The sequence below is a fragment of the Sturnira hondurensis genome, unplaced genomic scaffold, assembly GCF_014824575.4.
Source record: "Sturnira hondurensis isolate 20B ecotype Veracruz unplaced genomic scaffold, ASM1482457v3 Scaffold0011378, whole genome shotgun sequence".
Taxonomy (NCBI): Eukaryota; Metazoa; Chordata; class Mammalia; order Chiroptera; family Phyllostomidae; genus Sturnira; species Sturnira hondurensis.
The window spans coordinates 3,687,207-3,831,385 of record NW_028084009.1 but is presented as its reverse complement, the minus strand read 5'-3'; the positions used below and the strand labels follow the sequence as shown (position 1 = coordinate 3,831,385).

Genomic DNA, 144,179 nt, shown 5'->3' with positions numbered 1-144,179 from the left:
TTCCCTGCCACCCCCAACACCAGCAGATCTCCCGGGCTTCCGCAGCTTCCCCACGTGTCTCTGGAGATAACTCCCCACCTGCCCACTGCAGGCACACCCCGCCCCCCAGCTGCCCGACATTCATCAAACGCACTCAGTGAGCAAGACAAGGGGGCCAGGGGGCCTGGGCTGCTCTGCTCACTTACTGCCCCAGAGACATTCTTTAAATTTTTTTTAAAAAAATGGGGACAGAATAGTAGAGTGGTGTAGGAACTGTAGCTCAGTTCCTCAGCTGGAAAGATAGATAACAAATAAATAACCTTGCTCCCTGCTCTCAACCTTCCAACGGCTTGTGCATCTAGCAGGAACAAGGTGAAAACCAGCAGGAAGGTCGTGAGAGTTCAGAACAATTAGGCAGGCCATTAGCCGAGGCCTCTGCGTATGGCTGGTCATCACGATAAGGGTGGCAATGACAATAACCGGTGTTTCCTAAGCCCCTAACGACCTGCCAGGCTCTGTTAACTGTTGTACATACAGGAGCATACTTAACCTTCACAACAACCCTACGCCCCGGGTGTCGATGGTACCACGTTCCCTCTACGAGAACCAGAAACGGACTCAGAGATGTCGCGTTTCCCAAGGCCTCACAGTAATCCAGTGCTGGAGCCGGGATTTGAATCCGTTTGCCACCTTAACCGCGCCGATATTTCATGATTTAACGTTCACGGAAACGGTGATGAAGTGGATGCTGTGAACAGCCCCATTTTGCAGGTGAGGAAACTGAGGCATCTGTCCCCGGTTTCCTGGGTCAAGGAGTTTCTTACCAGCTGCACATGCACATTTAACCTTTGCAACCACTTTGAGGAAGAAATTACCACCTTGCGTTATAAGTCAGGACACCGAGTCTCAGAGACACACCATTAATTCCTCCTGGGGACACGGTGTCACAGACTGAAGTTTGACTCCGGCTGACCGGGGAGTTGGAGCCCTTCACGGCCACAAACCCAGTGGCCTCCGCCCTTTGTCCCAATGGCCCAGATCTCAAGCGGCCACTTCCCTCCCCCTCCCTTTCCTCTTGTCCCATGAATCCAAAAAAGATTAAGAAGGTTTAGATCTGGCCCGAGCTGGGACTAAACTTTAATCCCAGGCACTCAGTGAAGGGTCAGAGTGTGGGGACAGAGAGGCCGGGGGTCTGCCAATGATTGCCAGCTGAACTCCGTCACCCCCACGACTCACCTCGAAGCCAGCCAGGGCACGCGCTGCAAAACGGAACCGGAGACTTGACTTCCAGTCCTCCTGGGCAGGCAAACGATTGTAATCTGCTCTCTCACCGCACGCCTAGAAAACTAAAGGAGAACCATGTTCCTGCAGTTGAAAGCAGGTTCGTGTGTTGGGATGAGCCTTATCGGCACCAGAACCACTCAAAGATTGATTAGTCATAGTTGTAAGTTAACTTAGAAATTTATTTATTTTTTCTTTAAAACTCAGAAGAGTTTAGGAAGTTCCCGGGCAGATCAATGCTCAGATTCAGCGTGTATCACTGAGGGTGTGTTCCGAGAAGCAGAACCATGACAAACGGTGACGAAAAGGGATTGATTACAGGGTTAGACTGCGGACAGTCGAGGGAGGAATCTCGTGCTCCGTTGCTCCTGGTTCTGGGGCTGGGACTGAAGTCAGCAAAACCGGCTGCCCGGGAGGACGGGCGTGGAGTGGGGAGACGAGACACGACCTGAAACCTCCGGGATGCACCAGCCCTTCGTGTTTCCCACTGTCTCTGCTCTTAACGATGTGTGGGGCCGGCCAGAGCCCTTGACCCCCCTCGCCAGGGATGGGCACACCTGCCTGAACTGGGATGCAAAGACCAGCGGGGGCTGATTGGCAGGAGGGGCGGCCCAGGCCCAGGAGCTGAGCCAGCAGACCAGCGACGGCCTGCATGACTGCCAAACAGCCAGCTCTACGCTGACCTCAGAGCACTTAAAAATGACTGCCCGTCCCTCCCCTCCCCTAAATCACATGCCAGTGTCTCCTGCAGGTAACCCCAACCTGAAAAAAAAAGAGGAAAGCAAATCCAAGGAAATATCCTACCTGAGCTAAATTGACACAGTGCAAATTCACCATCCAACAGCTGAATGTCTTGAAAATCATTTAAAAATGGTAGAAGCCAATGTATTATCTCACCCACCCATTTGCTGGCTCATTTAGCAACTACTGAGCATCCCCGATTAGGCACAGGGCGACAGGTGAGCAAAATGAGGTCTGGTTCAGCTGGAGCCAAGTTCTTTCAGCTGGGTACCACTGGTCTCCCTGCATCCCTCGGCCACAACGCCTCCCTCCTCCTCCTCAATCTCTCTGCAAAACTGGCAAAGTGATGCTTTGAAAACATGGACGCTCTCAACCTCCTGGCGGCTTCACAGTCTAGTCGGGATAAAATCCAAAGTCCTTCCCATGGCCTAGAACCCCTCCTCGATCTGGCCCTGGCCACCTTGTTCTCAGCTCCCCCTACCCCCACCGGCACCCCTACTCCCAGGCTGGCCCCTCCCTCCGTGCTGCTCCTTGATGGCTCCCTCCTGGACCTTGATGGTCCCTGCCGCTGGGCCTGTGTGCTCACTGTCCCCTCTGTCTGCTTGCATGCCCCCCAGCACCGCTCAGACTCACTTCATCGCAAGCTCCACCCCAATGGCACCTCCTGAACCGGGTCCTCTCTGCTCGGTCCCCAGCACTGGACCCTTGAGGACAATGTCCACTCATCGGCTCCATATCTCCTCACGACGTTCACCACTCCCTGACTCACTGTAGATTTGTTTATGCGCTTTTCCTGGGTCTCCCCCATTGCAAAGGACACCCCAGGAAGGCAGGGACTCTGCTTTATCTAGAGTGACTTCGTCCCCGCCCAACTCTCTGTCCCATTTTCTCAGTTTATATCCTTCCCAGCACTTATCACAATCGGAATCAGCATATTATTCTCAACACGTACTTGTTCGCGGCCCACTTCTCCCCACGAGGGCAAACCGAGGGGAGGGGTGGCAGGAGGTGGCCAAGCCCTACGGCAGAGCTGGCCCGCACACGGCTCTCTCCTGTAGCAGTAGAGACATGCCCTTCCAAAGAGACAGGGACTCTACAGCAACCTGTAAGCCCGAGGAAGAGATCGCGGCTGTAAGCACTCTCCAGGGGACTGCATCCCCAAAACTTCGAAGTCCCACCTAAGCAAAAGATCGAAATTCTCATTGCCAAGAAAGGGTCGCACCGACGTTGTACACTTCCTGATGCGATCCGTTCAAATGAGCACTGAACCACTCATAGAGTTTTCCCGTAAGAATGTTGAACCCCGATTTAATCAGGAGAGAGTGGTCAGAAAACAAACCCAAACTGAGTCATTCTAAAGGGCAGCTGGCCTGGGCCCTTCAAATTCGTCAGTGGCAGAGAAAACCAAGGGCCAAGGAGTGACTCTAGGATAAAGGGAAGTAAAGAAGCATGACGATATATAACACTGGATCAGAAAACAAATTGCACCCTGGCTGTGTAGCTCAGTGGACTGAACACGGGCCTGTGAAGCAAAGGATCACTGGTTCGATTCCCAGGCAGGGAACATGCCTGGGTTGCAGGCCAGGTCCCCAGTGGGGGACACATGAGAGACAACCACACATCAGTGTTTCTCTCCCTCTCTTTCTCCTTCCCTTCCCCTCTCTCTAAAAATAAATAAAATATTTTTTAAGATTTTATTTATTTATCTTTTTTAGAGAGGAAGGGAAGGAGAGAAGGAGAGAAGTATCAATGTATGGTTGCCTGTTGTGAGTCCCCTGCTGGGAACCGGCCTGCAACCCAGGCATGTGCCCTGACTGGGAATCAAACTGCGATTGTGTGGTTCACAGACCCGAGCTCAATGCACTGAGCTATACCAGCCAGGGCTAAAATATTTTTTAAAAGAAGAAAATTAATTGCTTTCAATGACACAGGTGGTAGGGGTGGGGGTGGGGGAGCAGTTGGGGAGATCTGAACGTGAACTGTACTAAAACCCATATGATGGTAAACTTTTAGAATTGGGTAGCTGCATGTGCCTATATGACAGAATGCCCTTGCTCCTAGGGGGCCTTTCTGAGGCCCTCTGGAGTAAAAGGGCATCATGTTTGCAATCTACTCACCAGTGGTTTAGCAGAAAAATAATCTGTGTATGTATTATATTATTATATACTATAAATATCACATAATATATAGTCTAGATTACAAAGAAAGAGAGAGAAAGCAACTGTGGCAAGATATGAATAATTTGAAGATTCTGAGTGAAAGGTAAAAAGGCATTCAATGTATTATGCTTTCAATGTTTGTATAGTTTGAGATTTGCAAGATAAAAATCTGAAAGCAATTTTCAAAGCGCCCCAGCGGATGCTGGATACAGGAAACACAGTGTATATGCACAATGGACTATTATCCCATGTTGAAAAGGACAGAAATCCTGCCTTATACAACCATACGGTGAACCTCGAGGACATGAGGCTGAGTGAAATCAGCCAGTCCCCGAAGGACAAATACTGCGTGATCTACCTCTGTGGGGGTCCTAAAATAGTCAAACTCAGAAGCAAAGCATAGGATGGTGGTGACCAGGTATTGGGGGTGGTGGGGGGTGGTTTCGGCTGGTGGTCATTGAACAGGCGTAAAGTTTCAGTTATGCAAGACAATTAAGTTTGAAAGAACTGGAGACAATACTGTACTATGCATTCAATGATCATAACATTTTTTTAAGTTTTGTAAACCCAATCCCCCACAGATGCCCCACAGAGAAGGAATATTTTGTGTTTGCCCCTGGCTTCCTTGGAATATAAATTTGTTACAGGAGACCAAAGCCCCCCAGGCCTTGGTGAGTCATTGCCTTGCATGTGTCAACGCGTGATTTGACATTTCACTTTTCCCGGTGGCGGAGTTGGGAACTCACGAGGTACTATGCACAAAGCTGGTTACTTTAGATCTGATGTGTGCATTTTCACATACTGCCTCACTTACACACACACACACACACACACACACACACACACACACGGAGTTGCCCGAGAGATTTGCCCGGGGTTGGCACTGATCTTGTCTGTGAACTCTATGCCTCTCTTGCTCCTGTTGTTCACCTCCCCTACCCCTGGAGAAGTCACACTTTAACGGGAGAGTCACACACCTCGTTGGCCTCTCCGAACCTTTGCTCCGTAGGTCAGCCGTAACTCTGCAGGCAGGCACTGGCTCCCCCAGAAAGTCTAATCTGCCCCGTTGATACCCTGCCCGGGACTGGGAGGGATGCTGTGGACCGAGCCTTTTGCTCTGGCCACCCTCTTCCTCGGTGGCCACACCGTGAGGGAGCCCACCGCCGTGACAGTGCATGGGACTCACGCAGGCCAAGGGGAAGCCGTGTTAAATCATTAACCCCGATTCCAGCTTGCACTTTCTGACCTCTTGTCCCAACCCCAGCAGAACACCTGTTGCGACACTCAGACCTGGAATCTGTAAACCCTGGACCTCGCACGGGAGGGTTGTCGCAGGAAGAAAACAATGTCCCGGAAAGTGCCTGACTCAGCACAAGGTGCTACAAGCGTCCAAACTGTGAAGCTGACAAGCAAACAAAAAAAACTAATGAAAACGAGACTAAACAAGTAATAAAATACGAATTTTCAAATTGTGAAACCCTTCAAGTATACGAAAAAGCATTGATTGCCCAGCTTTGCCAAATCTTAAATTGGTCATCGATATGCTCCAATACATTTATAAGATCTAAAATAACACAGATAGAATTGAAGGCCCTGATTTCTTTTTTTTTTTAATCTAGTCCCATTCTTCCTTTCCCTGAATTCCTGCTTTTGCCATTTGCTCTTTCCAAACACGTTTCATTCGATTGTTCTCTAGGAACATGTTCATACACTTGGCCTGTATCTTTCCAATTTGCTAGTCACTCAACATCGTGCTTCTGACAGCTTACCTGGCTGATCCCTGGAGTTTTGATTCATCGACTTTAACCTCAGCATAATATTCCCTCGAATGACTTTATCCCGATTTCACGCCCTTTCACAGACCCTGCTGTCCACATCATGCCCACGTCTCCTCACGCATGAGCGGGGCTCCCCCAGGGCCCCGTGGGACCTCCAGGTCCCAGAGACGCACACCCTCACCTGCCGCACACCTGGCCAGGCTGCTCTCCAAAGCGGTGCTGTGCCAGTTCCTGCTGCTGTCCATTTCCAGGGGACTTTATTCCACGGCCCTGGAGAAAACGAACGGCACATTTCTCACAGAGCTCAGCACCCTTGATTAGACACAATCGCCCTCCCCTGCCCTCTGCACTGAGGATACCAGTCGCCGTCCGCCGAGTGCCTACGGAGCTCAGTGACTTCCATCCCTGCTCCAGTTCTTACAGCCTGGAGGTTATTATCCCCATTTTGCAGATGAGCTCACTGAGGTTTAGTGAGAAACACAGCAGAGCGAGCTGGCCACTGCCTCGTCGGGAGCTCTGGTCGTTCTGTGCGCTGACTTCACCTGCTCAGTTGGTGACGGTGGGGAAGGCTTACTCTAGAAGAGACAGAGAACTTTACAGTTGTTTACTCTGCCGAGGGAAAAATAATATCTTCTCAATTCACAGGAGAGAGAAAGGCTCAGGGCGAGTAAGTCTGTTTCAAGTTTCACGAAAGTTAAAGGCACAGTCTGTCTCTTGCTCCAAAATCCCACTCTTTGCCTTCCAGGGAATACCTAGGCCGTATTACCACCCTCTCCTCAGGCCGTCCTCGGCATCCTCACGGCGTGGAAGCAACCCGAGTCTGGGGGCGGTCTACACTGGTGTCCCGGTACCGCTGCGCTCCAGCTCTGTGCCCTTGGGCACCTCATGGAGCCTCGCGGACACTCGGCTTCCTCGTCTGCAAAGGAAAACCTGGCGGAATTCGGGGCACGAAACTGACCCGCAGTGAGGGGTAGCCGTCTCGCCCTGTGGGCCCCGGGTGACCCTTGCCTCGTCGTATCATCCACTTGGTTGTGCCCCCACCAGCTGGCGTTTCTAGCCCCCAGCACGGGGACGCTGATAGGAGAGGCTTCCCCATCACTAACACTCTAGACCAGTTACAAGTCGGGGCACGCCACCTGTGCCCTCTGTGACCCCAGTGACCTGGAAGTAATGACTGATTACTCAGTGACCCTGCCTGGAGATGCACCACAGTCCCGCTGGAGGGCATCCCTTATCTGAAATCAGAGCTAGCCCTGCAGCCGTCCCCCCCCCCCCCCCCGCCCCCATCCCTGCAGGAGGAAAACCAACCAGCCAGGTGTCCCGAGAAAGCTCAGCGGATGCCAGGTGCCTGTCCTGTTTCCTTCAGAGTCCCCCGCCTGCCAGGAACCTTCAACAAGCCTGCTCACTCTCATCTTCGTATGCCTATCCAAGCAACAGGCACTGCAAGGCACAACTGGTCTCATTTACTCTCAATCCACTCAGCTCAGCACAAATATGACCACTTCCATCACTTCTGCCGCTGAGCCGGTGGGCTCCCCTCACCTTTGGGGTTCTTACTTACTTATTTTTAGAGAGAGAGGAAGAGAGGGAAAGAAACACCAAAGTGTGCTTGCCTCTCACATGCCCCCAGCTAGGGACCTGGCCTGCAACTCAGGCATGAGTCCTGGGAATCGAACCAGCGACCCTTTGGTTCGAAGGCTGGCACTCAATCCATTGAGTCACACCAGCCAGGGCTACCTTTGGGGTTTTTAATTTTATGCATTGTGCAACCCCAAGGTTGGTCTCGGGGCATCATTGTACCTTTAATGAGAAGGGAACTGGAGGTAGAGAAAGAGAGAAATATCTTTTGTGGGGCATCAGTGGGTTTTTTGTGCAAGGACGTATGACACACAGTTAACCCTCCTATAATAACACCCCAATTTTCTCAGAGAAGCCAAGTACCCAAGGACACAGCTAGTCAGCGATGTCCCCAGGATTTGGCCCCAGTCCACAGGACACAAAGCCCATGCGCTCTTTCACCACAAGGCACAGTTTGCATCATGGGAAATCGATTCGGAACCGGGTTCTTACAGTCCATCATGATGCTGGTTCACACAATACAAGGTAACCCTATTCAATCATGACCCATGGGGTTCAGTTCAGAAGTCACAATCTGGCAAGAATGTAAGAAACACCATCTGCCACCCCAAATAATGTCATTACAACTCAAGATGTTCTACACAGATTTCTCCACAACAGTGAGGGAATTCACAGCCAAGAGCAGAAGACAGATGTGAGGTTTGCTTCGGCACCACCCCCGGTGCTACAGTGGGAAGCAAACAGGGACCAGCGGGCAGGGAGGATGCGGAGATGGATCCCACGTGGACGAAAAGAGGAGGTGTTCCAGCAAGACCCCGCCTCATCCACCTCACCCCTGCTCCACCTTGCAGACCTCGCCCGCACATGCACTGCAGTTCTCTTCCCATTCCCCTCATAGTCACAAAGTGGCTGCGGAAACCCAAGAAGAACATCAATAGCATCCTAAGCAGGAATGAAGGGGAAGTGCCTTTTCTCTGTAATAGTCAGGAAGGAAAATCTTCCCCCAAAGCCCCCAGAAGACGTTCCCATGCGTCTCATTGTCCAGACTAGGTCACCCGGGCACCCCTAGACCAATGAGCCCGAATGTCTTCCATTTGCTTCCCAGATCCACATTCTGCTCTCCAGCACCCTTTGGGGAGCAATAAGAACAACCTGTAAGGATGACCTGTTTGTGAGGATTTCAGGGTTCCCTTTGGCCCTGACTGGTTTCAGCCAGGGGGGATTCCCAGAAGAAGATCAGAGGAACAGAAGACTGTGCCAGGGAAAGGGGAGGAGAAAATGTCCCTCACTTCCTTCCTGGTCCTGACCTCAGGCTGGCTGTGAACTTGAACCAAAGCTCCCTGCTCCCTTCCAGGGGCGCCCCCTACTGGACTCTCTCCTAAATCGTGTTATGACTCTCCGGTTCCCTTTGGCCTGGGGAAGGTAATAGCTTTCTTGTTATTAGTCTGTGGTTACTTCACTTTCTCTCATACACAGGGTCCAGCAGAAGAAGCAAGGCCTGCTCAAGTGTGGTTGGCAGAGTAATAATATGGGTGTAATAATGTATAGTTTTAATTTGAACATCTCACCTACAATAGCATATGCTATGCGCTTGAGTGCGATAGTGTTGTTACAGAATTACATGCTTATGACTTTGTAATAAAAGATGTTTGTAATAAAAAGGGGCGTTATTTGAGCAACACCCTGTATGCATACCTTTACAGAAACTTCTAAATCACTGCGTTTTGACTTCGCTATCAGTGGCTCTGCCAGCCCGGGGCCCTGAGTCGCTACGACCAATCATTGCCAAAGAAGAACAGGATGCTGACCAATCAGATTTCACCCCGAGGGGCCAGAGGAAGTGTCTGCTTCTGAGTAGACACAGAAGGGAAAAATCCTTAGAGCAGAAGCATCCAAGTCCAAAGGCCTCACAGCAAGGGGAGCGGTTAAGAAACATCCAGAAATCCAAATGGAGGTCTCCCTTCACTTTCCTCTCCATCTCCCTCTCTCTGTGCGTGTCTGCTCTTCTCTCTCTACTTCCCCAGGTCTCTTTCACCTGTGGGCAGTTTGTGCTCCCATTTCAGCGTCACCAGGGTGGTTAGAATCCGAAGTATGTATCTGGTTCTCAGGGGTGGCCCTGGGCCAGCAGCCGCCAGCATCTGGGAACTTGTTAGAAATAGAAATTCTCAGGCCCACGCCAAACGTCCTGAATGGGGAACTCCGTTTAACACCCCTGCCCCTGCCTCCCAAGGACATTCCCATCTGGGCTTCACAGGGCGTCGGGGACTGATTGCCGCTCAGACCTATGGACCGACCGCCACCTGCTGGCAGGATGAGGTCAGTGACCCGTGAGGGCCGCCGCTCTCAGGCAATTCTTCCAGGGCAGGACGGGGAAAGTCCTTTCTGTCCATCCTTTCAGTTTTTCTTTTTCCTCCTTGGCAGGTGCACTGCAGGGTTCTCAGTCAGAACTGGTGCTGGAAAAGTAAAACAGAAAGCGGTCCTAGCACCGGGCAGGCGAGGAGAGGAGGACGAGAAAGGAAAAAGAAGAGGGAAGAGAAAGAAAGAAGTGGTGCAGACTCCCTCCCCCGGGATCTGGTGAAAATGCAAGCCCTCGCCCAGCACGTCTGGGTGTGAGACCGCATTTTGAAGCCCCCCCCTCCCACCTGGGGCTCGAGACTGCGGGTCCCCGGACTCACCGAACGCCCCCTCTCTACCGACTCACACTGGACATTAAAAGGGAGAACCTTCTGGCGCACAGGTTCTCCCACCCCAGGGGGCGGGAATCCGAGGGGGCCTCCTGAAAACGCCCAGGGCTGGCCCCTCCCCCAACGTAGACTTCCCCACCCCCACCCGGAGTTTCCCCTTCGGCCCCGCTGGGGCGGGGCTGAGCAATAGTGCATTTCTAACAAGTCCCTGGGGTGAGGCTAATGATGCTGTCGTTTCACTCTATCAGGATGTTTCCTGATATTTCCATACCATCAAGTGACAAAGATCGCCTTTATTTATTCCAGAGGCTAATGATTCCTGGTGTCGATTTTTAAAAAAGGAGGGGGAGGAGGGGGAATAGAAGGGGGGAACTACTTATTGTTTCACAAAACCCCTCCCCTGGAAGAGCACCAGGCCCTGACCATCTCAAGTAAAATGCAACGCCACCACCTGCTGGTTGTCTCGGGAAGTGCACAGAGTGTCCACAGGGCCGCGCGAAAATGGCTCTTTGCAAATTAATCTCGGCACACACAATACGTCCTGCACTGTACCCACCATCCTCCTCGCCTTTCTTTCAGGCATTGGCAGGTCAGCAAAAAAATATAGGTATGAACCCTACGGCTCCGGGCTTCCTCTGGGACACGGAGGAGCAGGAATCTAAGAAACACGGCAAAAGGTGTGACCACACACATCGTCTGCCTCCAGAGCTCCCTGCTGGGTCACCTAAAAAAATAGCTGGAGCGACCCTTACCCGGCAGGGGAGATACAGCGATCACGAAGGTGGTTTTCCCAGGGTGGGGCTTATCCATTGCACTCCGCCTGTGCTGCCCCCTGCAATTTCCCCATATGTGGGAAACTCGACTGCATAATTTGGGAAAGTGGGGGACAGTGTTTGCTATCTCCCCTGAAAAGAAAAAAAGCCCAAGGAAAGTGTCCCATAAAGATGTGCCCTCCCAGAAAGTTAGCACCGAAAAATGCTTTAGATCCAAACATTTCCATACCTTTTATTTTATAAAAAGAAAACAGAAAGCACAGAAAGGCAAAGTGACTTGCCAGTTGGGTTGGTCACACAGCAGCTTGGTGACAGGTCAGCCAGGTCACTCCAGCCCTTTAGGCCACATGGCACTTTCAGCAACCTTTGCTGAGGGTAGAATGCCGGAGCTTGAGTCCATGTTCTATTGGGGGGCTATGGCTCTAGGACTCAGAACTTGAGTCACTGGCCCTGGCTGGTGTGGCTCAGTGGGTTGAGCACCAGACTGCAAAGCAAAGGGTCATCAGTTCGATTCCCAGTCGGGACACATGCCTGGGTGTGCGGGCCAGCTCCCTGGTTGGGGTGCACAAGAAGCAACCACACATTGGTGTCTCCCTCTCTTTCTCCCTCCCTCCCCCTTCCTCTAAAATAAGTAAATATTTTTAAATGAACTTAACTCATTAAAATATATATGTAATCAAGGGGGCTACCACATGGTCTGTCCTACCAATTAGAAATTATTATCCCAGTTACTCAAATAAGCTATTGACATTTTAAACACAAACTGACTGGATTATTATTTACTCAATTCTTTTCCTGTAATCTATACATTCAGTTATTTGTCTTTGTCCTAAATAATCATACCTATCAGACTGCATATAATATCACTTGCTGTATGTATTGCTTGATTCATTAATGTGAAATACCCAGAATCCACTTGTGTGATGCCTCAAGGCCTCTTGCTCCCCACCAGTGACGTCCCACGTGTTTTGGGGAGAAGTGACTGGGTCTTCAGTACCCTGGGACCCGTGTTCTGCTCTTGGCAATGACGTCTGTGGGTTGTGTGCCGTAGGGCAGGTTCTAACCTTGCTGACCCCTGTTTTCATCATCTGAGAAGTGGGGTTGGTAGCATTTCCCATCGGGTATGCTCATTATTGGGATTAAATGAGATACTCCACATCAGAATTTGACAAGACGCCCGGGACCCAATCAATGCCAGTGTTATAAGTGCTCTCACGAGGCACAACACTGCGTCTTTTTTGAATGAAGAACGGTGAACCTCAAAGCTAGTCAGCAATCTTGCACTTCACCATCTCCCTTGAGGATGCAGACGTCTCATTGGAAGACGGGACTCTGTCACCCATTTAACTGGGCACACGGAGGCTGGTGTCCTTATAAACAGAGTTACCGTCTGATCGGAAATCCTTCTGGGTATCTGCCTGAACTTATTCGGAACATTTACTCACAAAGACATATGCACCCCTGTGTTCACTGCAGCGTTATTCACCGTGGCCAGGACTTGGAGACAACCAAAGTGTCCTTGGAGAGAAGACCGGATAAAGAAGGCGTGGCCCCCACGCACGATGGAGGACTCCTCAGCCATAAGGAAAGTTGAAATAGTGCCGTCTGCAACCACATGGATGGACCTGGAAGATACCATGCCTACCAAAATAAGTCAGGCAGAAAAAAGTGAAGAACCATATGGTTTCACTCATAAAACCAAAAGCAACAAATAAACCAACACGACAGACAACCGCTCATAGACACAGACAAACACCATGCACGAGCAGAAACACAAAGCACATCATTAAAGCAAGCGTGTGTGGGAAACAGTGTTCTTTCACTGGTCTTGTGGGTACCCGGGGTGGGGGGCGGTAGAAACGGGGAAGGAGGGCCAAATACATGGGGACGGAAAGAGACTTGACTTGAGGTGGTGAACACACCATACGCAGATACACAGATGATGTATCACGGAATTATACACTGGACACCTGTGTAATGTTATTAACCAGAGTCACCCCGATGAACACAACAACTTTTTCAAAAACTCGTTACAATGGTTTCCCTGAAGTCCTTGCACGCCTCGACGGGAATAGGGGTATTTTTCAAGTCTTGAAATCAGTGTGGGGGGTGGTTTCTCATCAGATATTCTCTAAATGGGGGGGTTGGGAGTTTATGCTGTGGAAAGGCTGCGCGCTTTTCCCACATCGGGAAACAAACAATTCTTCCCAAGAACTGGGAAACAAACGCTGCTTCCCGAGAAAGACATGGGCTCCCCGGGGTGTGGATGGGCTCCGCCCCCGACTCAGGAAGGACGGTCTCTGGCTCCGAGACGAAATCATTCCGATGGAGAACCCACTTAGAACGGGTGCCTTCTTCAGTCTCCTCAGCAGAGGAAAATCCAGTCTGACTGTACTCCGTGTGCCTTGCAGGCTGCAGAGAGGAACACAAGGCAGTCTCGCAATTTGGAGAAGGCCCTTGTGACCCAGTATGTTTAAAGAATGGCACGCGCACAGGGAAGCCGGGATTGTTCACGCAGGTTCCCAGGCAAGCGACAGAGCTCATTCAATGGGGGTATTGTTCTTCTCCAGGGCAGACTGAGAGAAAGTGGAGGTCCCAGGCGAGCTGGGGTAAGCACGCTCCATCGGTCTCCCGCCATGGCTTGCACAGTGGCGTGGGTACTTGGGAGCCAGCTGGGGAAGAGGGGAACGATACCACTGTGATGGACTGATCCAATACTGGGTTTTGCCCACACACTTGCTTTCATGATCTTGCCTGGTTACCAATGTCCCAGCAAATCAGCCAGACGGCAAGCTCAGCCCCGAATAAAGTAGGGAATAGGGAGCCTGGCGTGCTCCCCACAACTGCAGGGATTCCCCCCTCGCTGCACCTGGAAAAAACCAGAGTGGCCTTAAAATAATATAATACACCTGGACCCAGGCCTGCCAGAGACCTATGGAAACTTATCCTGGGCACTGCTATGCGGCCCGGGCTGAGAACCACATAGCTGGTGGGGAGGCGGGAGGGACTGGACAGCCGTCCATCACCAAGCAAGCCGGGCTCTCCTGTCCTCAGGAGGTGCACTGGGGGGACAGCTCAGCTTCGAGGTGGGGACTCAGGCACCGGAAGGGTCAAGGGTCTGGACTCCGATCAGCCGGATTGCTCCAGACCTCTTTCCGGAACCCGCCTGAACCTCCCTGAGCTGCGCTGCTATGCGCGCAGGGAGACAAGAGCCCTCTGCTGATTCAGAAAATCGACACTGTGGCTCACAAGTAGTTTTTACACGGACCAGACTACAGCAGAGTATGACTGAAGTAGAATGGCTCACATAAAGCAAGTCTAAGCGTTTTTCCAGGTATACATGTGTGTACATGTGCACGGGTGTGTCAATGATCAGGTCCTCTCGGAAAACGTCTGTCTTAATCACAAGTGACCACCGGGAACGTCTGAAAGACTCTGATGTTGCCCACAGGGTTTTTGTGACGATGAGGTGAGATAACACCGTGGTGCGTGTCACACGTGAAGTACTAGAGAGACTAGGTGGGTCGTAGAGGGACACAGGGACTGATAGGTTGAGCAGCAGGGAGGCAGCCTAAAGCACAGTGGCCGAATTCGGTGGACAGGGGACAGCTCACGAAAGTGCAGCTGTGGCACCATTACAATCAGGTCTTTGCTCCTAAGAGAGTGTGATTTCCAAAGGGACTTGGACTCTCGATTAATTCCCTGATGTAATCAATGAAAATTTCTTCCACCACATGCAGATTCAAGAAATGTCACACCAAGTTTAAAGGGTCTGGGTAATAGGTTATTACCTATAAAGGCAAGGTCTTCGGGTTCCCCTGTGTCCCAAACAACACTCTTCAAAAACTTTCCAGGGAGTTCCACAAGCTTTTATCGCCACTTACAATGTTCCAGGGGAGGCTGGGCAATGAGGGACCAAGAGGCCTCAGGTGTGGCCCCAAACCTCATGGCACTCACTGTCTAGTAGAAAAACGGTCGTGAAAATAAATCCCAAATATTCACAGGACAAATGAAGAAGATTCCAAGTGGACAGAGAGGAGGACACTCTTACCCCCGAGACCTTCGAGTTTCCCTCTTGTTGTAAAGCAGAAAGGCTCAGAAACGAGGGGCGTGTCTCATCTTCAGTCAGGTTGAAAGACTAATGAAGAAAATTTCCCAGGAGCCCTGAGACAGAAGAGGGGAAGAGAATAAGCAAAGTCTTGGGATGAAAGAAAAGGGACGTGAAAGATTCTAGGAAGTTACCCAGGCTTCAGCAAGGACCTCAGAGCAGCCGCTTCTGCCCGTCTTGGAAAAATTCCCCTAAGGTAAGCACGTTAAAAGCCTAGCCATTTGCTTGAACTGCGGACACGGGGAAAACACGAGACTAATGACCATAAATTATAAATAAACCCTTCTAGATGCTTAGGTTTTCCCCATCACTCACTGTTACCTTGCTCGCAACTAATCTGGCAGCAACTGCTTTTTAAAAGTTACTGTTTATGAGCCCCAGCTGGTGTAGCTCCGTGGATTGAGTGCGGACCTGTGAACCAGAGGACTGAGGTGCGATTCCCAGTCAGGGCACATGCCTGGGTTACAGGCTGGTTCCCTGCAGGCCAACTCCCAGCAGGGAACCCAGAAAAGGCAACCATACATTGATGTTTCTCTCCCTCTCTCCTTCCCCTCTTAAGATAAATAAATACATAGAATCTTTTTTAAAAATTAAAAAATAAATAAAAGTTACTGTTTACGTTCGCCCAAACGACAACCCTCTTTATTTCGATCTTTCTAGCTTACAAAATTATTCCTTATTTGCTTTAATGATTATTAACAGGTGCTACCCACCGAAGCAGGGATGGGTATAAACAAGAAGGGGCGTGCTGTTAGGCATACAGTTGGTGGGGACACGGGGCCCTCCACCTGGAAACCAGCGTCCTCCGCGTGTTTTCCAGGCTGTGTGTGTGCCCGTGGAAGAGTGACCCGTCGACTGAGAGAATGGAGGCAAGGTTAGTTCAAGGTGAATAATAAGATCTGGTTTACTCCAGTCAACCCATTCTGTTACGGGGGCTTCGCACTATTCTTTCCCCGAGAAAGCTGCGCTGGTTCTGGCTCGGGAAGGCAGCCTGCTGTCCTCGTTTTAGAAGATTTGCCTGAATTTAACTGGCAACTTCCCGCCCCTCCGCACCTGCGCTCTGCCCCCCCCCCCCGCCCCGCCCCAGGCCAGCCTGCGCGCACTGTGTCCACACACCGTGGGCCGAGCGCTCTGCCAGTGGGGACGCCAGGCAGGAAATGAGAGGAAAGGAGGGAGAAGGAGGTGACCGCAGGCTGTCCGTGTCCTTCTACAGAAAGTCGCTGTTCCTCTTACAGCAACGAGCTTTATCCTGCTCGCCCTTTCTCTGGGTCTGCCACGGCTGCCCTTGGGCGATGCTCTCCCCTGCCACCTTGGCAACCAGTGTTGCCAGCGCTGAGCGTTCCTTGAATTGTCCTCCCTGGCCTGAGTCCTCTGTCTTGTTTTGGCCCTGACTGGATGGCTCCCTGGGGTTCTGGCCACTGTCTTCCACAGCCCCAGGGGAAGAAAAACCATCGGGGCGATCCGGTTCCTAAAACACGGCGTTTCTCTTCGCAGACGTTGTCAGGGATCCAAAGCTGCTCTTGGGGAAACGAACTCGGTGGCGAGGGCGTGGGTTGGTTGCAGGAGCTCCTGGGCCACCTGCTCTCTCTCTGCCCAGCTGTCCTGGCTCTCAGACAAGGCAGTGTCCCCTTATGAAAGTTGACACACTGTAACTGAGAGGCGAAAGACACCTGACTCCCAGGAAACAGCGACAATCCATGAGTCATCACAGATGCCTGGACAGGGCGAGAAGCCCCGTGGCCCCACTTTGCAAAGAGCCTCTTCTCTCTTTTCTTTTGGGAGCTTCAGGGAGCCTTGGGAATGTGCTGAATCATAACTAGTAAAAACCACTAGTCACAAATTTCATCACCGCAGATACTGACTAAGCGCTGTGTGCCAGGCACCACGTGGCCAGCCTTCCCTGCCCTGACCGCTGGAACTCCGCCAAAGCCCGGACAGTAGCTACGATAGTTCTTCGTGTCCACAGCGGAGGGATCTGAGGCTGAGCGGAGTGAAGAGACTCACCACGGGTCTCACCGCAAAAGGCAGAGACGGTGTTCAAAGCCCGGTCTGGCTAGTTCCTGTACCGCCAGGACATGGCAACAGTCGAACAAAATGCAGATGGCGCTTAAATGCTGTCTTTGTCACTTAAGTGCTTGGGTGGGTCACCTTGGGCAGGTCACCAAGACTCAGGATACACGTTTACAAAAGAAGATTAGTATGTGGCGCAGATGAGTCAGGGTCCCCTCTGTCCCCACAGAGATCCCTGTCACCTGGTAGGTGCCCAAGGATGGGCAGTTGGTNAGACTCACCACGGGTCTCACCGCAAAAGGCAGAGACGGTGTTCAAAGCCCGGTCTGGCTAGTTCCTGTACCGCCAGGACATGGCAACAGTCGAACAAAATGCAGATGGCGCTTAAATGCTGTCTTTGTCACTTAAGTGCTTGGGTGGGTCACCTTGGGCAGGTCACCAAGACTCAGGATACACGTTTACAAAAGAAGATTAGTATGTGGTGCAGATGAGTCAGGGTCCCCTCTGTCCCCACAGAGATCCCTGTCACCTGGTAGGTGCCCAAGGATGGGCAGCTGGTTGAAATCGCAAGGACGTGGAAGTTCTCTTTGCTTTTACGCATCTGATTTTTTTTTATTCTTTATTTTGGCCAACTCAGGGCTTAAGGTGAGGAATAATAATAGCACTAAACCACACGACCATCATTTATTTTACGCCAGCGTGGCCCCGAGAATGCCGTGTGTGCTATCTCATTCCAAACCCACACAATCCCCAAAGCGGGGGACTGTTCTTATCTTCGTTTTCGAAGTGACTACACAGAGTACCAGAGAAGTTAGGTCACTTGCCCAAGACTGCGCAGCTGCGAGGGGGCAGAACTCCCACAAGAACCCACGTCTGCCTAGCTCCCTCCCCTCTGCTCCTAACCACGCCCCCAATCCCACCAGTATTTTTGTTGCATTAAACAAGCCGTTTGTATGTTTACTCTATACCAGGAACTGTTCTGAACACTTCCAATATTAACTTATTTAATCTGCATAAAAAATGCCATGAGGTAGATGCTACTACCATCCTCATTATTACAGGGGGAGAAAACGAAAGCCCAGAGAAGTTGAGTAACCTGCCTAAGATCGCAGCGCCTTTGCAATTCCAAGTCCACTTTTTCGTGAGCGTGCAGATGAAAGCAAGGCTGGGCACCAGAGTCTTTTGGGGACTGACAGGTCCGACTTGCCTGCCGACTACCTGATATGCACGGTCATGCTGTAAAATTGTGTCCTTTGCAAACGGGTGAAGGAAACAGACACTGGTTTTGGCCTCAGACGTGCGAGAGAACCTCCACCGCGTTGTCTGTGGGCAGAATAATTCTGGAGTCAATGCCTACCAACAGGCAGCCCTGAGCCAGGAGACACGAGCTGGACAAGAGCCCAGCCTCTCGTCGGACGGGGCGACAGCAGATACACTGGGCTGAATACTAAAGGTTAATTGCTCTGAGTAACACCGTGGCACTTCATCCCGGTGCCAAACGAACTGAGACAATATTGACCAAGAGTCAGCCAACATCAGACTGCAAACACGCAGGGAAATCCAAGTCCTTAGGCAGAGAGAGTCCAGGCAAGAATCTGAACATCCAGGACGGCCAAGGGCGAGGCCATCCGTGCAGAACCGAAAACCTGGGCCTTGTGGGCCAGCATTGTTCTGCGAGAAGCGTGGCGTGTGTGCCAGGCCTTTGCGCAGGAGGCTCTCACTGCTGGAAGTACCGTTCTCCACCCCGCTGCACCCTGGCTTTCCCTAACTGATGCCTCTTTTTTACTCAACTCTCATGGACAAGGGGTTTGTCTTGGGAAGCCTTTGTCCCCACCCTGGGCTGAGAGGGGGCAGGTCCTCCTCAAGCCTCGTTGCCCTCTTTCTTGACTGCTATTTGAACACTTTCTAGTTTTCAGTTTGTACATATGTCTTTCTCCCTGTTAGTCTGTGGCCCCGACAGAAACTAGACTCTCTTCATGTTCACATCCTTTGGGAGTCCTAGCACTTAATACAGTACCGGGCAGGTCCGTGCTTGATAAGGGATGGAAGGAAAAAAGGACGAGTGGATGAATGAATGCATGAATAGATGGCTGCATGGATTAATGGATGAATGGATGGATGATGGGTGGATGGATGACTGGATGGATAGATAGATGGATGGATCCATGCATGAATGGTACTTGGATGAGTTAGTAGGTAGGTGGGTGAATGGATGGTTGAATGGGTGGATAGATGCCTTTAGCAGGCAGCTAATGCAGAGTTTCCATCTTCTGGGATTCAAAGAAATCATGTCCTCTCTCACTGTAATTGGTCGACAAAATTCTGTAAATCCATCCCTGGGGGAGAAGGTCCAAGCCACACTGCCCCTTTCTCAGAATATAAGTAAGTTATCTTATTTTAAACTTGTGTTCTCCAAAAGGTGATCTAGTTGCTAACTTTAATCAGAATTCCCCTGCCTAGAAATACAGGTTAGGGTGGCTCACACCTACCCTAAGTGACAGAAACCACGCCTCCCTTTGTTGTCAAGGGGAAGTAGCACTTGAAGGGGTTTCCTAGCCCTCCCAGCATACCACTGCTTTCTTAGTGGGGGGTGGGGGGGTGGGATGGGGTTGAGGGGTCAGCCACAGTGAGTTGGGAGTTGGATTGAAGGAAAAACAACCTCGAACCATTACAAGTAATGTCAGGTCTGGGTTTTAATTTCGGTTCTATCACACACTACTTGTGAGAACCTTGCTAAATTTCTTCTCAGAGCATCTCTTTTCTAATCAGTAAAATGGGGAGTAGGGACCATTGACAACTAGTACAAAAGGTGAGTTCCAAGGGTGGTGTCAGGATGGAAGAACAATAGTAAAACCAGGTAATTGTTCAGTCGATAACAGGCCGACACAGTAGCTGGTAAATGGGAGTAACCCACATGATAATACAGGTATTTTTGATTCAATTAATAAGTGATTAATAGTGTATTGAGGTAACATTTCACAAGTTATGGAATACTTGCCAGTGGTGAGAGAGAAGAAAATCTTACCTGATATGTAAAGTCAGTTTNCTCGTTGCCCTCTTTCTTGACTGCTATTTGAACACTTTCTAGTTTTCAGTTTGTACATATGTCTTTCTCCCTGTTAGTCTGTGGCCCCGACAGAAACTAGACTCTCTTCATGTTCACATCCTTTGGGAGTCCTAGCACTTAATACAGTACCGGGCAGGTCCGTGCTTGATAAGGGATGGAAGGAAAAAAGGACGAGTGGATGAATGAATGCATGAATAGATGGCTGCATGGATTAATGGATGAATGGATGGATGATGGGTGGATGGATGACTGGATGGATAGATAGATGGATGGATCCATGCATGAATGGTACTTGGATGAGTTAGTAGGTAGGTGGGTGAATGGATGGTTGAATGGGTGGATAGATGCCTTTAGCAGGCAGCTAATGCAGAGTTTCCATCTTCTGGGATTCAAAGAAATCATGTCCTCTCTCACTGTAATTGGTCGACAAAATTCTGTAAATCCATCCCTGGGGGAGAAGGTCCAAGCCACACTGCCCCTTTCTCAGAATATAAGTAAGTTATCTTATTTTAAACTTGTGTTCTCCAAAAGGTGACCTAGTTGCTAACTTTAATCAGAATTCCCCTGCCTAGAAATACAGGTTAGGGTGGCTCACACCTACCCTAAGTGACGGAAACCACGCCTCCCTTTGTTGTCAAGGGGAAGTAGCACTTGAAGGGGTTTCCTAGCCCTCCCAGGTGCACCACTGGTTTCTTAGTGGGGGGGGGGGGGTTGAGGGGTCAGCCACAGTGAGTTGGGAGTTGGATTGAAGGAAAAACAACTTCAAACCATTACAAGTAATGTCAGGTCTGGGTTTTAATTTCGGTTCTATCACATACTACTTGTGAGAACCTTGCTAAATTTCTTCTCAGAGCATCTCTTTTCTAATCAGTAAAATGGGGAGTAGGGACCATTGACAACTAGTACAAAAGGTTCGTTCCAAGGGTGGTGTCAGGATGGAAGAACAATAGTAAGACCAGGTAATTGTTCAGTTGATAACAGGCCGACACAGTAGCTGGTAGATGGGAGTAACCCACATGGTAATACAGATATTTTTGATTCAATTAATAAGTGATTAATAGTGTATTGGGGTAACATTTCATAAGTTATGGAATACTTGCCAGTGGTGAGAGAGAAGAAAATCTTACCTGGTATGTAAAGTAAGTTTTTAAATAATGTTAAATTCTCAACTGAGAAAGTTATTCCCTGGGCGACTCTCTTTCAATTATGAACTAACGTTTCTAATTATGTCAAGGAGAAAGTCTTCATTGGATGCTGGGATTTCTTTAGCATTGTCAGCAGTCAGCAGGGCTCAGACCGGGGTCTTGGGTGGGCAACAAAACTGAGCTGGGATGCAAACTCTGTCTTTACCCTTGTTGCATTATTTTTTAATGGTCTCTTTTACTTGTGAGAAACAATACCAGTTTATATTTTATGGTAGTCATATTCAATTTTTTTAAATATGCTCAATAACATTGTGAGTCAGGTTAGAGGAAACATGTGAGTCGTAATTCAGGTGGCATGGAGGGTGGACACCTCGGCAAACCAAGACGGATGAAGCCCCCGGCAGCCCTGTGGGGACTCACACACCCACGTGCCTGCTGGGGTCAGGAGGCCGTGGGCACCCACTCCCCACCTCGGTGTAAAACCTCCATCGGTAAAAAAAGCTTGATGCCTAGGCATTTTTCCAGGGTTTAGACGACTTTTAAAAAAATGACAGTTTCATATTGGATTTAAAAATTCTATGTGCTATTTTAAATATAGACACACTGTACATATTACTTATCTGTAACTCTGTTAATGGATAATGTTATACATTATATTAAATATGGAACCCATTAAATTACATTCTATTAGTAACGTGTGAAATATCTGTAGCCCTCCATTCCCAAGGATACTTTCACATTGTCATGGACACTTGGGGACCCCTACTCTCCTCTTGTCCTTTCGATAGAAACCTGGGCATAAGAAAGTTTGTGACTCTTTCAAATTAACCCCAAGAAAAACGGTAGCATAAGGGGAAGGATAAATAACAAATCATGACTTGGAACTCGGGGCCAGAGCCAGGGGAGGGGACTAGCAGGGACCTTGGTGAACAGGGGGACCCATGTCCCTTGAAGAGGCACAGCCAATATTAAGTCCCAGTCCATTGTGATGAGAAGATGTTGCCAAATGCTTGTATTTTTTATGAGAAGTTAGCACTGTGATTTTTTCATATGCTGTTCCCTGATTGTTCAATGTGAGCAATTAATCCCTGATTTTAAAAACGCTCTTCCCTCCCATAGCGTCATGGAAGGTCGATCGCTCAGACCACGCCCCTCACGCTGGATATTTCACAGCATCATAGAAGGTTGATCGCTCAGACCACGCCCCTCACGCTGGATATTCCCCCCCACCCCGCCCTGGCTGAGTGGTGGGAGCTGGTTAGTGAGGAGCCCCAGTGCTGGGGGGTGAAAAGAACTGAGTGTTGAGGGTCCATTATGTTGTCAGGTGACAAAGAACAAAGACAAACGTTCAAGAAACACGTGCCAACAATGTCAGCCTCACGTCACCAATGGAAAAGAAATTACGAGACAGAATACTGATGAGGGACCATATTTCCTAAACTAATACAATTTTTTTTTTACCTGCTAATGCCTTGCACACAAAGAAACTGGTCCGATTGCACACCAATTCATTCATTCATTCTGTGGCCACACAGAAGAGAATGACAGGGACCCAGCCCTTGGCCTCAAGGAGAGCCATTGAGCTGGAGGAGAATTTGGCCACCAATGTACCAAATGCCCTTCAAACATGGCTACCCTTTGATCCAACATGTGAACATCTGGGGAATGCCTGGAGGAGAAAAATCGAGGAAATGGCTTCAGTAATCTTGCTGCAAAGTTGTTTGTCTGTCATGTTGATAACAGCAGACTCTGTCACACACAGAAAGGCACAATGTGACCGGTAATTGATTCGTCTGGGGCCAGCCTCTTATAGCGGCTCCTGACCCTACTTTAAATGACATATTTGGCATTGTAAATAATGCCTTAAAAAAAAAAAGACGCCTTGGCCTCAAAACAGTATTTCAGAACCACTAATATACAGGGGATATTGATGTGGGAAGGGAGAACCACCGAAAGAGTATTTCTTGATGATAGGATTATAGCTCGTTCCTCCGTTTATGTGTTGGCTCTCTGTATGTTTTATAAGAAACATCTATCTCTTCTGTAATGAGACAAGGGGGGAGCAATTTTCAAAAATTCATTCTCTAGAACCCCTTACACTCTGAAAAATTACTGAGGCCCCCAAAATGGTTTTATTCCGTGGGTTAGAGCTAGCAATGTTTACCGTATTAGAAACTCCAACTAAGAACTTTAAAATACTTAGTTGTCGATTCGTTTTAAAATAATAACAAACCCATTCCAGACTGCCAAAAGTAACATTTTGATGAAAATAACTGGTTTTTTTCCCAATAGTTTCCAACCAAACTATGTGATTCATTCTAAAACAGGAAAGAGGGCGAAAATACGGTATGCTGTTACATTTTTTTGGCAAACGTCTTTAATTTCTACCTTCGGGGAAGACAGCTGGGATCTCCTACCTGCTTCTGCATTCAGTATGTCTCCATGTGTTGTTTCGGTTGAAGGAGACGAGGGCCATCCAGCCCCACGCGGTCACGTGGCTGGAGAGGAAGAAGTCTCTAATCACTTCACACCACACCTTCACACTGCACCCAGACGTGACCGGTGATACAGTTTCTTGACGTTAGTTGTGGTGCGGATTCTGACACTACATCATTGTGCTTTTTATGCTCACTCTACCTGCGAGACGATGGGAGAAAAAGGCAGGGAGCGTGTCAGTATTATGGTGAACGGAGCCAGGGCCAGAGCCCTGACCTCACCTGGGTCCTGGGCCACACCGAGAATCCCCGCCTTAAACTGCGCACGGGGAAGTGTGCAGCGCCGAGGCCTGGAGGGAGGAGAGGCCCACAAGTTTGGTTTGCGTGCGTTTGGAGAATGTTTTGCATCGCTTACCGCACTTTGGGCCGTGTGCCTTTTGACTTTAAAAAATCACCTTTCTTGAGGCCACTGTCATAGTTTGGCTCTAGGAGCAGCGTCTCTAGGGTGGAGATTTGCCTGCAGGGACGTCAGCTGGTTTGATCTTGTAAACCATCCTTGTGAGGGAGGGACAGGGGCAGGACTAGGGGGAGGGAGAAGGTGGACGCTGCCATGGAGTTGCCAACGAGGCCCCCGCTCATCCAACAGGAGCTGGAGATCTGGGTGGCACCCCTGAGCTGTTCCCCTGAAGCCAGGCGACCAGATCTTTCTGCCTCTCTGCCCACTGGCCATTGCGCACTGACTGCCCTGGACAGGGGCCTGGCCTGGGAAGTTGGCAAATACCAGAGAGAAAAAGAGCAACCACAGCCACCCCCGCCCCTGAAGGGCCGAGGGGGTGCAGAGCGCTCAGTGCTGGAGGACTGATCTCAGCCAGGCACTGTGGCCCCCACTCCCCCTAGCAGTAATCAGTACCAACCTGTGATCGAAACCCCACCCCTCTGTTGGACTCTGGGGCCCCTGCAAAGGGCCCCCCTGAACACTGCTTCATCTCAGGCAGGCTCTACTCAGCCAGACAGCACAGGCAAGCAGCCCTCGGGGTCGGTCCTCAGTGAATGGCAGCAGGAAGAAAGGGCAGGTCTGCACAGGCCCCGACCTCTGCTCCCTGGGCTGTGGGGATCAGGGCCACTGTCGTTTGTAAATATATTCATCAGGTTCAGGGGCAATTCACTCTGGGCCCTCGCCAGTGCCCTCTGGGAAGGTGGAGGACTTTCCCTGGAGATTCACACACTCTCCCCAGGGTTGTTGGCAATGAGCACACTGAGCCACACTCCCGCTAAGCCTCGCACAATGCTGGGGACCTGCTGATGCTAAAACAGTCGCTCATCAGTTCGTCTGACGTTCAAATGGAACAGGCGTCCCGTGCTTCCTCATTGCGATAATACAGACACGAAGTGAAATTTTTCATTCTAACCATTGTTAAGTGCACAGTTCAGTGGAATGAAGGACATTGACATTGCCACGCAGCCGTCAGCACCGTCCATCCCTAAAACGGTTTTCTCTCCCAAATTCACCTCTGTCCCATTAGACAGGACTCTCCTGCTCCTCTCCTCCCAGGTCCTGGCCACCAACATTCTACCTTCTGCCTCTATAAGTTCGTCTGTTCTGGGTATCTCAGGTAGGTGGAAGCGTACACTCTTTGTCCTTTCGTGTCTGACTTATTTCACTCAGCATAACGTTTTCAGGGTCCATGCATGCTCTAGCTGGGGGTCAGAACCTCCTTATTTCACGTGGCAACACCTCCACCAAGTCCCTGCAGCGTAAACACCCTGGGTGGCCCTGCCAAGCAAAGCCTAGACTGCTGGCCTGACCTGCAGACTCTTTCCCCGTCTGGGCCTGGCCACATTCTCCGCCTTATCCTCTGCTATGAATACTGATAACTACAGCCACCACGTCCTGCGTTCCCACCAGGCGACCTGCGAATCCCAGAGCCCGCCATGCCCTTCCCTGCCCTCCCCCCGCTCTGGGATTTCAGTCCTCCATTGCCCAAGCCTCTTGTCCCCAATGCTCAGCTTGTAGGGGCAGCTCATGACTCTCACCCATCTTTCTACCTCAGCGGTTTCTTGCCTCCAGTGGGGCCAAGTTTGCCCCCACGGGGTCATGTGGCCATGTCCAGGGACAATCAGGGTTGTCTCAACGGGGGGAGGGACAGGCTCCTGGCATCTAGTGAGGCCAGAGATGCTTCTGAACATTCTGCAGAACAGAGGACGGTCACACCTCAGAATGACCCAGCCCCAAACGTCAACAGTACCAACATTGTCAAACCCTCCTCTACCTCGCCCAACACAGGTGGCTTCTCCCTCTAACAATAAACAGGGCCAACCCTGGGCTGGCGTGCACCCCACGGTACATGCCAGGCAGCTTACTATGTTATACACGCGGTAGGCACCGATCCCAGCGTGAGCGCAGAGATGGTCCGTCCCGGGGAGGTGAGGGAACTTTCCCATGTTCCCGCAGATCCAGGATCCAAAGCGAAGTAATGTTCACGCTCCACACTGCAAAGAAACACTCAGGATCCCGGTTTGGAGCCCGAGTCCAAACTGGGACCCGATGCCGCGGTCCCAACTCCAGCCCCCTTGTAGAGGCCGGTCACTGGCATTAAAGGATGGAGGCCATGGCTGTGGATTAGGGGGACTATCACTTCTGCAGGTGACAGCCACCCATCACCGGGCTCTGCCTCCAGGGACGCTCACTGAGGCGAATAAGAAACTGTGCTCTGGACCCAAGTTGCATTTCCCCGGCTGGCACTTCGGAGGGAAGTCTGGCCCCCCCACGAGAGTCACAGGGCTCGACTCTCGCCAGCACAGTTCTCAAGGTCTCGCTTCAGACAGAACCGTGGCTCAGAGAGTCCAAGACTGAGCAGATGAGCCCAGGTGGGCGATCAACATTCAGTGAAATCTGCGTGTGGCTTGTAGGTTACCTGCAGGGTTTGTAACTTTGTTCTCGCCCTTGGATGATGTGATTTGTGTGGTTTTATTTCCAGTGTATATTTGCATGTGCGTACACATTACATTTTCATAGATGCACACTGAAAATGTTGTTGAGAGCGCATCCAGGAGTCAGATGGTGCGCGTTGAAGCCCCACCCCTCCCTGCAGTGGCTGCCATTTTATTAATCACACTCTGAGCCAGGCACTGTGCTAAGTAGTTTCTGTGAACTATCTCATTTAATTCCCACAAAAACTCCATGACTTGGGTGCTGCTGGTATCTCCGTTTTTTACAGATGATAAAACTGAAGAACAGAAAGGGCAAGCCACCTGCCCAAGGTCACACAGCAAAGATTCTTTCTCAGACTGCATGACTCCAGAGCCCAGGCTCCTAACCATGGCCCGGTGTGTGTGTGTGGGGGGGGGGGGGGGCGGGGTAGCCTTGAGAGACTGACTCAGCACCAGGCCATGGACTGATTTGGGGCAAGATATTGGTCTTCTCTGAGCCTGGACTTCCTCTCAACTAACCAGATCCTCCTTATGCCATAGGAGTATAATAAGGAGCACATTGTAATCTACGCGCAGGTGATCTGAAAAACGCTAAGTCATGGGCGAGTACAGCAGGACAAAGGTGCACCCAGATGTACCATCTCGGCCAAGGCAGGGAGGGCACACATGACCACCCTGCAATGCATGTCTGGATCGTGCCCGCCTCTGGCTGGTTGATCAAAAGCAGAGGGAGTGAGGGGCCTGTGTGGGGGAGGCAGGACTGTCTGCGAGGCTGGCCAGGGTGGGGGTTCAGGGGGAGGCCTGGAAAAGGGTCTGGAGAGACTGCGGATCTGCGATGAGTCTTTCCCGCACAGCAAGCAGCTCCAGCCCCAATTCCGGGAAAACAGGTTGATAAAGCAGCTGCGAGCCTCAGCAGTTCGTCAATATTTGAAGAGGGAGGGGTGGAGGCCGTGACGCCGGGAGATTGAGAGGCAAACTGAGTCAGGAGATGTGACCGCGGACCCCACCTAATGAAGGTGCGCGAGAGGACCCCTCCTCCCTGGAGGCTGCACGGGCGCCGGGGAGCGTAGCTTCCACTGTGAAGTTCGGTCTTCCCGCCACCAACTAATGACTCAAAGTTTTAGTTTTTCCTCCCTTAGAGTGACTTTGAATAGCAAATAAAAGGCATGACAAGGCAGGCGCGAGAGGGAGAAAGCCAGAGAGACCGTGGAAGAAAGGAAAAATCTTTATACAGATCTTGGTGCCTTTAGTAGGACTTTTTCTGGTTCTAACAACAAGGGGCTTGCCTTTTTTTGTTGTTGCTTTTTTGCACAGGGTCTTGCACATTACATCACTGGTCATGTATTTAAATAATACATCACTGGTCATGTGTTACATCAGTGCCTCTGTCACTGCTATGCAGTTAACACTTGACAAGGGTCTACAGTTGCCAGGCACACTGCGAGGCGCCCTGCCTGAATTATGTGAACCATACTCTGATGGCCCAAGTCCGATCCCCAAACCTCCTATTCCCCCTCTGTAAAATGGGTGCAAAAGTCCTCATTACAGCGTGGGTGGGACTGAGGGGGACAGACGCAGAGGGCTTTGCAAAGAGTAAAATGCAGTCCACATGGCGCTGTGGTCACAGGTCACTCAGCGGCAGGGACTCGGCCAGCTCAGTTTGCAGGCTGTTGGGAGTCAGGGACACAGATACACTCACAGTCGAGGTGTCCACGGAGACCTAGGGAGGTAAAGCAGATGGTGGCCGGCACACAGCCGGTGGTTAGAGTCCCGGCCTGGACCCAGGGTCGGAACCCACGCTCTCCGGCCTGCTGGCCCGACTGCTCGTGGTAGCAGTGTGTGCCCGCGCGCGTGACAGCTGCCTCATAATTGGCTTGATTACATTCCAGACTTAAAGCTCCAGCACTGAGCTGGAACCAAGTTTACAGCCCTCATTATGGTGCGTCCCAGGGCGGATTCAGTGTTTATTTAAATGCTATGTTTGTCCCCTCGGGGCTGCCTCCTGAAAGGGGCCTCCTCTGCCTCCCTGTTTCTCTCTCTCAGCCGCCCTGGCTCTGTTTCCTACCAAGAATCACCCTCTGTGGCTCTGTGTTTATTTGCAGGATGCTGTGTTCAAGCGCAGTGAGCCCAGGGAGGCCGAGGAGAGGGTCTCTGCACCCACCGCTCTGAACTGGGGCCTATTGATAGCCTGGCACTCACCTGGTGTTCAGAGAGCCTGGTGTGGATGCTTGGATGAGCCTGTTAACAAATAAAGCCACAGTAATTACTGGTTGGCGTGTCTCCTACGTGGTTTCTCAAGAATACTGAGCAGTATAATTTACCATTTCCCTTTTCGCACCGGCTGTTAGGAAGCTCCAAGCCATAGCTTTGTAACAAGCCTGTAAATCAACATGCACATTTTTAATGATGCTGACCCCGTGGACGTACCCACTCCTGTTTTTCTACCTCCTTTAGCCATATGTTTAATTGGTGCTCTCAGACTGTTTTGCATATATCCTTGTGAAACTCTGGAATGAATACCCTTGCTGGAATTGAAGAAATTAAACAGCCTGTCCCAACCTTCCAGCCTGCAGAGGGAAAGAATGCCCTTTCCAATGCCACACCCTGTCTCCAGGGCAGTGAGCCCCCCTTAGGTTGTTACCTGCTCTCCAGTATCCCAAGCCCTTGGGGAGTAGTGTTGATGTGAGTAGGGGCAGGGGCAGCGGGTGGAATGAGACTTCCTTCCAAGTCGGTGGTTTGGGTAGGTGGTGTTGGAGCTGGTAATCTGAAATAAATGGAGGTGAAAGGCAGACAGGACTGCAAAACCTTACAGAACGTGTTTTCCCTGCTGTGACTGGGACTTGAGGTGACTGGGGAAGGGGATTAGCCACCCAGATCCACCCCAGCGGCAGTGGGGGAGGGGCGACAGACAGGCTGCTTGGAGCGCCAGGGAGGCGGGAGCGTGAGAGAAATCAGCTGGGTGGCTTTTAGAGAGAGACAGGGACAGCCAGCAAGAGAAGCTGCTTCCCCAGGGTGGCCAGGGGACAGGACGGCCCCACCCAGGCGGGTGTTTGCCCTGCCCTGTGTGTTCAGCCAGCAGGCTCCGGATGAGGAAGCAAAGGGCTGGGCACCTGGGCTCAGTTGGCCGCTGGGACTGGGCTGCACCAGCTGGAGACCAGGTGCCCTGCACAGGAGCAGCTCCAAGTGGCACAAGGGGACCAAAGACACTCCCACCAGAGGCTCAACAGGTAACCCGGTTCAGCTCCTACAAGCAGGGCGGGAGGGTCTGTGATCTCGGGCCAGTGGTGACACACAGGAGCACAGGGGTTGTGTGGCCCCAGCTCTGCCACTGATTCCCTGAGTGGCCTCGGGTCCCTGGGCCTCAGTCTCACCGTCTCTGAGCCCTACTGGGAAGGCAGCGAGAGGATGAAGTGACAGGGTGGGCGGCGTCAGGGGCCAAGCAACAGAAACGGCTCCTGGTCCTATGGAACCGGTGAAGGCCATTTTAAGCGTAAACCTTGGGGGGAATCATCAGAGGGCGAGTAAGGAATGCCATTTGGGGACCACCGTCACGATAAGAATGCCCCATGGTAAAGCTGACTGTGGGGGCACCTGGGGGCATCGTCTGAGATGGGCGGGGCAGGGGGGGCTAGTGAGGCAGGGAGAATAAACCTTTGAGTGCGTTCTGAACTACGCTCCGAAGCAGCTCTCGGCTCAAACCCGAGCTGCATGACCGCAGAAACTGTGTATTCCACCTGGAAGAGTCCCATGATGGGAGGGTGGCTGCCCCGGGCCTCCAGCTTCCTGGTCCGTGAAATGGGTGTGATAACAGTGCAGGCATCAAAGTGAAGTTCCTGAGCGCCCAGGCGACCAATGCACCTGAACGCCTGTGCGTGTGACCGATGTCTGCTGTTATCTGTGTTGACATTATCGTCATCTCCACTTTACAGTTAGGAAGATGGGGCCAGGGGCCAGGGCAGGGGAGGGGCACCTTCCGGGTCTCACAGAAAGGACGCATCCAGTCCAGGCCAGGGCTTGAGTAACATGAGCGCCCCCCTCTGGCACAGAATTTAAGAGACGTCCGAACAAAACTCAAGTCTGCAAAATAAATGATATCTCCAGGCAATATTTAAAATTGTTTAAACCAACACCGAGAGATCTATGATGAAGAAAATAACGTGTTACCCAAAGGCAGGATCAGTAACAGCATTTGTTTGGGGTTCGGAAAGGTTGTGTTAAAATGTAGTGTTCATCCTGATGGCTGAGTGTTCTGGCTCCTCCTTCCACTTTGCACCAGGGAGTAGTGCCTGGCGCCCCCCGCCCCCCTCCACACCCAACTAAGAGGGCGCTGGCTCCAGGCCTGGGGGGTAGACGCCCTGCTCCTCCATAAATAAAAACCAAGAGGGGGCGCACCCGAGGGATTTTTCAGTTTAAAAAGAGCGGGTCAACCAGCCAATGTCACGCATCGAGGAAGATCTTTTTTCCCGAGTTCTGAAACTCGGGGAGGCGATCTTTGAAGGAAGAAGGCACGCCCTTTGGGAGAGCGACGGGCCGCAGAGAGCTCCTGCTGATGGAGGCTGGTTTCCGGTGGCAGGAGAGGCAGGGGGAGGTGACAGGAAAGCCTTGGGCGGCCCGGGGACCCCAGTCCCTGCATGCTCGGCTGTCCTGCTCGAGTGTCAGACTGCTGCCAGTCACCGTGTCAGCAGCTTTTCCGTCTCTCTCCAGCGCGGGGCTGGTATCAGTTAAGGATTTGGGCGCCTGAGTCGCAGGGAAACAGGTCCATCTCTCACTCCGCTTCTGCACAGCTTTCCTGTCTGGGGACGGTGGCTGCGTCAGTGACCAGCTGTGAGCGGAGGGCCCGCTGTGCGCCCTCCAGCAGGTTGCATTCAGGCCTGAGGGGATTGCACGGAGGCCTCGGTTTCTTTGCCTGTGCAATGGGGGAGGGACGGGCTGTGGTGGGAAAATGTAGACGATGGGAATAGTGTCTGGCCCCAGGGCCAGGACGAGGGTGAAGCGAGCCGGGCACCTCAGGGACTTCAGTCAGGAGACACTCCCTGGCCAGAGCCAGTTCTGTGCCTGCCCAACCCCGAGAGGCCGCCTGCTTGCCTTGTGCACCCAGGAGCCTCTCTTGCCTACCCTAATCCCAGCCCCACCTGGCTCCGATTAAGCCTTCGTTAGTGTCACCTGCTATCATTCCCCCGAAGGGGTTTGGGGCCACAGGAAGAATGAGGCAGTGTGAGCTCTAAGCCTTCTGGGAACATCAGCCACATATACAAACATGATTGAGTGTTCCAACAGCAAGACAGCAAGTACCAAGCATTCAAAAAAATCAACTTGGTTTTGATGAAGGCACCCCTTCCCCTGGGCCCAGGCAGTCTCATAGCAGGACTGGGGAGCTGGGGCCTGGGGGGAGGCCCAGGGAGGCCTGGAGGTCAGTCTCGTGCGCCCCCTTGAGGAGGAGGCAGCCAGTACCACCACACCGGGCACTCCTCACAGTACCTACCGTGTCCTGACACTGCAGAGAGACACAGGACTAGGGGACCTGGTGGAGCAGGCCTGCTCTCATTACTCACACTGACCGAGCCTTTGGGGTAGGGGGCAGAGGGCGTGTTCTGGTGGGAGTGCCAGCCCGGCCATGTTGGCACTGCCCACCGCTGGGTGGTGAGCAGGGCTCCCAGTTTGCCTACATGCCACCACACGGATCCAAGGTGTTTCTGTTTGCTCGGTGACTAATTCTGCCACCATTCCACCCTTCGAGGACCTTCCCCTTCCGCTGGACAGTTGTTTCGCTGCCGCAGCTGCAGACTGACTGCCCTTCCTCCCGGGCCACTGGGCCCGGGTTTGGTGTTGGATGGGTTCCCAGGGGGTGGGCTGGTTGTTCACCTGTTGCCAAAACGAGGCACCATGAACACCAGTGGTTGGTGTAACAAAGCCACTGGGCCGCACGCCCCATGGACTGTACCCCTGTCACCTTCACAAACGACGGATGGGGGTAGATCTGTGATGGGCCCCTTGCCACCGCTCACCGTACAGGCCAGGAGTGGAGGCTTCCGCCCCCAGCTGGTGCGAGCCAGGGTCTGCACGCCTTCCAGAGGGTTTGCTGTCTCACCACTGTGGACGGGCAGACTGGCTCTCGAACCAGCTCATCAGAAACATGGGTCCCCTAGGGAACCCTGGGCCGTCGGGGAAGGAGAAAAGCACTAAGTCCAACCCCTGGAGCAGGGTCTCTCCACCTCGGCACTAGGGACACTCAGGACCAGATCGTTCTCTGCTGTGGGGCTGCCCTGTGCATTATGGGATGTTCCCCAGCATCTCTGGGCTCTAACCACTAGGTGGCGGTAGTCGTGACCATCGAAAGTGTCTCCAGATATTTCTAAATGTCCCCGGGGTGGGGGGCCCAGTTAGAAAAACAGCGCTGGCGAGTTGCTGTGAGTCAGAAACAGAGCAGCGTATTTCCGAAGAGAGCACTTTGAGATCATGATATGCAGAGAGCTCTGTCTGTGATATGCCCATGCACATACCCCACGACCACGCGGGGGTTCCCTGCTGCCCACACGCGCCCGCCTCATCTAACCTTCCCCGCCACACTGTGGTGAACCCCTCTGTGCCTCAGTTTCTCACCAGGAAATTAAGCAAACAACAGCCTCTAACCCAGAAAGCTCTTGCAAGGGCCAGAGTAGTGAATGCACGCAAATCGGAAGTGCACGGCCCACAAAAAAACCCTCAGCGGTGCTTAATCCTGCCAGCGACGTGAACATGGCATTTCCCACAAGGAAACTGCTTTCCAAGGGCTCATGGAGGCCGGTCCCACTCCTTAGCTTTTTCTCGGGGGAGGCGAAGGTGAGCGCTCTGGACTCAGCCCTTCGGCTGTCCCCCCGGAGTCCCCACCCCCGCCACCACTCCGCATCCTCACTTGTCACAGCCACCCGCAAAGGTGGGGCTGCCCAGGAGCATGGGCGCCCGCACGCTTGCAACTTGTTCTCAGGGACGACGGAAAGCTGCAGGCCCAGGATGTATGTCTCGATTTCCGCAGACTCACAAAGCAGAGGGCCCTCTGAGGAGTGCCCTGAAGGGGTAGGGAACGTGCGCAGACGCCCAGGCTGGCTGTGATGGGTGTCTGCACCCCGGAAGCCCCAGCCTGGNGAGGCCGGTCCCACTCCTTAGCTTTTTCTCGGGGGAGGCGAAGGTGAGCGCTCTGGACTCAGCCCTTCGGCTGTCCCCCCGGAGTCCCCACCCCCGCCACCACTCCGCATCCTCACTTGTCACAGCCACCCGCAAAGGTGGGGCTGCCCAGGAGCACGGGCGCCCGCACGCTTGCAACTTGTTCTCAGGGACGGAAAGCTGCAGGCCCAGGAGGTATGTCTCGATTTCTGCAGACTCACAAAGCAGAGGGCCCTCTGAGGAGTGCCCTGAAGGGGTAGGGAACGGGCGCAGATGCCCAGGCTGGCTGTGATGGGTGTCTGCACCCCGGAAGCCCCAGCCTGGCTCTGCGCGTCAGAGAAGGCAGCACTCAAGAGATCCCCAGCGCGGGTGGGGCATTTGCTCACCCCAAAATCGTTGGCTATCATGGGAATCACCTAACGAGGTTGAAAATACACCGATGCCTGGGCCCCAGCCCCGGAGAGTCTGATGGAATCAGGCCTGGTTGGAGCCTGCTCGTGGGGATTTGAATCTCCACCGGCGATTCTGAACTGTGGCCCAGTTGGAGGACTGGCCTCAGGACACAGCTGGGACGTGGAGAAATAAAGGGACTTTCTCATCTGAATGACCCCCCACCCAGCAGAAGATTTTCCCCGCGTTCTCAGAAAGCTAGGCCCTTAAACCCGAGTCCAATTTCAAAACCAAATCCCTCCGCCATATGGCGCTTGTGTCTAAGGTCAGGTGTGTCTAATGTCATCCAATCAAAACAAGGAGCACCATCCACTCACGAACTAAAAGGGCGTTTTGACATCACCTTCAAACCTGGTCCTTTTCAAAACCAAAGCCAGCTCTTTCCCATGAGTCTGTTCTTCTGGATGAAAACCTCTACCCGATTTATGTTTCCCCCATTGGAGGCTGGAGAAAAGGCCACGGGAATGATGGCCTAAACCTCCCTGAGCCTCAGTTTGCCCATCCGTCCAACGGAGATGAAAAGGGTACTCACCTCCCAGAGTGTTTGAGGGGCCGATGGGGCGGCCAGCCCAGCCAGGTCAGCCCAGGACACTCCCACTTTTCACAAAAAGATCCTGCCTCCCAGAGCGCCCCCAATCCTGGGACAGAGGACAGCCCTCACGGTATTCCCCACACATGCCTGGTCGTGCAAACCACCTGTGTGTCGGCTGCAGCGACAGATGCTGGGCCCCAACCTGGCTTTTCAGTGAGAATCAGAGGTGCCGTTGGCTTCCGCGGTTGATTCTTACTCCCAGGCAACTTTGGGGGACCCTGACTGAAAACAACCAATAATAACGAGGGTAACCCTAACCATGGCTCACATTGCACGGTATTCAGCGTGTGCCAAGTGCTGTCTGGGGCACCTTGTATACATCAACTTGTACAGTTCTCACAATAACCTCTTGGGGGGGGGACACNGACAGAGGACGGCCCTCACGGTATTCCCCACACATGCCTGGTCGTGCAAACCACCTGTGTGTCAGCTGCAGCGACAGATGCTGGGCCCCAGCCTGGCTTTTCGGTGAGAATCAGAGGTGCCGGCAGCTTCCTCGGTTGATTCTTACTCCCAGGCAACTTTGGGGGACCCTGACTGAAAACAACCAATAATAACGAGGGTAACCCTAACCATGGCTCACATTGCACGGTATTCAGCGTGTGCCAAGTGCTGTCTGGGGCACCTTATATACATCAACTTGTACAGTTCTCACAATAACCTCTTAAGCGGGGGGTGGGGGTGGGGGGGTGGACTGTGACAATCCCCAGGCCCCGCAAGGGTCACAGAGTCAGTACGCAACTGAGCAGGGATTCCAAACTTGGGGTTCATCTCTGGAGCTCACAATCTCACCCAGCCTGCTGCCTGGCTCTGGGCCTAGAGCAGTCAGCACGGGGCGGGCACCAGGCAAGCTCCTCCCACACGTTATGGCTCTTGTTTTATTCATTGCACTGTCTTTGGGGCGTTAAAAGACCGGCATTCCATCGCCAACTTTTAGTGGCTAAACTTTTAACTGACATTTTCATTGTGAAGGTTTCATGGCAAGGTCTTTCTTTCCTTTGCCCTCCTCCCCAGACATTCTGACCTCACCTTGCAGGCCGAATATATTCATTTCTGCTGATCCTGACATCAGCCAGTAGGTGGCAGTAAACTTTTGTTTTTGTCCCATATAAATGCTGCTGGTCACAAAGTTTGAAGGAAGGGCAGAAGAGGCTTTTGCAACATCCCAAAGACGTTCAAATGCCTTCTCTTTCTTTCGGACCACTTGACCTTGAAGTACAGAGAGGCTACTTAAAAACGTGCAAAAACAGGGCCGTGTAACCCCAGCTCTGTGGGCGACAGAGTTTCTCTCCTGCCCACACATGTCACACTTCTCCAGCCTGGAGATTTTTCACAATCTCAAACATTCCTACTGAAAGTGGCCTCCAACTTGGACTGAGTTTAAATTGACTAATAGGAGCTTAAAAAGCATGCAACCCCCCCGGCAAATAATTTTGCATTGGGTAAAAAGCTGGATTTAGGTGGAGACATAGTCCGGTGAGTGTGTGGCCTGGGTCAACACATTTAACCTACGAGCCTCAGTTTTCCCACCTGTAAAATTGGAATGATGACACCACTGTCTTGTTGATTTGCAGGGAGGAGTGAATTAGTTTACTGTAAGTAAAGCTCTTAGGACAGTGCCTCAACCCTTGGTAAGTAAGCACTTACCAAATTGGCTGTGGCTATTTTATCATTAATGTGGTTGTTAGAACTGTGATTGTCATTATTTTTATGCACAGTAGGTTCAAATCTTGGTCAGTCTCACTACACGAAACGTATAATTTCTCAGCTGCCTCAGCCCCTTCATTTGCAAAACAGATACGTATTACCCAAAGTGAGAGATTGATTGATAGGGATTGATAGGTTTTCTGGAAAAGCGCAGACTGTGAACATCTTAGACTCCGCAGGCCACACAGTCTCTCCTGTAACTGCCCAGCTCTGCCCTTGTAGCTCGAAACATAAATAAATGGGCCTGGCCATCTCCCAGTAAAACCAGCATTTGACTGCATATCATTATGATGAGTTGCAACCCATGATTCCTCTGATTTTTGTTCCAACTGCGTATAAAGGTAAAACCCACGCTCCGCTCACTGGCTGTACCAAAGCGGGCTGTGGGCTGGGTTTGTCCCCGCCCCGACCCCACTGTCATCCTCTGACCCTGGTGTGAGGAGTCAACCCGACGTTCATAACGTCCCACTGATAGATGAAGTGATGATGTGTCAGGAGTGTGGTCCTCATGGGGTTTGCACAGAGAAAAAATAGTGTCCTGTATGTTTTGCCGTTGTGCAGTTTTATTACGTACCATGATTAGAACACGTGTAAAATCCCCAGATTCTGTTACCCACCAAACTCCCTCAGGTGGTGGAATTTGGTGAGATACAGGTGGTGAGATTTATGACTGTTTTCAGCCTCGGGAATTTCTGATTACCCAACGTATCCATTACCAGGGCATAAAAACTCAAACCAGGTGAGGCAAGGGGCCCATGGGAACCCTTGGGGGTGCACTAGCTGCTTTCAAACAGAAACCAAAAGACCCGGCTTTTATTCTGAAACCACCAGAGCAGGTGAGCCAGCGGCCAGGTGTTTGGAGATGGGAACCGTATTGGAATCATCTGCATGTGTGTGAAACAGAAATGTTTAGGTGGCAAGGCCGCAGGCCTCAGGGAAGCTGGAAGAGCTCCAGTTTGGGAACCTGAGGGACTCGGGGTCACACCCTTGCTCAGCCACATGTTGGATATGTGTCCTGGGGGCGGCTTCAGAGAGACTCGACTCCCTCCTCCGGAGGGCGGTGACGATACGCGGTGACAATCCCAGCAGTCGGGCGCACAGCAGCCTGAGTTCGGCTGCTGCCTCCGCCATCATTTCCTGGGCGACCTTTGGGAAGCAATGGAACCTCCTGTGACTCAGCTTCCTCATTCCTAGAACCAGGTGAGGGTGATGCCTAGCTCACAGGTGCCGTCGGGACAAACGAGAAGACCCGGGCAATGCACTTGGAAACAGGTCCTGGAGGGAGAGCGTGCTAAGTAATTGCTGGCTGTTAGGATTATAACATTTATGATCACAACAGGCTTAGTGTGCTTGTACATGGGCTGGTCTAGCTCAGGGCAAGCGGGGGAGGGGTGGTTATCCATGATGCGTCCCTCCAGCCGACCAGCGAGGAATAGTTAGCACCTGATCAACTCGAATGCAGGGCTGAGAACAAGAGATAAACAGGGTCCTGCTGGCATGGTGCTTACAATTTACTGAGGATGGGAGACAGGGGTTGACTATTCTGTCTTGCCCTCCAGGTTGGGGTCAATTGTTACCTGACTCCAGAGTCACCCTCCACCACGACCCCCTCTTGGTATGTTACCAACTTACTGTCACTCGTAGTATTTTACCCCATGTCTTTTATTTAACAAACACATGTTCTTTATTATGAGTTGCACTTCATCTAACTTTATACTCATTCACTTATTGAGTGCATGGGACTCCTGTGAGGCACAGAGAGGCTAATTAATTCACCCAAGGACACACAGTAATGAGGGGCAGAGAGAGGGTTCCAGCCCAAGTTGTCACGCTCCAGGCTTAGTGTTCATGGCCACTGCACCAGGCTGCCTTGTCATCGGGAATGGCCTGGTTTGTGGGTTCCTGGTCTATTTGTTTATTGTTTGTTCAGCCACACCCCGCCCCCAGTTGCAGGTCTGTGAGGTCAGGGGGCCTCGTCTCTTTAATTCCCAGCTGTAACCCTAGTGCCTGGCGCAGCGTAAGGTGCGGAGTTGATGCTCAGTGTGGATTTATTGAATCCATGAGTGAGTAAAAATATAGCCAAATAAATACATAATTACAAGTAGTGCTGGGTGCTATAAAAAAATGACCAGTGCTATGATGAGATTGAACAGGGGCCCTAATTTAGTTTGAAGAGCCGCGTGTACTGAAAATTGTATTATTTTCATTATCTTCATTGTAAAATCCCCTTGGTATAAAAGCTGTGACTGAAAGGGGAGAAAATGTTTTCTACCCAGAATACACTGCTCCTGATGGTCTTTACCCCGGCAGTGAAATGCACTTGAACATCCGGGCTGCGTTTGACTTTAACTTTGTTGAATGACGGTCTAACACTTCTCACGCCCCAAAGTAAGTGTGAGCCGCTGTGGTAATGCACCATGGGGACCTGTCAGGTCTCTGTCCCTTAGCCTCATGGGTGGCAGTTAGGCTTCTGTTTGTCGTGAACTTTAATTTCTCTCTCTCTCTCTCTCTCTCTCTCCCTCTCCCTCTCTCTCCCTCTCCCTCTCCATTGCAGGAACAATGGGTAACCAGCTGAGCATTCCACAAAGAGCTGAAGACCTAGAGAATGATTCGGAAACAGACACTTACAAGGTAGCGGAGCGGCGGTCCCTGGATCGTTAGCTGCGACTAACGATCCAGGGATGCCAGCCAAATAGACGGCCTGCTCGGGGCTTATCACAGAGACCCCGTCATCCCAGGGGTTGTTCTGTTGTGTTCGGACCCCCAGAATCCACCATGGAGCGCAGGGGAAGCTCAGGCCCTCAGCCCCACCAGAGACGCGCGGAGTCAGAAAAGGCTGGGCGGGAAGCCGAGGGACCCTGTGTCTTTAGGGCCCTCCGAGATGGTTCCTAGGGAGCCGACCTGATACCCGCTGCCAGGGGGGTATGGCCCCGTGGTTCTCAGCTGCAGGGGATTTTGTCCGTCCCCACTAGGGGACACTCAGCGATGTCTGGAGACATTTCTGGCTGTCCCAACTCAGGTTGTGCTGCTGGTCTGGGTGGCTAGAGGCTCAGGATGTCAGTAAACACCCTACAACGCACAGAACGGCCCCACCACAAAGAGCCATCCGGCCCCACGGGTCGGCGGCCGACGATGGGAAACCCAGGGTCCATCAGCAGTTCACAGCCGGGGCTGCACATTAGAAGCATCTGGGGACCCGAGTGGCCCCCAGACGGGTTGTATCAGCATGTGGGAGCTAGGGCAGGCTTCCACACGGCACAGCTCCTCGCCGTGGTGCGTGCAGCCCCAGGGCGGACTCCTAGTCTAGGAACTCCCCTTTGAGGAGAGTGCTCTGGAAGCCTGAGGTTAGGGACACCCAGGTGCTTCTCCTGGGCTCTTCTCTGACCAGGTGGCGGGAAGCCTAAATTTCCTCCAGCTGCGTTTCTGAGATCGACTCCGTTTGACTTAGGACACAGTGCATGCAATGTGGGATCCCTATAAAAGGAAGCTAACGCCCTGAACGGGCATTGCCCCTGTGATAGAGGGGTGTCCTGCTCACAATGGAAGGCTGGATTTGAAGGAATGGGCCAAAAACCCCTGGCAGGTGTCGAACCTGACTGAGCGCTGGAATTACCCAGGACGCTTTTCAAACTCCTGACAACTAGCCACCAAAACCAACCTAAATGCCACCTCTGGGTGTGGGCCCAGGCCTCAGGAGTTTCTCAGGCACCCCAAGTGATTCCAAGTCATGGAGCCCCTGTCCTCCAGGGCCGGGCCGTCACAAAAGGGAGCAAAGCAATAGGGAATGAGGGGCAGGGGGCTGCCTGGAGCCTGCTGTCGCTGGCCAAGCGCGCTGTCAAGAGGTCCCCAGACCCTTATTATTATCATCAGGAGTTGGACACCAGCATTGATAAAATCTTCTACTTTTTAAGTAGTGGCAACTGATTCTAAAACTCTTTTTAAAAATTCTGTGAGCCAAATAAATCAACTTTGCAGACCACGTATTGGCCTAGGAAAGCCTGTTGTAACCTCCGGGCGTGGTGGTTGTATGGGTCTGATGTTTAGCTTTCATGATTTCTTGGTAGAGTTCACGATAAACCCAAGAACACCAGCTTATTTTAAACAATGAAAACCATTAGAAAAGTATAAAGAAAGGAAAAGTCTTTCATATCCCCCCCGGAGGTCCCCACCTTTAGAAGGTTGCTTTTTGGTCTTTTAGTTTTTATTTTTCTGTGCACCTATTAACATGTATCATACTACTCACAGAATGAGCAAAGTCAGACACAATATGCAAAGCACTTCGCATAAAATCAATATTCAACTAATGCCAACTATTAGAGGAATCGTTCAGAATCAGGGGTGGCCAACCTGTGGCCCGCGGGTCACATGCAGCACAGGACGGCTGTGAACGAGGTCCAACACAAAAGCGTAAATTGACTTCAAACATTATGAGATGTTTTTGTGGTTACATGTCACAATGTATTTGATGTGTGTGGCCCAGGGATGCCAAAAGGTTGGACACCCCTGAAGATGACTGTGTGACTTAGATGACATCATGTAACATATGTTCTCCTTGACTTTTTTCCTCCCATGTGAATGTATATCTATGCATGTCGGTTTGCACGCACACACAAACATACATAAAATCTTTTTTAACATCTGTGCTAAATGTCAGAGGAGGGAGAAAAGCAGGGCGGTGGCCTCCAGTTGGAAAGAGGCCGCCCCGTGAGAGGCAGGGGCGGGTGTGGGGCAGGAAGAGTGTCCTGTGCTGGACGGGCTTGTTGACTGAGGGTCTGGACGCCGCGGGCTGTGCCCACGCGTGTGGACAGCGGGGCAGGGTGTCCCTCACAGGTTTCGGTGTCCACATGCTAAATTATTGTTCCTTGCTGATTCGACAGGTGCCCCAGTTAATCTGGGTGCTCCGCCCGCACGCCGCGGTCCATCCTGCCAGGGCTTGTGGGGCTCCTGAGACGAGGGACAGATGAGGGACAGATGAGGGACAGACGAGGGGGTACAGTCACGATCCCAGAAATCCAGTCCTTCAAGTGGGACGGAGTCTCTCCGACAGAACACTGGAGCGTTTCCAGAAACAGAGCCTTTAAATTAAGTTTAATTTGAGGCAGGCACCCCTGTGGCCTTGAGTTCTTCTGGTTTTCCCCACAAAGACTCGCATGACACTGGCCTGTGTTCCGTTCCAGGAGGCATCTAGGAGAGACTGCACTCCAAACGGGAGGCCAGTGATGGTGTCAACCCACACCGTTCAACTCTACGACGAAGGTCAGTGTCACCCGGCGCTCCCTTGGGGACGGGATTGCGGATCTTGTTTATGGTGGAATTAAAACAGAAGGATCAAAGCCACGGGCTCACCTTGGAAACACCCATCTCAGGGTCCTGGGACGCCCGGACAAAGCGTCACCATCAGGGCGGCTTAAGCAACAGACATGTATTGTCTCACAGTGCTGAGGGCCGGAAGTCCAAGACCAAGGGGTGGCAGGGTTGCTCGCTTCTGAGGATGATGGTGGGGTGGGGGGCAGAATCTGTTTCCTGCCTCTGTTCAAGCTTCCGGGGGCCTCAGGCGTTCCTTGACTTCTAGACGTCCTGTTGCAACCCCACGCCCACGCATCTTCCTTCTGTGTGTCTGACTCTGAGCCCAAACTGCCCCTTTAATAAGGACACAGACACACTGCAATGAAGCTCCCCCTAACAGACTCGATCTTCCCTTGACCATCGGCTAACGAGACCCCAGGTACTGGGGGTTGGGGCTTCATCACCTGCGGGGGTTCGATTCAACTCTCAGCTGCTCTCACCTCCTCTGACCCACGGGCCAGCGGACGAGGCTGCAGGCTCGCAGAAGCTAAGATGAAAGCAATCGAGGACGTGCACTCAGAGTCAGGCTAGGTTAAAATCCCCACGCGTGCAGCTTACGTGGAGGCGGAGTCCGGCTCCATCTGTAGCCGCCAGGGCTGGGACGTGTGTCCCTGACCCTCAGAGTGACCCTGGACCTGTCAGACCTGTAGATGTGGGGACCCAGCCAGCACCCCCGGATTAGAAGTGCTGGGGGCAGTTCTCACCTCAGTACCCTGCACCCGAGACCCGGCAGGAGGCTCTGGGGGTGCAGGGATAACTGGGGTCCTCCCCGTCTAGAAGCATCCGCTCAGTTCTGGGGGAGATCCCCCAGCAGATGAGAAGATATTTCCATGAAAGCCTGATGTTAGGAGTTTCCAATGACAGTTTCCAATTCAAAAACAATCTCACAGAGGCCAACCTCTGATATTGTGAAGTATTTTTATTGCCTCACGTATCTTAACAAGGTAGATTTTAATCGTCATCGTCATCACACCAGGTTGTCACAGCTTGGAGCATGAACTTTTGAGTCCTGTAGCCCACAGGTGGCACACACAAGGCCCATGGGCCCAATCCGGCCTCCACCTGGTTTTATCTGGCCTGGCACCTCGTTTCTACCCAGCAACAGTGCCGAGCTCCTTGTCCCTGGTTAAGGAGCAGTTCCATTTACACAGTCCTAAAATGGCATTTGGCCCTCTGAAGGTAACCTCGAAGGTGATGTGGCCCCTGGTGAAAATGAGTCTGGCACCCCTGCGTGCAGTCAACTCCAGGCGTGCCAGCCAGGTTCTGGGCTCTCTGGGCATCCTGCCCTCCATAAGGTGCCCCCGCATGTCCCCACAGGGAGGACCCCCTTGGGTGGCAGGGCACCAGTGTCCCATGTCCCCTCTCCAGCTCTGTTTTCTCCTCTTGAACCAATAACCTGCCCGTGGGGTTGATTTGTGAGTTCTTTGTAAAATGAGCTGTGAGAGGTACATCGACTCCCAGTGACTTACAAATTCAAGTCCCTGAGTTTTCGGGGCAGAGGACTGGGCTCTGGAGGTGCCCCCAAGGCAGGGCACCCACGCCAGGATGCTGAGTCTGCTGGGCCCCAAGCTCCCCTGTGAGCAGCTTCGGGCTCATCAGTGACAGAGCCTGTCACCACTGCAGGGCCAGCCCCAGGCAAGGGGGCAAGTAGGTCAAACGTCCCTTAAATCCCACGTCTGGTTTCTACACCTCTCCTTTGTTTTTTCTTTTTATTATTTGTACATTTTTAAGTGACGTGGGTGAGGATGAGACTTCATACACTCAGATACATATGAACGGCAGGGGAAAACATCACCGCGGGGACTCTGACTCCCGCTGCACCCTGGCCCCAAATTTCCTTCCTTAGGGACAAGCACTCCGTGCAGTGCCTTGTGACCACAGGTGTTCCAAGCGTGGGTGTTTTCAGATCCTCTCCTTCACCCCTCAACATCATTTTTAAAAAACACAGGGGCAGCTGTGCAGACACTTGGCTGTAGCTCTTTTCATCACTCACTGGCTATCTTGGGGTGTCCATGCCGGTGGCGCACTTGGTCATCGTGTGGACGAATGATCGCTGGCTCGCCCAGGTCCCCAGGCACCAGAGGTTAGGCCATTTCCAGTCTCCGGCCACAGTCACACTAGTCCCGTAAACAGCACGCCTCTGTATGACACGGGGTGACAGGCTAGAGGGGGAGTTCAGTGCGCAGAGTTTGCGGATTTTTAAATACTGACATGTGTCACTCAAGTTTCTAGCAAAGATACACGTACTGCTCTTCATACCCCCTCCCCACAAAGTCGCCAAATCTCGCCGGGTTGGCCACTTTGACGGGTGGGGACCTGAGTCTCGCCATGATTTTATTTTGCTGGCACTTTACTATTTACGAGGTTGGCCGTCGTTTTAAATGCTGAAACCCCAGCTGCGGCTCTTTTTCCGAGGACGGCTTGTTCACGTGTAGTGCTCCTCGTCCCCGCCCCCCGCCCCCCGCCACACTCTTATGTGTTTCTACGGCTTCCTTTTCAAAATCGAGATACAATTCACCTTCTGGAAAATTCACCCTTGTGAAGTACACCGTTTCGTGCTTGTTAGTATATTCACAAGGTAGACAGCCATCCCCACAGTCTCATTCCGGAACATTTTCCTCACCCGAAAAAGAAGTCCCTTAAGCGGTCANGGCTCTTTTTCCGAGGACGGCTTGTTCACGTGTAGTGCTCCTCGTCCCCGCCCCCCGCCCCCCGCCACGCTCTTATGTGTTTCTACAGCTTCCTTTTCAAAATCGAGATACAATTCACATTCTGGAAAATTCACCCTTGTGAAGTACACCGCTTCGTGCTTGTTAGTATATTCACAAGGTAGACAGCCATCCCCACGGTCTCATTCCGGAACATTTTCCTCACCCGAAAAAGAAGTCCCTTAAGCGGTCACTCCCGATCCCCCCTCCTCCACCTCCTGGCAACCTTGAATCCACTTTCTGTCTCTACAGCTTTGCCTGTTCTGGACATTTTTTGTATAAAGACAGAACACATAATCTGTGGCCTTTTGTATCTGGATTTGTTCGCTTGGCGGCATGTTTTCGAGGTTCACCCCCATCGCAGTGGGGGGCAGGACTTTTTCATGGCCGAGTAATAGTCCATTGCACGCACGTGCCACATTCTGTTTCTCCATTCCTCAGCTGACGGGCATTTAGGTTCTTCCCATTTGGGGGCTGTGATGGGTGACGCAGCCTGAACACTTATGTACCAGTTTTGACGTGGATATAGGTTTTTAATCTCTTGGCTATGTACCTAGGCATGGAGATACTGGATCATAAACTAAGTCTGTGTTTAATTCTCGGGGGAATCGCTAGACTGCTTTCCAAAGTAACAGCACCATCCCGCCTTCCCACCAGCAACGTACAATAGTTCATTGTACGAACTATTGCTGACACCCATTGCTGTCTGCCTCTTAGATTGCAGCTTTCCTGGTGGGTGGGGAGTGGTTTCATGTGGTGGCCTGATCGCCGTCCCCAATGATCGATGATGCTGGGCATCCTTTTAGGTGCCCATTGGCCATTTGTCTGTCCACCCTGGAGAATGTAATGCTTCTGGATTTGGTCGCTTTCCCCGACCTTCTGCCCCGAGCCTCCTACCACTTTCTGGCCAGCTGTTCTCAGAGCCCCAGAGTTCCAAACGAACCATCACCCTCCTTAACAGGGGTCCCCGCGGCCTGCATTCGGCCTGCCCTCTCTCCCAGGCCCCACGCTTACCCTTGGTGTTCTCACAGCTGACAGGACTCATAGAAGGATACGTGGGGCCCTCCTCGTAAATAGGTGTTGAATATTGTGCATCTGATCAGTGCTCTCGCTGCTTCGTGTCCTGGCCATCTTTGGGGGTGAGAGAGGCAGGGGGAGAGAGAGAGAGACACTCCACCAAATTTTTGCTGAAAATGTGAATTTCTAGAGCCTTTTTTGGGGAGGAAGTCATCTGACAATGTCTATTTTTTTAAACTGTGTAGCACAGAGGAGTCCTCCCCACAGCTCCCAGCCCACAGCCGGCTCAGGATGGCTGAAATGCGGCCCAGCACAAAATCATCAACTTACTTAAAACATGACTTACGTGTATTACTTGGACATGTACATCTTCTATCTTAGTGATCAGGAACCCGGGACCTGCTCAACGATTTTCAGAGATGATTGAAAGGGCTGCTGCAGAATTAGGGTTATTATGAGAGGACTTTTGGGCTTATCTGTGGTGGCGGGTATCGTGAAAATTATTCGCAGAACTTTTTTTTGTTGTTCATCAGTTTCCGTTAGTGTCTGTGGATTTAATGTGTGGCCCAAGACAGCTCTTCTCCCAGTGTTGACCCCAGAAGTTTGGACAGCCCTGTGCAGCAATTGCATGTCTGTGCCTCTATGTTACAGACACGAAGCACTTAGTTAGGACTTTGGAACACCAAAGTTTCTCCAGCATTGCTTGTCATGGGAATTTTTTTTAAAAAATAGAAATGAGCAGAATATTTATTGGTTAGGCAATGACTTAAATATCTTTTGGTATATCCATCCTAAGAAGTATTATGCAGCCATTGAAATGCGAGGCAGATTTGGAGGCACCGACCAGGTGGGAATACTGTGGCGGGCTTATCTGATGCAGGCTGACATGGCAAAGATTCCACATGGCAGGGGCCTCAACAACACCCACGGGTGTCCCTCAGTTCTGGAGGTTGGATGCCCAAGGCGCCAGCATACCTGCCATCTGGGAAACGCCCTCTTCCTGATTCATAGATGTCTTTTCACTGTGTCCACCCTCGTATCCTAAGCACTGGCTAGAAGCCTCCATCCCCTAACACCACAGTGAGAGTTAACATGCGACGTGTGGGCACAAACATTCAACCCATAACAACAGCACGTAACAGCAATCAAAAACTATGTCTAACATGATCTAATTTTTATTAAAAAAACAACAAGGGCCCTGGCCGGTATAGCTCAGTGGATTGAGCACAGGCCTGTGAACCAAAGGATCTCGGTTTTATTCCCAGTCAGGGCACATGCCTGGGTTGCAGGCCAGTTCCCAGCAGAGGACCCACGAGAGGCAACCATGCATTGCCTCTCTCCCTCTCTCCTTCCCTTCGCCTCTAAAGATAAATAAATAAAATTTTTAATAAGACAGTAACAACAAGGATACAGACAACCTCTGTTATGTGTATCCGGAATGCCCGCCAGTGTTTTTATGACCATGAACTCTTTGATAAGCGATGCTGGGTTAATGATAGTAGTTATATGTCAGTGAGGGTGAAGGGCAGAGACCGGGAAAGAAAAGGGTTAAGAGATGAACCGTCTTGGGTAGTAAACACACGTTAAATCCAAAATCAAACATCTAACGTGAGTGACAGTATTTGCCTGTGTTGGAGCAAAGCCCGGTGTTGTGTTTGGATTACCTTTGTAAGTTCTAGATTTTTGTAGCATGCGAATGATTAGAAATGCGTGGGTGAGGAAGGGAGTGGGAACAGAGCGTGTCCCTAGCATACTTTTGCCCCATGGTGACCGACAGTCCCCGGGGACCTCAGGAAGCTTTTGCAAGAACGCAGGCTGAGCAGCTAGAGTTGGCCCACGTTACACAGAGCCCAACATTTTCGTCACTAAATATTTAGATATGTTGTGTCAGGCGCATAGATGAGAAGTCTTTCCCCATACCCCCAAAACCCGTTCTTTCTTTTATCCATGTGAGAATGTTTTGGCGAAGAGTTCCCATCTTTTTAATATTTAAATGAACGCATGAAATCTGATCATCCAGTGAAATGATCAGAACTACCCTTTCCCCCCAAGCTGTAAGTATCTGCCCCAGGGATGCTTATTTCCAGTCCTTTAAACCAACAAATACATTAGCGCCACCCAGAAAGCCGCTGTGGTTTCAAGTGTCAATTGACTCCCACAGTCTGACGGCGAAAGGGTCATTTCTGTAAAACTGTCTGAGGTCTTCATCGGTTCCCCCCAAGGGCCTGCTGTACCCTTGGATATTCAAATACGTGTCTCTTTTGAAGATCTGAGTGTGCTCTCCTCCACTTTCCCTTCTCCCTGGTGAACGGTTTGATCCTGGTCCAACCAACGCCCCCGGCGGGACGCGAGCTGTCCCTTCAGGCGACTCTACAGACGCCTGAACCTTCTGCGAGACGTGCAATTTCTGTTTGCAGTTAATGTGCGTTCGCTTCCACTTGGTTCACTCGTCCTCCTGACCCATCAGGATTTTGAGGTGTCGGATGGAGTCACCAAGGAAGGAGGATCGATCCGAGTGGGGGGTAATTTTCATTCCTGGACATTTCATGTGTGAATACGATGCCGATGACGGTGTCTGCTTCCCTCTTTAACCTGAGGAACTGGGAGGGTTTGGATCACGAAGTCTCAGCAGGCTTAGGACTGTGTCTCGGCCACCCTGTTATAACAAGGGCTGCCGTGCCTGACACCAGGACGCTCAGGGTCGCGGAGGGCATGTGGTCAAGCTCCCAGACTTCATCCTATTCTGTATGCCAGTCACTGCTGGGGGCGTGGCTGAAAGGGAAGCAGACTAAGTTTCTGCCCACGTGGGGCTTCCATTCCAGGGGGTAGGAAATGAGGAAACTACAGATTAAGGAGAGGACATCAGAGACTAAGGGGTCCTCGGCAGACCCAAAGAGTGGATGGAGTGAGTGGTGGGCTCCTTCAGAGACGGGGCTCAGGGAGGCAAGGTCATCATGGAAAGACCAGGGAAGCATGCCCAGGTAGAAAGAGAACTAGGGCAAAGGGCTTCAGTGAGAACTAGGTTGGTGTGTCGACAGGTGAGAGGAAGAACAGGGAATGAGCTGTGGTCTGTGGTAGACTTTGGACTTGATTGGACTGTGTCAAAGTTCTATTTGGGTAGTTTTATGCAGAGAAATGGCATGATTGAATTTTTATTTAAAAACAAAAACAAAACACATTTTCCAGATGTGAGAAATCACAGGACTTTCCTCTGGGCATAGTTGTTTTTCGATCTAATTCTACCGACCAAACTGTGTCTGTGTCATCCCCCTCTCCTCCCTCCCTCTCTCTCTCCTGCTATTGCAGCTTCTGTAACATGTTAGGAGTTCAGGCTTCGTGATCCGGCAAACCCGGGTTCAAATCCTGACTCCACCACTTATGAGCTGGATGCCGTTAGAAACGTGACTTGACTTCCCAGAGCCCCAGTTTTCCCACCTGTAAAATGGGAGCAATGACAGTCTCTAACCTGTAGACTTGCCGTAACAACGGAATCGAACGCTTCTGGTCACACAGCACTTAGCATGACCTTTGGCCTGGGAGCAGCCCCCATGTATACTAGCTACTGTTTCTACAACTGTATTAAGTGGAAATTTTAGCTTTGGCACGTGAAAAAAAGATAATCCTGCCTCAGAAGTTCTGAATATTGTAACACAAATGGTGTATGTATGTGTTTTTAAATAAATAATTAGAACTCTGGTGGAGCAGTTTGCTTTGACTAAGAATACATGGTACTTAAAAATCATAAGCATTCTTAAAACTTCTCTGGCCCAGATTCTTATACTTCTGAGGATAAGTTAACTCGTATCATTTCCATTTTTAAAAGTCTTTCCAGGGCACTCGAGTTTGTAGGTTAAACCATTGGAATAATTCCTTGTTTTATGAGTGATGTTTAGGAACGTAAACTAGTAATTCTAGTAACAACATAAAGACCACAGGACAAATGATGTTTACTGAATACCTGCCTCATACCGGCTGCTGGGTTAAGCACCTTACCAGAAATACGTCATTGAACCCTTACGGTCACCCTTGCAAGAAGGCACTGTTATTTTCTTGCTCATTTTGTAATGAAGCCGAGGCGCAGAGATACGAAGTCACTTGACGAGGTCACATATTTAATAAATGAGTTAAGAGTTAGACCCAGGCCTTTCCCGTGTGCAATCTACGTCCTTTAACAATTACACTGAGCTGCCCGTAGCAGTAAGTTCTCAGTCTCAGGTCTAGACAAAACCACTTTCTTTACAAAGAAAAGCACACACACGCAATACAAAATAGCTTTCCTGCACTAAAGAGATCAAAACGTTCAACTCTCCTAACCCCTGGAGAGAAGCCATTTGCATTTACTTGATTCCTTTTATCTCTTACACATTGTTTTTCATGGAACGGAAAGCTCTTCCGTATGTCATCTGTTCGTCTGCTTTACGAGGAACCCGCTCATTGAAACCAGACTCAGGACGGGTTTCTCTCAGGCTTTTTGACAGGAGCTGAAAGCTTGGTTCCGGCCCTCTAGAAAGAACATTTTCTTCTTTCCAGAATAACATAAGGAAGGCGTGTCAACTCTGCCCATCTCTGCAAGAGTGTAAAATCTATAATTCCAATGTGTTTTCTGCCTGCTCACTCACACAGGTTGGATGTGTGTGTGTCTACGTGTAAGTTTATGTTTTAGAACTTATTTGTTTTTAATGTTTAAGGTCTCACATGACTGTAAATCTCTTTTCCCCAAGTAGACTTTTCCTTCACTTTCACAGAGAAGACAAAGGGTCGGTGGGTGTGTCTTGCATCTCTCCAGCGCCTTGGAACTCACTTCCTCCCATTTCATTCTCTTTACCTCTCTTCCTCTCTAAGCGCCTCTGAGACGGACTTAAAGAGCCTGGCGACAGCGTCTCAAGGAGAGGAATGATTGCTATTAACTGACTAGTGAAGTAGGTACTGAACTACTCCTTGAAATCCTCTCCAAGCCGCTGAGTGTGTACATAATTTAAACTGGTATACGTGAGGTGGTAAAAAAAAAAAAAAAAGATTGTTGGCCCTATAATGGTAAAGTCCATCAGCTTCAGGCAAAGCTGGATCCAGGTGCACAGATGCTATAACTCTGAGCCCAGAGCATCTGTTCCTAGATCTTTTGGCTGTGTTTTCACCTGTGTTGATGCTCAGGCGAGCATTCCCAAAAGGGATGGCCACAGCAACCAGCTCTATTTGTTTTCCACCCTGGGCACCGAGAACAAAACTCTGTTCTAAGAGATTCAGCAAAAGTCGCAGGATTTCTTTTTATTAGTGTTGCTTAGGCCATGTGTCCACCTGGAGGGGAGCATTTTTCAAGAGCCCAAGTTTTGGGGTGGGACAGAGCTTCAGTGTCTTGGAATGTCCCATCTAAGAACTCCGAGGTCTCACAAGTTATCAAAAACACTTTACCCCTTCTCTGACACCAAGAACTACAGTTTGTACCTGTTATAATCTCAAAGTGCGTCAAAGACTTACCTAGATACCGGGATGTAAGAAACGTATCCTTTATCCGAGCAATATATTGGCACTTTTTAAACAAATCTGTGCATGGGAAGATTTCTTTTCGGAGATGTTTGCCATGGTTATAACACTCTCATGTACCCCATTCCTTTGCTTTCTGGCCAGAGAGTAAGAAAGAGAGGAAAAAGATCCACTGATGTTCTCAGCCTTTTGCAAAGCCCTTCCTTGTTTCGAATCTTAGTCTTTCCATCCTCGTTCCATCCCTGGCACGGACCATCCCCACAATCCACTTATATTCACTCGACGCCTCATCCGCAGACTGGGCACCCCGACACGTCCACCTACCCTGTTCTTACTCCCACACTCTCCCTCCCAACCTCCCAGGGAATCATATTCACCATGATTATAGATCCCTGGACCACAGAGTAAAGGCCAAGGAGACCTAGGAGACACAGTCAGGGCTCCTGCAGGGTGCTTTCCTTGGGGTGCGAGTTTCTGCCTGGGGCCCTAGATCCGTTTCTTCTCTGCTCCTTGGTGCTAAATGGGGAGACCGCCGTTCTGCACCAGAGCCCAGCTCTCTCACGCTTGCTCTCTCTCTCTCTCTTTTTCTCTCTCTCTCTCTCTCTCTCCTCTCCATCTCTCCATGTTTATTTATTCCTGACTCTAGACACTAGAGATATCAGAGTTTGGCAAAAACAATTGCTAATGGATGGGTATGGGTATATGTGTATTTTTCACTCCATACTAATGAACAATACAGCCAGACCCAAAGAAACCTCCGTCCCTCTCGCTTTCTCTCTGTCTTTCCGCAAACAGATATGAAGAAGTAGCCGTCCACACGTGTATAAAGCAGGATGCAATACTGGCAAAGGCGTGGGAGAAACCTTAAAACAACCACGGTTTCTGTCCACTCTCCCAGCCTACGAAGGAAAAGGCGGTGTGCTGGGTTCTCGGGAAGAGCTGTCTCCTCTGAACGTGGCAACAACCCAGCCCCGGGGCTTCTATTGTTCCCACTTGTCTTCTGAGGAAATTCAAAAAATGTCTAGTGACCTGGCCGAGGTCATGCAGTTTTTCAGCAGAAACACCGTGATCTTTCACTGTGGTTCCCAAATGGGCGGTGTGTCTCTCTTTTGCTGAATATCACTCTGCTTTATCAAAGGGACCCAGAGCAGAGGGCAGTGGAATTAGGTCGATGCAGAAGTCAAAATACAACGGCCAGGGGCTAGCAACAGGGTCTCCTCACAGTCGGCTCTGTCTGGGCCAGCGCACCGTCCGCCTCTGATTCCAGGTGGGCCCGGGTCGACTTTGCCTTCTTCTGTGTCCATCGGCCCTTCCAGCCTTCACAACAGAAACTTTCTGAGTCTTTCTTTTTAAAATGTTTTCGTATTCTCAACCTATTTCTAACTGTACCCAGATGCTGCTTTGTACCAGCTTCCCGGGCAGTTGGTGGGACCAGCCCAGCCTCTCTGGCTGTCCATTTCCCCTCTCACGAGTCATGCCAGCAGCTAGCGCTTGGGGCACTGCCTGGACACTGATGATATTCCAGGCACCGTTCTGTGGGCACTAGGAATAGTAACTCTTACAATCTCCCTGAAGAAGTGCCTCGCTTTACCAGACAATAAGACACAGAAAAAGTAAGTAACTAGGATTCAAATAGACGTTCTAACTCAGCGGTTCTCAAAGGTGAGTCATTTTTGCCTCCCAAGGGACATTTGGCCAGGTCCAGTGACATTTTTGGTTGTCACAGTTTGGGGTCGCTGCTGGCACCTGGGGATGTTGAGGCCAACGATGCTGCTGAACACCCTCACAATGCACAACAGGGGCCCCCTACCAGGGAAGGATCCCACCCAAATGCCAGGAGTCCCAAGGCTGAGACACCTTGTTCCAATGCAGACCCCAAGCTCCTAAGTTGAATGCATGACAGCTTGCTTGCGATGGGGTTCCTGCAAAGATAATTAATATGAACATCACATGCACGGCGCCTGGCGTGAAGTCTCCAGGAACTGGCCCTCCTCCTCACTAACCCTGTGTTCCTCTCTCCCAAGAAGAGTAGGGTCCGGGGACATCTAGAGAACCACCTTCTGCTCCACAGGGTGACCGGAGAACAAGAGTCCCAGTGTGCGTGGTGGCCTTTGTGTAGGTTTGTAGTCCATTATCCCTCCTTGAGTTTCCTCGCGTGGCTGAATGACCGCTGTTGATGTTTGTGTTTACAGTCGATTTGGGGATAAGTGTCAAGGAAGACAGTGTGGCCACTTCTTCCCCCGAGACAGCGGAGAGCAGCGCTGTCGCGGGTGCCAACGGAAAGAATCTTGGGACAGAGGCCAAAGCTGAGGCCCCAGCTGTCAAATCGCGTTTTTTCTTGACACTCTCTCGGCCTGTACCAGGACGTACCGAAGACCGAGCCGCGGATTCATCCGCCGCTCCAGGGAAGCTTGATGTCAGCTCCCGCGAAGCCCCGGGGAACAAAGAACCGAGTGACAGAATGGCCCTTCCGCTGGCAGCTGCGCAGGGCCTCAGCCCAAATAAAGCCCCGGGCCAGACCCCCGCCCAACACGCAGGCTTCTCTGCCCCTGGCGGACCGGAGCCTCTGCCCCCTGAGTCAGGGGGAGCAGCCCCCGCCAAGCCTAAGGACGCCAGCTTTTTTGACAAATTCTTCAAACTGGACAAGGGACAGGAGAAGGCGCCGGCTGACAGCCAACAGGAAGCCAAGTGTGGGGAGCAGCAGGACCCAGCCGACCACATTCCCGGATTCCCCGGGCTGTCTCATGATGTCCCTGAAGAGAGGGTAAGTGCTGGCGAGGGGCAACCTGTTTCGTCCTTGATGTGAGCTCGGGGGGGCAGGGGGGGGGGGGTGGCAGGGGCCAGACAATGGCACACAGGTTGCGCCCCAGTCACATCGGATCGTGTGCCTCCCCGTGTTTCAAGGGGCAGGAACACCTGTTTGCAGAACAACCCCAGCTGTAGCATCTGTTTTATGTAAGAGGCAAGAGGAGGCGAGTTACCTACAGATGAATCCCTCCTTCCATTTATCAAAGGGGAAGCCAGACAGGTTGCCTCTGTGATCCATGGGGTGCAGAGGGGACGGTGTTAGCCAGATAAACACGGTTCCTGGGAGACCGACCCACTGCCCGGTCTCAGCAGCGAGTCTCACGCCCGGTGCGTTTAAAGGTTTCCCTTGAAACACATTTCGCGTCTTTTAATAGCCGGGATTGATCTTGAACTATCTTTTGCAGTAAAGGGTGGGTTTAAATAAAGAGTTTTTACTGCTCTGGGCAGGCTCTTTTATGTCCTAATGATTTTCCAACAACCTGGAGTAATACCTTTGAAAAACTAGACTTTTGTTTAGGGAGGGATCCAGAATTAGTTTTTTCTTGACACCCTCTCAGCCTGTACAAAGAAAGGCAAGTTCTTTTGATCTGAAAAAAAAAAGAGCATTTGCTTTTAAGCATGACAAGTCTGTTTGTGTTCGGGCCTGAGACAGGAACCCCTTGCTTGCGTGAAGAAGGAAATAAAAATTAATACGCTGTATTTTAAGGCACTTGTTTCCTCAGTTAATGGACTTTTAAATAACAGTTTTGGTTTTTTTTCCAAACCCTCGGATAAAGTCAAGTGCCTCTAGTTGAGGTTAGAGCCAGGAAACAATTAAATGGACTGAGTTTTTTTATTATGTGGTCGTGTGTCCTGATTACTAACGTGTGTGTCTCAATAACAGCTAACCGCACGGCCACACGGCTAATGAAACACAGGCTGTCCACTGCTGAGTACTCACGGCATGCCAGGCTCTGTTCCAGAGGGTGTGCGCGTATTTTTCTTAAGGGGAATGATCGTCACGTCACTCTGTGGTTTTCATGCATCTAGGGCGGTGTCAAGAATTGTATGGCGTAGGCTAGACACCAGCTGAAAATCCCGAACAGTTACAACTGGGAAAAGATCACTAGGGTCCTGTGTTTAGGTTCTTACCTCCAGTGTTCTTTAAGCTGTTCTTGTAAAATTTGACTCCAAGAAATTCAGTATTCAAGTTTCCCTTCAAAATTTTAAGAAATTGCCCTTCAAGTGGCCACTTCCCCAAAGGCACCAACTCAGAAGCCAATTAAATTGCTTTCTGTGTAATTCAAAGTAAGTTTTTCAATGCATTCCAGCATCAAATCTTTGCTGAGCCCTGGCTGGTGTGGCTCAGTAGGTTGGAGCATCCTCCTGTACACCAAGAGGTTGCAGGTTCGATTCCTGCTCAGGGCACACACCTAGGTTGCAGATTCGATTCCCAGTAGGGGCGTGTTTAGGGAGCAACCAATCAGCGTTTCTCTGTCTCCCTTCCTCTGTCTCTAAAATCCATAAACATATGCTCGGGCGAGGATTTAAAAAATGATATTGTGACACAGCGGCTGTGACATGGCCACACGCAGGTGATGCCAGGCCACAGTGGGGGACGGGACAGAGTGCCCTTGTCCTTAGGGAGTGTGCAGTGCAGCAGAGAAGAGGAATTTAAAAAACCTACAATTATTATGCAAGGTGCCAGGTGCTCTGCTGGCGTGGGGGGGGGGGGGGAGCATGTGTTGGAGAGGCTGCCCAGACGGCGGAGAATGAGGCTCGCTGGTCCAGGGAACATTCCATCACGGTGGAAACCCGAGGCAGAAAGTTGCTTGTTTGGGGGCTATAAACTGGTTATCGATATCCACGAACATTTGAGAAACTAGGGACCACTCTACTCTGAGTGGGGAAACTCTGGCTGAGATCTCAGAGGGGGCCACGGGCTGCCAAGGCCATTCTGAGGTTGAGACTTGGCGAATTGTCACGCTTTGTGTATGGGCCTCTGGAGTCAACCCAGGGCCTGACTTAGGGAAAGATTCAGTTATTTGTGGAAAGACCCATCTCCGGATGGGTGTCTAGCGCCTCATCCAAATCTCCCTCTTGATTAAATAAACGATGTTAGCAACTAATAACCAAGCCTCGCACACACGTAATTTCACCATAAAGCCCCAATGCACTCAGTCCATTCCTATTTTCAGAAAAGTGCAAAGTCGTTTTAGACTTGTGCTTTATCAGCTCAGCTTTCTCTTTTTAATTGAAGACTCTGAGCGAGAGCACCTCAGTTTGCGTGGGATGAGCATCGAAATGAGAATGGAGTCAGGAAACAGGGGCTCCTGTTGGGAGTAGGGCCGGCATCTAACACAGCCAAGCCCATGGGCAGTGTTTTAAAGATCTAGGAACCTCTGAGAAGACCCCAAAATTGCACCTCGTCTTCCTTTGTGAGTGAGTTAGCCCCCTTACATTCACTAACAGAATTTGCATCTGTCTTTGTTACACTACCAATTTCCACTCTTTGTTGGTGGTATCATTGGGATTTGAAACATTGAGTGCCCACTCTGCAATCTGCATAGAAAACATAGACACGTTATGAAATAGCCATTCATTGTTTCCTTTAGTCTGTGAATTTGTGCATATGCAAATACATATGTCTGCAAAGATCTTTCTCTCTCTTTCTCACACACACACACACACACACACACAGACAGCCTGGCCTTCTGACTGTTAAGCTTTCTCATCTGATTTCTGGCTGCACAGTTGTGTAGGGGAGCAAACAACAACAAAAAAATCAATTGTTCTCTAAGTGTAATGAGAGAATCCAGGCCTCAGAAAGAAACAAGAATAAAACTCCTCAATCAATGGCCTCCTTGGTGGAAGTCGCCTAAATGGCCATCAATGTATTGATTCAGAATCCTGGGAGTAAATTTATGCCCCCGGCTCAGCCACGTCAGCTGTCCCCTGCCCACCCACCCACACAAGCCTTGCCCCGAGCCCCTTACTAGGTTGGGATTCCAACCACAAGCCCACAGAGCTGTGAATCAGGAAAAGGATGCCACCATTTCATTCTGCGGGGAGGTGGGGAGGGCGCAGGGGGGCACACACAAATCTTCTGTGTTTTCAGAACGACAGTCTGATTTTTGTGCTGTAGAAAACGACATTCAGGGCATAGCATAATTAAAACAAGGCCAGAATTCATGAACAAATGAAGCATTTACTACGTAGGCCAAAGAAAAGATAAATTATATGCCTGAAAGGTTTCACTGGGCCGTGATTCACACAGGCCAACATGCTGGAAAGGAGAAGCTTTTCATTTTTCTCGCCTCCCAACAACTGAACCAAGAGCTATGAGATGCTCATTGACGATTCATCACACACACACAAAAATGAAAATTCGACCTTTCCTGGTTCAACACACACACACACACACACACACACACACAATCAATTTCTGTTGTCAGCCCGACTTCCAGAAGTGTCTCTGTGTCGGGGGCGGGAGGAGATACCTCAAGTGTTGCCGGGCAGATTCGTGAGATATAAGGAGGGATATTGCCTTTCTTTTCAAAGTTTAATTAAATTCTGCAATTGTTATTTAAACACCAGCCTCACGCAAGGCATTTGGAAGATAAATCATCATCCCAGTCCTTCCGCGATCACACAGTTTAGAAAGAGGCATCATTTCTTACAAGAAGACTTGGATAAGCGCACAGGTCCGCAGATTTGTTCCGACTACTGGAATGGAGAAAAGTACTCAGTGATTTTGCTTCCTCCCCTTATTTTCTGTCTTGAACACACTCCCTTCAGGCTTTTGTTCCTGACAAAAAAAAAAAATGTTCTCATTAAAGTCACCGCCATGTTGGACCTCCCCCCCCTCATTGCAGTTGCCAAGCTAGATATGCCTCATCCTTACCCTTTTGGACTTGGCCAATCGCATCTGATGCAGCCGGGGGGGGGGGGGGGGCGGGGGGGCTTCCTTCTCGAAACATCCCCCTCACTCGGTTTTCGGGTCCTCCCACCTGCCTGGCTGCTGTTCCCTTATCTCCTTCGCTGGATCTGACCCTCTAAGTCTGGGATGTGCAACCTGCTGCCCGTGGGTCACATGTGGCTCAGGCTGGCTGTGCATGTGGCCCAACACAAAGTCATAAATTTACTCCAAACATTATAGATTTGTGTGTGTGTGATTATATGTCACGATGTATTTAAGGCGTGGCCCGAGACAACTCTTCCTCTTCCAGTGTGGGCCAGAGACGCCAACAGGTCGGACACCCCTGCCTGGCATTCCCCAAGGTTCAGCTCTTGACCATCTTCTCTAACTCCCCTTCCTTCCTCGCCTGGAAACCTCCTCAAGGCCCAAGGGTTACAACCTAAGTATCTGCTGACGACTCTTCATTTATATCTCCAGCCTAGACCCGGCCCCGAAGCCCAGACTCAAATATCCAGCTGCCTCTTCCGGGTGTCTTCCCGAATCTCTTCATCTCCATTTGAACGCTCCCTGAGCACTGCAAACTCATGTCCAAAACAACCACCCCCACGGCCCAGTGCCTGCGCCTTGGATGCACAGCCTTCCTCTTCTCATTGAAAGGCGTCTCTGTCCGGCCACTGCTTTTTAGTCTTGGAATTAAAGAACCGAGGCCTCTGGTAGAGTAGTCGGCGAAAATGGAAGCAATGCAGTCAAGGAGCTGAGGTTTCCACTGCGCCTCGGCCGCCTACTGGCTGTGTGGCCTTGGGCAAGTTATTTAACTTCAAGCTTCCTTTTCTCACCTGCAAAGTGGGGACAATAAGAGGATCTAGCACATTCTTCCATGATTCACACTTGTTCAATAAATAAGCCAAGTAAAGAACTTAACACAAAGATGCTACATTTTGAGAAAAAGGAAATGTAGCTGCCGTGCGTGTATTGGTTCTTCTCCCCGTCTGTTACTCCACGTTTTAGTCTATGATTCTTCCTTCCCATAGTCCTCAACCAAAAGTCACAGAGGCGGCATAACTGAACCTAATTTGAAAGCTGTTGTACATAACCAGAGACACAAGTCTTAATTTGGGTTTTAAAAACTGCAGGAGTTGTAAAATTATTTTAGAAAAAATAGACTTTAAGTGCCTACACCCATCAGACCTGGTTTCCTAGTCTTACATTTAATGGTCTCTACACCCTTCCCTCTATTTTTCCAAGTGTATTTTCCACTTAAATTTCTCCAGTCGGTCTGGCCAGTGTACAACCTCGGCCAATGCCTGCTGCTCTCCACTGTTTTCGTCACCTGTATTTCTTTCTCTCTCTCTTTATCAAACCTTTACTTCACCTGCAAGTGCCAAGTTCATGAAGCTGACCAGATGTCCCCACCCCTGGGTGGTCTCTGACGACATGAACCCCTCTAGTATTTTTTGTATGCTATACCTTAAGTCAAATTCTGTGATAAAATCACATGGAAGGAATCATCTCATGGGAACAACAAAACGTACAAGGGGATTTCTGTATACTTAGCGTTTTGGAGATGAAAAAATCACAACCTCGGCATAACCAACTCATCCAAGTTTCACAGCCAAAAAAGAATCGTCCAGCTCCATTCTTACCATGCCCACTTGTGTGTTTACCAATTGTCTGAGTGGCATGCTATGGTGGGGGGTGGGGTCTGTTCACACAGCCCCCCTGCCCCACCCCATCCACCACAGATGAGAATAAGTCTACCAAGATATGATCTGCTTGGGGAGGAGAGGTGGCCAATCTCTTAGAAGAGAAGGGCCATGAGTTTGTTCCTCATTGGGCTTTTATTGGGTTCGGTTTACACAGGAATAGGGGTAAAGCTCATCATTGTCAGGCAGTAAGGATCGAACAATAGGTAACATTCAAAGAACTATGAGGGCTTATTCTGAATCAGGGTCAGTACCAACTCATTTCATGCTTGGACGCTTATCAGAATATTGAGAGCATTTTTAGCAAAGCAGGTCTCACAGGATTTTATGCATTCTTTCTTAGGTCTAATCACGCAGGGAACTTCCTGTTCCTGCCCAGGGCTGTACCACCAAGCATTGTTTCAGGCTTAAGTCGGGCAGGGGAAGTAAGGCAGCCAAGAGATTAAGAGACTTCTCACAGGACTCAGGCTATGTCAAAGCCAAGGGGTAAGGGTCCATCACCCCCTTTTTCTATAGCCCCCCCAAGTCCTTCCCTGAGGACCCCTTCGCGACCAGGCCTGGCTTAGGTCGACCCTCCCTTGAGGAATCTTACCCATCATTGGCTAACCAGTCTTCTGTGGGCCAAGCAGGGTGAAGTTAAAGGGGGCAGAGGCGGTGCCCCTGCCAGGAAGATAAGCTTTGTCTCCTTAGTGGCTTATGGTCACAAGGTCTCTTCACTCAGCCTTAGCCACAGGGGGTTACAGCCTCTGAAACCAGGCAGGGCAGTTCCCAACAACATGCAATAAGGTTGCAAGTATGCAAAACAGAATACTGTTAACTTGTGGATGTGCAATTCAAAAATGTTAGTAAGTAGAAAATCAGAAATAGCAAGTTAAACTCAAAGTTAAAATAATTTTTAAAAAAGGATTATCTAGTTCCAACATTAGAGGACCAAGTGAACTAAGATCTGTGTTTTTTATTTTGTTTTGATTATTTTAGGGCCACGAGGGTGTGTCGTTTGAACAGGTAAAGAGAACTTGGTCAGTACGGAGGGAAATGCATCTTAAAAATTATACAAGTTATAGAGTAAGCAAAGTCGTCAGCTCTAAGAGTATAATTTGTATGCATATGTACTTAGCACTAAGAAGCATTTGCTAGCAAATGTTTACAACAAGGTAGATATATTTATTGCCATCTAAGAGGTGAGAAAACAGGGGCTCAGAGAAGTTAAGCTACTTGTCCAAGGCCACACAGCTAAATCAGTGGCAGAACCAAAATCAAGATCCCTCAGTCACTAAACCCTGTTACACTCACTCATTTCAAAGGCTTGTGTTTCCGTCCACAAAAAGAAGATACGACTTGCCTGAGGGGCTGTCGTGAGGGTGGAGCGTGACACAGACAGTCAGTAGTAACACTAAATAACAGAGCATAGTTCCCAAATTGTTGGAAACTTAGAAAGAAAGAATTGTGAAATGGATCAGTGGTCTTCCAGCGTGATGGCGTTTGAGTGGTGTATCAGTTACGGTGCTTTTCGCTACAAGGCAAACAAAGAAAAGCCCACCCACTTAATAGTAGCTTGGTTCACGAGGAGCCTGTGCTGTTTCTTGCACATAATGAGAATTCCGGAGTAGGGTGAGCGAGCTTGGTTCACTGCCCTGGCAGCCCCACGTGCCCAGTGTTTCCTCCCCAGTGGCCGCCATGGACTGATGGGTTCACAGGGCGGGTCCTGGTGCTTTTCAGGGGGCTGCCGTAGTTGAAAGTACTGTACGTTGTCACAATGTCCTAGCCAGTGAAAGAGGTCTCCTAAGATTTACGCAGGGCGGCACTGAGTCCCAAGTCCATGTTTGTTTAGGTAGAGGGGAGGCCTGGAAAATTTCTTCAGTACAAAGCAGGTGTTACCAGCAAACATGATTTGCCACGGATAGGATTGGATGCATTTTTTTCTATCCGGCTTTATATATGTCAGGAAATCATTAAGTGGATGAAACCAGTGAAGGCTGCTATAGTATCATCTATTTATTTAAATACACTTATTGCACTAACTTTTTAACTTGACTATGACCCACAGTAAGAAATCAATTTTATATCTGGACCATATATAATGTACATACATGAAGCAAACAATTCACAAAATAACAGTATCTTTACATCACGTAGCACTGACTGGCATTTTCCATCCTTTTTTATTCTGTCTGTCCCGTGTTAGTTTTGACCCACTGAATTATTTTCCAGTCCACCGAGTCACAATCTGAAGTTCAAAAAACTCCATTCTACCATGATCACTTTTTGCATGTATGGAGACAGTGGTCTTGGGGAATCTGACTGTTTCTTATGCACCCGGGCACCCCCTCCCCCCTACCTCACACACACTACCACGCAGTAACGTTTCTTAGCTGGACTGGATGGAAGTAAAGAGGATACGTATCACAGTCTGACTCTTCAAAGGATGCTACACTCTATTATCGCCGTTCCATTATCAGCTCTGCCTCACACAACTTAAGTAGAAAATGACTTCAAAATGTGTGTCTGATATAGATGCTTTCACTTAGATAAACTATGTGAAATCATATATCTGTCCCATTTTTTAATTCAGACTTTAACCTGGTGTGGTATTAATCACGGTTGAGATAGCAAGTGAAGTGTGCTTCGCAATGCATTTGCAAAATAAATTTTGGGTCCACTGTCCCTTCGCTGCCTGAGTCACTCCATCCAAGATTAGAATAACTGCCCTAATGTATGGACCCTCATACACATTAGGTAATGTATATGTCCCCACCCCTGCATGGACCCCCCGGGGGGCCGCCATGAGAGATGTCCCTCACGGGCACACTTGCATTGTCATTTCCTTGTGGTAGAGTGGAGGGCCAATGAAAATATTTACTTCACCATTGGGAGCTCCTTAAGGTTCGTAAACTGTAAATGCAGCTTAGGAGTCCACCTGTTGGCAGGTGTGGGGCAATAAATAAGAGACGTGGGTACTTTTATCTATTCATTCAACAAACATCTGAGCACTTTCTTTGTGCTGGGAATGGCTTTAGGTTCTGGGGTGCTAACAACATAGCTCATGGGAATTTTCATTCTAGAAACAAGAAAATTAGTAAACAAATATTCCTAGGGTAGGAAAAGGGCTATGAATGAAATAAACAGTTTTGAGCTAGAAAGTAGAGAGGAGCCTGATAATTAAAATTGGGTAGGGGGTAGGGTCAAAGAGGAGTTTGGTTTAATCTAAAAATTCAGGGAAAAGGATGTGATTTTCCTTCTTTTCTGTGCAATGCCAACCATTCTTAGAAAGTCTGCCACTTAATTCTGCCAACATTCAAAACAGTTTTCTCACAATTGGGAAATGTTTGTTAAACAGCTGGCAAAAACTTTCTAGGCTATGGGTTATTAGCTTTTGTGTTTTGAAGTCTTGTTTATTTAACGCTGGCTATTTTTCCTCTAATCAATGTGAAACACCATTATCAGGACATGTCAGAACAAATTGTGGGACAGGTGAAACTTCCACACATCCTTGCTGCCCGATGTGACTGCCCTGGGGGGTCACGCCCCACCCACTCAGGGCCCACAGCAAGTGTGTATGCTTCCATTCCATATCATACAAGAGTGTGATGACGCACGTGTCCTTAGGAATGTCCCCAAAGCAATGACGGCTTAAAAAAAAAAAGAAGGAAGGAGGGAGGAAGGAAGGAAAGAAAGAGAGGAGGGGGAAGGAAGGAAGGAAGGAAGAAAGGACGGAAGGAAGGAAGAAAGAATCTTGTTGCTTAACTCTCTATCCATGTTTCACCTCCCACTGGAAATCAAGCTGACAAATTCACCTCCTACCAAAGCAAGGAGTTGCTGGAAGAGACCATGGGAAACCCTTGTTTACAGGACGTAAATATGAACTGCTTTCTGTGATTGACTTTTCCCCACCCTCTACGACTGTGATGAGCAACTGATTCATTTCATCTCATAACAATTCTGCATCAGTCAATACCGCCGATTCATGAGGCCCCACCATGCAGGTGCTGTGTTAGACTTCTACGAAGACACAGTTTTCAGTACCCCGAGGATGACTCTACAGAGTGTTATAACAGGTGTTGATCTTATGATGTGCAATGAAAAGTGTCCTATTGGATAATTTTTTTTAAAAGCATCTTACTGCACCAAGCTCAATCCAATTAGCATAAGGAGATAAAATGAACAGCGCTGCCTCTCTTCTCCCCAAAGGAGAAGGGACGATGGGTAAGGAGCATTTTTAGATCTGTGAAAAGGCACCTTTAATCCCCCTCTTCGGGAAACATTCCAGAAGAGAACAAAAATCTACATTTCATGTCTCAATGCCTTTACATTATTTGTATTGCCCCCTGAAATCGCAGGTAATGCTTAATCACCTCCTGGGGTCACTTGGAAGCGTGTTTCAGCCATCACACTTGGGCAGTGATCTGTTTTAAAGACCTAAAACATGCGCACTTTTTCAACAAGCGATTTGACATCTGGGGACTTCTTGAGAAAATGAGCAAAATGTCATGCACAAGACTTTTTAAAAGTTGTTTTCAATTCTAGCCTTGCCAGGGAAAAGCTGGAAGGATATACAAGTTCTGATAGGACGGCGTGTATACTACAGTGGTACACCCTCCCACTGAACATCTGAAACAAGGACAGCATGAAAATGGAATCACAGACGTGGGAAGGCAGCCGTGAGATAATGTCCATCGAGAAGAGCAGGTTTCAAAATAGAATCTACAAAATGGTCCCTTTGGGGTGAGAGGGATACCTGCCCACACACAGGTTCCTCCTTCCACCCAAAGGGGGTAGAATGAAAAACTGGAAATTGTTAGTAGTAGTTTCTTTTGGTAGTGGGGTAAAGGGTTAATTTTACATTTTTCCTCTTTGCCTATCTATAGTCTTTATTTTTTTTTATAAAAGAAGGCACAGCAAACTGCCTAGCTGAGTTTAAAAAAAAAAAAAAAAAAACCCTACAATTTCGGTAATTCCCTGATTTCTCCACTAAGCTGCGCCATGAGGCTTGAGGCATCCGGAGTTCACTGGAACCGGCCATGGGCAGCTGCCCAGGGCTTCCACCAGAGGTTATGTGCTCGCAGTGGTTCCCGAACTGCGCAGTCCAGAGCCTGCGTGGCAAGTCCTTGTGCGGAAATAGCGCTGATGTTTAAAAACACACTCACATCTCCGGCCCAGCCGTCCGCAGCAGGAGACGGGAGAGAGGGGTTGCGCAGCGGATGGGCGGTTTCTGGAGCCCTCTCGTACCCGTCTTGTTCTCTCGGTTGTGCTATTCGAGTTCATTCCCCATTTTTACGGGGGGGGGGGGGGTTAAAAAAATGGGAATACATTTTTATCAGCTGTTGTGAATGGGCCGGGAATAGTGAGGAGAATAAAAGCAGAAACTGAGTTACAGTGATAGACCCTCCTTAGGTGAATTTCCACTTTGTAGTAAAGCCAAGTAAAATAATAATAATAATAACAATAATAATAATAATAATAATTAGTTAGTACCCATCTGCTTAGGACATTTTGAAGTTCCACAAAACGTTTTGAGGAGACTTTGGCTTTGAGGTGAGTTCCTGCTTCTTTACTAATTTGCTTTCCTTTTGAGGCAAATTGGAGGAGGTACATTTCACCTTGAAGAACGAACCAAATGCGTTTTTCTTCCTACCTCTGACAGTGGCTGTACGCAGGGGACAGCGCACTCGGAAGAGGAGAAGTAAGGACTTAATGATTGCCTGGAGACCATCGTTGCCTAGGCAATGGTGTGCCTTGAGCCATCGGGGCGTCCAGCGGGGAGAGGAAACAGAGCTTTTTCTTGTATTTCAGGCTGCATGTGGCTCAAATTTCCAACAGATGGAAAGGAGCAGAGTGACGGGTTATTGTAGCATTCAACGTTTCCCAGACAAATTTTCCCGTGTTAAACAGTACCTTCGGCCTGGATTCCTGGCTCAAAGATTCAAAATGACATCAGTGATGTGCAATCAGTGGGGAACTGGCAGGGTAGGCGTTTATCACAAATCGTTCCAGACGGGGCTCTTTGCGCCTTGATCACGCTGCCCTCGCGTATGCTTTCCCTCTGACCATGCGGACTTGGCCTGAAGGAAGCCGAAATTCGGTTGACAATATCCAGTTGAAAGAAGGTGCCAGGAGTTCCCATATGGGTTTTATTATAGACAATCAAATTATGATAAGGCGGCATTATTTTTCAACATGACAAATTGTGATCACTTAACTAGTGTTCCTGTCTGTGGGTGCTTTGAAGCCAACAGACAGGAAAAAAAATACAGGCTTCATCCACACAGATGAAAAACAGGAACACCTGTTTTCTTAAAAGAAGTTTCCAGACATTTCCTGGAGAACATTCATGTGTTTAAACTTTCTGTTTGCTGAGAATGATCTGGAATCCTGGTGAGAATAGCAAAACAGTATTTGCAGTGAAGGACAAAGATTCCACACACGACCCAATGTTTAAGGCATGGGCCACCACATGGTGACCTCGGACTTGAACTTCCCGATCGTGTATTTTAAAAAATACCCCCTTGGGATATTTTTTAAAATTTGCAATTAGTCACCCACATTTTAATTGTAATTTTTTCTTTTTTTTCCCGCCACTCCCCCTTACTTGTAATTTTAACAAAAATTTAAAAATCACAAAATGCTCTACTTGCCTACCAATGTCACCCCAATAGATAATTATTATCCGTATTTTTAAAGGGACCCTCTTCTGGTTTCTTCAGGCATACACAAGCAAATACAAGGATAAGTTCTTACTTCTTTGTTTTTGTACGAAAGGTGAGGTCATATACGCTGTTCTGTCCTGCGCTTTTTTTTCTTTTTTTGGTTACTGCTGATTTCCATTTCTGTCATTTCTGTCCAGAGAGAGCCCTGCTTTCTGTTGCTGTACAGCTTCCTCATCTGGCAACGCGCACATAGTTTTCCTTTTAATGGATGTACCGTCACTTACTTAACCAGGACCTTATTAATGACATTGGGCTGGCTCTCAGACATTTGCTGTGCTCTCACTGCAGATGAATCGCCTCGTGTATTTGTTATTTCACACGTGTGTGAATTGAGGTTTAGCATTAACTCTTAGAAGCAAAACTGCTGGGGTAAAGAACATGCTCTTTTCGGCGGTTTTGGTCGATAACGCCAAACGTCAGCCCTTTCTTGGGCCTGAACTAACGTGCTCTCCGATCGGCATCGTCTGAAGGCTGTCAGGGTCTCGCCCCAGACTCCCGACGGAATGTTTCCAAATATCTGGACGTTTTCACTTTCAGTCTTTCTTTCCGTAACTTCTGGGTTTTGAGTCAAATTACAAGAGCCTTCTCAATCCAAAAATTATAAAACATTTTCCCATGTTTTCTTCTAGTATTTTTATTCCTTTGGCTTTTTTCCTGGTATAGGGTTGAGTGATGACAAGAAGTTATTTTTTCCCCAGAGGGCCACCCTGTTGTCCTTATGTCATTTATTAAAAAGTCCTTCTTCCCTTTGATAGATTTGAGGTGTCATCTTTATCATGCTCCCAATTCCCATATGTCTTTGGGTAAAATGTGTTATATATGGATGGTGAAAAGTGGGAAAAGTATATCTTAGGGGAGAGGAATTGAGACAAGGGAAATTAGAATAGGAAAACCCTTAGTGAGAAGATGACATTTAAGTAAACAGCTAAAGGAAGAGAGGTGATTAGAGGCCACGCAGTAGGTGCTTTAACAAAGCTTTTTGTCTCTGAAATCATTTGGGATTGGGATCAAATCCCAGCTCCACTCTGTGGTGGTAGGCAAGTGATTTATTCATCTCATGCATCAACTTATTCGTGAGTAAAAATGAAATGACAAAAAGCACGTGCTCCATGGGATTCTTCTAAGAATTAAATGAGATCTTTTAAACTAGTGTAGCATTAAGCCTGACATATTAAGGGTGATCATTTTTCTTATTACCATGGACATTTTCCTTCTCAGTATACAGTCTCAAATGAATTCGTGGCTGTAAAATATTTCATCATGTGGTCATAGGTAAATCTTACATGTTAATAACAAAACCATGTTCTGCTTTATCTACCTTTAAACAGCAAAGTCAACCGAAAAGGAAATGAATCAGTATAATGTCAGGTGAGCTGCATGGATGAGGCCAGGTCTGCATGGACCATGTTGGGTTTGCATGAACCAGGTTGGGTCCTCAGGGACCGGGTTTGGTTTGCATGGACCATGTTGGGTTTGCACGGACCAGGTTGGGGCTATATGGACCGGTGGCCACCAGGGAAAATCTGCCAGGATGGGTCTCCTCTAAGCAAGGGAGAGGGGACCCTCAGTACTTCTTCACTGAGGAAAGGAACTCTGACTTGAGAGGACGCAGCTCCACAGAACTCCAGGAACAGGCGAGCCCTCCAGCTGCCCCATTCGCCCTGGGGCACTTTCCCAGTCATCTGAGGACGCCTGAGACCTCTGTCCTCCTGCCCCCCAAGGGCAGCAATGTTTCAGGACATGGACGGCAAATGCGAGGTGACCAGACCGGCTGGGTGCAAAGAGGTGGCTTGGTTCCTTGAGGCTGTGTCTTAGTTAGAGGTTTTTTTTTCCCCTTCAGTTAGATACCGAGCTTGAACTTGATCCTTTTCTTGAAATGCTGTTTTTCTTTTCAGACTGCCTTTTAAAAAAAGAACACAATACTTCCACTTCCAGGAAGACAGAGCACGCACACTTTTCTCCACTCTTCCACTCACTGCAGTGGAAAATTCCCAACAGTAGGTAGAAAACAGATGCAAAGGGTTCTGCAAGTTGGACAGGGGCTGGCAGACCAGCCGGGAACCTGAGGAACACCACGGTGGTACGTTCCCAATTTCCTTTTTGCCTCCTATGTTCTAGACTTGGGGTTGAAGAGGCTGGTGAGTTGAAAATACCAACAGGACCCAAAAAAAACCACCCCAAAATCTTCTCAACAAGCCTGCTCTCTACCAAAGGGTCCTCCTGGTAACACAAACTTTTAGACGATAACTCTCAGCTTCAACCAAACACCAACCGTGGGACTATACCGTAAGGCCAAGATTAAAACGTTTTTATTTTCTTAAACATCTTCTTTTTTAAAAAAAGATTTTATTTGTTTATCTTTAAAGGGGAAGGGAAGGAGAGAGGGATTTATTCAGACTTTTTAAGGGGTCTTCATGCTTACTCTGCCAGCACTACTCTGTAAAGCCTTTTTAAACACATTTTAGCCCTGGCTGGTGTAGCTCAGTGGATTGAGCGCGGGCCTGCAAACCACACAATCGCAGTTCGATTCCCAGTCAGGGCACATGCCTGGGTTGCAGGCCAGTTCCCAGCAGGGGACTCACAAGAAGCAACCATACATTGATATTTCTCTCCCTCTCTCCTTCCCTTCCCCTTTAAAGATAAACAAATAAAATCTTTTTTTAAAAAAGAAGATGTTTAAGAAAATAAAAACGTTTTAATCTTGGCCTTACGGTATAGTCCCACGGTTGGTGTTTGGTTGAAGCCGAGAGTTATCGTCTAAAAGTTTGTGTTACCAGGAGGACCCTTTGGTAGAGAGCAGGCTTGTTGAGAAGATTTTGGGGTGGTTTTTTTTGGGTCCTGTTGGTATTTTCAACTCACCAGCCTCTTCAACCCCAAGTCTAGAACATAGGAGGCAAAAAGGAAATTGGGAACGTACCACCGTGGTGTTCCTCAGGTTCCCGGCTGGTCTGCCAGCCCCTGTCCAACTTGCAGAACCCTTTGCATCTGTTTTCTACCTACTGTTGGGAATTTTCCACTGCAGTGAGTGGAAGAGTGGAGAAAAGTGTGCGTGCTCTGTCTTCCTGGAAGTGGAAGTATTGTGTTCTTTTTTTAAAAGGCAGTCTGAAAAGAAAAACAGCATTTCAAGAAAAGGATCAAGTTCAAGCTCGGTATCTAACTGAAGGGGAAAAAAAAACCTCTAACTAAGACACAGCCTCAAGGAACCAAGCCACCTCTTTGCACCCAGCCGGTCTGGTCACCTCGCATTTGCCGTCCATGTCCTGAAACATTGCTGCCCTTGGGGGGCAGGAGGACAGAGGTCTCAGGCGTCCTCAGATGGCTGGGGAGGTGCCCCAGGGCGAATGGGGCAGCTGGAGGGCTCGCCTGTTCCTGGAGTTCTGTGGAGCTGCGTCCTCTCAAGTCAGAGTTCCTTTCCTCAGTGAAGAAGTACTGAGGGTCCCCTCTCCCTTGCTTAGAGGAGACCCATCCTGGCAGATTTTCCCTGGTGGCCACCGGTCCATATAGCCCCAACCTGGTCCGTGCAAACCCAACATGGTCCGTGCAAACCCAACCTGGTCCCTGAGGACCCAACCTGGTTCACACAAACCCAACATGGTCCATGCAGACCTGGCCTCATCCATGCAGCTCACCTGACATTATACTGATTCATTTCCTTTTCGGTTGACTTTGCTGTTTTCCATATTATTTCCAAGAAGTTCAATAAACATTCCCTTGTGTTTAGCCCGGGGACCAGGGAAGAATCACGGCCTCTCGTCCCATCGTAGGAAGCGCCCAGGCTGGGAGCAGGGCGACCTAGGCACAGACCCTTCCATTCCCTGTGACCTACGAGCTGTGAAACCAGAGCCGGTCAGAGCCGCTGACCCAGCCTAGGGGTTGGGGACCTTCTAGAGTTGATGCCTCCCTGCACACCCCCACACACAGCTTCTTAAAGAAGCCTGTCCCCTTGTCTTCTGTAGATTCTCCCTTGCAAGCTTCACAGCCCAAGTCACGTGGTACATTTATCAGTTTATTCGTACTTAGAGTCGGAGAGTCGGAGAGTCAGCTGTCTCTCACGTTCCCCACCTCCGGCAAGCAGCCCACCATCAGGTCCACAGGCCCCAGGCACTCAACTGCCTGGCCTGGATGCGTTTCATGTGCCACCTGCCGCCCCTCCCGATGAACCAAGCAGCTTCTCAGATCTGAAGTCATACCTCGAGAACCTGCCCAGTGAAATCTTGCTGTTTTTTTCTTTTTTGCATGAAAATATTTATAGGGTTATACAATCTGCATACTTCTTGACATAGCAATGTCACTTCCGGAAATTTACCCAAAAGAAATATAGAAACACACGATCGATTAAAAACACTGTTTATAACATCCTAGATATAAGACCCTAAGTGCCAGTCAATGAGGACACCGGGCAGTGATGTCACAGCTGGACAGTGGCACACCACGTGAACCACGAAGAACGACGCAGATCTGTGTTGCACTGGGAAGGTGCGGTGCTGTTGTACTACGCAGGAGAAATGAGTTGACACGGACAGCACCATCCCATTTACATAAAATTTATTTGCATCCATTCATCTGTCAAGTAGTCAAATGGTGCATATTCACTGGATGCCTGCCGCAGGCCTCCCTGTCCCAGATGCTGAAGGAACAGCAGTGCAAAAGTCAATGCAACCCCTGTCTTTGTTGAGCTTCCGGTTTAGTGGGGGTGGGAAGAAAGGCGCAGATAATCAAGCAGATAGAGAAAAATGTTGTGATGGCTAAGACGGAAAAGCGGCAGGGACAGCCTTAGGGACGACAGTGAGGGGAGGAGAGGTGAGACTTGAGACCTGAAGGACGTGTAGAGATTACCCATGGGCAGACAGGGGAAGAATGTTCCAGACTGAAAGCCTTGAGGGTGGAAGTAGCTCGTGGTATACTTGAGAAACTCAAGGAAGGTGGCCAGAGAGTCTGGAGTGCAGGGGAGAGTGCCACGCAGCCTGGAGATGGAGGGCCGGGCCATGTAAGACAGGGGAGACCCTGGCTTCATGGGCCATCGGAAGCCTTTAGGGCGTGGGCTCTGCGGAGTTAATAATGAATTAGAGGGGCCAAGAGCCCGAGTACACGGTGGGGGGTGGTTGGGGGTAGGAGGGCGACATTGCAGCCGTGGGGTGGAGAGACGACCATGACCCAGGGTCGTAGGAGTGGAGATGGGACGGAACAGATTCAGAATGCACCCTGTTTCACGGGGCGGGGGGGGTGGGGGGGGTGGGCACTCAGTCCCTACATCGCCTTCCAGGCACCAACAAACATCCAGATCCTGACGCCATTATTATTATTTTATTATTTATTTATTTATTTTTAAAGATTTTATTTATTTATCTTAGAGGAGAAGGGAAGGAGAGAAAGAGAGAAATATCAATGTATGGTTGCCTCTCATGCGTCCCCTGCCAGGAACCGGGAACTGGCCTGTAACCCAGGCATGTACCCTGACTGGGAATCGAACCGCGATCGTGTGGTTCACAGGCCCCCACTCAACCACTGAGCTACACCAGCCAGGGCTCATTATTATTATTTTAAAACATAAGCGCTTGCCTGGCTGGGCTGCTCAGTCGGTGGGAGCGTCGTCCCATCCTCCAAATCACTTCACGCTCCATTCCAGGTCAGCGCACAAGCCTGGGTTTCAGGTTGGGACGCGTATGGGGGGACAACCGATGGGTATTTCTCTCTCTCACTCTCCCCCTTCCTCTCTCTCTAAAATCAGCAAAGTATGTTCAGGTAAGGATTAAAAACAATGATAATTTTAAACTAAAATGTGAGCACTTTTTTAGTTGATATGATTCACCACTGTACAGATGGTGAAAACTCAAATACATACATCTCTGGGGATCATCAGACTGACACGGTGATTTGCAATCTTTTTCATCTCATGGCACACATAAACTGATCACTGAACTTGTATGGCACACCAAAACCATCTATTCTATTTTTGTGCCAGTCTGACAAAACAGATAGGTGTAATTTTGATAACATTCACAGTGGGTGGCTGTTGTCCTTTTTTGATGACAATCAAAGGGAAAAGAGGTCAGTGCCCCTGACTCAACTGTCAGGTAGTGCAGGTTTTAAAAATTCTTGCTGCACATCCATTGAAAATCACTGGACTCGGAGACGTCATACACAACCTCTTTGCGGAATTGGGAGAAAGGGGTTTTTGTTTGGAATCTGACATGCACGGCTGTTTGTTACCCTTGGGCTCCAAACAAACAATGTCCCTCCAACTAACTGCAAATGCTGAGTATGTTAGAAAGAGGGGGAGGGGAGGAAGAGCGACTCTCATAAGCTCCCGATTGTTCTACAGGCCGTGGGCAGATGAAGTATGGCTGGAATTAGGGGGCCAGCGAGAAAGGGGCTGGGAGGCAAAAATATTACTTGGAGAGTCTACATTCAACAAGTTGCAACTGTGAAAACTCTGTTTCGCTCCTAGGACATAGTTGAAGGCAAAGGAGAGGGACAGGAAGTCACACCTGCAAGTTGCTCTATCCCCAGGGACCCCGAAAACCTGGAGGTTGCCAAGGGGGACCCCCCAGCAACAGATTTAACTGACAATAGCAACTCCATCATGAGCTTCTTCAAAACACTGGTAAGTTGTTTCCTTCCTTTTTCCCTCAATGCTATTGCTCAAAAGGTTTGCTAGTCCAAGAAGGATGCACAGTTCCCAGCCAGGTAGCTCAGTTGGTTGGAGTGTCATCCCTGTACTCAAGGTTGTGGGGCCAAGGTTGTGGGTTTGATCCCAAGTGAGGGCACGTACAAGAAACAACCAATGAGCGCATAAATAAATGGAACAACAAATCCATCTCTCTCTCTCTCTCTCAAGTCAATAAAAGAAAAATTTAAAAAGAATAATGCACACTTGTGTGTCATGGCTCTGAGTGACACAGCTGGGACATTGGAGAACAGTGATAAGATGTGTTTTGCAAGGAAACTGTGTCATACCAGGCTTTCCATGAGGGAGTCTCCGAAATGGGAACCACAGGCGCCCAAACTCTGGCATGTGAGCCGGGCCGTAATGGAACCGTATTGTAATTGGATGGTCGTTGCACCTCAAGGGATTAACCTATCAAAGCAGTTTAGACACTCACATGGCAAATAACGCTGTAGAAGCCACTTTCTGTCTTGTTCCGACTCAGTCTACCATTCAAATCGGATGGGGGCGGGGCCCCAGGTCTCGCATGTCTCATCTCTGACTCCTTGACCCAGAGCCCGTGGCCTGACCCAGGCCAGACACCTGGAAACAGGCTGATGAATGAAAAGTCATTAGGCAGGCAGCTCCAAGTGTGTTTGGGCTATTTCCAAAGGCCAACTTCCGAAGATAAACCCAAATAAAACAAAAGGATTGTTACAAGCACCAAAGGGTGGTGCCTATGTTTGGATTTGCGGCAGAATCAGTGAAAAGTCTGTGGCCTTCCAGGAGAAAACTTTGGAATGTGGTCAAATTCTTGGTGATTGTATGAAATCTGATTCATTTCCCTACAAAACACTGATTTTTTTTTTGTTAACTTTTGTATGCCTAGGAATACCAGAAGTCTGTGGGTTTCTGCTATAATAAAAGGACTTCTGATTACATTCTTTACCTGTATGGTGAACTGGGTCAACCTAAAAACTATGTATCTGTGAAATAGAATCTCCCTGAAGAGCTATGATTTTTAACATTTGATTTTCTCAAACTTTCAAGGTTTCACCTAACAAAGCTGAGACAAAAAAAGATCTGGAGGACCCGGTACGTAGATTGAAGTTTGTTTATGTTTGGGTTTGTGTATAGAATTGGATTTGAACTGGTTTCATTGTTTCTGCTTCGCTGTTTCTGGAATTGTGTGTGTGTGTGTGTGTACGCACATATATACAGATTTAGCAATTCAATAGTACTGTTAGCTTGGCTTTAAAATGTTTCATTTATGTTAATGGTATTTTAATAAAAATCATAGTGGGAAGCTTGCAATGTATGCCCATTCTAAGAAAACAGTGTCCCTGTAACCAATTTCTCAGATAGAATCAGAGCAGAATACCAACAATTATATACCATCCTAGTCCTGTAGATGTACAGGGAGTGGTCTGGGGAATAGAGTGAAAAATTGACTTGTGGAAATGAGGAAGAGGTAAGATTCAATTGAAGGTAAAACTAAACGCTGCTATATTTTTGTTTGTTTTTAAATACATTGATTTTCACTTGAAAAAAATAAGTCTCCACAGTAAGGGCAATTGTGTGACGAAATGGCATGGCCCCCAGGGGACACACCAGATGAAGGACCGTGTAGGGGCGTCAGAGAGCCCCGGATAGGCTGGGTCTGTTCGCCGTCATCCCGGGAGTTCAGCCAGTTGCCCTCACGATGGATTTTGTTCGGATGACTGCTTTCTCCAGGTGTTTTCCATCTACCCTGGAAAAATGTGTTATGTCTAGTGGATCACGTGGTTTAAAGTTTAGCTTGGTGACAGCTGAGTGTCCGGCATCCTTCTTTTGATACCTGAAAGTGCTTTGAAAGATGCTGGGACCCAAGAAGGGGCTTGGCCAGCCCGCTCCATCCACTGCCCATGTTTGAAGGGGCTAAGCTGCGAAAAGAGTCCTAGGAGACCCACCTTTGAGCTCCGGTCCTGCTGCTCCGTAGTCGGATAACCCTAACCTGTCGGAACCCAAACCTCCACATCTATAAAAGGTGACAGTAAAAAATTCTGTCTCCCCAGTCCAGGGCTGGATGAAAGTGGGACAATCCCTGGTAAACAATGGAGCTCTATTCAAATGCAGATGACCCCTCTTTCCATAATCTCTGGGAGACATGCTGCGCTATGATTTATGTCTGGTGTTGACTGGTTCTTCTAGAATTTTTTTCTCTTGTATTGAAAAAAGAGGTATCTGAGGTGTTTCTGATACATGTGTTTTCCTATAAAATTATTCCATTGCTGTAAGGTAACTAGGGTCAAGTTCAGTGAATGTTTGGGTCCAGTGTTTCTCTTACAGGTCTGTGTTTTGCATTCTTTGAGGTCACAGAGCACACGAGGCTATAAATGGTGGGGTAGATGGGTATGTTTAGTGGCTTCCCAAGCGGCCGGATGTTCTCACTTTCTTCAGGGGCTCACACACCAGGACTCTGCCTCCACCCAGAATGTGGTCCCAACTGAACGGACCAAGCTGATAAAATCTCACTGTCCTGTGCAGAGAGCTGTGGGTCCCTGCTGGTGGAGCTGGGTCTCCAAATCAGGTTCTGTGAATGCAGGTTGTCCACGACCCCCACAGACAGACCGCTATAGCCCTGGCTGTCCTAACTTGCCTTTTCAGCATCTTTTCTACTGAATTCTTGGAGTCACACTTTTGAAATGTCTCTCCATTTGTCCTTCTTTCCATTTGGCCCCGGGAAAATTTTTAACACACTCCACACCCCACAGAAAATTCCCTGCTGTTTGCAACCTGAGTCAACAATTCTCAATAGTTGTAGCTAGGCTATTTCCATCTAATCTCTCCCTACTTTGGCTCAGTAGACTGGCTCATGCTAGAAACGTCTTCTGCCTGGGAGATCTGCCCATCTAGAAGTGAGCTGAAATGTTTGTGGGCGATGCTGCTTCCCTGAAGTTCCTCACACTGAATAAAAGGAGAGGGAACAAGAGTCACTTAACAGTCGAACTTGTGCTGACTCTACAATGCAAAAATACATGGTTTGTCTCCAAATATTTTTTCTTCCCCGTGTGACGGTACCATTTAGATACTGAAAACTACCGAGTAGGGACTCTATTGTCTTTTTGACTTTTTCGATTTTTTCGTCAGATAGTTTATGTCATGTAGACAGAGTTTCAATGTCCTGTATTGTCTGTAGCAAATAGAGTTGTGTTAATCTGGGTCATTTAACCAGGTTACCCTGTTGCAAATCCATGTGTGCCTGAAATGAACTGTGCGCATGTTCTTTACACAGATCATCTGAGAGTTTCAAAAAGAGAAATATTCACATGATGTCTCGGGGCTGGGGGTGGGGGTGGAGGGTGATATACCAGCAGCTAATTGTCAAAGTGTTTTAAAGCACTTCAAAACAATGGGGAAAAAGTGGATTTTGTTTAAAACAAAGTTCTGAGCTGTGACTGCTGTTGCCCGAAAGGCACGCAAAGCAGAAAGTGTCTGTGATGGACAAGCTGGGCGGAAGGCATCCGAGATCCAAGCGAAAGGCACCAAGAAGAAGCACCTGCATAGCCCCAGGCTAGGACTCACCTTTAGAAAGTTCTTTAGGCATAAGGTCTGTATTTTGTTAAGCTAAGAGGGCAAAAAAAAAAAAAAAGAACCCTGGTCTCCACTACATGACACGCAGACCTTTCCATATCCACCCAGCTCTGCTTCCTGAAGCAAGAGACTTAGGTGGTTGGGATCGTTAAAGGGGGATTTGAGAATCCAGTTTAAGTGAGTGCTTTTCAAAGTCTCCATAGTTACAAACGTCTCAGACTAGTTTCTTCCCAGTGTGGACCAGGGTTCTGAAATTATTCTTCTAACCCAGTGTTTCCCAAATGTCGAAAGTATGTATGCCGCCTTCATCATTTTTGTCATATATACTATTATTTACTTGATTTTTTTATATTGCCATTGGCCCACTCTGACTCAAAGGTATTTTTACAAGAGACTTATTTAATATTTATTTATTTATTTTTAGAGAGAGGGGAAGGAGAAAGAGTGGGAGAAAAACATCAGTATGTGGTTGCCTCTCATGTGTCCTCCACGGGAGACCTGGCCTGCAACCCAGGCATGTGCCCTGACTGGGAATCGAACTGGTGACCCTTTGCTTCACAGGCCTGTGCTCAATCCACTGAGCTACACCAGCCAGGGCTACAAGAGATTTTATATTACATTATACATAGAAAAGCAGAATCATCCTAAGAGGAAGGCAACTATTATTACAGCTAATAAAAAAAAAGACCTTTTGTTCTAGTTACCTGGTTTTTGTTAAGCTCCAAGTCAAATGCCTTTTCTAGCTTTATTGGAAGGAAGGCAGTTAGCCATCAGTAGAGAAACATTAAAGACGTACCAACCCCCAGACCAAGAATTTCCCCCACATGTTCTTGGAAGGGCTAGATGAGAGTTGAAAAAGGGAAAGGATTTTCACTATTTGAACATCATTTCGTGTCCTGTCTCTGTACAACGTAAAATCATCTCAATACAATCAATGGTATGCTTTCTACACGTTGGGAAATACGCTTCTAACCTCATAATTTTGTCTTTCTGGGGTCTGTTCTATCCACTACCAGCACTAACTAAGCTTAGACTGAACCCACATAAAAACCCAGGCAGAGCAGAACAATGAATGGGCAGAACAAGTCTCCACATCCCTAGCAATCATTTTGGGAGATTTCAATCATCTAATGTCTGTGAAGACACCCGTGTTTGTCTGAAATCATCGATTAAAAGGACCCTTGAATTGGGCCAGCAGGCTTAGAAATGTGTCTAATATATCAATCACTCTCCACTAAGTTGAACAAACCTACTGAAAAAAAAAACCCCAGCTGGATTCACAGTCCCAGAATTGTATATGCAAATAAAAGCTCCCTAGGAAATTCTCATGGGTGATTCTGTATTTGCATAAATGTGTTAGGAAGCCACCCTTCATACCCCCACAAGCTCCTTTTGTTCTGTAAAGAAAGAAAGGGGTAAATGACAGATATTTCGATTAAAGAGAGAAAGTTAAAAAGTAGCAGTATGGTGTGGGGGAGACAGTTTGGTAAGGGCTGGTGGGACATCAGGGATCTCACACGAAGGAGCTGAACAGCCTCTTGGAGATTCGGGGTGACCAGGGGGCCTTGGAATTGTAAAATGACTGCCCCCAACCCCAGATCTGCATTCATGATGACATTCATTTCATACCAGAGTCTCTCCCCTCCCCCTTCGGTGGGCCACCCAAGTTCAAGAGCCCTAGGGCTTCCCCAAACCATTGTCCTCACATCCTGCCACTGATTTGCATGTTTGGGTAGGACAGGATTCTGAAACTACTGAGAAGGTGGAGAGGAAGTGTCCAGTCTGGGATTCTGGAACACAGATACGAGAACTTTTGAGTTCTGCCTTGAGTTACACTTAATCTATTTTTTTTTTTTACGGAAAAGTCGAATAAGGGGGCAATTCCCAAATGTTCTTAATTCTCACTGATGCACCAGTGCGGTAGCTCTCACTGGCTCTTACCCCCATGTCTAGGAGAGTTGATTTATTTTCATTTTATTATCCTGTTGCCCAAAAAGATGGAAAAATAAGACCATTGAAGCTGACCAACCATATTCTATCAATGAACCCTGTGCAAGATTATAGGAGATGTGATTCTCATTCTTCTTGTTTTTATTGAAACCTAGGACAGAAAAGAAGAAATCCCAAAAGAAATTCAAGAATGAAATATTATCTTCTAGTTTCACTCTTAAAAAATATAATGGTCACCAATTCTGGTTAATGCCTGGGTTCATTTCTCTCTGTCTCAATTTTCCTTCCTATAAAAAAGTGAATGAGCCTGGAATTAATAAATGGAATAACTTTATTGTTATAAAACATAAGGGTGTCAGCTTTCCCGGGCTGAATGTGAACCCCTTTTCCTCGGTGCCTCAGAATCAAACTTTCTCTTGCATCCCCCAAACTCTGGATGGCAACAGGCACACAGGGCTGGGCATTGTTTTAGGATGTTTTTGGAAATGCCCCTCTCCCCACTTGGGTCTTCCCGAGGGGCCTGACCTCATTTCCATTTCTAAGAAAGAGTTTGGTTGATGAAGTCAATCATCAATCCTGCTGATGTCATTACAGGAGCCCCTGGATTGCTTAATGACCCCAGGCTGTTTTGATCTCCAATCTGTTGCTTGGTAACGGACGCTTTAGGTGCCGTGGTACCCTGTCCAGCTTGTGGCTTTCTGGGCACTGTGCTCAGCCCTTTCAGTGAAAGCCATGTGAGGGCTGCAAAATAAAAAGCCCCCACATTCTGAAGTTCTGGAATGCCTCCCTCTTACTATCAAAAAGCACAAAAACCATAGCATATGGCTTCCAATGGTCAAATTCGTGTTATTTGCAGACCACCCTTTGGAGAGGCGATGGGCTACGTAGAGAGTATGCCAGCTAGGAGCCGACGTCCAGACCTGAGGCTGCCTGCGCCCCTTAATTAATGTTGGGCAGATCATGGGCCTCAGGTGCCCCATCCACAGAAACGTGGGCATTGGACCAGATGGTCTCTACGTCTCTTCCCAACATCGGAAATACTACAAAACTTCCTGAAGTTTCCGCATCTCAGTTTTACTGCTGGGGTTTTGGTTTTTGTTTTTTTCTTATTGTCAGAAAATGTAGTCAACGATCTGACATCCCTGGAATTGAAAGATTTTATGTCACAAGCTCCGGGAGCAAAAATCATAAAATGAAGATGCTTCAGATAAAGAGGTTGAGGCAGATGAACTGCGTATTACAATCTGTAGTGCCAGCATTCACTTGTGTCAGGGTAAATTGACACTGTCATTATCCCAACTCTTCCTTGATCCCAGACTCAGGAGAAGGCAGAGTGTGGGAAGTAATAGCCCAGTCCCTGCGGAAGCCAAATGTCCTGGAGTTGACCTCAGCGTGACCACTCAGCAGGGGAGAGGGGGAGAGAGAGGGAGACAGAGACAGAGAGAGAGGAAGGGGGGAGAAAGAAAGGGGAAGAGAGAGAGAAAATAGGGGTTGAATGAGTAACACTTAAAGTTTTAATTCAACTACAATTTATTCAGTTACATCTAATTTAGAGGTAGAGGCTACATCTAAACGGGAAGAAATGGGGTTTGTGGGTCTCTCCCAGCTGCAGACCCTGCCACTGAGCCCCGTTCAGCTGCCTGGTACTTACTTAGAGCCTCCGTCAGTGACCAAAGTGGAGTGTGAGGGGTGGTAGAATTGGAGAACTCACACTTTAAGTCATATTTATTTTAACCCTTCTTTAATTGCGAAGTTGGGTTAGTGCAACCATACGTCTCTAGCATGTAAACAGGTAGGCATGCCTTGGAGGTGCCTGCTCCCACCATTTTTACTGGAGGGAGCACACCCCAAGCCACCAAAGACCAGTGGTCTCCATAGCAACTAACACTCTAACAGCCTCTTCCAACTGCCTCGATCCCTAATGACTTACTTACAAAAACACAATGAATGATGTCCAGTAGATATTGTCTCCATAAAGGACACGATCTTGACTTTTGCCAAGATTTCTAACACTGATCTACAGTCGTCGTAGCAATGTGTGGAAAATATGGAAAAGTTCAAAGAATACAATTAACACACACAACCCCCAACCTGTGTTTATAAAAGACAGATCTCTGACTTTAAGAATCTGGAGATCATTTGGATTTTTTTTTAACTCGATAGGGTGCTGAAAATTCACCCACCACATCCGCAGACCTGAAGTCCGACAAAGCCAACTTTGTGCCCCAGGAGACCCAAGGGGCTGCCAAGAATCCTACATCCACAGAGACACCAAAGGAAGGTGCCAAGCAAAAGGGGGGACCCTCCTCTCTGCCTCTGAGCAAACTGTTCTGGAAAAAGGTAAGCCGTATTCTCAGGCCGTGGAGAGCACTTGGCATGACTTGAGCAATAATTTCTATTGAGCCAGTCTGTGAAGTCAACAACATATGGAGTTTCTTTTTCTTCTCCAAAAATGACTCAACTAGCCATTGAGTTGACTTACTGATTTACTCCTGGGAAGGATGAAATGGCACAAACATGTGTTTCATGGGAAAGGAAGGGAAATGAGCAACCAGAACTTTTCATTCTTGGAATTACTCTGCTTCATGACAAAGGGTTGTGGTATTGCATGATTTCACTTTCTTTCGAAAATCGCTTATTATTTCTTCCGCCTGGTTTCCCCTGAGCGCCGGGCTCTCTGTTTCCCCAGCCGGATATAATCCGTCACAGAAGCACCAGGTTTCGTTGCCGTCTTGCACAACCAGGGTATCCACCAGCTTCCCACCGGGGCAAGCACATGCCACACTCTGTGATAGGAAAATTCAAACCACAGTCTGATTTTTTTTTTCCTCTCTAGAATTAAGGAGTGGCTCAAGGAAATGGTTTGGGTGGGGCTGAGTAATTCTGAGAGCTGTTGCTTGACCATCCTTGCTGAGTAAAACTCCAGCTGCCACAGGTTCCCAACTCCTGCCTGTTTTCAATGCGGCCAAAAGATGAGCAAGACGTCGTGGGTGAGGTGGGTGGTGGAGTACAATTCACAGAGCTGGGAAAGGCAAATTTAGCAGTTTCATCAAATTCCATGCCACTTGGCCCGCAAGGCTGGGCAGGTGGTAAAAACAGATGCTAGGGTGGAGGTAGTTTTATTCTCTCGCCCAGAATCCAGTGGGGTTTCTGACATTGTCCCCATGTGCTTCCCTCCTGTATGGAATTCTTCCTTCTCCGTTCTGTCCAGAAACAAATTCCAACACAGTGAAAACACTGGATGACGTCATTTGGCCTTCGGGTCCCACCCTCTCCCCTCACCAACCACTGCTGACTTATTTTTAAAAATCTTTTATCAGCAGTATGGTGTAGGGGACTATTTTCAAGTGAGTCACATACATATGTGTGCAGCAAGGGAGATGAGTGAGGTGACCCATATTCAAACAGTTTGGGTTTTATTTAAATATTTTTTCATGTAAATTGTATTAGGCAAAATAGAACTGGCACATTAAGCTTGATTTGACATATATTTTATTCAGGGGGAGACTGTATGTTTAAAAAGTAACCCAACTGAAAGGAAAGCATTACGTAAATAATGGTACTGATGTTAAGTGAGTGATGGTAAATTTGGGTCCCGCCGAAGCTGACACCGAGGCGGAACTGATGTGCAGACATTTGCTGGAGGGAAATGAGTGTGAAGGACAAAGGGGAGGGGCAGGAGGAGGTAGGGAGAGCCTGCTCGCTGCAGGGCCAGTCTGACACCTGTCACCTGTCACCTGTCGGCTGTGACCTATGATGGGAGGGAAGAAAGAGGGAGAAGGTCCCTCAGCCCAAGTATGGGGTGAGCCAGAGGGAGTCCCAGAGCAGGTGCAGCCTATTCCTGGAGTCCTGTGTTGGGCAGAAACTGCCCCGGCCCAGACTGGGCGCAGCCAGGGACAGCAGCACTGACCTCAGCATCACCCAGCCGTCCTGGATTTTGAGGGCATGCCAACCCTACAGTGGAATCTGAGTGCCACGCTCCCATGGCCGCTGCAGATGGCACACACTACGTGGCAAAAACCACACGGGTGATTGGCAAGGGGCAGATGTTTGGGGGACCCTTATATCAGAGTTAAAAGTTCGGTGTGAGATCTGACTTTGAGTCTCAGTCCGCTGGGATGGATGAGCCTCAGTTTCCCACGGTGTAAAATGCAAATAGTGACAGCACCTACTTCCTGGAGATGAAGCAAGGGTCACATGAAATAGCACCACGCCAGGCACAGAAGTGGCCGGTGGACACGGTGAGCCGCCGTTCCTGGGTGTCACGCATCTGGTGTGTGTTCAGGAGGGGCAGGTGCTGACCAGGCCCCCTTCTTTATCTCTCCGTACCGTCCAGTTGGGCGAGGCGTCCAAGCTACTCAGCCTCGAGGTCTTTATCTCTCTTACCTTTGGGATCTATCAGGGTATGTGGGTTTGCCTCTGAAATTTAAGGTTTTCCCCTTGCAAAGAAAAGGCAGGGCTACTTGACACTTATGTCCCTAATAAGAGAATTCCATTTATTGCAGTTTTACTCTTTTTTCAATATGATCTAGTTTTATTTCTTTAGTAGCTTATAAAAATAATGTTAGGAGAAACTAAAAACTACATCACAAAACAAAATCACGTCTTGCCTTCTTCTCCCCAGTCAGAAAGAATGCCTCCGTCTGGAAGTGAAATGGGGAAGAGTCACTTGTGTGACAGTATTTTTCATCAGTTTCTCTGTGCTAAATACGTTGTGTTAAGTCATTGGCATCGAAAAGACGGCAGTGGGCAGACAGCTGACCTCTCGTGGTTTACAATCTCGTGGCAAATGAAAGGGAGGTTTTGTTTTCTTTTCCTTAAATCAAGTTGTAGTTATTAAGTCATCCTTGCAAAAATTTTGAAAAAGAGAGAGAAGCACTAAAAATTCTAACATGTCCAGCCACTAACCTGTAGTCCAAGATGCTCCAGTCTTGGGGTCTAAGCAGATTCCCTCTGACATGTGCCGGACACTAAATGAAAACAGGAACCTGGCCTCCCGTTGCCCATATGTGAGTCCTTTTTCTAACTGGGTGTTTCAGCCACTGTCGACGGAAAGACAACACACCCAGGTCAGTGAGCAAATGTACCAAAAAGTGCAAAATGAGTCTGCGTGGTTTTCGGGCACCGTCCTAAAATGTAATCGGTCACATCGTGTGAAATGATCTCCTTTTCTGTTCAACTCCAGTCCTTCTGGCGCCTTCCGGAAGCAAGTCTCTTCTTGATGTTCATGGGCACCTCTCACTGTGCTAACACTCGCCAGTCTCCTTTCTTAACAAGGACTTTATCATAATTAGAATTAATGAGTGTTTTTGTTTTCGTCACTGGAGCCGTTTCATGCCTACTTCTACTTACGGCCAGGATGTTGAATTATAGTCACTAGAATGAGGTTTTCTTTTAAAATATGTTCATTGAAATTAAGAAGTAGTCAATTTAGAGAAAAGTATCGAGTAAATACAGGTGGTACATGGGCAGGTAAAAAGTCGTGAAAATGGTGAAAACGGTCAACGTTTGAGAAATGCTCCATTGGACTAAGTCCCCAAATAAGGAGTGTTTTGCTGCAGAATATAACTTTAAAATATGATATAGCAAGTTCCCTTGGCACAGACAATATTTGTAATGCCAATTTTTGAAACATCAGAGAGATCTGGAAGTCTGAAACCATGAAGGTCACAGGAATGGTAGTGTCCAGAAGCAGCCCCTTCTGCTTCTCGCCGTCACCTGCATCAGGTCCCCAGGGTCATCTGGGATACAGTGAGCAGTCGATGGCCGGGAACTTCCCAGACACGGGAAGCCAAAGACACACACATGAGTCCCATCACAACCAGCTGGGACAGGAGGAAGGTGTGGAAACCTAAAAACTGCTCTTCTGAAATGGTGGGAGGAGTTTCTCAGCCTAAAGTCCACAGTATATTGGCCCTTGAAACTTTTGCAGGTCAAGTTTGAGGAGGCCTGCCTTTCAAAATAGTGTCTCATTTTTTACCTGGTCTTAATATTAAATAGCATGCAACTGGTCTCCAGGAGAATGGGCCTAATTCCAAGGAAGCTACACTTCGATATTCTGGGATTTCTTAATAATCAGAAGCTTCCAGAACACCCACACTCCTTTTCAAGGACACGTTTGTGCCCAACTAAACTTCAGTATGAGAAGAAGATCAATGGAAATAAATGATCCTCAGTAAAGATCTCATCTAGAGAGAAAGCAAATCTGGTAATGGAGAAAGAAGCTCACACAGTCACACATGCCCCGCCCCCACCAAAAAAAAAAATGTGTTTCTGATCCTGGAAGTCATTCCAGCAGAAGGAAAACTTGGCCCTAAGAACCATTTCCACCGCCTTTTAGCGGCACCACCTCGGACAAGTGACTTCACCCCATGCCTCCATTTCTTGCTGAGTAAATGAGGACCACCATACTTACCCCTTGGTAAGTGAGAAAACATAAACAAAGTGCCCAGTGTAAAAGATGTATTTGTAAATGTCCGTTCCCTTCTCCCCTCCCATCAGACATTTTTAAGGTAGAGACAAAAGCAGGACTTGGAACTAAATAGGTACAGGGAAGAGTTCTTAACCTACAATCCAAGAGAAGACAGGAGAGTCTACCAACACCCGGAAATAATTTGCAAAATATTTTGTTCATGTTCATTGTCTGGGAAGACAGTCCTGATCCATCAAATGAATCTCAAAATGGTCTGCAAACAGCAGCAGCACCACCCACCCCCCAAAAAAAAGTTTAAGAATGGCTACAGGATAAATGCAGAGATGAGGTCCAGGGCTGGAGCTTGGAACTGTTAAAATGATCACGGCATTAGCTTTTTGAATGAATTGGGATAATTCCTCTCCTGTTTGGGGCAGGACAGGGAGTCACAGTGTTGGAACTTGGATGTGTTGGGCCCCAGCCCACTGCCCCTCCACAGATGTATTTTAACTGAATGGAGCCTTGACATGGTGAACTTGGCCCTACCTGAGGCTGATGTAAGAAGCAGCTTCTGACGCGGGACTGTGCTACGCTCAGCACGAGGCTGAGGACCCGCTCATTAGTGCCCACTTGCTCTCCAAGGACCATGGGACGAACGTCTCTGGTCCTGCTACCAGAATTCTCCAGAGCAGCTCATTTGTTTTTACCTAACAGTGCCCGCATATTACGTGATCGCTCGTAGCTCCCTCTTTCCAGCGGCTACTGGAAAATGTCGATAAACATGCTCCTTACAGCCCGGACTGTGTTTTCTGTTGCGGCCCCTTCCCTCGCTCCGTCTGTGTCCTGGCTGCATCTGATGTTTGTTTTTCCACTGTAGCATCTAAACATACATAACACATATGATCTTACTCTGTCGTTGATACTTGTGTAAACCTCCTCTCTTCAGGTTCCTTTTGGGACAAGGCACACATCGGCAACATCCAGGAATTGCACTGGAGAGGCTGTTCGCCCTGATCTCTGTAATGTCCTGACTCTTGCTTTTGTTTTTGTCTTCCCTTTAGTCAATTAAAGAGGACTCGGTCCCCACAGGTACAGAGGAGCATGTAAGTGACACACTCAATGACAGATCCATTCCATCCTCATCCCTTGCATGCTGCATCTCAGCCCGGAGTCCTGTGCTCTTGCACGCTCCCAGGGTCACCCACCCGCTGTGGACTCTTTCACCCTTCGCCGGACCAGGGGCCACTGGGGAATGAGTGTTCATAATGCCCATTGGGTCCATGCAAACTTTTCGTTTGCAAAACCAGTGCGACACTTTTCTAAGCTGCTGTCCTTTAGGGGCTGAAAGAGTCTACTAAGCATGGGAACATCTTTACGATTCCTTCAGGGACAAGGGGGCTGCTCTCTCGGTTTCATTCTGCTCTGATTGCTTCTTCCACCTGTGTGGGCTCGAGAGTGCAAATTCTCTACTAACTGTGGGCGGTACCCAGGACAGGTGGTTGCCCCAGGCATGAGGGCATCTTGCCGCAATACACATGCAATACACACTGAGACTGTCGGTCCGCACGTCTGTCCCTGAGAGACAGAGGTCAAGCTTCCCTGTCTGTTGGGCCTTTATCTTCCAGAGCAAAGGCCAAAGTTTTCAGCCAGTGCACTCAGGTCTGGAGGAGGCGGCTCCAAATGAGATGCCCCGAAAGTGTATCTTTTCAGAACATTCTTCCAGAGAGTGGAGAAATTGTGTTCCTCATGTGTTTCAGACTCAAACGGCAGCTCTCTGCTCTGAAGAAGTGGGAGTCTTGGGGACATGTTATACGTGGGGATAAGTAGATCCACAGGCCCTGAAAACAGAAAGTGATCGCTATCGTTTTGCCAAAGCAAAATACATCTCCCTCTTTCTAGGTGTTTCTTGTTTACTTGCCAAAGATGGGGCTTGTGTTTTCACTTTCATTTAGTTGCTAGAACTGAACAGATGTTGAAAATCCAAGTATGCTCCAGAAATATCGTCTGCGATGGGGAACAGAAATTAGAATGTCTATGTTATAATTCTTGTTAAGATGAAGATCTTTGAAATCTGCTTCATTGGTGTCATTGTTTTGCCATCTCTTCCCCCCTCCCTCCAACCCTCCCTCTCTCTCTTTCTTCCTTCTTTGGCTTTCCTTTGCTTCTCTTTCTCCCTCCCTCCCTCCTCCCTCCCTCCAAGCTTCATAGCTCAGTAAGTCACATATCTATAATTCCACAAAATTCTCATCAATTTCCTGCTATATCTGGAGAGTGACCATTGCGTATACCTGCACAAAGGAGTTCTACGAGTCTTCCCCCCACAAACTTCACAGTAAAAGCTGTGGGTTAAACCTGGAGCACCCATTAGCTTTGCGGTCCTGAGGGTTTTTTTTGCAGAAAAACTTCCTTTGGCTGTTTGTACTTGGTAGTTGCCTGTCTCCCGGGTCTCTGGGATGCAGTGTTAATCTCTAACGGACAGATTTCTGGTGTCACATGTAAGGCAGAAATAGAAACATGAATTAAATTATTGATACCAAAGATACCAAAGATAAACCCAGAAAGAGTGTTTCTATTTTTAAGCTGCATTGTTTCATCTTCTAACAGCCTGTGAGTTGGAGCAAATGAAGCCAAAAAGGTGCGATCTCGGCCCCGCCATCCCCAGGCCGTGCCACCTCTTGGGCCTCAGTTTACTCATCTCTTCAATGGCCACAACAATTTTACCCACCCCTCAGATTCTGGTGAAAACTAAGTGAATAATGCAGGTAAAGTCCGCCCTTCAGTGCCAAAGCACAGGAAGGAAGAACTCAATAATTCAGGGGTCAGCAAACGTCAGCTCCTGGATTAGTTGTGATCCATCACCTGTGGTATTATGGCTCCGAGCTAAGAATGGTTTTACATTTTTGAGTAGTTGCAAAAATCAAATGAAGAATAATATCTCGTGACACTTGAATATGAGGCAAAATTCAAATGTCAGTGTTTATGAGTAAAGTTTTATTAGAACACAGCCATACCCATTGCTTTGCATAGAGTCTGTGGCTGGGGACCTGCTGAACCTGTCTCAAGTTCAGTAGTTGCGACAAAGCCCTTTGCAGGGGAGGTGGGCTGGCCCTGCAGCCTTCTTCCGTTACAATAGGATGAATGAGGGTTCTCCATAGTCAGTAATTATGTTTCCTCCCGAAAGTATCCATCTCACAGCTGACCCAGTGCCCATGGGGGTGTACACCAACTTCTTCCTCCCAGACAAAAGAGACGGCATTAGTCCAAATAATGTGTATGGCTCTAAACCTTCAACACTGGACAATTAGGTGTTGTGAACCATATTATGAAAGTTCCTTAACTGGTGGCTTATGCTGGATAAAACACGGTTGAGTTTATTTTGTTAAATTTCTCTACCCCAAGTTTCCAGACCAGTCCATCATGCAAAGCAAAGAACAGAGAGTGATTTCAACATTCCTCAAAGTTTTTCATGGAACGAAAAATGAGGCTGTGGATGCCCATGGAAGTTTAGTGCTTTCCTAGAATGAACTTCTGATCCTTCTGATCTTGCTCTTAAATTCTACCTATCTGACCACAGAAGTTATTGAATCGTTCCATTGTAGGCTGTTAGTTAATTGAGTTAATGTTTTAACTAAGGGGAAAAACATCTTTTCTTCCCAATGGCCTACTAGAATAAGGAAACATGTATTTCTGTTGTTTATCTCTCTTAGTAAGTAACCTCCAAGTTCCAAGTGGAAAAAAAAAAACTCAACCTGAGTTAAGAAAGAAAGTGGCACGTACTGGCTGTCATCACTAGGAAACAGAATTAATTTCGAATAAATCTTGATTCAGGCTCTCGCTTGGCCCAGCCTTTCTGGACTGGCTATAGTTTCAGGTTTCCAACATCATATCACCCAGTGCAGAGTAAAAAGGAGATTGATCGAGTAGCCACCCTCTCTGTCCTGAATTTGTCCCCTTTCATTGGCTCAAATGGGTTCCCATGCTCTGCTAGTCAGCTTTTGCCAGGTTATGCTGCAGTAACAAGCAACCCCCAGGTTCCCTGGCTTTTGACAGCAAAGATTTTTTTCCCCTCACTCATGCTGCATGTCAGCTATAAATTGGCGGGTCAGCTGTACTCATGACCTCTTTCTACTGAGACGTAGATGGAAGGAGCAGCCCCTTTGACAAGGACATACAGCTGTAATGGCAGAGAGAAAATAGAGCCTTGAATGACACTTGAAACGGCTCCAAAAACTTCCATTCGGTCGTGGTTTCCATCTCGTCTAGTCATGTTCCATTTGCCAAAGCAAGTCACACAGGAGTGAGCACAGCTGTTTAATTCTTTTACAGGAAGAGGCAATGAATAATCAGGAAAATAATGCATCATGTCACACGCTGCCACCCGTGAACCCATGTGGTCAAGGAGCTAGACTGTGTCGATTGGCTTAGACTTGCTCAACTGACTCCATTCAAAATGTATAGTGGTCAAGTTAGGGAGGGCTGTTTCCCCCAAAGCCAGACTAGGGGCTCTGAAGAGAACGAGGGAGAATAGCTACTGAGCAGAAAAATAAAATCTCTACAAGGTCTTCGTAATCAAATAACCATGCTATGAATCAAATCAGAAAGAATCTAAAACAGATTCTAAAATAAAATCCTTTACTGCCAATAGTATTATGTTGTATGTGAAGTTTAAGTGGAGGAAATTGATCTGGCTATATGTCAGTTTCCGAGGCTCACGGCTCTAGTAAAAACTGTACAAATCAAACACATCCTAGGAGTAAGTAGGAAATAATATTTGGGGCAAAAAGTGAAAATATGGTTTACCAAAATGTGTATCATTGTGCAACATCGAACATCCCCTACTGACATCAAGCAAAGGAGACTTAATTCTAAATTAGAACACCAATCTGGTTTTGATTATGTCCATTAAAACATGCAGATGCAATCATTTATTCTACATAAGGAACAACTTTTTCCAAAGCCATGGCCTGGAAGGAAATCGAAAAACTAGCCAAATAAAAATGAAATTCTTATGTCCCTCCATGCAAACCAGCTCCTAATTTAGCTCAGATCCTTCTGGGTTTCCCCACTGGGTTTTCCTTGGCTGCTGAAGCCCACATCTTGGGAGTTCTTTTTTTTTGGAAGAATGGCCTATGGGCTAGGATGTATGATCGACACCCGTCAGCCTTAGGAAAGACCAAGCCCCCGGACCATTGGCAATGCGATGAGGTTGACTTATGAAGGTATTGCCATAAAATTGGGTCGTTTTATTATGTGAGTGATTTTCCCTCCAGGCCTTTGCACACACAAAAAAGAATGTGCCACTTCAAAGACAGAACAATTCTGAACCAGAGACAGTCAGTCAATCTCTGTATTTACCCAAGGGCCCTTTCTCATTTCTCCACCTTTCTTTCTTTGATCTTAGGCAAGGTTGGCAACTACTACCCATGCCCCCAATATTTGATTGTGATTAGTCTAAGCCAATAATTCCATATGCTTTACCTAAGTAATTAGCCTAGGAGTAAAAATGTGACCTACTTTTGGCCAATGAGATGTACCCTGAGGTAGGGGACTAAAGCACAGAAGTTCATTTGGAGCAAATCTTTGCTGTGATCTTCCTTCCTTCTTAGGATATTGAGTGAAGGATGTGATGCCTGGACCTGCAGCAGCTACTTTATATCCATGAGGTAGCGAGTAAAAGGATCAAAATCCAGCATGCTGAGGATGGCAGAGCCAAAGGATAGAAAGAACCCAGGTTCTTGGAGAAAGTGTAGAGCCACTAAACCCATCCCAGAACTCCCAACTTTGAAACATTTTGTCCCATATCATTATTGATCAGGTCACTATTCAATATTCAATATGAAGTTGGTAGACAACTTCATCCCAATTGAAATGGCTCCTTACCCGTGGTGTGACTCTGCCCGCTCATTCAACCATTCAGATTCCTTATCTGTAGTCAGAGATCATGTTATCAGCTTTTACCTCTAAAACTATTTACTGAGGTTGTGTATTAGAACTACCTGGCACTATAACATTACTTATTAGTTATTAGTATCATCCCTAAATAGTGCACAGGCGAGCTGGATGGTTCCAGATGAGCCATGCCCATGGAGTGGAATACCTCTCATAACAGCCCAATAACAAGCAGTAGTATTAACTAAGAGTTTCCTGTGTACCAGGCACCATTCTAGGAACTCTGAGGCAGGGAACAGTAAACTGGTAGGTCAAGGGCCAGATAGTCAATATTTTAGACTTCATGGGCCACATACAATCTCTGGTGGCAGTTAAAAAAATCATTTACAGCCCTGGCTGGTGTAGCTCAGTGGATTGAGCGCAGGCCTGCGAACCACACGATTGCAGTTCGATTCCCAGTCAGGGCACATGCCTGGGTTGCGGGCCAGTTCCCAGCAGGGGACTCATGAGAGGCAACCATACATTGATGTTTCTCTCCTTCTCTCCTTCCTTTCCTCTCTAAAGATAAATAAATAAAATCTTTTAAAAAATCATTTACAACCCTTTAAAAATGTAAAACCCATTCTTAGCTTGGAGTTCATCCCCAAACAGATTCAGGGATGGATTTGGTAGTGGTTCGCCAATCCCAGCCAGAGGAAACAAACAAACAAACAAAGAATTAGGAAACCCTCTGGAGTCCCATTAAGCCTGTCTGGTCGCGGGGTGCAAAGCAACAGTAGAACCTGGCCCAGACGTGAGGCCACACGAAAGAATCCGTTTGGGGACCAGAGGGCAGGTGAATCAGACCTCCGGCTGTGTCCCACGCCTGTCCCCCTTTCCTACCACAGACGTTCAAGGGACACTGAGCTCACTGGACACTCTGCTGGGGGCCATAAGCAACTTAGCCAGAGTTTTCATGCCAAGTTCATTTCTCTTCTGAAAGCATGAACTTCATTCAGTCAAGCAACAAGGGCAAAGGACTGGTCTGGGGTGAGGTGGGAAGGAGTTAATGAGGAGTCTGTGTATCCATGGAGTAGCTTTCACATTATCCTTTCCGTGTAGAGGACAGTCTCTCCAGTTTCAGGGGTCTAAGATGTGGAATGAAGGTTGTCATGGTTACCATCTCTAAAGTTGGACCCTTAAGGGAATGATCACCCTGATCTGCACAGAGGCCAGGTGTGATTTACCTTTACGAGGACCATAGAGGTGGGCCTTCTAGATGGAAGGGGTTTTGAGCATGCTCTGAGGGGAAGTCCCAAAAAGGGACTTCCTGTGTGAGCCCTGTACCTTCGTGGGGCAGAGGGGTTGCTTCCAAGTCCGTCTGTCTGGCAGCCATGAGTGCTGCTTCTTGAAAATGCCATTGTGCCTCCGTGGAAATGGTCATAGATTCCAACCTGTCCTCACTAGGTGCACAAAGGGCCAGCCAGGACTCTGTAAAACAGGGTTGGGGGAGACTTTTTTTCACTGTCTTATTACCTGGCAAAACGATCCAGGTGGTGTGTGAATCACCAGTAGAGGCTAGAAAGTCCGAGCAAGTGGACTCAGCCCTACAAACGGTGGATCTCAACAAAGAGGGAGAGGCCAGCCCTGCACCCACGGAAGTAAAACTGAGAGGAGAAGAACGCAAACCACCGAGAACCTCCTTGATGGCGTTTCTCAGACAAATGGTAAGCCACTTGCTTCCGCTACAAAACAACTGAGAAAGCTGGCACAGCTTCCGAGAGTAACGTCCCATGTCACACGTGTGTGAGATAGAATTGTAGACGGTACAGATGCATACGGATTGGGCAGTGAGAAAATTCCCTGTTACCCTTCGGATTCAATCATACAGAAAGGCTCAGTTCATTGCTAATACATCATGACCTTTCGTTAACCTCTACTAACTCCTTTTGTAACAGAGAAGGGGCAGGCCCTGGGCCCTGAGTGTGGGCTGGCAATGGGATGCGCCTAGAAGTCAGTGTTGTTGCCTCCTTCCCATTTTCTTTCTTTTTAAAGGGTCCCCATGCTTATGGCAAATAATACCGTTTTTCTTATTCTGGCAATTTTATGCAGTTTCCTTTGAGAATACATTTAGGGACAAAAAGAACGTAGGCATTTTTAAAGGATTAAGGAATAAATAGTTGAAGTGGCATAGTGACATTGGAAAGATTCTGAAGGCGACACCGAAGTGCCACCAACGTGGACAAAGCTGGCTTGTAAATAATTGAAATAAGGAAACGAGAACATAACTTCCTACTAATGAGTATTATAACTTAGTGGATGAATTGGCCATGGTCTTAGTTTATCTAGAATGCAAAGAATGTGGGAAAGACATCTTATGGGGTCTATGAAGAAGAGTCACGCATATTAATTATCTAAAGACCCAAGAACGTCAATAATACAGTGAACTAAAACCCAAATCGGTCAGAAGACGAAACCCAAAAACGCATATGACGAGACCGACACGTTCAGGGTAATATGGCCTTCCCAAACATGCCTATAAAAAGGTCATCGGTTTAATTCTCTTTTAATGAAGAACAAGAATTTCATTACAGTGGGCCTTTGTTTTCGGGAGTGTTTGGGAATTTAATCCTTTGGAGAGGGACACTAATTGCACAGGCCCAACCTGTTAAGGAACGCTCCCTGGTCCCCAAAACCAAAAACCAAATACAACACCCTGGCCAGTGGGAGGCGAGGCATATTAGAGATCACTCCATGAGAAACCGTTGACAGGCGTCCTTTCCTTTCGCTGCTGGGTCCCCATGGAGTAGGATGTGTAGGGTAAGGAGTGGGCAGCCTGGGTGCCTGGAACCCCATCTCTATTCCTGGCCACTCACTCTGCAATTTGGCACCGAACGTGGGGATCAGGACTGGAGATATTTTTAAGCCAACATTTGCACGAGGTCAGGGAAGAAAGCAACCCTGGGCCCGATTCTGGAAACCAGTCTACATTACAAATGGGATCCCCAAATGACTCCTCATGGCACTGAATGCGATGCAGCTATCCTGTTTTTGAGCAGAGTTGAGAGATACAATCGCAGAATGACTTCCTCTTCCAAATAGCCAGCATGATACTTTTCATGTAAAGGAGAAGAAAATACAAAAGACTCCAAATAAATCGTGAGAGACATATAAACCACCCTTACATTCTAATGAGGCCCCACATCACATGAATTCACCCTGCAGAGCTACCCATTAGGTGGTGCCTGGTGATATTATCTAGCGGTGGGAACTGGGTTAGTCTGAACTGTTAGGGAAACAAAACGGGAACGCAAAGGCCTTTGGGATTGCTATTCCATGGGCCAGGGAGAGAGGTACAAGAGGACGTGTTTTCTCCAAAGCACACTTCAGTGGATTCTTAGTGTCAGGTCTCCCATGGGCTGCTGTTCCTATGGCCCATTACAAGGGTGATGCCTGAGAGCTTGAACATGGTTTCTTTCAATGTGTGTAGATGGTACAGATGCATATGGATTGGGACTGCATGACATTCCCATGATTATCGGGGTTTCCCCTAAAATTCCAGATATCCTAATGATCCTTGTCATGCATTCTATTTTGTTTTCACTACATTATATTACTATTGTGCTTAATTCAAATCCATGAAAGACTTGGGTTTTTCAGTTACCACAATCCCCACTACTCCCTATTGTCACACCGGGCCCAGCCTATTCATTTATGTTCCTGGCCCTATCCCTGTGGGTATTTGAGTTTGCAACCCCCGCTATAGAGCCACCTCATTCTTTGTAACGACTTCATCGAATCACATTGTCCAGATTTATCATACTCTGATTAGCCATCGGCTCTACTCATGGGCAGTTGGTTTGTTTCCAACTTGTTGCCTTTCATTCATTCCCTTATTGAACAAATAATTACTGAGCACCCATTTTATTCCAGGCACCAGGAATATAGCAGTGAGCATAAACAGACCTGGTTCCTGTCCTCGTAGAGAATAAAGCCTAATGCGGAAACCAGACGTTTATGTTTAACTCTCCACCATATTCAGTGAGCACACCCGTGTGTCTTCCACACAAGACCCCGGCTGCTGCACTCACCTGCAGGAGCCCCCTTGTACCCCTGCTTTTACGCATCTCTGTCCATATCCCCTTAGTGTGTAGACTCCTGGAAATCAGCTCCAGCGGTTAATTTGAGGAAAGACATTCGGGTTGCATTTCATAGCCTCTAAACTAATCTAAAGTCTTTGCGTTTATGCAGGAAGGGGAAAATAACTGGTTTAAGGGCTTGAAAATAGAGACAGGATCTAGTCCATCACTATGGGCTAGTTATTTATTTATTTGGGTATTGTTACAAAATCGTTTTTTTAAATCATTGATTTGATAGAAGAGAAAACTCTGTCGTACATGCACCCCCCTTGCTCTGCGATCTGTGTCTCCACTCGCCAGGTCACGGATTTTTCTACCTTCCAGTCTCTGCCTCCCCCAGGTGTGCCTCACCTATTATGTTTATTACCCCATGACAAAGTAACTCTCAGATGAGTGTTTATTTTTAATGAATGCATTGCCCTGTTCATTTCGAAAGAGAGCTTTTCCATCCCAGAAATTAACCTCACAAAAGTACAAAGAGGAAGGAGATCATTGTTTCCAGCCATTTCGTTTCAGGGAAGAGAAAACAGAGTCACACAAGCCCTTTCATCACACTCGGCGCAGGTAGACGGAGCAGACCACAGAAACCCTGTGGGCCCCTGCAGATTTTTAGAATAATTGCAAGGAACAGCTAAGACATCTGTCATGCCCTAAATTAAAAAAGATTCCTCTGTGCATTAATTCAACGGTGTGTCAAGAAATCAGAGAGTTGAAGCGTGAGCGTATTTTTATCAAGTGAGTGGGCAGAGGGCTGTCTTCGTGTACCCACGACACAGGTAGGCAGATGAGCTCATAAAGGCACTACATAGGGTTGTGGAGACGCAGACTTACCATTTGTCAGTATTAATAGCACCTTGTACTGAGGAGGTGCTTTCCTCCTCCAAACTAGGGCTGCACACGTTGTTAACTTTAATCCTCCTCCATTCTCCTTAGACCATGAGTTTCTTAAGAAGCTCTATTAGGTGAGAAAGACAGCGTTGGGCTTCAATATCGAGCAAAGCAAAGGCCCAAATGAAGATTTGAAATCAAGAGTTTTTTGTTGATTGCAGTCAATCGAATACGTCTAAGAAAGCCTGTTGAAATTTACACTATCCGGAAGTAAACAAAGACAGCGGGTTGTCATGGTAATTATAAGACAGAAGTTTTCTAGCCAAAGTTCTCCATCTCCAATTTTCCCCTGGGTATTACGTATGAATACCAAGCTACTCTCTAAGGAAGGGTTTCTGAACGCAGCATTTGTTTGGGCGATTTCTGTCCTCACCAGCGCCTTGCATTCCTTCCTACCCTTAAAGGGGAATCTGCCTCTCGGTTATTAATACTAATAATGATAATAGCTACCCCTTATTCATTGCATGCAAATGGCCTGGCCGGCACTGTGCTAATAAACACAGCACATGTATCAACCCACTGATTCATATGGAAACCCTGTGACGTAAACACTCCTCCTGCCCTGCTGCACGGTTGGGGGCAGAGAGACTAGGGGTCTAAGCCCTCTGCCCAAGGTCACAGAGCTGCCGACTGGCAAAGCCAAACTCAAGCGTTTGTTGATTCCAAAGCCCCACCCCACCTCCATGACCTCAGATGCGAGTTCCTCTTCCTGGGCTCCTGGAGGCTGGTTTTCTTCGAGTACAAATGAAGACACAACAACCCAAGCTCTATTTCAGTGGCTCCTTAGTCATGTTTCCTGTGCAAACGTCATTCCTATGTCTCGGGCTGACCCCAATTTCCCTAACATTACACTTAATTAAAACGACAAGGCAAAAGAGAGGAATTAACCCAAGACTGACATGAAGCTTGGGCACAGTGTCCTGAAGGTCCTTGTCACTCAAATGAGACTCACCTCCGCCATGTACTTTTGTCTGAACTGTCCAATTTCATTTCAAGTGAGCGTCTTGGTAAGACACAAAGTCTGGACTCATAGCTTTTGTTTATGCTGGAAATTTGTAGCAGGTCCAGTTCCCTGAATTCGTTGGAATGAGGCTGATCTAGTAAATACTGTCACTGATGTACTCACACCAAATTAACATGACATCCAATTCTCCTTGTGAACCTCAACTTCAGTTGCATTAGACCCCCATCCAAATACATTTTCCTTTTTTTTTTCTCATCTGCAGCCTTTTATTCTATTCAGGCCTTCAGTACACTGGATAAGACTCATCCACATTGACAAAGACAATCTGCTTTACTCAGTCTACCAATTAAAATGTTAATCTCATCCAGAAACAATCTCACGGACACGCCCAAAATAACATTTGACGGAATGTCTGGGCACTCCGTGGCCCAGTCGAGTTGACCCATAAATCAAAATACATTTTCATTCCTTCCAAGAAAACATAAACCGATGAGCAGACACCTCCACTAGAATTTTGAGTAGCTGAGAGGTATCTGTATCGGAGATGGTTCCAACATTCCTCAGAGTATCAGGCTGTAGAAATGCATGACCCAAGAAAAGAAATAGAAAATGACGTTATTAATATGCAAGGCTTGGATGTCACATCCTGGCCCCATCTGCACGCCCCAGGCCGGATGTCCTGACCTGCCTCCCCTGCGATGCTCGGGAACCAAAATTAACCCCGTGCAGAAAGCTGCTCAGTTTCACACTGGAATTACTTCATTTGCTTCACAGTCTGTAGACTCTTCTTCCAAAGATGTGTCTCTGGGAGAATTTCAGTCTCTTTAAACAGGAACTCCGCTCTTTCGGGCGGCCGGACAGATAAGTTTCTGTGGTTATCGTCCTTGTGATATACACAGATCCCAGCAGGAACTAGCCTAATCTGTCTCTGAAAGAGAGCTCTGCCCAGAGGGAAGAAGGAAAGAGACAGAACACCAAGGAGAGAGGGAGGGAGGGGAAAAAAGAATGAGGAAGGAAGGAAGGAAATACCACTAAATGTCACCAATGGAAAGCTACCAATGGTTTAATTTAGTCACCCACTTTTTCCAGTTTTATTGAGATGCAATTGGCAATATAGCACTGTGTGAGTCTCAGGTGCACAGCGTCAAGCCTTGACTTAGAGACCTTGTGAAGTGATCACCACCCCAAGTTTAGCTAACAGCCATCCTCTCACACAAAGCACAATAAAAAGAAAGGGGGGGGAGAAAAACGTTTCCTCCTGTAATGAGAATTCTGAGGACTTTTTCACAACGTTCCCATACAGGGGGAACTGCAGTCATCACGCTGTACATTACGCTCCTGGTACTTACTTATCTTACAACTGGACACCTGGCAACTTATGTCTCTTACAACCAGACGTGTGTACGTTTTGACCGCCTGTTTGTTCATTGATTCATTCATTCAGTATGTTCAGATACCTCCTGGTTCCCACATTGGTATTTTCATTGTCATTTATTTACCCCAGAATTACCTAACCCTGGAGTTTAAGACTTGCGTCAATGTTATTTCGGGAGGCCAACACTGGAATTGAATGAGACTCTGGGTGCAGGCTGCGTGGAAATTGTCTGCCTCATGAACAGTCCACTTCCACTCGGTCTTCCATTTGTCTTGGTCAGAACCTCAATGACGAGTGACCACGGCCACCCTTATCAGAACTTCCTTTGCGTTCTTCGTTTTTGCTGTTCTTCGTTTTTCAGCCTATGGTAGCTGAAAAGCCGTTGTCTGTTTGTTATTTTAGTCAGTGAAAGGGGATGGAGGGACCACCCACTCAGAAGAAATAAATGGGAAAGACTCCAGCTACCAAGTAAGTGACCTGTAAACTCGGTTCGGTGGTGGGTTTAGCCAGCATGCTATCGGTTCTTTCCAGCCTCATTCCCAGCACAGAACTTGACCACGCCAGCTCTCTGGGTTGCGTGCCCACTGGCTGCCCGGCACTCACTCGGGCTCTGCACTTGGGCTCTGCGGATGCAGGCATGGACGAGTCAGAACTCCTCAGCTACTTCTCATTACAGAGCCCCCTCTTCTCCACGTGGAAAACTCCTTCCTGTCCTTTAGTCCTGACCAGAATGTCACAGAGGGGCTCGATTCAGCAAGGATTTCCTGAGTGTCCCAGTCTGCACTGGGCACACAGGTCCACAAAGTCGTCTCTCTGGAAGAGTCACCTCTGGCCATCTGGCCACATTAAACCAGGGCAACCCATGTGCCCGGGGCTTTCCTGGTTTTAAACCTGTAAGTTCAGTGTCCCGGACTTTCTCACTCTCAGACCAGCCAGGACAATGGGTCTCCTGATGGTTGGCATTTCACATGGGCCCGACACGGGCCCTACACAGTGTCACACACACAGGTGTTTCCATTGCCTTGAGGTCTGAGTTCTTCACTCACCCCCACACCAGTGGGGAAGCTGAGAGATGGAAGTTTATTCAGGATGTGACTATTTTAAAATATTTTATTTATTTATCTTTAGAAGGGAAGGGAAGGAGAGGAATATCAGTATGGTTGCCTCTCATGAGTCCCCTGCTGGGGACCAGCCTGCAACCCAGGCATGTGCCCTGACTGGGAATCGAGCCGCGATCGTGTGGTTTGCAGGCCCGTGCTCAATCCACTGAGCTACACCAGCGAGGGCCGCATCTTCAAGTTTTCCATGCATCAAAAGCAGTTAACGAGCTGTGTGAGCAGGGTCACCAGTTTCTGGCCCTACTGAGGAGCGTGGTGGTGGGGGTCTCCGGCTCATTTGGAGACGAGTGTCTGTCTGCTCAGGGCCACCTGTTGTACTTGAACATCTGTATCTTGGCATTTGCTACAACTTAGGCAACTGGGACCCGGCAGAAACATTTACAACAAGTGGTTACAGAACGGCTTCTCCCGTGCTCTGGCCGTCTGATGCCTCCCACGAGGAGTTCTACCCTGCAGAGGGCTGCAGCCTGCAGGGACCTCCCACCGAGAGCCTTCTCTGTCTTCTCACCTCCCTTCGAGGGGTGTGCTTAATCCACAGGTGTGAGTGACAGTTCTCCAGTCCCTGCCTTCTCGATGAAACTGTCACTTTGTCGTGGGATTTCTGGACCTGGGGACAGTATATTCTGCACGAATCAGAGGCTGTAAGCGCGTGTCCAGTAGGTCAAACGTGGCCCACAGGGGCACTTGTGCGGTGCTTGTTTGCCATGAATAGGGCTTTAAAACTTTAGAAGTCAATATTTAAGAACGGACACATTCTGCATTTGCAAATTGCAATTTGAAGTTTCCACTGACAAGAACAGGTCTGACAACACGGGGCTGCAGCCCCACACGGCGCCTCTCAGCTGGGTTCGAGCAACTATTTAGACGGGGCATGTGACAGTCAGTTCACCGCAGTCCCCACTACTCCAAACTGTCTCCCTAACATCAAAGAAAGCATTGCTTGAACTACAGAAATATTTCCTTGGCCCTGTGCTGGTTTTACAACCCAGATTTCCATGGGATTACCCTTATCCCTCACCTATTCAGGGTTTTATTTTATCTGCCTGGCCCCCATAGGCATTTCAGTTCAAGTAAATTGTGGGAAGAGGGATCGTAGATTTTTCCATTATCTGTAATTTGCCCAGCACTTTCTAGAATTTTGGATTTTAAAGCCTCATCCCTCCAAATCGTAGGAACCACGTAGGATTGTGAACTTTTCACTTCGACGTGAAAGGATGTGAGTTCAAAAGTAAAAATAAAACAATAATCTTCTTTATCACTGTTTCATGAAGCAAAAGGACAAATCCACACCAGAAATCAAAATAGACATAATGAAAAGTTATCCCCAAGAAAAAAGTCACATGTGGTTGCAAAGGAAGAGACCCTCTCAAAATTGGTGCAAGCATGGTGGGCTTCAGGAACAGATAGATCCAGGAGCACATTTGCATGGATCTATCAGTGTGCAGGCTCTCGCTCCCTCTCTCTTTATCTCTCAGCTTTCCTCTGTGTTAGCTAACTTACAGAGCAGATTTTTTTTCCCAGGAAATGGCAGTGTTCCTGGAAGCTCCAGACTTTTCTCTTTAAATCCAACAGAAAAGGATAGCTCTCGCATGGTTGTTTTAGAGAAGCTCTGAGTATAGCTCAGTTTTTAATCTGTTAGCCATCTTGAACCAACCACAGCAGTCCAATCACATGCAGTGTTCTGATTGGCCAGGCCAGAGTCATGTGCTCTTGCCAGGGCAAGAGTAATCACTTTTCCTAAATTTCAAGGAATAGATGAGAGAGAAGAGTGGTTCCCCAAGGCAAATTGGGGTTCCGGTACCAGAAGGAGGAAGAATGCCCTCTAGGAAGGCATGAAGTTATTAACAAATGATTCGATGAGTAAATAATGCCCCCTACTGTGACCTTGTACCATAATAAGTATTTGAGCATTTTTCTTTTTCTTTCTTTTTTCTTCATTTCACCCAGGACTCCTGAAAACGTAGACACACTACCCCACACTGAACACCTCTGTTCTAACACATGTATCCACCCGCTGTTGGGGGTTGTCTTGCAGCCCCTAAGACGCATTTTGTTTGCACTTGCTGCAGACATCCGACCCCTCGGAGAGGGCCATCGGGCCAGCAGATCCGGAGCCAGCCGGAGCCAGCCAGAAGGGCAAAGAGGGCTCCACGAAGGACAAGAAGACGCCGGCCGAGAGCAACAAGCAGAGGAACAACAAGCAGGAAGCCAAAGAGCCGGCCCCGTGTGCGTGTGCGTGTGCAGAGGCCGCCCGGGCCGAGGCCAGCACTCTGCAGAATGCGGACAAGCCCCAAAGGAGACCCGAGAAGCGGCGGCAGTCCCTCGGGGGCTTCTTCAAGGGCCTGGTAGGTGGACCTTTCAGCATTTCTTTCTGGGCCGTTGGGCCAGGAGTGTGATTCCCACCTCCAGGGAGGGGACCGATTGGCTAGGGGCTGGCCAGACGGTTGTCAAACAATATTTATGGAGCACTTGCTGTGTGCCAGGCACTGCACTAGGTACGGAGGGCAAGGTGGACAAAGGCGTTGCTGCCTGGAGGCGACAGTCGGGATGGGGCAGGGGCGCTGAGTCTGGGGAGAGCTGGGAGGTAGAGGGCAGGTGTGTAGGGGAGCCTGGGGGTGAGGACGTGGCCTGGATTGGGATTTGAGAGGAGCCGCTGAAGGCAGAATGTGTTCCAGGCAGAGGGACGGCAGGTGCCACGGTGTGCTGGGGGGGGGCAGCAGGGCCCTGAAGGTCAGTCTGTCTAGGAGGGAGACAGCGAGGATGAGGAGATGTCGGCAGGGACGGGGGCGGGGGGTGACAAAAAGCATGGACGTGTGTCTGTGGCCAGGGGGAGTCTTGAAGAATTTAAAGTAGGGAAAGTGCTCTGAGCCTGACCCTGCGGGCTGGGTGTACAGAGGTGACTTCCGGGGAAGTCCAGCAGGGGTGAGAGCAGGTCAGACATGAATTAACAAATCAACCTTTGTGTTCTTTACTTGTGTCTATTTGGTTCTTTGCTCCCCCACCCCAGATGATTGACAGGGCTTTGGGAGGGTAGTGACCTTACCCGTCATGGGCAGATGTGCTGTCCTCCCCAGTGTGTGGCTAGAACGTAGCTGACGCTCCGTAAGTGTTTGCTGGATGGATGGATGGATGGATGAGATGGATGGATGGATGGAATAAAATAGGACACTAGGAAATGTTTCAGTATGTTTGGGAAAATGCAAGTCCTGGCAACTGAGAAATGCCTGAAGGGTCAGTACTCAGAAGATAAGGTGATCAAGCGTAAACGAGGAAGAGAAACACGTGAAATCAGACCTAGGACGCCGGGGAGCGTAGTAGGCGGAGCCAGGAGAGCAAGGCCAGGAGATGACGCAGACACCTGTCGTGGCGCCACCCAACTGGGGTCCACCTTCATGCTGCCGTAAAGCCAGCACAGTTAGGTGAAGCACACTGCCCTAAACATACCTGGTCGTTCATAATCATTCCGCTCCATGAATATCCAGGAGGCAGAGGAAGGTGAGGGCGATGGTCCCTCTGGCCCAGGTTTGGACTTCAGAATAGCATCTCCGGAAATCCTGTGAGAAGTGAGGGACATCAGACCCCAAGAGTCAAGTTGTGTGACTGATGCCATTCTGTTACTCTCTGGTCTCTGTGCCAGAGAGTAACACGCTTGAGCGCGTGGTAGAACCCGAACATGAGACAGGGCCCGCAGTCACAGCTGGAGACTCTGGGGAAGGTGAATCCCAGCCTACGGCTGAGTCCCCAGGGCCTCAGGTGCAGGCCCCTCTCCAGCTTCACAGAGGCGGCGGAGGAAGGAGCGGGACCGGCAGAAGGGGAGGCTGGAGGAAGACCGATCGCCGTCGGGTGGTTTTGTCGGAATGCTCAGCTCTAGTGCCTCTCGGACTGCGAACCCTAGTCATACTTTCCTCAGTCGTTTCCAAGGCAACCGTGCATTTGTGCTTGTTTGTTTGTTATTTGTTCGTTTGTCTGCCCAGAGTTTGGCTCGAACCGTTACCTGCCAGGCTGCAGTGCACTGGGCGGTGTGCAGCGTGGGGAGGGCTGCATTCCAGAAAGTTCGGAGCTGACAGCCCTGGGGCCTCCCGTTCAACACGGCGTGTGTCCTGGTCTGTGTCCCCAGAGACTCTCATGGCATTATTATGCACAGTAGGGCCTCAGTATATGTATATACCATACTATATATGATCCTGTCCCAGCCTATACTATGTATGCACTGATGTGCTGCATGATATTACATGACAGTATGTGTACATGCGAGGTGATATACCCTTCACCGTAGTGTAATCTACCACACCCAGACTGTACACTGTAGATACCATACAGGGATGGGCAAAAGCAGGTTTGCACTTGTATGTGCAGCACAGTATTCTTGTATTACTTATTAGTTATTGTATTATTCTCCATACAGACAACTGTGGCCTACTTTCCCCACCCCTGTACATACTGTACTGCATGACGCCACCCTATATACATTACCCGTTCTGCACAGGATATACTATGGTCTACGTACCGTAGTGTATTTCCCATGTGCTATGCTATATTCTCCATACTGGATTTATATATAGCTAGATAGATACAGACATATACTATTCTGTATACACTATGCTGTATTATACTGTGCCATACTACATTATACTACACAACACGATCTATAGTACATTATTAGGTATTATATAATTTGTATAATATATAATTAAATAATACTGTGTTATATTATTGTATAATGTATAGTATCTATATATTATACCACTCTATACTATTCGTACTCTACTATAGAAACTTCCCTGCGTGTCCTGTCTGCACTATACCTGTTCTCCGCTGTACATACTAGCCCGTGTTATACGGTACCATCCTCCATTGTGCTCGTCCAACTGTAAAACAGGGCGGACAGTAACTGAGCCCCTGGCACATGCAGCAAGGCGACTGCATGTGCCGACTCAAACCCACCACATGAGGAGAAAGGAGCTAGGCTCGAAGCTGCCCACTGTGATCCCGCTGCTGTGGCGCCGAGGGAGGGAAAAGTCTAGGGAAGGCGGACAGCGTGCGGTGGCCAGGGTCTGGGCCGGGGGCAGGGCTGACTATGAAGGGGTCTGGGGGGGTTGGGGGGGTTGGGGAGTGACTGAACTGCTCCACATTTTGATTTTGGCGGCGGTTACGTAACTATTTACGTGTTGGTCTAAGGTCATAGAGCTCTAGACAAAAAAGGGTTAATTTTACCGTCTGGAAAATGACAGAGGAAGGTTAAGTAACAACAACAACAGTAATAATAGTACTTGACTCGTGGCGTTTATTCAACCACATTCAGTTAACAGCTCTCTGGGCCGGGCCCTTGCCAGGCGCCAGGGAGGGGACAGCAGATAATGCCCAGGGCTTCCGTTCGGGTGGAGAGAGACCTTAGACAAATCACGTCGTTTCACACGTGGTCGGTTTTGTAAGACAAGGAAGCAGAGCCATGTGGTCAGAAAGTCACCAGGGAGGGTGACTGCTGTGGGCTCCCATGGCGGAGGGACTTTGCACCCCGGGCGCTGTTCTAAGTGTGGTTCAAGTATGAACTCACTTCATCTCCAAACAACTCTCCCCGGGGAGGCGTGCCGCCCCCACTTTAAAGACGAAGAACCTGACTGAAGCTCAAGCGAGCCGCCCAAGACTGTAGAGAGCTAGAATGTACGTGACCAGGCACTGGTCAGAAAGGACGTAACCAGGCTCAGGCGTCTGCTGGGAGACCGTTCTCTTACCCTCACCACCAGCGAGCAAGGTGTATTTATTAAGCACAGCCCTGGGCACAGAGTAAGTGCTGAATAAATGGCAGTTGTTGCTAATTGATATTACAGCTCTTCATTAGGAAATACTGCTTTATATTTTTCTCCAGGGACCAAAGCGGATGTTGGATGCTCAAGTGCAAACAGACCCCGTATCCATTGGACCAGTCGGCAAATCCAAGTAAACAAATGGCCACAGTTCCCACCAAGTCCTCCTACCACCGAGATGCCTCCTCCCCACCCGTGTCCTCCCCAGGCCCACTCCATGTATATATTTTTCCTCCAGACGGCCATCGAGTGAAATTCTGTCTCCAAACTAAGCCTGAGCTGTTGTATATTGAGGTGTATTATTTACGTCTCTGGTCCAACCTGTCCTGGTAAATAATTGCAAGGGTGGTGTAGCAGGTTCACTAGTCAGGTCAGCAGAGTGGATGGGGTGGGAGGGGGGTGGAGGAACGCATTCTGGTTAAGTTATGGAAAATGGCAGGAGCAAGTAAGTTGCAGGAAAGAAATGGCTGCTGGAAGGAATGAAGCTTAGTAGTGAAAACACAGGCTCATTTGCTCCACGTGAAGAGGAGAGACTATAAAATCGGTTTAAGTTCCCCTTTCAAGGAGGGAAGACATGGACTCCGTGTTGGGAGGTTGCCAATTTCCTGGAGTGGAATGTGTGCAGAGTGAAAAAAAGGAATGAGTAAGAGTTGTTTCTCAAATAGGGTCCTTGAAAGTTACTGACGAGAGGGGAAAGGCTGCCTGGAGAGGGCTTGAACCGATGTGGGAAAACAATTGCTTTTTTGAGGCTCCTTGACAAGGACCAGGGTTACAGCTTCCAAAACAAAACAAATAAATGAAGTTGCAAGTTTATTTGGCGACACCAGGGGGCGCCCAGGGCTCCGTTTTCATCCTGAATCCAGTGTCCCTAACAAAGATGTGGTCTCCTGTGATCTTACATTATTAATGTTTCTCAGATGGCTGGGGGCTGGCTTCATCTGTTCTGTCTGACACTTATTTCATGTCTGTCTGTAATTTCCTAATGTTCTCAGGATGTGCTCTGATAAAAACCCTCCCCATAACCACAGTTAATAAAAATTTACAGAAGATTATTCAAATACCTGAGGGTTTTTTTTTTTAATACTTGTACAGGGGAGTAAATCAAACCATGAGTCTATTAAAATGTACTTCAAAAGTAGCATATAATGGACACGTATCATGTATCTTGTATCTTTCTCTGATTTAATAAAAAAATACATTTACATCAAAAGCATCTTTTAATTTTCCACTTTTAAAGCAGGTCTCTCATATCCATGTCTGAGATGCCTTTATCTTCCCCAGTTAAAAAATAAATAAAGTAAAAATCCATGCTCTTCCTTCAGCTCATCTTCTCTCCCAGTCCCTCCGAGTTTCCCCAGTACACGGGCACACACGAATACAGAAGTGTGCGCAGGGACATTTGCCTTCGCGCGCACACCTATGTGGAAAGTGCCATCTCAGACCAGGCTGCCCAGAGCAGAGCCAGAGACAGGGGTTCATTCTGATGTCTGTGCAATTCTGAGGGAGGCTCGCAATGGAAAGGAAGAGAGCAAGGCTGGGAAGGGGCCGAGTGAGCGGAGATCGGGCTCAGCTGGAGTGGAGTCGCCTGATCCCCAAGGGATCTGCAGCATGAATTGCACACCCCCCCTCCCCCCGCCGCTGGTGCTTCCTTGAGCCGAGGGGGCGGGCGTCAGTACCCCTGTTGGTGAGTCATGGGCCACCCTGCGAGGTGGTGGGAAGGGCGAGCTGCTTTCGGTGCCCTGAGAAGCTGGGAACTCTTAGCAGCCAGGGAATGTCTGCAGCGTGGGCGTGTCTGCTACAGAGACACACATACAGACTCACATGTGTACGTGTCAACGTTAAGTGCAGACAGGAGTTGATGCATACATGCCCACATTTATACACAGAAACATACATGCAGACGGGAATAGAAAAATCCGTGCACACATTCACACTCACACGCACACAAATAGCTGCTTGTAACAGACATGCACACTCAGCAGCTCGTACAAATCCATCACCCGTGATCCATCACACATCAATCGGAAATAAATTGAATATATTCTCCTAAGTCTGCACTTAAGGCAAATAAAAACCATGGCTTTGGCAACAAGGCATTTAGAAAACGTGTTTGGGAAAAAGAGCTGGGAGAGATACCTCTAAAAATCAGGTGAGGGGCCCTTGGCTACCAGGGCCTTCTGGATTCTGGGTTTCAGATAAAGACCAGAGGCGTTTCCCTGGCAGCTGAGCTAGCTCCTCAGGCCCCCGCCTGATCCCGGAGATTACTCAGTGTCTCTGACTCACCCACTTGAGAATGACCTCAGGCCGCTTCGTGTCCAAATGCTTAACTTGGCCCAAACAGGACAAAGCCCTTTGGGGAAGCCCTGGTGAGGGGTGACCTTCCCTCAGCCATGGGCCATTGCCATCACAGAGCTTGAGAAGATTCTAGGGAAGTAGACAGCTGGTTACTCCTTTGTCTCAACACACCAGGAGGGATGGCCTGGGCCACATCAGTCCATGAGGACAGGTGGCAATGTCATTTGCAAGTTTCACCTCACTGGGCTCAGGGGCTGTTGGCCCTGGTGAGAAATAACCTCACGGGGAACTGAGTCACTAATACAGAAGGAGCCCTCCCAACCCCCATCTCCCCAGAAAGAAATTTTTTAAAAAAATTTTAAAGAGGTACTTTGCTGAGAATTTCCCTGCAAAGCATGCCAACAGTTTCTGTAACTGGTTCCCCATCCTCCTGGCCAAAAAAGAGAGCAATCCTTCCATGAACGTGCTTGTTCTTTAGTTTGTTTTTTTTTTTTAAGGCCTGAGCATTAAAAGGCAGAGCTGACTTTTGTGGGGGACTCTGTATCCAGCTGTAGTTAAGAAGCGAGTTATAATTGCATTCTTGAGTTCTGTGTGGTTTGTGTGTTACGGGGTTTTTTGTTGTTGTTGTTTGAAGTGAGAGCCCATTCCTGAGCGCTTACAATAAACACTACGTTCCATGGCTCGTGCTGAACTCAAGTGAAAACGTGCAGAAACCCCTGAATGAGCTCAGGAGAGCTCCCAGCACTGGCTTCCCCAGGGCTCCAGTTCCTCCGAGCGCCCCTCCCCTCGCACAGCCAAAAAGCCACAGCCAAGCCTTAAACCCACCTGAAACTGAAAGAGAAATTAAGACCTGGGGGGGAGGGACAAAGGTGCCCTTCTCAAGCCTGCGTCCTCATTTACTTGTTTACTTATTTGTTTTTAGGTGCACACGGAAGTGTGCCTTCTCCAAAGTCCAGAAGAAGTGGCCTTTCCCGAGAATTGAGCTCTTGAGCTGCCATGGCTGCCGTTGGGAACACAAAAAACAAACAAACAAAAAATGACGCCGCTTTCCAGTCCCACCTGACGGAGACTTTTTGACTGATACTCGCAGAAGAATTCATTCAACACCGAAGTTGTTCTCAGAAGCCCTTAGGTCCTTCATGAAGTCATCGTTTAGGGCAAGGGAAGGCATACCCCCAAAAATGCCCCGAAGGAAGGAAAAAGAGAAGGAAAGTGAGGTTCTCACGTTTTTATTGTAAACCCCACCCTCTGCTCTTTAAACAAATTATCGGGGATTTAAATTTAAACACACGCGCGCGCGCGCGCGCACACACACACACACTGTGGCTGGATTGTCCTTGGTTGTGTGCAAACAGGCCAGATGTAAATTCAATGCCAAGAGGCTGGAATCCCCTGGCTCTTTAAACACACCCTGCTGGCCCCCTCTCAAAGAGCCTGGGAGGGAGCCGATTTCTACTTGCTGAACCTGACACATGTCGCGTCTTGTGTCAAATAGCCCCAAATTGATCTTCAGCTTTAAAAAAAAATGCAGTCGGCCAGCCTATCTTCCTTCCATGGCAGGAAGGCGATTTCAATGATTAACTCACCCAAGGAGCAAAGGCAGAGAATGCGCTTTGCAGACACACAGGAGGGGAGCGCTCGGTGGTGCCCGCCCTCCCCGGGTCCCCCGGTAAGCCTTTTGAAAAGGCAGTTCCCATGGTGAGTCGAATGAAGCTGTTCGGGGACCCAGATCTCCTCCGCTCTCGCAGTGGAAATAAAGTGGCCAGGCCCGCAGAAAGGCCTTGCTCCGTTAGGGAGAAAAGGAACCATTTACTGAGCAACAACTTCGGGACATTTGTAATTCAGATCTCCAGCGCCGGCCTGGCTGGCATTCAGGATCTGGCCCTTTGCATAAATTGGTCTTCTGGGAGGTTTAACCCTTTCCCCTCCGTTTGCCTCCCCCAGAAAAGTGACTCCTCGGAGCCTCTCCGTCCTCTGGCCCTTTAACTAGCCATAGCAGACAGGGCCACCCATGCAATTTTCCCGGAGTAAGGGTGATAATGATAATAACTTAGGTTATCCCACTCCACAGTTTATAGGATGTGTTTGGATACATTATCTAACTTAAAGCTCTATGCCCCTAACTGAATTTAATCGCTTCCTTTGTTACATTTCGTTACAAGGGGCCTGGCTTGCACCTGTATAGCTTCCCCGCCCCTCCCCAAAGTTTTACCACTTGACAGAATGCCCCCCCCAAGCTGCCTTCCTGATAATGAGGGCCATTGAAAGAGCACGTTACTTAATTTAACCTCAAGGAGGACGGCTGTGTTTAAATCTGGCCACATGGGGGAGTTCCAGGACAGGGGGTCCTATAGTCTCTGGCCAGGCCCTTTACCCTGATTGCTGAAATAGGAGGTTGGGCCGTAGCAACTGTTAAAGAGTGTGTTTGTTGATTGACTTTTAGAAAGCAGTCAGTTTCATGGAGAAAACTAAAACAAGGGGGCCACACTGGGCATGCTCCATCTCCCTCCGTGCTCACAGCAGCTCCACCGAGTAGGACTACGGATATCACATTGCTCAGGAAGGGAACTGAGAGGTCAAGCCCATTGCCCTCTGGTTAGCTGAGTGTGGAGGTGTGGGAGGGAAGACTGGTGAGAGCAACTTAAATGCTTCGAGACAGCAGCAAGTCTTTGCAGTCACATTATCCTTCCTTAAGCTTCTTCCAAGACTGGGCTGATAGGCATGCGAAAACAAACCAACCAACTTTATCTTTGTCGGGGGGTGGGCTGGGAATCACAGAAGACCTGGACATAGTAGATTCTCAATAGATATCAGCTGCATGGATAAATTGATAGATCAACAGTCTGCGGCCACGTCCAGTGGGAATTGAGTTGCCTCCAGTATGAACTTATCCTAATTTGAAGTGTTCGGTCCCTCCAACCAGACAGCCACCCTTCCCGGGTGGCTGGCCCAGTGTGGCCCCAATAATGATTGGCATCACCTGAAAACTAGGTAAAAATGCAAATTATTGGGCCCCACCCCTGACCCACTAGGTCAAAAACACTGGGGTTAGGACCCAGGTGGTTCTGATGCAGAAGAAAACTCGAAAACCACTGATGAGGACAGAGCTACCGCTTCACTGAACATGAACTTAGAAAAACCAGCCCCAAAGATGCAAAGACGACAGCTAACATGGGACCTGACTCTGCACCAGGTATTGTGCGTCCCGTGAACTACCTTGTTTTCTGCCCATTTTACAGATGAGGAAACGGAGGCTCAGAAAGGGAAAGCAACTCTGGCCCAAGGGCACACACGGCAGAGCCGAGGTTGAAATTCTTCTTGGGCTCTTTAAGGAATGTGTTCATGTTTGTGCGGGAGACAGGCCGGCAAAAAGACAGTGATAGTACGGTGTAGGAACAGTGGGTGCAGAATGTTGTGGGACCCAGGAAGTACAGAGGAGAGCTGAAGGGTTCCCAGGGAAGAGGAATGCAAAAGCAAGTAGTTCCGTGAGGCTGGAGTGAGGCTGCCAAAGGGTAGATAAGACGGTGGAGAGTGGCGGGCATCGAGGACAGGTGGGAAAGAGCTCTTAGTCAGTTTAAACTTTCTCCCAGGGCCAGTAAGGAGCCGAGGGAGAGATCTGAGCTGAAGAGTGACATACTCAGATTTGTAGTTTGGTTGCAGGTCCAATCTCATACAAACTCAATTCAACTAGGAGTCATTGAGTGTCTTGAACTATCTACTAGAAATAATGTGCGATCATTTTCTGTCTAAGCCTCTTTAAAGAGGCTTGAGAAATGCCCACTTACATAAAATTTCTAAATGGCTTTAGCCCTTAGGTGGATACTTAAATGCTTATTCCCAAGGGTCATAAATGTGAATTTGGAATTCGGCCCCATCGCTCAGATGATCCACCCCTGTGACCAAGGCTGTGCGATCTGCAGCAAGTTACTTCACACTCAGAGCCTTGGTTTGTTCCTCTGTAGAATGGGGATAACAATGGTACTTAGCTCGGAGAGTTCCTGAGTGAGGACACAATGCATTGTATAGCATGTACACACAGTGCCCAGCGAGTAATAAGTGCTCACAAAGCATCATTGACGAGATGCAAGGGTGACCTACTCAAGGGAGAATGGCTGTGTTCTCTGTCTCGAGCTGAAAGACCGCCCAGTCTTTGGGACACCCTTAAACTGCGTCCTAGTCTCTCCACATCCAGGTAACTAGATGGCTGGCTGGCTTGTCCAAAGCAAGAGAGAGGAGGGTGGAGAGAAGAGGGGGAAAATGTTTGTCTCTGGTACCCATCCCACTCTAAACTCAAGTCCCACTTCTGGGAATGCCTTTGGCTTTCCTGGTTGTATGTACCTATGACAGTGTATTAGCCAGGTTGCCATGGTAGCAGACGCTGTGAGGGCTCGCCCCTGAGTTCACCTGCAGCAACGACCGCGTCTGACCTCATAGACTCCCCGTTACTCCCTTTCCTTCTGGGCGGCGTTCTCCAGGGGCTGTGGGAATTTGTGCAGCCCGTATGCAGGGCGTTCTGGAAGTGTCTGAAATCCGAGGCCCCCAGGGCCTTTCTCCACCAGGGAATGATGGATGATGGCAGATAAATAGCTCAGTTTCCCCACTCACTACTCAGTGGGACAGTTTGGAGGTGTCTTCTCCATGTTCCCCCAAGAGTGCCCAGCAAGACAGAGCCCTAGCTGCCCCCAGCAGTAACGCACTCCTGGACACCCCACCCCGTATGTACTTCCTGGGGCTGCTTCCTGTAATAAACGACCTGCGTCTGCCTTCTTGTGTCAGGGTCTGCGTCTCGCGTAGGGCCGGGTCGGGGGGGATCTAGCTCATGCCAAGTAGCTTCATGGAGGGAACTTCCCACGGGCACCAGGGCTGCAGGTCCTGGATGAGCGGAAGAGACAAGCATGTGACAAGGAGGCCATCCCGACTCTGGACGCAGAAGGAAGCATTGACTACCGTTAGGGCCAGGCAGACAGAAAGAGGTAGCATCGCGGGAGCCGGGAGCCTGCATGCCACAGGAGAAAGGGGGGTGCCATCAGGCACCTCCCCACAGGAGAAAGGCGGGGCAGGCAGCTGGGACCAGAGGGGTCTCTTCAAGAGCCCTGCTTTATGGTAGGGTGCCAGGGCCTTCCCCTGGCTGAAACGAACTAGTTGGCAATGGAACCTGGGCCAGGCTGTCTGAAGGGCAACATGGCAGGAGGCGCTGAGGGCCCTGGCGGAGTGGCTCAGCTTGTTGGAGCACCATCCTGTACACCAGAAGGCTGTGGGTTCAATCCCTGGTCAGGGCACATAACTAGGTGGCGGGTTCAATTCCCCGGTTGGGGTGTGTATGTGAGGCAACCAACTGATGTTTCTCTCTCTCCTTCCCCTTCCCTCTTTAAAACCAATAAGCATATCCTCAGATAAGGATTTAAAGGAGAGAGAGAGAGAAGCTAAGAGCAAATAGGCAAGTGCCCAGAAACGCCGCTTGGAGAGAAGACAAAACCAGGGAGCCACTTTGGCTAGTGCCCCCTTTCCCTAGCCTGGATCTGAGTAGATGAACGTGTCGATTACGGTCCCAGGGACAACCCTGTCACTTCCTTTATCTTCAGAACTGAGCGCTCTGGGTCACAGGCTCTGGGTCCAAAAGGCCTTGGTTGGAACCCCAAATTGCTTCACTTCTTCAAGCTTCACTTTCACGCCCATAAAATGGAGGCGACGGTGGTATCCACCTCGTGGGCTTGCCGTGGGGGGGTTTAATGGTATATTCCAGGCCAAGCAGTTAGCACTGCCCAGCACACAGTAAGTGCCTAATAAATGCAAATGCTTATCACACCATGTCCAGATTCAGCGGCTCTTTGGCTACCTGGCAGCCCATTAAAATTCCTGCTCCAACTTGTTTCTTCTCTCTATCACTGCAACCCCCAGCATCAATGTCTAGAATCTGCCTCTAGTCTCTACTTCATTGCCTTTAAAAAAAAAAAAGTCCTTCCACTTTCACAGAAGTTCTGCCAGAACTGCAGGAGAAGCAGCCTCCCCTCCTTGGCTGGACGCCCCGGGCCTCCGCCGCCCCTCCCTCTCCCGCCGCCGGTTGTTAACCAGCAGCTTAGCAGTTTGGAGGATACAAAACAGGAAATAGTGCCCCGGTCCTGACTAAGGCCGAAATCTCCTGGTGCAAACCCTTCCTCGGGCCCATTTCTTCAGCTCTCGAAATGCAGAGCCTTGAAAAAATCAGGTCCCCCCCGCCAAGATCTCTGGCTTTGCTTAATCATTTCCTTCACCAATGGACAACCTCTTTGAACCCTGAAAGAGAGATGGTGAGAAAGAGCGAGGCGGGAGTTGAGAATGTTTTAAAAGTCAACCACAAGATAGAACAGGAAATTCTGGAAAGCATAGCGGGTGGAGGGGGGGATGTTTCTTTAATTCCTCAGTGAGTGCCACTGCAACCTAAGACAGCAACCCTGGACAAAATGACCATTCTAGCATATTCTTTGGCGGTTGAGGCTGACCCAGAGGGAACTGCATTGCCTTCTTCATCCAGGGGCTTCAGGGACAGTGTGAGAGCAGCACAGACTTCAGCCAACCCTGTGTCTGGCTCAGGCAGGAGGCGTTTGTGGGGTGCTTGCTCTGCCCTGTGCTGGGTGGGAGGGCCACGGTGGGCTCCCAAACAGGCAGAATTACCTCTCCCTGCGCTGTGCCAGGTGAAAGGGGGGGCCCTCCTGCAGGCTGCCTGCTCCCAGCATCCGAAGGGGGTGGCCCAAAGCTGTTTTGTCGTTAAAGTCCCTGAAAGACCATCCTAAGTGGCTTCTTCTGCCTTTTTTCTTTTTCCTCGCTTTCTGAGCTTTCCCTGGCAAATCCAAACTGTGTGCTTTATTAGTCCTCAGGTAAATCATTGTCTTTAGCAGTGGTTTTTATCTGAAACTGGGAACCAAGCCTTTCATGTTAAGCCAGCAAATGGGATGGGGCAGAATGGAATGGAATAGAATATCTCACATCACAGTACAGGTAATAGAGGTAACAGTGATTAGCGAAAGGTTAGGTTTTTATCATGAATATGTATATATAGATTCCATATGTATTTCTTACTACAATTTACAGGCATAAAAGTTTAGAAGTCACTGGCCTTTAGTATGGTTTAGTGGTTGAAGTGTGGGCTGCTGGCATGGCTTGGAATCCCAGTCATCTTTTAGGGAAACCCCAAGCCATTTAATATGTAAAAATTCTCTCGGAAAATGGGCCAAATAGCTGGTTTCAGATCATCTCACCTACTGAGAATAACTAGAAAAGCTAGACCAAAAAAATTTGTTCCGAAGGCACCCTAAGACAGGGACACAGTGCTCCACCGCTCTGGGGGGCCACGAGGAGGCTGGCCACAGACTTCCCAACAGAAATGATAGAAGCCAGAAGAGAAAACTCTTCAGGGAAAAAATTAGGGGCTGAAAGAAAATGACTTGCAACTTGTAATTCTATACCCAGTAAAAAATACCCATCAACATTTAAGATGAAATAAATACCTTTTCAGACAAACAAAAAGCGAGTGGAATACATTACCAACAACCTCCAAAAAGATGAAAGGAAGTTCTGTAGGGGGGAAGAAAATGATCTCAGATGCAAGAATAAAAATTTAGGAAAGAATACAGAGCAGCAAAATGATACATGTAGTAGCAAATCTAAATAACTGTTGACTGTGTTTAAACATAATAATAATGTCTCATGGGGTTTAAAATACATGTAGAATTAAAATACACTACAGCAGTAATATAAAAGGCAGGCAAGAAAGAAGAAACGGAATTAAACTCATCCTAAGTTCTTTGCACTGCCTGAGAAGTAGTAAAAACACTGATTTTCTTAGACTCTATTCAGTCAAGAATCACACTTGTACTCTGTAATAAAAAGAAAAAGAAAATATGGAGATAACAAGCTAATAGCGAGGAAAAACAGAACGATCTGAAAAATAAGATCTCATTCATGTAAAAGGCCATAAAGGAGACAAAGGGAAACTCATAACACTGGAACTAATCGAAAAGAGTTGCCACTATATTCAGATGGTGTTAGTAATGTATTAAGAACTGCATTAAATGTAAGTGAACTAAGTAACACAATTAAAAGACACTGTCATACTAAATGAAAAAAAACAAAACCCAACTCTATTCTGCTGACAAGGGGCAAACCTTAAGTATAAGCACACAGAAAGAATGAAAATAGAAGGTTAGATTGTAGCTGCACAAACTCACCAACAGAAAGCCGATGAACTATTCTGGTACCCGATGAAGTAGATTTTAAGGTAAGAAGCAATATAATACCGGGATATTATTTTATAATAACAAAGAGGGCCAGTCCCACCAGAAAGACAGAAAAATTCTAACTCGACGAACACCTGGTGATAGAGCCTCGACGTAAATAAAGCAGAAACCACCAGATTTAAAAGGAGCATTACAGAAACTCCACAATCCTAGAGGCAGACTTTGACGTTCCTCTCTCAGTCACTAGTAAACAAACCAACAAAAACGCATCAGTAGGAATAGAAGAGCTTCGACCAACACACTTGACCTAATTGACATTGATAGAATAAAGCAACCCCAAACTGCAGAATATATATATATATTTTTTGAGGGGCACAGAGGACATTTACCCAAATTGACATGTGCTGGATTATGGAATCGGTCTCAGATTGAGAAGTGGGGACGGCAGGGTTTGCTGTCAGAGAGGGTGTGAGTATGAGAGAAAGAGGTTTCTCTTTCTGAGAACAATGAAGGTTCGTGATGAAGGACTCCGTGCTCCCGAGTCCAGAGCGAGTGATCCGTGCTGCACAGTTAGCATTGTGGAACACAGGTGTGTGTGCGTGTACCCGTGGGCATGTGTGGCAGTCAGAAGGCCGTCGGGAGAATCTAGGAGTGTGAGTCACCCTGGGAAGGAACCTGCGTCCCACTGAACCTGGCGCAATGATTCAAGCTTGGTTTCCGGAACACTCCCAGAGGGTGAAATAATTTCCTGTTTTAATCGCTATCTTCTCAGTCGAAGTGTTTGCTTGTCTTGTGAACTGGGCTGCATCATCTGTTTCCATTGGGAATGGTGGCCACACAGAATAAAAACCTCTATGAAAGTTCCACAAAGGGGACAGGACGCTTCTGAAAGTGCGAAGTGTCCACTCAGCGCCTGTCCTCTTTNTAGGAGTGTGAGTCACCCTGGGAAGGAACCTGCGTCCCACTGAACCTGGCGCAATGATTCAAGCTTGGTTTCCGGAACACTCCCAGAGGGTGAAATAATTTCCTGTTTTAATCGCTATCTTCTCAGTCGAAGTGTTTGCTTGTCTTGTGAACTGGGCTGCATCATCTGTTTCCATTGGGAACGGTGGCCACACAGAATAAAAACCTCTATGAAAGTTCCACAAAGGGGACAGGACACTTCTGAAAATGCGAAGTGTCCACTCAGCGCCTGTCCTCTTTGGTCAGAGTGGCGCTGGTTTATTCATCAACCAAATGTATCAGCTGGAAGTCTGGGTCTGGGAGAGTGAGGAGCAAGAAACACAGAGAAGCCTCCAGGACAGCTAAGGGAGTGTCCACTTCAGAGGCCAAATATCAAGGAAATACCATAGGAAGTCCCACACGCATAACTGGGCTACGCACCCTTGTGCGATATGCTAGGAGTAGTAATTAAGAGCATTTGGGAACTCCATTCCACGAACTAGCCCTAAGGCATGGGGCTTCATGAGAAATATGCCTCATCTTCGTCTCTGTAAAAGGGGACTGACGTCATTAACGCTCTCATCGTTGGAGAACTAAATCAGGTGCTATTCTTGGGCTGCTCAGGGCAGAGCCTGGGACCAAGTCAGCACAAAATCAGCATTTGCAACGTTTATTACTATACTGTTTCGAACACTTCTTTCCTTTTGTATTATGAGACCACAATATTTTTTTAATCTCAGGAGACAATCAAGCTAAAAACAGTCTATCATAATCCCATCTCCCTGGCCCAATCTTATTTTTAAATAGTCCCTTCAAATATATTTTATACTGATCATTTCATGGTTATGAAAGCAGGTATATAGTAGGTGCTCGGTGAGATGCATACTCACTGCCTGACTGTCCAATCCAATGCATAAAACTATTTTGTTTTATGTTTTGTGTACTTTAGTTACAGTTCCATATGATGTGATATTGTTATGATATCATAATTATATTGTAGACATTCCCTTTGCTTTTTAATAAACTACAGGATCACAATTTGTATGGCTCCAGGATCTCTCGCTGTGTCGGTGTGCAAGCTGTGGCCGAGCCTCTTCTCTTTCCCTTTAGGTTGCTGGAAGGAAGCCCAAAGAGATGAAATCAGAGCGGTACTCCTTGCATACGACTGGGTTGTAATAAAATGAACTCCATGAGGGGATGAGATTATGGGATGATCCTATTTTCATTTAAAGCTTTGCTTTTCACCCTTTCAAAGAAAAACGTATTAAAACTCCCAAGTTCCCCAACACAGATCAATAAGACATACGAGTATTTTGATGTATTCATGAACAAAACCAACACAACCACCCCGCGAAGATGTACCTCAGACTGCTGGTTAATTCGAAGGTCACTTTAAAAAGCTGCAGGGAAAGATGTTCAGCTACATATTATGTTTCCTGAAGCAGCACCCCCAAATTCTTAGGGAGTGCTGGGGAAATTCCTCCCTCTCCAGGCTGGGAAAGCAGAGAGGAAGTGGGGGCGCAGAAATGAACATGAATGGGACAGCCCACCACACATCGATGCTCACGTCTCATAGCAACCACAGCGGGGCGGGGTGGGGGGGGGGCTGCAAGCTGGGTGGTCCAGAGTAGGGTCTCTGGCGTCAGTCAGCCAGAGGTGTGAAAAGCAGCGGTACCACTTCCTTCCCTGTGACTGCAGGTAAATTTGTAATGGACCGAGGCAGCGAGCATTCAGTCCCAAGCCCCCCCCCCCACCCCGCGCACCCTTCCTGGGCCCCCACACACACAGAACGCTACTCTGTCCAGATTGGTTCTTCTCTGATTTTGGTTGATTCCAAAGTTCACTAGGAAGGATAGCCCAGGAGAGGGCTGCTGTGGTCCCTTCTCTAGAGAAGATGGCAGCCTCGATGAGCAGGGGGCCTTAAGAGGTGGCAGGAAGCACCCGTTTGGGGGATGGATTTGAGTAAGACACAACAGGACAATGCAATCTATGTGAAACCCACACGTGTACCTGAAGGGGGCTTAAGCACTCTGCCTGGAAGGCCACAGTGCTCGCCCAACGGGGCCATTGGCTCCCAGTGGACACCAACGTGGACCTGGGTGGCTTTGCTTCTCACAGGGAAGCCTGCAGGTTAACAAGAGTATCCTCATTACCTGGATGTCCTTATTAAAGGACCCCAAAGCTGTCTTTTCTTATTCCATCCCATGAGTGACGGCCACGAGGTGGGGTGAGAAGAAAATAAAATTAGAAAACCTAAGAATAAGACCACCGATTCAAGGACTGCTCCATGTCCACTGGATGTATTTTCTTTCATTTCATCTTCCGTGGGACGGGGATTTTCATTCCCTTTTTTCACACGAGAAAGCTCAAGTCCAAAGCAGTTGCAGAATCTGCCGGCAGCCACAGAGCTGGGAAGTAAAAGCGTAAGGATTCCAATTCCACAGGGCTTGTATGATTCCCAAGTTCATAGACGGAATCTCGGGGCCGCACAGCCATATTGGTGAAAAGGCAGGCGATGGGGTCGGGGAGGGGTATAGAAGAGCCACCATCTCCTCTTGCAGGTCACAGAACACTTTGGGGGTCAGCCTAGGGGACAGGGGACGCACCTCTGAGGCCAGCTTGTGGCTGCAGCCGGCTTGAGTTCTGTGTTTTCGATGGAGGAACATCCAACAGCCCTGGAGGAGGGAGGAGGGAGGAGTTCATGTCTGTCATCCAGCATTTGGGAAGTTGATTATAATTCCAGGCCCTTTTACTGTGTGGAAGCCTGACATCTGACATTTGGGTAAAAGGCGAAAAACGTCTGCAAAGGCAGCGTGGGGCCTGCCTGTCCGATTCCTTGCCAACAGAAGTCCTTCTTTGGCTGTTGTCCTTTATGAGTGATGTTGAAACTACAGTTTTAAAAACAGTTCCTTCTGGGAATTATAAAAGCAATAGGGTTTCCAGTAGAAAATTGTTGTGTCAACAGAAACCCATGAACAATAAAATCCCCAATTTCCCTGTCTCCCAGAGAGAAGCGCTGTTGATAACCGAATGCTTTTCCTTCTTTTTTCCTAACGCATAGACATTTGTTTTTTCAGTTGGGCACACTGCATAAAGTCTTTTAGCGTGTAATTTTCTCATCAAAGCTTGTATTATCGGCATTTCCCTATTTTTAAAATTTATTTATTGATTTGAGAGAGAGACAGAAAGAGAGAAAGAGAGAAACATCATTTGTTGTTCCACTTATTTATGCATTCATCAACAGATTCTTGTATGTGCTCTGACCAGGGATCGAACCTGCAACCTTAGCATACCAGGACAAGGCTCTAAGCAACTGAACTACCTGGCCAGGACCAGCATTTCCCTATAGTTTAAACTTTAAAACTTGAAAAACACAATTTTCTGGATAACCATCTAACAGTCTGCCCCAGCAGTCATTAAAACACATTTAATCATCTTTCCATTGGTGGACATTCTTTGGTATCCAACTTCAAGCAACATTTTCCTCATATGAATGTTTCTCCTTCACACAAGTATTGGGGTCCTATCCGGCCAAACACTGTAAATTTCCCATCAGAATCCTTCTAGATTTTTCAACATCAGAAGAGCCGAGACACAAATGCTAAGTGTGATCTCAGCTCTGAAGCAAACCCCATGCTCTGCTGTAGAAGCGATGGCCCGGAGGAGAAGCCAAATGCCCTTACACCAAGCTTTTGGGTCACCCAGATAAAAGCAAACCCACAGCGAACTTTCCTGGACTCTCGACCACCCGCCCTCCGCCCGGCCTATAGCCTTGTGTTCCTCTTTGGCTGGGCCCAGATTCCCCACTCACTACCCCCCGTGCACTCAGGACGTTATAATCCCGTCTTGACTCCCTCTGGTCTGCTGAGACGGACCTTGCAGGCTGCCAAAGGCAGCATCCTATGCTCTCCGTTAACGTTGAACTGCACAGGTGGTACAGAGAGGCACCTGCCCAGTTAAAATAATTCACAAGGTAAAGAGAAAGGTACATTCCCTTTAACCACTTATCCCTGAGTTTCTGAACTTTCTCCTTCCACAAGGACACCCAGTGCTGTAAGTGTGGCGGGAGGGGCCCGGGGGAAGTGGCCGAGGTCCTCAGGCCCCAGCTGTCTTTTGGAGATTTTTTTTTTTTTGCCTTTTACGCAAATGTCAAATGTCAGGCTTCCATACAGTTAAAAGGATGTAATGAGAGAGAGAGAGAGAGAGAGAGAGAGAGAGAAATATAAGAATACTGCTATGTCACGTTTTGTTTGGAAGTTTTTCCAAGTATTTTATCTTTGTAACTCATCCTTGGGCCCCCACAGCACAGATACACACCGTGGACCATGGTTGATTTCCCTGGAACCCTACTGATGGACATTTAGGGTCTTCTAGTTTGGCCCTACAACAGAGCAGGAGCACTCTACCTGTCTCTCCGTGCCCGTCTGGGGGAATGTCCCTGCTCCAGGGCGGCTACAGAGCATCGGACCTCCCAGCCAGCGAGGGTGCACTTTCCCCTTTTATCATTAATGGCATTGGTGTATCATCCCTCCAAGATGGCCACACAAACCCTCGTGAACAGTGTATTTCAATCTTTCCATGACCTAGCTCCCCAGTGGCATCCGGCAGTACGCAGCCGCTGCTGTTTCCTACTCCATTCCTTCCCGTCGTTTTTCATTCTCCCAGCCTACCTTCCCTAACTCCCCTTTGCCATGTTCCCCGACTCTGTCCTGAAATGGGGTTGTAGCCTGGAATTCCTCACGTCTTGCTCTAACGGGGGGGATCTCTCATACTGCTATGGTTGGTGCAACAGCTCCCTCAGGGGTCACAGACTCAAATACTTACAGGATCCCCATGGTTGAAACAATTCTGCACCCCTCTCTCCCCACCCCTGGGGCCCAACCCAACCCCGTGCCCAGATGTTGTTGCTTGTTTGGAATCTGTGCCTAATACTTGCAGATTTTTTACAAAAGGACCTAGAAATCTAGATGTGTGTGTAAATGCTCATGGTTCTTAAAGTTGAAAAGAAGTGTAAAAGGAATATTAATCCCATGTGGTCCATGGAACATGCCTATGAGGCCAAGTCAGTTGCCAAGATGTCAGACAGGAACTTCTTTCTTCAAATTCCCTCTTTAAGCCGGCCCTGTCCCTTATTTTCCAGTGCAGCCTCTGAGTCCACCTCAGAAACTGTTCCAGAATCCAGCCCACCCTTCCATCCTCACGGCCACTGCCTTCATTCCAACGCTGCTCACGGAGTTGCATCCTGGCTGCCACTAGAGCACCCTACCTGGCTTCCTGCCATCAGGTGTTACTGCCCTGCCCCCTCCTATTTGCTACCCTCCTCTCCGGTGCAGAGCATACTCGCCACAGCTGAAGGAGCGAGATGAGGGGGAGGAGAAGGAGGGGCAAGTGTCTAGGTCCCTCTCCTGCTCAAACAGCCTTCCTGGCGCCATACTGCTCATAAAGCAAAGTTGCCAATGGCGACCACATTTGCTCAGCACTCGGCCCAGCAGTATAAAATTGGACCCAATGCTATCAAATCAGGTTTCATATAAACATTCAGATATTGGATTCAGATATTTTCTGAAAGATCTGACTGGCCGAACGCCCTGGGTCAGCACAGTTAAGAATACGCATGATCAGTCGTGACTGTGGCTTTAGGGAGCCAGGCACTTTGCTCCCTTCCCTGGGTCCTTACCCTGGCCAGCCTCACGCACCCACACTGCTGCCCGGTCCAGGAGGAGGGCGCAACCTCAGAACCGCAGGCTAAAATCCAGCCTGTTGGTGTGCACTTAGGACCCTGCATGCTGTGTCCAGGACATGCCGACTTCCAGCCCTAACTCCCAGCCCTTCTCCTCGCCCCCTTCCTTTTCTCCATCCCTAATAATGGCTGACTCACACATTGTTTCAGATGTAAGCCTAACCCCCACTCAAATGCCAGTGACCGTCTAAGTTACTTACATCAAGATAGACACCCTCCGTTCAGAGAGGTTGTCCCTTTGGCTCAATAAATCTCTCTTCAAATCACTAATGAAGTTGAACTTGCTCTAGACAGTGAGTTTCAGGTTGAAAAAACTACTACTGAAGCTCTTGATTTAGTTCTCAGGATTGTGCTGTTCATCTCAGATTCTGACGGAGGGAGACGGCACTGCTGACTGACAAAGCCACGCCTCACTCGTTTCCACCCCCAGGAGAAAGATCCCCCACGAAGGGTGCAGCTCGCCTTCGTGGAGAACACACACAGGCACACCCACCCCACCCCCTTTGCTAACTGGTTTTCTTCCTGTACATATTTGATAATATGTATAATCATTGTTCTATTACGTGGTAATTAGTTACAAACAAAAGTTGTTCATAAAGACCATTGCATCAGGATTATTTTTGAAGAGCTAAATTTAAAATTTTTTAATTTATTTTGTTCGACGATTCTTTAAAGTGGTAAGATCTCCTCAATGCTACTAACAGAACACCAAGGTTAATGGCCAAGGTTGCTGGGGGAGGGGTGCGATGTAGCTTTAAGACAGTCAGCTTTGAAAACTACACTTCCCAGAACCCTTTGCAACTAGCCATGTCCATTTAACCTGGTTCTAGCCAATGAGCAGTCAGAAGTCACTGGGTACACTTCCCCAAAGGCTCCTTAAAGGCAGTGGGGGGCAGGTGAACCCTCAGGTGATCTCTTTTTTCCTTCTTTCCTGCTCTCTGATCAGCTGTGTGACTTTGAGAAAAGGGTCAAAAAAGTCTGCACCGTATCACCACCTGCACCCACCTCCCCAGATTCTCACTCAATGGGGAGCAATTAAGTCTTATTTAAGCTGCTGGTTTGGGGGTTTCCCCTCATTGGCAGGCAAACTGTATTCTATTCCAAGCTACTTTAGACAACGGGGTTCAGGGGGACCCTGGACGCCCCTGCCATTGGCTAGCTCACCGAAAACCACGAGCAGACACTAATTAAGGGACAGCTATGAATACTATTACTTGATTCATAGCATCTCAAAATTCTCAGTGTGCTGTCTTACCGTTTTCTGCCTTTCGGCCCAAATGCAATCCAATAGGAACTGTATTGGCTGTGCACATGCGCGGCGGAGATCCGAACCATCTGAAAAATTTAAACCCAACTGCTTGTCTCCATTTAGGCTGCAAGCAAGATGGCGAGGAAAGTCTCCCCGTTCCTCACTGGGCTCTGGTGCACGCCCAGAACAGGCAGGATTTTCCTGTGACCCCGCCCCCCCTTAATAAATTCAGGAGAGCACCCCCTGCCCTGTCGCAAACAGCTTCTAATAGTATTAGTATTTCTGGGATAAACGGGGGGGACGTGACCCTGGCCAGTAGCTAGGTCTGTGGCTCTTATCTGAATAATTGCTTTGGTTCCCCACTTGTTTCTGGGTGGGTGTGGGCCTGACCTCTGGGCACGGCTGAGCATTACTCATAATCAAACCGAGAGTTTCGACGCGAAATGTGACCGTGTGTGCGCTCTATCTGTTTTCTCTCGGGCGGATTATTCAAATACCATTGAGTTGAAGTCAAGTTGTCCCGGAGCCCACTGAGTCTTTGCTCCAACCGTCCCTGGAGGGGCCCTTCCTTAAAGAGCTTCCTCTGGGCTCTCGTAATGTTTCTCAGGGAATATGCCATGGTTGGGTGTTTTCAGCCTCCTCCTCTTCTCCCGTCTAACGTCCCCTGGACATCCCGCCGCCTCCCTCAAAGCCGGGTGGACCTTATCTCTTCCCCCGCCGTTGCTGGAACCAGAAAGCTGGCTGGAAAACATTTCCCCCAACTGTCCTGTTTTTCATCATTTCTTTCTGACACCTCGAGATAACTCGTTCACAACTGTCTTCCCCTCTTTGGGGGACAGCCCCACCACATGTCTGGGGGCTGAAGTGACTTCACCCAGGAATGTACGATTGGAAGCAAAAACGCATCTTTCCCAATCGGTGACCCCAGCAGAAATTCAGAGACAGTTTCGAGGAGAGAGGTCTTCTCTGCCTGACGGAAACTCTGCTGCCTCTCAGGACACTAGTACCAGGAACGTCCTGGGAATGGGTGGCAAAGAGTCTTCCCCAATGCTGGTCCCAGCGCCACGTCACAACACTCAAGACCTGGGGTGAGGCTTAGACGTTGGATGGGAAAAGCCACTGGGCTCCTGGCAAAGGAGCCTCCCCAGGCAAAACTGTGCTTCTCGAAGTTTCCGGAAGTCTCTGAAACACGGTCTGAACTCCTGCCCCTGGGGAGGCAGAACACAGTGACTTCTGAGGATGGAGCCTTTAGTTGTCCTGCAAATTCCCTCTCAGCGAGTCCTGGGTCTGGGGCCTTGGCTGCTGCCATCCGGGGCTCTGGGCTCTTCGCAGGAACAATATGACCACAGAGCTCTGCTTCTAATGCACCAGCCCCTAGGCAACTACTGAAACTTAGATGTAGATGAACAACAATGAAAGGAAGCTACAAATTCGTCTCGGTTTCGTTAGCCACATTTCGAATGCTCAGTAGCCACACGTGGCAGTTGCCACTTCGGATGGCTCAGACTAGAGTGTTTTTATCATTGTGAAAAATTCCTTTGGGACAATTTGACTTAAACTGTCTGACTCACCTGGGACATCCCTGGGTCACACCTGTCAACCTGGCATGACTGTGAATAGTGCCCTCTTTCACTCTAACCAAGTCCTGGCTGGGGAATACAACTTCATAATGAACATGACCTTGGCCCCCGTCTCCTCGCAGCCACCTCCCCCAGCCACCAGTGTTTGCCAAGACTTCCCAAAACCCTTTGTCCCGATGAAGACGCCGGCAGTGTCAGCAAAGCCCCTGTCACTTCTTTCCTAATTCACCCACCTGTCAAATCTAACAGCACTAGTCCCAGAAAGAAAAAAACACATGCAGGTGAAGGAATTGTCCATTCTCCCAAAATGTGTGATCTGCTTGTAAGCAGTTTCAGTTTTGTTTCCTATTTCCTCTTGCCTCAGAGAGCTCCGATTGGCCCTTTTGCCCTGAAAGATGCCCACAGGTCCTAGGAGAAGGGGGCAGACCCCGCTGTGGCTTTTCCTCTGAGCTCCCAGACACAGCATCAATTCCCAAGCACTATCGCTCATGGCCACTGGCCACCAGCGCCGGCCTTCGCTGGCCTTCGCCCCTACCGGTCTTGCCCAGCAGAGGGCATCTGAGTTTAATATTCTTGGTAACGAATATCTACACAATCACTAGGGATTTTTTTTCTTCCAGTGATACTTTGTGTGTATGTGTGTGTGTGTGTGTGCAGCAATCTGAGATAGCAGATAACATAGGTCACCTGAAGGACATGCCACCAAAACTTGGAGATGAAGAGCCACCCAGGCCACATGCAGCCAGCTCTGTGGGGAACCTCACCCGGCTCAGGGACGCAACAGCCTGCAGGGTAAACACCGGCAGACACCATTTTGCAGAACTCTCAAGGAATAGGGTCTAAACTGTGCGAGGTGCAGTCCCTGCCGCCCAGAGTCAGGCCCGGAGTGCCTGGGGCTGCCCCCAGCTGCACCCCCACCCCGGGCTGGCACCACCCTCTGTGGGGCTGGGGGGCAACCCAGCATCTCACACCCCAGGCCAGCAACAAAATGGTGGTGGCTGAACAGGGACATCTGCAGGGACCCAAGGGGGACTTTTGTTCCACCTGTGTGGCTGCCTCGCTCTGCACTGTCAGTCAACATGCACTGTCAGTCATCTGACTGTCTGTCTGTCTGCTATCTACAAACCCCCTCTTTCTCCCCTGTCTCTCAATCTCTGTTTCTCTTTCTCCCCCTCCCTCTCAGTCCTTCTCAGTCTCTTGATCTCTGTCCCCTCCCCCCTCCATTTCTGTCTGCTTCTCTCTCCCTCACCCCTCCCCACCTCTCCATCTCTATTTCATCTCTCTTCTCCCCCTTTCCCTTTCCTCTCTCTCTCTCTTCTTCCTTCTCCCCCCATTCCTTGTCCCCACCAATCTGTCCGTTTCATTCTCTCTCTCCACTTCCTTCCTTTTCTCTCTTCCCACCGCCCCCCCCATTCTCCTTGCTGCAGTCCTCCCCTCCCCCCACAGAAGGAGCTGAAGTCCCCGCTGACTTGATTCTTGCTCTCAGCCCCTCAGTGGGGCTGATTCAGTGTTGAGCATGGGTTGTCATTTCTGTTTATGAATTTCAGGGGTGGGGGCACTGAAACAAGTTATGAGTTGGGGTTCATTGGTTGGCCTGCTCTGGGGTGTGGAGCCTAGTTGGGAGATTATGGCTGCTCCCTGGAATCTTTTGAAGATTCCCAGAAAAACGTTGCAAGGGGCTTCTCAGTAGCAAACACCCATCTGTCCACTGCATCTTTCAGGACAAGGCGGCCAGGTAGCTGGTCCCCAGGCTCCAGCAGCTGTGCTGTGCGGGAGATTTGTCTTCTGAACCCTCATATCTTTTTTCTGTAATACTGGTGCCTTCCTTAAGGAATAAATAAAACAACCTATGTGGGGGGCTTAGCGAAGGCCCATGGTACGGGCACAGTGAACACCAGATATCACTATTTTATCATTTCTTTGCCAAGAGCCCCCTCCAGCAGGCCTGTTTGGAGGGAGCTTGGCTTCTTTGCACAAATGCCTGTTGGAGGCAGCTCTGCAGCAGCCGAAGGCCAGGGGAGGTTTGGCCCCACCCACCTCACCTGTGACTGCCTCCCTGGGACTTTGTAAGTCATCGCTTTGTGATTCAGTTTCTCTCCGAATAAAGCAAACAAGCAAAAAAGCTTTGCTGGTTGGCCACCTCCTTTGAGACTGTTGCTAAAAAACACTTAGCACAATTATAGGGAGCCCTGTGATGAGCTAAGAACTGGGGAGAAATAAATACCTGCCCACCCCAGCCCACACTTCCCAGGGCTCCACGGGCAACGCCAGCGTGTCCCTACGTACTGACAGTGCCACCTCACACTCCCCAAAGTGTCCGAGATTGGATGATAAATAAGGTCACTCTACGGAAAACATAACACCAGACCTGGGCAGGTGCAAAGTCGGGGGAAGAGACAAAGATACATAGAAAGATGATAGATAGATAGATAGACAGATAGATAGATAGATAGATGGACAGAGAGATAAACAGACTGATGGATAGGTAGGTAATTGATAGGTAGGTAGATAAGTAAATAATAGATAAACAAACAGACAATAGTTAGATGATGGATAGGCAGGAAGGTAGGTAATAGATAGACAGAAAGGTAGAAAGGTAGGGAGAGGGAGAGAGAGGAGAATAAAACCTGGCATCAAATCCCACCCCCAGAGCTGAGCAGCCACGTGACTGTGGACAAACATGTCACTGTTCTGCGTCTCCACTTCATCTGGCAAACGGGCCACCGAGCCACCTACGTGCGCCAGGGCTATGGGCTGACTAACGGCAGGTACTGGGGCACGGTCAGCGGGCGGGGGGTGGGGGTTCCCAACAGGCACTGGATCAAAAACCCTAGCGGAGGGTTACACACACAGCGGAGCTCCGAGCAAAGCAGGAGCTCCCTCCCCCAGAGAGAAAGAGACCGCCTCAAAAGAAAATGACTTACTTAGCCGTAGCATCGGATAGCATCGGATGGCGTGCCTCATTGCAAAAACATTATCATTCTGTCCTAGGCTTTATGACTTTTGAACCTCATCTGGCGCCTGGGAGAGGACCCCACGCGTCCACTGAGGCCACCCAGATGGCCCTGCAGATTGTGAGGCTCCGCCTGCCTTCCACTATTAGATTAGGTGTCACCCAAAGTGACAGCCACACAGCAGGCCAGGAGGATGGGGGCTGGGTGGAGGGCAAAGGTGATGGAGCCATGGCTCCTGCCTATGTCGGGGCACCAGGGAGGGGCGAGGTGGACAGAGAGCACAGAAAAGGGCCTTGCAACAAAGAACCCAGACCTCCGGCCACGTTCTGCTCACGGCCATGGACACAGCCGTGGCCGATGGAGGCACAGTTCCATTTTAGAGACACCCATACCCCCCGTCCCAGTACCCAAATACCCACTTGGATTTTACACAGGCTCCTAAGGATGACCTCAGTGGTCACCAGCTGCAAAGGGCCATATCAGGCTGTGCCATTGAATCCCGAGGCGACACTGTGGGGCCAGCCCTATCATCCTGCCCCCCCGCCCCCGGCCCCTCTGAAGAGCAGGCTGGAGCCCAGGGAGACTGATGGTGATGGAGTCCCACAGTCAGGGGCAGAGAACCAACCGGCATTTGAATTCTCTTCCTTTCCGTAAGGATTTTCTACCTCTGGTAACTTCCAGCCTTAGGTCACATTATCAGGTCTCTTGATAAGATTTATCTTACCTGCTTCTTAAACCTCTGCCCACACCAACTTCAGCAAAATAGAGATTTAGTGGCTCATATCACTTAAAGATCTAGGAGTTGACAGATTCAGGCATGGCTGGATCCAGGACTGGGGGCAAACCATAGACATCAACTCCATCTCTTCTTCTGCTTCCTTCTATGTGGACTTCACTCCTGGGTAGATCCCCTTTCTGTAGAAGCCCCAGGTGACTTCACATTCACATTCTCTCTGTCTTAAGCCCCAGCAGAAATGAAACACCTCTTCATCAGTAATTCCGGCAAACGTCTTGCCTCAAGTTTATCTGAACCACTGAGATCATTCGTGAATGGACCAGTTTGCCAAGCCCAGGAATCAATGCCCATCCCTGAAGTGGGTAGTCAGGGTCAGCACCCCAGGACCCCATGAGCTGCATGTTGTGGGTGGTAATTAGCCAGAGAAACAACAGGAAGTTTTCTACCCACAGAATAGAAAGTGGACACTGTGAAGACAAAATCTATGACACCTGTGGCACACAGCAGGCGCTCAGTATACACCAGCTATTAAAGGGAGCACTTGACCAAGAGTTAAGGACCACTTGGGCATCGCTGAAGTTCTGGAATCATACCTCTGAGCTGCCGATGCTTTGCCTTGGCAGGGCACTAGAAATTTTGGCAAAGGCTTTAAACCTCTTCCTTCTCCCAGCCCCACCCTCAGGGGTCCTGATTCAGCTGGTCCGGGGTGGGGTCTGCATAGCCCTTGTGAAATGCACGCAGGAGACTTCAGTGCACCGCCAGGGCTGGAAACCAATGCTTTAAGCAAAGGCATTCATTTGGCCGTTGCCACAGACCTCCTGACCATAGCATCAAATCCCTTAAGGCCCAAGGAATTATTAGGAAGTAAAGCTTAGTGGTGAAGCCTTTGTGCAGAATTGGAAAATCCCTCCGAATTATTTTGCCCAACGCCCCATCGGCTAAAACAGGACTCTGGTAGTAACTCTAAAAAAAGTGCGAACTAGAATGGAGCCATGTCTGTTCATGTGTGTGCCTGTGTGTGGGCCTGTGTTTGGCATGTGCAATCCACCCCACCCCTGTGATTACACAAAATGTTGCTTTGGGTGGCTAAATCAGCAACCCAGATGACTCAGGAACCTAACTAATGCTGAGTCATCTGCCTCCCAGGTTTTTCCACTTTCTTCCTCCCTCCCAACCTCATGTCGTCCTCCAGCTTTGGATCAAACACTGTGAGTGTTTCCCATCACTAATGACAGACAGATGAACATCACGTGCCTCCAGGGGTGCTAGGCTCAGAAGGACCCGTCATCCTCTAAGCCCCAAGTTCCAGCCAAGCACGCATATAACCTCCACCTAGTCATGAGGACACATCAGACAAACCCCGAATGAGAAACACTCTGTTATACGGGACAGGAGGCAGGGGAGGGACTGTGTTCTCCAAAAATGCTAATATCACGAAGGACAAAGAAAAGCTGTGGAATGTTCAAGTTGGAGGAGGCTGAAGAGACATAAAAATTAACCGCAAATTCTGCTGCTTGGCTGGATCCTGTCCTGGAGGAGGGCAAGCCCCGAGGAGCAGTGTAAGATTAACTGATGAGATCGGAATGCGAACAGTAGATTGGATCAAAGGTCCTCATCAGTATAAGTGGGTCAGGTGGTTAATTCTACCGGGGCTCTCGTGTAAGAGACCACCTCCATTCTCAGCACACACACACCTGGAGAGTTTAGGGGGAAAGGGCCATGATAAGTGTGACAACCACAAATAAATAACTTAGGGACAAACTCTGTGTGTGTGTGTGTGTGTGTGTGTGTGAAGGGAGAGAGAACCCAAACCATCAAACAAATGGAGTAGATTATTAATAGGTAAGCCTCATGAAGAGTGTATAGGTATTCTTTGCATTATTTCTCTATTTGCGACTTTTTGGCAAATTTGAAGCTATTTTATACATAAAATGTGCTTATAAAGCTGGGGGCAGAGAAAGACTATAAACAGAATGTTCCTTTATTTGAAATGGGGAAATACACCTCATGACTCATCAAGATTCGGCAGCTCAACCACGCATGCGCACACACGTCTCATATATGTAAACTCACTCCTCATCCTAATAAAACCGCGAGTTCCTCTTTGCACCTGAGACCATTCAACAGTCACAACATGAGGAACATCGCTCCCTGAACACGATCGTAAATTCTCCCAAACGAGGGGGTTTCCAGGAAGCGGCCAGATGACACTACCCCACACCAACGGTTTCTCGGGACTCTGGAAATTTCTTTAAAATATGTTTTATCCTCACCCGAGGATTTATTCATTGATTTTAGGGAAAGAGGAAGGGAGAGAGAGAGAAACATTGATCGGTTGCCTCTCGTCCATGCCCTGACCGGGGATCAAACCTGCAACTTTCTGGTGTTGCGGGACAACCTTCTAATCAACTGACCCACCCAGCCAGGGGCACAAGTTTCTTAAATACAGGCCACTAAGCTACACTGAAGAGCACACAGCCTTAAAAACAGAAATCAGTCTGGTCACTCCTCCTCAAAGCTTCTGAGTGGTGTCTGTTGTCCTTTAGAATAAAACCCAAACTTTGACCTGGGCTCACAAAGCCCCCTGGGCATCTGGTCTCTGTTTATCCGTCAAACTTCATCTCAGAGACTCTCTCACATTAGCCTGCACTTTGGTTCTTGAACACGCCAAGCCCTTTTTTACCTCCGTGCCTTTGCACCTGCTGTTCCCTCTCCCAAAAGCTCTTGTCCGGTACTCCACCTAACTACTTGTATCTCTTCATTTAAGTCTCTCTTCAAATGTTGTCCAACTCTCTTTATTTATTTTCTTCGTTGAAATGACCACTAAGTGGAATTTTTAAAAACTCGGATCATTTCCTCTGTGCAAATACATTGGGGAAACCTCACCAGAACATTCATCACTCTCCCAGGGCAGGCAGTTTGTTTATTTTTATCACCACTGCATCCCAGCACCAAAAGCCAAGCCTGGCACATAATAGATGCTCGAGAAATATTTCTCGAATGAATCAGTGAACAAATGAGCAGTAGGAATGGATACATAGTTGGCACTCCATAAATGAGCTTTGAAAAGAACAAAGCTGGAAGACTTCAATGACCTGAGTTCAAGACTTACTATATCCCTCACTGGTGTGGCTCAGTGGGTTAAACGTCATCTTCCAAACCAAGAGGTTGCTGGTTCAATTCCCAGTCAGGACACCTGCCTGGGTTGATCACACAATTATGATCAGTTGAGTTTACCAAAAGGTGCCAAGCTAATTTAATGGGGAAATGCTGGTCTCGTCTACAACAGTGCTAGAACAATTGGATGTTCAATTTTATTGCAAAAATAATGAATCTTGACCCTTCCCTCACAGTGTGCATAAGATATTCATTTGAAATGGACCATCAACCTAATAGAGCTAATAGAGTCAAACTTGTAAAACTGCCTTAAGAACCTAGGAGAAAAATCTTCATGACCTTAGGCTAGGTAAAGGTGTCTGAAGCTATGAGATCATCCATATTTTTTAAATGGATAAATTAGTCTTCACAAAAATTGAAGACTTATGATCTTTATAAGGCACTAATTAAGAAAAAAAGCAAGTCACAAATGGGAAGAATATTTGCAAAGTGTTCTTGTATCAGATGACATTCCAGAATATAAAGAAGTCTCTAAAACTCCATTAAAAGAAGACAACTTTTTTAAATGGGCAAAATATTTAAACAAATAACTTCAAGAAAAAAATACAAGACTAGCAAATAGGCACAGATATAGGTGTTCAGGATCATAAGTCATTAAAAACACAGTGAGATACCACCACCCACCCACTGAAATGGCTAAAAGCTCAAAGATTGGTAATGGCAGCTGTCGGCAAGGACATGGAATGATCGGAACTTCCAGACATTGCTGGTGGGGCCGCAAAATGGGCAGCCCCCCAGGGCCAAACACTTCGCTGTCTCTTTTAAAGTGAAGCCCACCCTTGGCGTACAACCCAGCGATCCCACCACGAGATGGTATCCGCAAGAAATAAAAGCCTATGTCTACAGAAGAACCCCGTGCTCAGTCATCCCTGGCTGCCCTTGTATAACAACCAAATGCCAGAAATAACCCAGATGTCCCTCAGCTGCTGGGAGGGAAAAACAAACTGTGGCCTGTCCCTCTGACGGAACAGCGGTCAGCAATATCAGGGAAGGAATTGGGAGTCCGCTCCAGAATGGGGCTGAATCCCAGAAACATCCTCAGCGAAAGACGTGCCCACCCTCCTTTGCGTGAAATTCTGGAAAAGGCAAGACTGTTGAGACGGAAAGTAAATGAGCTATGGCCGAGGTGGTAGTGATGGTTAGACCGACGGTGAGGGGCTGTATACATGTGTCAGAATTCACTTCACCTGGGCGAACGGTGTTGCTCGGAAATTATCCTGCAATAAAAGACATGCGTGTCAGACGGAAGAAAAATGCGCTTCTGCCACAGTTGGTATTTCTTCACTTTCCACCTCCAGGAAAAGCGCCAGCCTATGTTGACATTCTTGTTAAGCTGTCGGGTCACCATATCTGCCTCCACTGCCCGGCCAGTGCTGCAAGAGGACAAATAACGATGACTGACAGGCCCGCTGTGACCCAATCCCCCATCTCAGCCTCCTCTGTGAAATGGGATCACAGTAGGGCCTGCCTCCCGGACTCGTTTGGGGGAGGGTGAGAGGAAGCAGCACAGATTAAGAACCATTTGGCTGACGCTCAGTAAATATTAGCAAGCACTCTACTAATTGCAGGTGGGGCGTTTATTAATGCATCCGCCCTGTGCTTTGTCTTTGGAGACATCTTCCCATTTCACCCTCACAAGGTGGGGCTCCTTAATCCCCTCTTTCGGAAAGAAAGAAGCTGAGGATCAGACCGGTAGGGGAGGTAAGGACACACGGGGGTAAGGAATTAGAGTCTGGATTCAAATCCACACCTGCCCCCCTCCCCCATACACACTGAAGGGTTACAGAACTCCCATTCTGATCATCGCCGCCCTCTCCTTTCTCTTCTTTCTCCTCTCCTAATTCTTGAGTCACCGGGGAGTCATTTCCTGTATCCATCAGATCCTTAATGGCCCTTCTGCCCACTGAGTCCTCCACCCACCTCTATGGCACATCCTTTGCTTCAACAGCATCACGTCGGCTGGGAAGCACTAATGGCCATCTCTCCAGAGGTCCCTCCCTGCCCACTCTCAATCTCCATTGTTCTTCGTGGCATTCACCCTCCCTGACTCCGTACAGCTATCATTTCTGCTGCTTGTCAGCACGCACAGGGACACCCTGCTCCGTTCCCTTCCCTCACGCACCCCCACATAGAATGTACATTCCTTCTAGGCAGCAACCGGATCCGGGTGGAGTGGTGTTTCTCGTTTTTCCCCCATCGCCGTATCCTTCATACCTACACCGTTCACATGACACTGGAATAGTCATAAATTTTTAGAAGAAACTTACAAGGCCATCATGATCCAACACTTACATTTTCAGAGATGGAAAAATCCAGAGAGGTTTAGTGACTGCCCCAAGGTCACACAGCCGGTTGGAACACACCACAGAGCAAGCTTTGAATTCCTGTGCGTCCCTGTCAGGTGATGGCTCTGCTCCTTCACCTCATCCCTCATGCCCAGGTCTAAGAAGGCAGGAGGCACAAGATGCAACTTCATGATTTTTTCCATCTTAATTGTTTTAAATTAATTTTAATGTCACACAGTGGGGCTGGCCACGAGGGGTCTAGAAATCCTAGGCTTTTTATTGGATTTTCGAGGCTGTCTTCCAAAAGGCCGCCAGCCTTCAGGGAGAGCAGCAATAAGACAGTTTTCGACTTGTGTCCTATTTGCAGCCCATGTTGTCTGCAGTCTATTTTAAGATAATACATCTTATAAATCCTCTGATCCTGTGTACAGTGCAATGTCATTATAGTGAAGAGTAGTTTGTGTATATTCAACCTCTTCTCTTGTTTAATGTAAACACTGGAAATACTCCCTAATTTTTGGTAACTCTGGCTTTGGCAATTCTTCGTTTTTATTTCTTGAGACGCCAGAAGCCTGGTTGAGTCGGCAGGGCCTGGGCCTCTCCCAGGCGCTGTGTGGTCCTGGGCCCAGTATCCGTCTGCATTCTTCAAAGTAGATCCCCATCACTCTCACTCCCTGGGGGCACACAGCTCTCTGGAAGGCTGAGAGAGGAAGACAGTCTTCTCGGGCACAAGCTCGAACAGGAGCTGACGGTTACGCAACGGGCTCACAAAGTTTTCCTTCTGCGTCTCTAGACAGCTCAGCCCTGTTCCTGGTGGCACGCTGCTGTTCTCTGGATCACTTAGCATTAAGCACTATCTAGTCAAGAAAAACAAGGCCAGGGCTTGCGCCTCTGATGGTACAATCACCACTCACTCCGTGGGCAGCAGTGGAAAACGGTATCCAGCTACGCCCAAGCCACAGGGTTACCGGGCAACATCCCACGAGCCAGAGCATTACAGAGAGGCTCGCTAAGAACAGATACTAGGGAATGTTTGTTATACATGCAAAAATGTGGGTGAATTCCATTGCAGAGGGCAGGAAAGAACTATTAGCCAGCCGGTGACTCGGGGGTGAGTTTACACTTCCATGATGGAAGCCAATTGTTAATGACTCCTTTGGACTCATCAGAGTCATCAGCATTTGATTGGGTTCACTGACCCCAAGTCATACAGCTGTGACTACCCCATCGTGACCAGAACCCCTGTTCGTGTCCCCTCGGACACATTGTCTAAGAGGGAAATGGGCCGTATCCTTAAAAATCAGTGTCTGACCTTGAGCACAGATGAGCCTAAGCACTTGGTTCCTGGTTTAGGGGATGTTCTGTCCTGCAAAGTTGGGTCATTAACCAAACGAACTATTTACCCATCTATTTAGAGTTTGGATCAGAAGGAGAAGGTCGTAATAGCCAAGACTACTTTAGATGCCAGTGACAGTGACATCCCTCCATCTAGTTTAAGAATAAAAAGGAATTTATCATCGTATGAAACGGAAGCATCCAAATTTATTGCTGGCTTCAGGCATAGCTGGATCCAGGTGCCCAATAAAATTAGCAGGGGCATGTCATTTTCCACATCTTGGCTCTCTTTCCCTCGATGTCGGTGTTCTTTTCAGGCAGACCCACTGTATGTGACTGCAAGGCAATCATCTGTAGCTTCAGGCCTAGCTGATCTTCATGGATTTTTAAGTCCAAAGGGAACACGCACACACGCTCATTTTTTTCCCCAACAGCTCTAATGAAAGTCCCAGGTAAGAATCTTGTAGACAATATCTGGGGAGCATACCCAGTCCAAAAGGCATTCTCTCCTTGTGGGCCATTTGACATGTTCTCCATCCCACCCCAGCCTACGTGATGGTCCTTCTATAGGTATCCTTGGGAATTCATGTCAAGTTACCCTGGAGTGCAGAGGTGACCGTTTCCTGAAATACCAGGGGCAATAGTTGGCTTACACTTAGGAGCCACGGTCTAAGAAAAAACTCTGTATGAATCTGTAGACCATGATGGTGCATTCAGGAGCATGAGGCCTCTCCCTCCCTGAGTGATGGCCAGGAACATCCTCCTCATTCAGGGCCCCGTGAGAGCTGTCAGGTACCATCACTAGCGCCACCAATGTTCTTATCTCTCTCCTGTTCCTACCCTTGGCCCAGCTTGCTCAATGGACAAAATGATCCCACTCCCCTGCGCTGGTCAGAAGGGGGTGAGAGGAGAGAAAAGAGGGAGGGCCTAGAGGGAGCTCCACAGCCCTGCCTGCCCCTTTGCTAAATGCCAGAATTTTCGGATATCAGTAGGTGGATGGACGGAACCCTCCAGAGTCTTTGCAAGGGGGGCACCCTCCCCCAGCAGTGCCGTGAGTGTGGACAGGTAGAGAGACCTGTGCTAGGAAATGTGCGTCAAAATGGCCTTTCCACTCAGCCTCCTTGCTTTATTTAGAAGGACATTTTCCCTGACACAGGTTCTTCGTCTTAATAAATCGCACACGATAGACAGCAGGCTAACATGACTGGCGATAACCATATTTCATGGAGCCTAAAAACACGTTAATTTATGGCTTCCCGTTTTTGTGCCTTCCTTCTTATTTCCTCTTAGCCTTGAATACAGTTGTGTGAGTGATAACAAGCAAAAATTTTAAAGAGACAGCTGTGAAGCATTTCTTGAGATGCTGCTCTGTCTACTCTCTTCTCAAGTTTACAGTGGTCCGAATAACACTCCACTGTGAGGATATTGGTCCAAACCAAATCCCAGCACCTCAGGCTGGACACCTGCCCTCCTGCTAATTTCAGGCCTCCTGACCCAGCTCAAAGCACAAAAGTCAAAACCGCAACTGGAGTCTGAACCCACAGACATTCGTCCCAACTCAGCCCCTCCGAACCTTGCTCCACCACAAGGGCTACGGGACATTTCCTTCTCTCATTTCCTCAGAACCTGCCCGGGAGTGTCCAGGGGGAGATGGTCACCAACAGCCTGGCGATAAAAATAATCAAATCCGTGGAGAGCATGTCTATTTCCAGAACTCCGCTTTTGCCATCATAAAGGTATCCAACGGGGTAAGGGGCAGGAGAGTCAGGTGAATCCACTATTCCCACATCCAGGTACTTAAATGTCCCCCCTCGGGGACGCATGGCCGCTAACAATGGTTCTTTCAACGTGGAGCTCAGAAGGCAGCCTGACCCCTCTCTAGCCTGTCAGCGAGGACTACCACCACACACTGGCAGGGATTTTCGTACCAAACGCACTTGGAAAGGATGTTGTTTCAAGCCTGGACAAAGCTCCTATTGTCGTGTTCCAGCTCCAGCTATTTTAGGCAGGGAAGGGGAATTTCCACGGCTCCCTGCCCCCCCCCAAGTTGTGAGCGCTGCGCCCTGAGTAACCACTTCCACGTCATCTGGCGGAGCCCGAGTTCTTCGCTGGAGAGAGAAAAAACATCCCGATAATGTGCACACAGTTCTTAGCAAGCAGCAACGCAGCCGTGAGCGCATGCAGGAGCAAGGGGGTGACCTCACTCAGGGGAGGGGACGCAAGAGACCTGGCCGGAAGAGGAAGGGATGAAATGGACGCAGGCAAGTTCTCACTCAGGTAGGAAGCAAAACTGACGTCATTCCCCAGCAGCGCTGACGGTGATCACGGGCGCAGGGCACTAACGCACCTGCACTGCAGTGCGCGGGTCTTATGTGCAAGTTTATAGTGTGTGAGGTCCATTTGAGAGTCCATTAATGTGTATTAAAAAGATATTAGCCTGCGTGGTAACAGAGGTGGCAAACACCCTAAGCCATATGCAAGTGACGATTGAAAAACAGTGCGCTAGACAATACCATACCATTTCTCAAAACACAGAACCAAACAAAAACACCACCACAAAGAAAGTAGTAAAAAAAAAAAAACCCTACCATATATTAAACTTTAATTAGGTTCCCAGCGATGTACTAAGTATTCCATAAGCATTAACTCTAGTCTGCTCAAAAAAAAAAAGAAAGAAAAAGAAAAGAAAAACCTCCGAATTAGGAAATATTGTTGCTCCCGTTTTACAGATAAGGAAACTGAGGCTTAGCAATGCTGAGTAATTGGCTCAGGGTCACAAGCTAAAGTGACAGAGCTCGGATTTGACTCCACCCCAACAGGACAGCAGGACCCCAGGCAGGTGTGAACTGTGACCTCATTGCCCCTGTGCCAGGCATAGTGTTAGGTCATCTGGGTGATGCCACTTGCTCGTCTGGGCAGGGGAAATGTCACCAGCCACTGGGAAAGAAGACGCTTCCTGCCCCTACAGAATGACGGCATCACCACCAGTGTCCACACCAGCCCCGGCTTCAGCCTCTAAGCTAAACAATTTACCTTTGGAGTGACAGGTGATGGCTTAGTCACCCTGGCTCTGCCCTTCTCCCTTTTGCTAGAAGCCAGCTATGTGTCATGGGTGGCTTAGAGCATGAGCTCAGAGCACAATCGGCACTGTTTGCAAGGCTGTCAGTGTCTCCCCGGGTCACCCTCACAGGCAGGGCACCCTCCCAGGCTGCGGTGGCACGGATGCTGCCAGCTAATGACTCCCAGCTGTCAATTCTCAGAGTTGCCCTCAGTTCAACAGGAGCCAATTCACCTGGAAGGTTGTCCTTCACCCTTCATGGGGACAGCCCACAGCCAGTAACCGACTGTCCCAGGGTGTGAAAGGCCAGCCCCTCTGCCTCCAGTGCCAGAGGTCCCAGAGAGCAGGCTGCAGCTGGGCTCCAGAGGAGAAAAAAATCTCTGCTTAGCTCCATCTCCTGTGCTCTTTCCCTCACCACCCTCCTCCAGCTGCTTTGCCTCAATAAGCCAAATCTTCCCCCGACCCTGCTCCTGCAGACCGGCTGCTGCGTGCCAAGGCACAGGTGCTGGGACGAGGTTAACTAAGGTGTGGTCCTTGAACTTCAGGACTTCGTGCGAGTTGAGGAAGCAGTGTTCCAAACGCACATGCAATGCGATGAGAACTGAAGAAAGCCCGTGTTCTTTCCTTACCCTTCTTACAGTCATCTACGTGCCCAGGCCTACGCTACCCATTATTTAGGCATCGTTCGATTTCATTCTGAGAACAAAGTTATAAGGTACATTCTTCAATTAACCCCCTTTTTAAAAAAAGATTTTATTTATTTATCTTTAAAGGGGAAAGAAAGGAGAGAGGGAGAGAATATCAATGTAGGGTTGCCTCTCATGGGTCCCCTGCTGGGAACCGGCCTGCAACCCAGGCCTGTGCCCTGACTGGGAATTGAACTTCGATCCTCTGGTTCACACTCAATCTGCACTCAATCCACTGAGCTACACCAGCCAGGGCAATTAACCCCTTTTTAAAGTCACAAAAAGTGATATTCCAAAGGGTCAATTAACTTGCCCGGGGTGACGCTGCCCAGTAAGCAATGGAGATGGGATTTGAACCCAGGTTTCTCAGAACCGCCTCACTCTTACCCTGGTTCTTTCCTACAGGTCAGCAAATTAAATAAGGTTTTATTGAAACACAGCAGGTACATTATTTGCATGTGGCTATGGTGGCTTTCAGCCCACGAAGGCAGAGAGGCGAGTGGTTCGCATGGAGCCTGGAGAGGCAGCCAAAGACATCTGTGCTCCAACTTCACAGGAAAAAGTGTGCCTGCCCCCGCTCCTCAATGATGGGCTTGTTGGCGTTGCTTTCCTTTAGCTGCAGATAAAGAGAAAACGCCAGGGGAAGGGACTAAGGGGTACACAGCGCCACTTCTAAAAGAGACAGTTAAGGATGTCAAGTACCACGGGGTGAAGGGAGCCAATAATACTGTCATAACCAGGTGTGGTGTCAGACAGGTGCGAGACTCCTGGGGTGATCACCTGGTAAGGTGTACCAATGTGGAATCACTATGCTCCACGCCTGAAACTACCATAACACTGTATGTCAACTGCACCTGACCCAACATTTTAATTATGAAGGAGAAAAGGAAAGAAAATGTGCCATCTCTCTCCTTCAACTCCGGGTCCTCCGGCCCACGGCAGGTCACAGCGGAGCCCGCGCGCCCCGCTCACCCGGGCGGAGGGGGAAGTTCACCTGTCATATTAGGTTCTCCTGTGAGGCTCCCTGGAAAACAGAATCACCTTATCTGATCAGGCAATGTTCCCCTGGCTGTTTCACCCACTAACCCTTTAAAAGGAATTCTATCATGTCTTTAGCAGATTATCCTTACAGAGAACCACGAGGAAGTTTGCTCTTGACCTTTCCCTCTGGAATTCCCATCACCTCCAGAGGCGTTCCCTTCCCACAGGAAGTTCCTCTTCGAGCCCGTTGTTTACTGGATTCGGTGCTCGGAGACCGTGACCATCTCCTTCCAGGGTTTTCTGCCACGCAGCTTTCAGACTCGGAACTCTTTTCATTTGTTCCTGTCAGGCAGTCACTCCTTAACTATGTTTTCTTGTCGTCTTGTATTCAGTCTGTTTGCTTTCTCGGATGCTTACAATGAGATGAACACCGTGGGACTGACGGAGAAGAAATGTATCCAATCTCGTCAGGCTCAGATGACTAGTTGAACTCGAACCCAACATGTTACTCTCCTCCTTCTGGAGGCCTCTTCCAGTCACCAGAATGATCCAGATGTGTTATTGGTGGCTTAAACTACCTGTATTTGTTATTTAATAACATAACATCCCTGGTTCTTAAATGCAAACTGTAAAGTGAAACTTAGGACAGCCTTTCTGCAAAGCAATTTCATCATGTACATCAAGGATTTTTTAAAGATTTTTTATTTATTTACTTAGAGAAATAGGAAGGAAAGGAGAGAAACATCAGTGTGTGATACCAAGAGGCAACCAATCGATGGTTGCCTCTTGCACACACCCAGCTGGGGTCCTGGCCCGCAACCCAGGCATGTGCCCTGACTGGGAATCGAACCAGCAACCTTTCAGTTCACAGTCAGGTGCTCAGTCCACTGAGCCACACCTTCCAGGGCTCATCAAGGTTGTTGTTTTTTTTTTAAGTTTATGCCCTTTGACCCAATCACTTCATGTGTAGCATGAACCCCAAGACTTAGAATCTAATGAATTCATTTCAGATGCCACCAGTGATGTGGATGTAAGGATGTTCATCAACAGCATTATTTTTAAATAATAGGGAAAATGTAAATACATCAATTTTATTATAACAGATCTGCTAAGAAAAACAATTTCACATCTTTCTGAAGGAATGTTTTCTAGGCATAAAGAACATGTCTTTGAAGAATTCTTGATAATACTGTGAAATGTGCCCGAAGCGATGTTAAGTAAAAAGCTGTTTGTGAATAATACCAAATCTGTAAAACACATATATTTGTGTATGGACATTACATATATTTTATAAGACCCTAATAAGCAGGTTAATTTTTTTTTATTTTGTTCATTGCTGGGTGCCCAGAACTTCGACCTGGGTTTCTCAATCATAACAAATGGACATTTAGGGCAGGATCATTTTTTTTGTTGTTGTGGGGCCGTCCTGGGCACTGTCAGAAGTTTAGTACCATTCTTGCCCTCCACCCACTAGGTGTCGGCGGTACCCATCCCCCCACCCAGCTGTGACAGGTAAACTGTCTCCAGATGTTGCCAGTGTCTCTTGGGCAACAAAATTGCCCCTAGTTTAACACCCCTGGAACACCTACTAGGTGATGGATAATACTGTTAAATAATTTAATGAATTAGAATAGACACATGGAAATTTCAGTAAGTATCTCTTGTTAATATGATCATTTTCTTTTCAATACATCACTGTATTTTTGAAATTTTTTTCCACCATAACCGTGTGCAGGTCCCATTCATAATCCTTCATCCACCCACAATTCAAAAATCCGCAAACCTCATTTGACAGCAAATCCGACTCCCCTAAGTTCACATGAAAGCTTTAATGACCTCGGGCGGTGTGAATATTTCTGTATTTCTTTAAAGAAATATTATGTGTTATTTCACATAGAGTGTAAATAAAATGCATCTAAAAGATCTGGAAAAAATCTAGCTTACAAAATGTATCTGGCCGCTGGGTTTGGGGACCAAGGACTGTGAACATGTATTACTGTTACAATCGGCAAAACAGACAAAAATACAGGACAAGCACTGGGAAATTCTACGCAACGGAATAAAATAAATTAAGGAGCTATTAGTAAGTAAACACTCCCCCCCAAAAAAGTAAATTATGGCCCTGGCCAGTGTGGCTCAGTTGGTTGGAGCATCGTCCCGTAAACCAAAAGGTTCGATCCCCAGTGGGGGGTTCGATCCCCAGTGGGGGTTTGTACAAGAAGGCAACTGATCAGTGTTTCTCTTTCACATTGATGTCTTTCTCTGTCTCTCTCTTTCTCTCTCTCCCCCTTCCATTCTTTCTAAAAAAGCAATGAAAATGAAAACACGTCCTCAGATGAGGATTGAAAAAGGAAATTATGAAAAAAACTTATGGACTATTGTGGTAATCTAACTTGACAGTTGGGCAAACAGGCGCTCAGAGGGTTTCGACCCCCAGGTCCCACAGTCGGCGATCGCCGGTGCTGGGCGGGCTCTCAGATCGCCGTGACTGTGACGTCTCCATCCGCGCCATGACGCACGACTGCTGTCCTGTTTCCGAGACACACAGCACAGCGCCTGGAGTGGAGGAGATATCCATGATGCCGGAGAGCTGAGTGAATAGATGCGACCCTCCCTGGGATGAGGTTAATTTCGGAGAAGGCCACAGTCATCTGAATTCGACCTTGAACAGGACATAAATAAAGCCAGGGAGGGTTTGGCAGGGCCTAGACAAGGCCTGGGGCCAACCCATAAATGCTCCGTTATGGAGGTGAAACTGTCACAGGCAATGAGGTAAACAAAACAGTGGTGCCACCTGCTCAATGCCTTCATTGGTGGCAGGGACATAGGCTCCGGAGCCAGACCCCTGGATTTCCCATCCAGGTCCGCCACTTACTCATTGCAAATTCTTTAAAGGCTCTTCCTCTCCAGCCTCTCATTAGTGAAATGGAAATGATGATAAGACCTCCATCATAGGCGGCCATGAAGACGAGATGAGTTAACACAAAAAAAGTGCTTAACCCGGGCTGGTGTAGCTCAGTTGGATTGGGTGCAGGGTGTGAACCAAAGGGTCACCAGTTCCATCTCCAATCAGGGCATATACCTGGGTTGCAGGCCAGGTCCCCAGTAGGGGGTGCATGAGAGCTCACCACCCACTGATGTTTCTCTTCCTCTCTTTCTCTTTCCCTTCCCTCCCCTTTTCTCTAAAAATAAATAAATAAAATGTTTTTAAAATCATGCTTAAAAGGAATGTGTGGCCCATGCTAAGGACCCATTAAATATCCATTCGCATGTCCCCCCGGGGGGGTCTTCTTAAGCATCAGCTAATTTGGTTGTTCTTGGTGCCCAGGACTTGGCCAGCAGAGAGAGGCATCTTGCTGCCATCTTTGGGGTGTGCGTGTGTGTGTGTGTGTGTACCGGCTCTTCCAGTCATGAGCTCTGTGTGGCAGGGCAAAACCACTCTCCTTCTCTGTGCCTCAGTTTCCTCACAGACATGACCTCAATAACAAGCATCATTCTGGAACTTCCGTTAGAACCGAATGAGCAGTTGGGGCTGAACTGCTCAGTTTCCTTTTTACATCAATGTAGTTAGGTGTGAGAAGTGGATTGATTTAAAGAAAAATGTTAGGTGAACACTAGGCAAGGCAGCAGCAGACACAGTAGGAACCGTGCAGTTCAGACTACGTGTGAGAGGTGCTGTGACCCACCACATCTGGTGGCCCAAGGAGCCCAGCGAGGGGGTCAGGGCCCCCTTCAAGGGCCACAGACAACAACGGTTTGTGTGATTCACCCCGCATCCTTCCCCAGTAGCGAATCCTCCCTTCCTCTGAGTACACACTGACCTCGTCCTTTACGGATTTCCTAACCACAAATCAGAACCATGTTATCAGGGGTCCTGGTCTGCAGTTTTCAGTACTTCCTAATGTCCATTTCATGTCATTAACTGGTGTGTGCGTGAGTGTGAAAGAGGAGGAGCCTCGTGCACAAATGTCATACTCTCTTTGCTTAC

General features: G+C 48.6%; 1 protein-coding gene and 1 non-coding gene across 15 annotated transcripts; both read left to right on the top strand.

The window, feature by feature from the left end:
* The first annotated feature begins 10,944 nt into the window (after positions 1-10,944).
* Positions 10,945-11,108, top strand: LOC118996630 (U1 spliceosomal RNA). The gene has a single exon (XR_005068529.1). It is a non-coding gene; the product is annotated as a U1 spliceosomal RNA (small nuclear RNA).
* An 18,487-nt stretch (positions 11,109-29,595) lies between these two features.
* On the top strand, positions 29,596-109,979 carry BCAS1 (brain enriched myelin associated protein 1). Of its 14 annotated transcripts, XM_037059923.1 has the most exons (15): positions 29,597-29,896; positions 38,118-38,173; positions 39,113-39,189; positions 41,736-41,814; positions 53,303-53,874; positions 72,672-72,827; positions 73,920-73,964; positions 76,324-76,458; positions 80,556-80,732; positions 85,866-85,907; positions 92,226-92,399; positions 98,441-98,506; positions 101,226-101,501; positions 105,023-105,093; positions 108,178-109,979. In XM_037059923.1, the coding sequence occupies exons 3-15, from the start codon at positions 39,118-39,120 to the stop codon at positions 108,293-108,295; spliced, it is 1,983 nt and encodes a 660-aa protein (XP_036915818.1). In that variant the 5' UTR covers positions 29,597-29,896; positions 38,118-38,173; positions 39,113-39,117; the 3' UTR covers positions 108,296-109,979. The 14 variants fall into 14 exon arrangements, with proteins under 14 accessions (XP_036915827.1, XP_036915818.1, XP_036915819.1 ...); XM_037059924.1 differs by lacking the exon at positions 38,118-38,173; XM_037059925.1 differs by lacking the exon at positions 85,866-85,907.
* The last annotated feature ends 34,200 nt before the right edge of the window (positions 109,980-144,179 follow it).

Coding starts and splice junctions, on each gene's coding strand:
- BCAS1 (XM_037059924.1), top strand. CDS start 39,118: ATGGGTAACCAGCTGAGCATTCCACAAAGAGCTGAAGACCTAGAGAAT. Junction 85,908..92,225: donor CCACAGGTACAGAGGAGCAT/GTAAGTGACACA, acceptor AAAACGATCCAG/GTGGTGTGTGAATCACCAGT. Junction 105,094..108,177: donor GGACCAGTCGGCAAATCCAA/GTAAACAAATGG, acceptor ATTTGTTTTTAG/GTGCACACGGAAGTGTGCCT.